At 36.0% G+C, this 144,179-nt stretch overlaps 4 protein-coding genes and 1 pseudogene across 11 annotated transcripts; 3 read left to right on the top strand and 2 right to left on the bottom strand.

The window, feature by feature from the left end:
- Positions 1–24,922: 24,922 nt before the first annotated feature.
- CCT8 (chaperonin containing TCP1 subunit 8) lies at positions 24,923–38,042 on the top strand. 2 transcript variants are annotated; one of them, XM_081302370.1, is made up of 16 exons: positions 24,923–25,080; positions 26,610–26,700; positions 28,086–28,165; positions 29,454–29,603; positions 30,069–30,249; positions 30,359–30,420; positions 31,536–31,673; positions 32,521–32,699; positions 33,571–33,637; positions 33,711–33,798; positions 33,883–33,998; positions 34,562–34,633; positions 34,706–34,870; positions 35,374–35,493; positions 37,366–37,470; positions 37,812–38,042. In XM_081302370.1, the coding sequence occupies exons 1-15, from the start codon at positions 25,021–25,023 to the stop codon at positions 37,456–37,458; spliced, it is 1,662 nt and encodes a 553-aa protein (XP_081158496.1). In that variant the 5' UTR covers positions 24,923–25,020; the 3' UTR covers positions 37,459–37,470; positions 37,812–38,042. The 2 variants fall into 2 exon arrangements, with proteins under 2 accessions (XP_081158496.1, XP_081158497.1); XM_081302371.1 differs by lacking the exon at positions 37,366–37,470.
- Positions 38,043–38,306: 264 nt separating this feature from the next.
- USP16 (ubiquitin specific peptidase 16) lies at positions 38,307–64,138 on the bottom strand. Of its 3 annotated transcripts, none has more exons than XM_081300705.1 (19): positions 64,004–64,138; positions 63,033–63,221; positions 60,619–60,720; positions 58,439–58,617; positions 57,034–57,137; positions 55,258–55,361; positions 54,175–54,359; positions 53,575–53,670; positions 52,474–52,604; positions 52,082–52,169; positions 50,985–51,063; positions 49,591–49,682; positions 49,178–49,234; positions 48,085–48,261; positions 45,508–46,171; positions 44,107–44,201; positions 43,166–43,252; positions 39,977–40,133; positions 38,308–39,868 (listed from the first exon to the last, which is right to left on the bottom strand). In XM_081300705.1, the coding sequence occupies exons 3-19, from the start codon at positions 60,677–60,679 to the stop codon at positions 39,744–39,746; spliced, it is 2,481 nt and encodes an 826-aa protein (XP_081156831.1). In that variant the 5' UTR covers positions 60,680–60,720; positions 63,033–63,221; positions 64,004–64,138; the 3' UTR covers positions 38,308–39,743. The 3 variants fall into 3 exon arrangements, with proteins under 3 accessions (XP_081156832.1, XP_081156831.1, XP_081156833.1); XM_081300707.1 differs by having other exon boundaries at positions 38,309–39,868; positions 54,175–54,356; XM_081300706.1 differs by lacking the exon at positions 63,033–63,221 and having other exon boundaries at positions 38,307–39,868; positions 64,004–64,118.
- Positions 64,133–75,738, top strand: RWDD2B (RWD domain containing 2B). 4 transcript variants are annotated; one of them, XM_081300711.1, is made up of 8 exons: positions 64,133–64,272; positions 65,147–65,264; positions 66,356–67,298; positions 72,235–72,404; positions 74,144–74,370; positions 74,474–74,541; positions 74,660–75,022; positions 75,270–75,738. In XM_081300711.1, exons 5-8 carry the CDS (start codon positions 74,164–74,166, stop codon positions 75,502–75,504), a joined length of 873 nt encoding a protein of 290 aa, XP_081156837.1. In that variant the 5' UTR covers positions 64,133–64,272; positions 65,147–65,264; positions 66,356–67,298; positions 72,235–72,404; positions 74,144–74,163; the 3' UTR covers positions 75,505–75,738. The 4 variants fall into 4 exon arrangements, with proteins under 4 accessions (XP_081156837.1, XP_081156836.1, XP_081156838.1 ...); XM_081300710.1 differs by lacking the exon at positions 66,356–67,298; XM_081300712.1 differs by lacking the exon at positions 72,235–72,404.
- Positions 75,739–89,999: 14,261 nt separating this feature from the next.
- On the top strand, positions 90,000–136,993 carry LTN1 (listerin E3 ubiquitin protein ligase 1). The gene is made up of 30 exons (XM_081300704.1): positions 90,000–90,122; positions 96,138–96,341; positions 96,967–97,065; positions 97,541–97,771; positions 100,003–100,055; positions 100,933–101,113; positions 103,046–103,219; positions 103,761–103,951; positions 104,611–104,746; positions 105,598–106,413; positions 106,864–106,905; positions 109,583–109,772; positions 110,365–110,604; positions 111,408–111,561; positions 112,223–112,367; positions 112,725–112,911; positions 115,138–115,297; positions 116,187–116,291; positions 117,466–117,608; positions 118,935–119,070; positions 119,266–119,410; positions 120,315–120,528; positions 120,979–121,216; positions 121,752–121,826; positions 125,973–126,159; positions 130,338–130,509; positions 131,705–131,925; positions 132,366–132,560; positions 133,598–133,765; positions 134,632–136,993. Exons 1-30 carry the CDS (start codon positions 90,081–90,083, stop codon positions 134,692–134,694), a joined length of 5,307 nt encoding a protein of 1,768 aa, XP_081156830.1. The 5' UTR covers positions 90,000–90,080; the 3' UTR covers positions 134,695–136,993.
- On the bottom strand, positions 124,857–125,549 carry LOC308653665 (E3 ubiquitin-protein ligase RNF220-like; annotated as a pseudogene). Its single transcript has one exon. The product of its transcript is annotated as an E3 ubiquitin-protein ligase RNF220-like (transcript).
- Positions 136,994–144,179: the final 7,186 nt, after the last annotated feature.

Here is a 144,179-nt window from a genome sequence, read left to right as displayed (position 1 = left end):
ACATCAATTTCTTAAGGGGGTCCCACCCAACTCTCAGCTAACGATCACACTTGGTATAAGCTCCCATAATACCCTGAGCTTCTGCTTTCATAAACACCACCCTACTTATTACTTGCTGTTTGTCTTCACCAGTGGACTCCAAGCTGCATGAAGCCAGGAACTTTGTCCCTCTTGTTCACTGACATTTTCCCTCCACCTAGACTAGTGTTTGGCCCAAAGTAAGCATCTAATGAACATTTTGAATAAAAAACAAATGTGTTTTCTTTTTATTTTCTCATTTGAAGTTGACAAGAAATATATGCTTTATCATTATATTTTCAAAGCATATTTTATGTCTTCAACCCTACTTCTTAATACAATCAAGTACATATTAATTTCTCTGTGTTCCCACAGAGAACTCCCATTGAGAGTTCAACTCTCAATCCAGCTCATTTCCCACTTGCTTCCAAAAAAATACTTTCCCATATAAAAATGAGAAGCTCCACAGGTCAACCAGGGGTAAGTATCATTGTTCTAAAACCACTTTACTTATTCCTCTAAGGAACAGCAGATACCACCAAGTGGCTTCTCTCTAATTATTTTATAGGTGCTTTTTAGCTAATTCTAATGATCTCAATGAAATCGTTCCTTGAAACTTTTTTTTTTTTTAGTTCTCGGCAGACGCAACATCTTTGTTTGTATGTGGTGCTGAGGATCGAACCCGGGCCGCACGCATGCCAGGGGAGCGCGCTACCGCTTGAGCCATATCCCCAGCCCCCGTTCCTTGAAACTTTTAGTCTTGGTTCTCAAAGTGTGATCCCTGGACCAGCATTACCTTGGAGTGTCTCAAAAGTGCAGAATCTCAAACCCCACCCCAGACCTATATAGAACAAGAAACTGCATTCTAACTAGAACCTCAGATAATGTCTAGTCACTACTCCAGAATAGCCACATCAGATGTTTTGTACCATAACATTTGTATTCAAACCACATGGGTTGAGGGCAGACTGTAGGTAATAGAAAATAAAACTGGTGTTGAACCATCGAGTGTTGAGGTGATAGATTAGGACAATGAGACAAACTGAGAGTAACAATCAGACCTCTGTTCACTTATACAAAGGTGCAAGCAATAGACAAAAGAGAAAGGTGCCATTTCCCCCAGGCCCCATGTGTCCCCAGAGAATGGAGTCAGTTGAGGATTAGATGGCCTATAACACAAAGAACTGACTCACACATAGAAATAACCCCCTAAAACATGTGTACCTTTTTATAGACCCCTAGGCTGGGAGAAGAAAAGAGGAGAGGATGGGAGCAAAAAGATGCAGAGTCAAAGTAGAGCAAAGCTCCTGAGCCAACATTTCCAGTAAAGAGGCCTGGGAGGGAGGCACCTGGGCCGGGAGTACTCATATGTGTATGGGGGAATGTGGGAACTGTGTCCCCGTAGGCCACTTTCTCCAGAAAATTAATGCACTAGCCAGCACCAAGCCTGGTGTGGGAAGAGCAGTTTCCCTCCCTGAGGCCTGCTGGGCGAAGCCTTGCTAGTGCCTGAAATCACACGAAGGATTTTGTCCTAGAGCCAAACTCCTTGCCCAGCTGATGCAAATGTTGTACTATTTAACAAAAGACTACGAAGCTCCATTGGCTAAGCAAAGCAATCTGTGAATCAACCAATACATATCAATGCATTTGTCTTTGGCAATAGCTCTCAAAGTGTGGTTCCAGGACCAGCAACATCAGCATCACCTGGAAACTACTTAGAAATTCAATTTCTTGGACCCCACCCTAGATCTCCTAAGTCAGAAAATATGGGGATGAAATCAAGCTGTCTGTGATTCAACAAGTCCCCTATAGTGACTGTAACAGCAAAATACCTCAGACTCAGCACTTTTGACATGGGTGCCAGAAAATTCTTTGTTATAAGGGACTACTCTATGCATTGCAGGATGTCTAGACAAGCCATGGCCTGTAGGCAATAGATACAAGTACTAGCCTCCTTGATGTGACACCCCAAAATATCTTCAGCCATTGTCAAACATCATCGGGAGAAACAAAATTGTCCCCAGTTGAGAACCACTGCCCTAGAGTATTAAATATGCCCTAGATTGGTCTAAGCCTCAATCATGGCATATAACACACACAAAAGTTATATATATGCACTTAAGTATTTAGAGATACATGACAATTTGACATAAACTATCATTTGAATAATTTAGAGTTTACAAAGTGTTTGCACATATTGATCATTTGTAATTCTGCAGGAGTGGTAATTATCCTTATTCCAGTGCTAGTGGTAAGGAAACTGAGATTCATACCGGTTACTGGTTGTGACCGACATCACAGTGACAGAATTGGAATTCAAACACGGGTCTCTGTCTTTCATAGGTGAAGATAATTATTTCATTAAACGAGTAAGGAGGAATATTTTTAGCCTTTAACCGTATTAGTACTTTCGTAACAAATTCAACATTAGCTGAAAAATAATAGCTATAGGAATACTTGGATTGTTCAATATGAAAAGTGTGTGGTGTATCCAAGATTAGGTAAGCCTATCCGTTGATACTGGCATGAGGTATAACATGAGCTAACTCTTGGAAATAAGTCTTATGATAGTCATTGTGAGCCTTAGAGATATCAAGAGATTTGTACTCAAGTCAGAGAAGTAAAAAATAGCACAATTAAACAAATTCAGGAATAGTCGTGCTCCTTCAAATCACACCCCTCTGGTGAGAATGAAATCAGAATCCCAGTGTGTCCACGGGATTAGAGAGGAGAACACCCAGAACTCCAAAGCCATTGTCCTGCTCTGACCCACGTCCCTGCAGAAGAAAGTTCTGCCCAACCAGACGTGGGCTCCCACAGAGCCATGTGTAAAAAACCTTCAAAGTCCATGACTTTCATAAAATGGACGGGACACTCCTCCAGAGGTGAGCTGGGGATTTCCATCGGCACAGTAATAGACTTTGGCTTCTGAGTGTCCAATCGCCAGTAGCCAACTTGCTGACCTTTGGATGGTCCTCCGACATGGCCGAACTTGTTGCAGAACATAAAACTGAAATGCTAAATAAAGAGCAAGGCCAAATCAAAGTCATGAGGAGACAAATGACCCCACACAAACCTTTTGATGTCAGTTCTTTTTTGCCCTGAGAAGAATTTATAACCCCTTGCCTCCTCTTTAGAAAGAGCTGTTAATGATCCTATAAACTGGAGTTTAAATCTGGAAACATTTCTAATCAAGGGAGAGAGCACTGAATTTGGAGTCCAAAGCCTGGGTTCTGGTCAGGAATGTTCAACAAACAAACCACTCAGCCTTCCTCAGCTTCTGGGTTTTCTTTCTTTTTTTTTTTTTCTATAAAACGAAGATCTGATTCGGGAATTTCAGAAGCTATAGGATTTCTGCCACTTCTAGAATTCTCCCCCTCCCCCTTTTTTTTCAGTACTGTAGATTGAAATCAGGGGTGTTCTATCACTGAGTTACATCACCAGCTATTTTGTTTGTTTGTTTGTTTGTTTGTTTTAAGACAAAGTGTCACTAAGTTGCCCAGGCTGCCCTTGAACTTTCAATCCTCCTGCTCCTGCCACCAGTGTAGCTGAAATTACAGGTGTACCCCACCATGCCCAGTTCTTGCATTATTACACTGTTGTGTGGTATTATAAACAAAACTTGCAGTTAGAATACCCATTACTTCGGAGACAGTATGCATAAAGCTACAGAAGCCAGGATTTGGAGTCATTCAGATCCAGTTTGAGATCTTGGTTCTGCAGGATTCTAGCTGGATAGGTTAGACAGCAACTCTAACCTTCCTCAGTTTCCTCATCTTCAAAATAAAGGTGATAATAACAGTACCCAACTCAAAGGGCTATTGTGAATACTAAATGAAATTATATGAGATAGCCCCGGCACATGGGAAGTATTCAACAGATGGTGTTATACATTTGCAAATGGATACTCAGGAGAATAAAAGTGAAAAAGTTTTATTAAAATCTGTACCTCATATTGTGACTAAGAGAATTAGCACTGAAAAAAAAATTCACTGGCTAAAATATGTTTTCATTCTATAAAAAAAGATCTCAGAACTAGTAAATGACAGTCTCTCAACAGGCCAAGCCACATGTTTCCTGCATGATTCAAATTGGTATATAACAGACATAAAAGGTCCCTGCATACATAGCACCATTTTGTAATACACGGTTTTCTGCTAGCTTAGTTGGGCTGGAGCAATTATAAATGTGGAAAGGAAAGTGTAGATATGTGCTGTCCAATACAGTAGCCACTAGTCCCATGTGCCTTTTGAGCTATTAAGTATGGCCAGTCCAAGCTGAGATGTATTGCAAGTGTAAAATATACACCAGATTTCAGAGACTCAGAAAAAGGAATGTAAAATCTTGGTTAATACTTTTATATGTCAGAAAGATAAAAATTAGATAAATTCGTATAAATAAAATAAATGTCAAGGGGCTGGGGATGTGGCTCAAGTGGTAGCGCGCTCGCCTGGCATGCGTGAGGCCTGGGTTCAATCCTCAGCACCACATACCAACAAAGATGTTGTGTCCACCGAGAACTAAAAAATAAATATTAAAAAAATTCTCTCTCTCTCTCTCTCTCTCTCTCAAAAAAAAAAACCTCAAAAAAATGTCAAATATACTTTCACCTGTTTGTTTTTATTTTTTCAATATGACTAAAATTTTAAATTATAAATGCAGCTTATGTTATATACCTGTTGGACCACACTATATAGAAAGATAGAAAGAAAACAAGCACATACACAAGAAGAGGGAAAAAGGAAGCCCTGGGGATGCAGAAGTTTGAATTAAAAAAAAAAAAAAAACAATTCTAAGGGATAGTCTTGATGACTATCCAAGTAGAGGAAATCACCAAAACTAATCTTTCTGTTAGTAAAAAAGCTAAAAGTTACACTTAGGCATTTTACATATTCATTCTTCAGCATTTGGTAGAGGAAAGAAAAGAGTTAAATCTTCTCTTCCTTGGAGAGTGATTTTTAATCTTATAAAACATCTTGTTTTCTTTCAATGATGGGGAAGATGTAAAAATAGGGAAAGTGCACCCTCTGCAGGCAACTTGGTAATATTTTTAAAGAAAAGAAGGCACATTGAAGCTCTACAAATATAATGTAGAATGAATAAACGAATGTCTGAGGTACATTTGACATGACTGCACCTATTGTTTTCACCATCAACTCAATAATGATGCTAATCAAGGTCAGGTAACAAGTTTGATAGTGTGGAAATTGTAAGTGAATCATGTCAATCCCTTTTTTCTTTCCTTCCCAACTACCCTATTTCCTGGCTTCTCCATTTCCTTTCTTCTTTCCTTCCTTTCTCCCTCCCTCCCTCTCTCCCTTCCTTCCAACTAATTTTTGTTTTTTCACTTTTCAAATAGCTCACGAACAGTTATATATTTTTTCCCAAAATATAGAAGGTACAAGGTCAAGCTCAGCTTAGATGTTTACATTGTTTGTGTCTATGCAGATTCTTTTTGCAATTAACACTTCAGAAGTAAGCCCATCCTTATTTCTGAGAGTATGAGCAGCCTTTCCCAGCTCCTGGTCCTATTAGAGATGGGCAGTTCTCTTGGGAGTCCATACAGATACCCCCAGTATCTGTATCTTGTTAACTCTCTATGTTGCAAAAAGGACACTAACTCACTGAGTGTCAAACTAAAGAGCAAAGCAAAGTTTATATCATTTGGGGATCAGAGAAAGGAAGACCACAAAAGGTGAATTCTCTGTACCTTCTTCAAAACACATGCATATGCACATACGCGCGCGCGCACACACACACACACACACACACACACACACACACACACACACACCTTTTCCCTGTATAACTAAAACTCACTTCATAAATTAGTCAATTGTATCCTGACTGCCTTTATTGAGAATAATAACTGGGCTTTAATAGCCTCCAAAAAAATACAGCATTACTGTTATAGACTATATTTCCTCTTAGCATTTTTATTATTTGTAAGCACAATTTATTTTAAAAGCCATTTCATTCCTTTTAACCTACTAAATAAAATTAGCATGGCTAAATTAAACTTTGTAATAGGTGGAATAACTTAAAATAGCTGTTGAGAGAAAATTTGGAAAAACTCAGGAGGTATATTTTTACCTTAAAACATGATGAACGTCTGTACATGTGTGCCAACTACAAATTGACACTGAAGGAAATGTTTGTGGAAAACAATAGAAAGGGATAGCATTTATTATTTATTATTTGCTTTCTCTTTGGCTTATATTTAAAATTTTTAATCAAGAATATTTGCAATAGGCTAAGTTGTATCTATTTAAGTTTCTCACCATAAAACTACTGAAAACAATCTAAAGCATTCATCTTGATGAGAGTTATTGGAAAGTAAGTGAAATGTTTTGCAGCTTTTCTCTCTCCTGAATGCAGAGGTGAAATTCAGCACTTTGGGGAAATACAACCACCATCTAATCTATAGTGGTCCAATAGAGAAGCCTGGAAGCACACAGTTTACTTAGTAAATTAAAACAAAACCACAATTCCGTCTTGGTCATCTAAATTTAGTTTTCAGTGTAAATTTCCCATAATTCCAGGTGTTATATACAGAGCTGTAGTAATCTCTGTCCTATAGTCTGGTGGCTGGGACAAAGAGTTAAACCTGAGTATATCCTGCATAAGCCATTCGGGAGGTATGTGGTCTGAGACAGATATCCTAGCCACTCTGTGCTTCAGCTTCTTCATCCAAACCTTGGTTGCAAGATCCCTGTGGATACCAAAACCTGCAGATGCTCAAAACTTGGGATTCATTCATTTACTGACTACCTACCAAGTGTCAAGCACTGTTCTAAGACCTGGGAAAGGTTTGGCCTAAATTATCAATAAGATTACATCCCAATTGGTGGAGATAGAATTTTAAAAGTTAACATAAAAATTCACCAGTATTACAGTTGGTCCTCCATATTTGTGAGTTTTCCACACTGAATTCAAACAATCATGGAGTGAAAAATATTTATTTATCTTTTAAAATGTCTGTACCAAGCATGGAATATATCTTATTCTAATTAGGATCTCAGTCTTGTGGATGTGCACGATGTTGAGATTTACTGTAGTGTACTCATGTATGTGCATAGGAAAGTTGTGTCAGATTCATTCCACTGTCAAACTTAGTTCTTATAAATACATTTTTGTTGAAAATTTTTCAAAAAACTGTACTAAACATGTACAAGTTTTTTTTTTAATTATTCCATAAACACTACAGCATGACAACTACTCACATAGTATTTATATTGTATTAGGTTTTATAAGTAATCTAGAGATGATATAAAGCATACAGAAGGATATGTGTATGTTATAGTAAATACTGTTATTTTATATAAAGGATTTGAGCACCTGTAGATTTGGGTGTCTTTGGAACCAGTCCCCTGCAGATGCTGAGAGATGACTATCTTGGGTTTAAAAGAAAAATAAAACAAAGGGATGTGAGAGAGAGATTGAGGATATTCCTTAGTCTGGTTGTCAAGGAAACTCTCTTTGGGATGATGAGATTCAGTATGGGACCTGAATGACGAGAAGGAATCATCACCATGCTAAGGTCTGGAAGAGGGTCATTCAGGCAGAAGGTACAGCTGTGAAATAGCCCTACAGAGGGAAGGCATTTGGGCTGGGGATATAGCTCAGTGTGTAGAGTGCTTGCTGTGCATGCACAAAGCCCTTGGTTTGATCCCTCGCACCAAACAAACAAACAAACAAAAAAGAGGGAATGCGTTTGGCATGTTTCAGAACAGAAAGAAGGCAGTGTGGCTGAGGAAGAGTGACCAGAAAAGTAGGAAGATGTCAGGAGCTAGATGGTGCTAGATCTTAGAGGCTCTGGTATAGAGTTAGTGCAATGCCATGGCATTAGAGAGCTTTTGTCTCAGTGGATATAAAACTAAATGATATGACATGCACCAAGCACTCAGAAGAAGGTGCAGAGCAAAGTCTCAGCAGGAGTGATACCATCACTGCTACTGTCATTATATAATAAAATCCTGACATATATAATACCATAAAGTCCAAAAAATATTTCTTCTTATGAAATTCAGAGCCAAATTATTGCTAGATTAATGAAGTGAGAAACTGAGCAGAGGATAGGAGTAATTGCCAATCACCATATGGCCAAATGTTCATTACCAGGGAAATGCTTCATTCTATTACATTTTTATTATCATTGTCATTTTCACAATCAATATTATCATCAAAGAAACTGAAGTCAATCTTGGGCCCACAGTGTTTTAAGTGAAATCGGGGCACGCCTGTGGCTTAATGTATTTGAAGATCAGTCCGAACTGCTGTAGTCACCAAGAAATGACATCAATATTACCCTGGAGCTTCTTCACTTATGAGGACCTACTGTGTTCCAAGATTGGTAAGGATCCTTCCATCATTCCCCAGAGATGACAAATACTATGGGATGTGAACACTGAGAAGTCCATTTCAAGCTAGAACCCACGTGGGAGTGCCAAAGATTTTTCCTGGCCACACTCTATCATCTGTGCCTTCCCTGTTCTGTAAGAATACCATATAAAGATGTCCTCACCCCATGGATCATTTAGTTTACTAAATCATGGTTTATTTTTTCCTCAGGATATCACATGCTATTTTAGAGTCTGTTTTCAAAAGGTCTTAAATGACTTGGCTCAAAATTGGTTTTGTATTAAGGGAAAGAACCGGTGTCCCAGAGTTTCAATCAGCACCTTAGCAAACAGGCTATGACCTCCCACAATCACCCAGAGATTGCCCAAAATAATAGTTAAGAGACTTGTAAGGTTCATTTCTTCCTGCTATTTTTTTTCTACATTTTTCATATCCTGCTTTCACCGAAGACAGGATTACAGTTGATAATCTTATTGGAAGGGATTGGAGAAGGGCAATGGGCAAATGGTAAGATCTGCTGCCTCATCCCATATTATCTTTACAGCAACAATTAGCTAAACCACTCAGCTGCTTTGCATGGTACTAATTTGGCTACCCAAGTTGCCTTTCACTGAGCAAGATAAAAAGTTGATTCTGCATCAAACCCATCACAACATTACTTCAAATACTAACCATGCTATTGGCCTTCCATTACTGTTAAGTATGGTAATATTTTATTTATATATATTATCCAGGAGGATGACATTTTCCATATAAATGAATTTTACAGACTAGCAAAGTTCATCCCATCAAGAACCAACAGATTTTTAAAAGACTGAATCATTTTGATAGAATTTAAATGTATTTGTATGTTCAATGACTACTTAAACAAGGTATATGGATCTTTATTTTGTTTATAGCCAATGATCACTTTAACTGTAACACCCTGACACATGCAATGAAACTTCACTAAAAGGCCTCAATTGTGTCACTGGTTCTTTAGGTCTCCTTTATTGTATGATAGGTCCTTGTCTGGTTGGTGATTACGTATCACTTTTTTTTTTAATTTTTTTATTAGTTGCTCAAAACATTACAATGATCTTGACATATCATACATTTGATTCAAATGAGGTGTGAATTCTTATTTTTCCACGTGTACAGATTGCAGGATCACATTGGTTTTACAGCCACGTTTATACATACAGCCATACTAGTGTCTATTGTATTCTGCTACCCTTCCTATCCCCCCTCCCCTCCCCGCCCCTCTCCTTCCATCACCTCTCTCTGCCCACTCTACTGTGACACTTTTCTCTCTCTCTCTTTTTTTTCTTCCCCCTCACACCATCTTATATGTAATTTTGCATAACAATGAGGGTCTCCTTCCATTCCCCTTCTCTCTCCCATTCCCACGCACCTCTCATCCCTAATTAATGGTAATCTTCTTCTCATGCTCTTCCTCCCTGCTCTTTTTTGAGTCGCCCCCCTTATATCAAAGAAGACATTCGGCATTTGCTTCTTAGGGATTGGCTAGTTTCTATCAGTAAGCCTGACTGATCTTAGCTTCTGTGTTCCCATTCCTGTTCTCATTTGCTCTGTGTGAAAAACAAGACCATGAAGCTTATGGGAAATAATGGCATTATTTTATAACAACTCTTGGGTCCAAAAGAACCTGATTAAGGGCATAAGATTAATTCCATATCTTAAATGAGAGAAAATATTTAGGCTTAAAGAAAGGCATTTTTCTTGCTAACTTTGTGTTCCTTTATCCTTTCTGATTATTGCCAATGTTCAAAAGTCATCTTGAGATAAATGTGCATTAACATATTTTCTAAATATAGTCAACTGTACCTCTCATTTCTTGCTTCCAATTTCTAAGTAAATGTTCTTTTTTAGCTCACAAAGTTAATTTCTGAATTCTGTTAGACTATATTTTTCTAAATTGTCACAAACCACTGAATAATGATAGAAAAATCTTTTGGAAGGGGTTCTTGATATCCATTACCCTTCTCCTGCATCCAGATTCTTGGTGTGATTTAGCTGTCACTTCAGTGGGTGCGGTTTGGCACTAGGTCAGAAGAGTGCATATCTGTTAAGGAACAGGAAATGGTCCATCAAATAGCAATGAGAAGATGTAATAGCTTCAGCAGACTGCTACATAAATAGACACAGAGATCCTTTCTTGAATCTGTTCCCCTGAGACTAATGACTGACCCTAATGAAAACTCTAGTGGAAATCTTTGTAATAAAAATAGCCAAAACATTAAGAATAGGGCAAATGAAAATGACGATGGCTAATAAGCATTTGAGCCATCAAACATTCTTACTAATCTAACCACAAAAATAAGTACTGACCCATGGGCTAAGTACCTAAAAGAAAACATAAACCATCTTATATGAATCAATTAGTGTGTGAATCTTAAGGGGAAAAAAATTCTACAATGATCCTTAGTTCCCCTTATTGTTTTTAATGGAATCTATGTATAGTAAGAAACTCTCAAGCTTGTTCTATGCTTTGTTCTGTGTTACTTATAGTGTGGTTGTGTTTCTAGTTCAAGGAACAAGTTGTAAATACTTCCCTTATGTTGTTAAAAATAATTCTGTTTAATATCTAATAATTTCTGTAGAAATTATTAAAAGCTCCAACTTTTTTAATCATTCCCAATCTATAAATTTATACACTATCACTTTTAAAAAATGTATTTCTACCTCATCTAGTTCCATATGGATTTGATATAGCTTATAAAAACAAATAATATCAATAAAGTTATTTTTAAAGTTGAGATAGTCTGGGCAAAAAGAGAACAAGCAAGAAAATAATAAAACCAAATGCTAAAAGTAGTATACACAAATTTTGCACCATAACCATATAGTCAGTAAAGGTGGACTACGCATTTGGTTCTAAAACAATACAATTGCAAGATTCATAGAGCCCATAAAATAAGAACAGTGGCTGACTGAGATAAAATTTCCCCTTGGATCATATGAAAAGGACACTATGTGATAAAATTATTGACCTCCAAAAAACCAACCTACAATAGAAACAATCTTGGTTTGGTGTGTTTTGTTTCATCAAATTCAGGTCTTTAAAGAACTAGAGTTTTGATGCCCTCTTTGCCCAAGGGCAAAATTTATTATCTAAGTGAGAATGTACCATATGGCATTCAGAGAATTTCCCCCAAATATAGATATTTGCAACTAGGTTTTTGATAAGAATTGACTAAAAGATAGTTAAAAATTATGTTCTCAAACTAGGATCCAGGGTGCAAATGTGCAGCGCAATAGAATACGGCAGAGAAGATTGAAAAACTACCAAAGGCAAACACCAAAAAACCTTTAGAAAGAACTGATATCTTGCTTTCCATAAATTTCTGAATTCATTTCTAGACATGAATAAATGTGAAATTAAGGCACTAGACCTCTTCAACGCAAAAACATTACCACACTAATTTTTCATGGGAACTTTTTCAAAATAGATATTATTAGTCATTCACTGTGGCTCAAAAAAAAATCAACAACTCAGTAAAATACCAAATAGACACTTAATTTCAGTAATATTGCTTTCTAGTGAATCCTTCAAGGTAAATTGGTTTCAATATTTTCCTAAGGGGCTGGAGTTGTGGCTCAGCAGTAGAGTGCTCACCTTGCACGTGTGAGGCTCTGGATTCGATCCTCAGCACCACATAAAAATAAATAAACAAAATAAAAATATTGTGCCCATGTATAACTAAAAAAAAGCTTTAAAAATATTTTCCTAAGATAACTTGCTGAATGGAAATGTTGAACACAAAATAAACATATCTTGGAACCCTCTTGCCAAAAAGTATGAGTGGGGATTTAGAATGGGTGTGGTGAATTGGCTGTATTATTGCCCTCAATTTTCATATTGATGCTGTCATCCATCGTGGACTCTGGGCTTTGTCATGTGACATATTCTAGCCAATGGAATGGCAGTAAATTGACAAAATACCTGCAGTTGCTGCTTGTTTTGTTTCTTTGAGAATAAGCCCAGGCAGCCTGCTGGAGGATGAAAACATGTGAAACAAAGCTGAATTGTCCCTTGCCACAGACCCCTCATCTCTGCTGTCAGCTGCTGTCAGCTGCAGTCATTAATTCAGAAACCAGACAAGGATCAATGAGGGGTGAAGAAAAGACAAATGGATACACATAAAGATAAGAAGGTAGGGCCAGGTAGCAGCCAAACTTTGATGGAGTTTGACTGACCCAGAGCTAGCTTAGCACATTTATTATATAGGTTTGATCAAAAGGTTATTTGTGGGAAAGTTTCAGCAAAGCCGAAACCTCAAGGACATAGGACTGGTGAGACATTAGTGTCATCTTGTTATGCTCAGAATCCTCTATCCCTGGGAGTTGGTGTCTGAACTCAAGGTCCAGACTGATAACAGCTAGGTGCCTTTGCATAGTAGCCTCCTCTAGCTAGCATCACCATAGCAACTCGGCTACCTTGACCTTCACCTTTGCACAGGAAGTTGCTAGGGCAATGCAGGCATGAGGGAGTCAAACCATGATTCAAATCATCACTCTCCACAGTCCCAGACAAGATCTCCTGACCTGCCAACTCCCACCCTAGCTTGGTGAAGATCCCTGCCCTACTCAGCAAAGCCTAGCAGATCAATCAAAGTGACTTAGGCATATGAAAGTACAAAGTGGCTGTTGTTTTAAGTCACTGAGTTTTACAGTGATTTGTTGCATAGTAGTAGCTAGTTAATACAGTGTCTGAATTTTAGCCATTCTTTATGTCATATTAGAAAACAGGATAAAGAGCTTCTAAAGTCATTTTTAGAATTTGACAATATTAACAGATAATAAATATCACTTTTACTCTCCATGTGAGGAGGGTGGTATTCAATTAATTTATCCAAAAGTAATGTTAAATATTGCAAAACAAGTTAAAACAAACAGTGTGGTCAAACATCTCTGTTCACTGATTTTTAAACAATCATTCAATTAACTAGGAGACTTTCATAGAAAATTCAGATGGAAATTCTACATAAGAACCAGGACTTGGGTTCAATATTACATATATATGGTCTAACCTACACCTGGTTCCTGTGCACAGAGTAGATCACTGAGTAAAGATAAATAAAAGCTGCAGTCTTATCTTGTTTTAGAAATATTCCTGCATAAAATATATAAAGGAAAAGTAAATTTCTTGCCAAAAGTCTGCTCTTTACACAGAATATTGGCCTGAGAAACACAGACTGCAATTTGTCATGAGAAACTGGTTCAAATATAATAGAGAAAAACTAATAAACTAATAAATTTATAATTGAAACAAAGAGTAGAATATTTATCTTTTTTTTAAAAAAAAGAGGGGGGAGGGGTGGGTAGTGGGGATATACTTTATGTTGATTCATACCAAACAAAGTTGGAAAGGCCCATTAACAACAAATCATAAACAATTTAATAATATAAAATAATTCACCAGGTAAGGATATTTAATTTGGTCTTTTTAATCTGCAAGACTATAAATTGAAATGCTTCTTGCATTAGTACAGCATGCAATTTATTTCAAAGTATAAATCTGAGAAAAGGGGCCCTCTTGTATTGCTTAATATTGGGATTTCTCTAAATTGTTAACAAGTTTATTTAAAAATATTTCCTGACACTCAGTTCTCACTGCTAAATATATGCCAAGAATTAATATTTAAAATAAAAAAATCAGAAGTAAAAATTATATTTGGTAAGATCCTGAATGGCTTCTGGATCTCATTTCAGATTAATTTAAATTTAAACCAAGACTAGCCATGGTGTTTTAGCTTCTTAACAATCACAAACACAGGAATTTTGTCTATCAATAACCCATGTAAAAACAAAAATCCTTCCAGATCTGATAAGCAGAAGAGGTTTAAATACAGGAATCAGATGCTTCAAAAATCCATGATGCTAACATGAACCTACAGGAATCAATCCCAGATGTTATAGAACTGACCATCTTTGTGAAGAATTAGAAAGCTGGGGAATCAGGAAATGACTCAGGGCTGACTGAGATCAAGAGCATAACCATGACATCTGTGGCCCAGAAAAGGCAGAATGAGGAAGCTGTCACCATCCCCATGGCTGCTCCTCCACACCCAAAAGGCTGGAGAGCAAATACCAGGATAGTGATATCAAAACACAACATCTCAGGACTCTGTTTGCTAGGAGAAAAGCCCAGGTAGCATAGAAATAGACCCTACCACCTTCCAATCCTCACTCACTTGTATTCAGAACCATGACTACAAGGGGTTCTGGGAGATATAGCCTCAGCTTTCACACAGTGTAGGATCTCACACTTGTGACAATACAGTATGTCCACCCAGGAACAGCAACTCCTAATTTTACTAAAAGAGGAAATGAGAAGCACAGTTTTAGTTTACCAATAGTCCATTCAGAAAACCTCAAAGGAAACTTCTCTCTAAAGTCACTTGACATAGAGATTTCATCCATCTCCAGATTTCTAAGATGTCACCAATAGAATTTCAATGTGTCTTACTCTATTTCACCCCTCTCATCCACACAGGGTAGCCAGCTCAATCACAGATTGTCATAAATAGGCACCAGAGCAACCAAGCCAACATTTAAAGTAAACGAAAAAAAATCAAAGCTTTCATCCAATCCAAGATCTTGGTTCTTGGAAAGATAATACACAGGAAGTGATTAACTATGATACATTTAATTTCTTTTCACCTAGCCTGATCCAGAAAGACTTTAGGGAGTTTACTCTAGCACAGCCTAGGATAGATTGACTAAACTGTTCTTAAACTCTGAATGTGGGCTATACACAAAGTACTCTTTGAAACAAAGCAACCACAGAATGACACTCATGCTAAGGTTACAGTCACCTAGCCCCTGGTTACCAGTGAGTACACCTGGAATTCTTGGTTAAGCCAAATTATCCATGAAGGCTTATAGTGTCCCCTGAGGTAGTTGGACACAAGAATTCAGAAGAATCTGGGGCTTTTTGTTGGAGACTGAATCATTCATATCCTCTCTCTTGGATATTGGAACACACAATACACAGAGACCCACCTACAGCGGCGAGTGGAGGGTGGGGAAGTTGAAAGGCCCCAGAGAAAAGCAAGCAAGCGAAGCTAAGAAGCAGAGAAGAGAACAGGAGGTCAGCAGTTTCTCAAAGTGAAGAGAAGCAAATGTCACTGTAATAGAAGCCATTGAGGTAGCGACAAGCTAGGTATAAGAATGGTAAGTCAAAGACACTTCACCAGCGGTAGCATATTTGAAAGTTACCTGACTTCTAGGAGAGTTTTTTCTTAATGTTTTAGTAATTCTTCATAAACTCCACCCACAGTCATGATCTCAGCATATAGTTTACCTGTCCTCGAAACCTTGAAGAGCCTAACTCATATACCACTGCCCCCAGGTTGGAGGGGAAATTGCTTCACCAGGTTTATCCCGTATGCATCAGCGTGAACAAACTATATGCAAATGAAGTAGGTGAGAAATTTACCATCCAACTTTTCCCTATGGTCCCCATAGAAGTAACTAATGGCAAAAATCTCTCTCTCTCTCTCTCTCTCTCTCTCTCTCTCTCTCACACACACACACACACAGTGGGTTCAGAAAGGTTTTCACCAGAATTTAAATGAGAATTTAAATGGCTCTTTCTTTTATGGAGTTCATAGAATAAAGGAAAGTCCTAAGATTCCAGAAACATGGCCCAACATCCAAGCAGTTTGTGGGTAGTCTGATATCAGCAATATATGCATCAGAGCAAATCTCATCAGATATATCAGAGAAATTAATCAGGACCCAAAACAACAATTCCTATGAGCTTTGAGCATAATACTCTATGTTATAGCTTGAATTGTGTTTCTGATATATATATCCTAATCTCCAAAGTGATTATACATGGAGGTAGGACTATAAATGGGCAACTAAGGTTAAATGAAGTCATAAGGGTGGGATCCTGGTACCATGGGATCAGTGTCTTTGTAAGAACCAACACCAGAGAGATTGCTCTATTTCTATTCTCATACACACAGAGAGAGGAGGTCATGTGAGCACACAGAAAGGTGGTGGTCACCTATCAGCCAAAAGAAAACTCAGGCAGACACCTTGACATCCATAGCATAAGGGAGGTGATAGTTGGGTAGGACCTGTAACAATTCCCCCTCCTACCCCAATAAAACTGAACTCACAAAGAAGTGAGTTGTGCTCTCCTCTTTGCGTCGACCTATCTTCTCCTTTGGGGGTGACTTTTTCCTAATAGACTTTGCTATAGTTTTGTCTTGCTCAAAATCTTCTCTTGCAAGAACACAAGAACTGTGAACTCAACACAAATCTCCATGAATACGATCATCTTGTGTTCCAGGAAACAAACCATTCTGCTAAGACTAAGCTTAGTTGGGCACAAGGCGTGGACTTCCCAGCCTCCAGAACTATAAGAAAATAGGCTCTTGTTTAAGCCACTCAGCCTATGGTCTTGTGTTTTGGCACCCCGAGTTGATGAAGTCAGAGTCAAGGAGGCATCACCTTCCTGCTCCCTACAAATTTGGGGGAAAAATTGAGCATAACTAGCTCATCCTTATCCCTGTGAAAGATTCTTCTCCTGTGCCCCTACGATAACTAGGAAAGTAATCTAAAGCCTTGGATTTAAGGGTTCCTGCAGCCAAAGGATTAATACAGTCAGAATAGACTTAGTAACTTTGTTTCTTAAATAAGATAGTGTGTGAACCTTATCTTAGGGTCCCAAATATGCTGTATTCCAGTAGAGGAATCTTATTTGTTGGAAGAGAAACAACCCTCAGCTAAATAACAAGAAATAAGAGAGAATAAACATTGGTCACAGCATAGAGATCGATATCAGCAAATGGTGAATCTGTCTCTATGTACCCACCAGCTCTCTCATCTGAACCCAAACATGCCCCCTACCACCAGTATTTGAAGCAAAGGAAATGTACAAGCTATCTAAACCAAGATGCCAGCCCTGACGCTGAGCTCACAGGAGATTCCATCACCTGGAAAAGATCCTCTTTCATTGTCACCACGGAAAGTATCTGGTGTGGCAACTGAAACCATCTACACCCACACAGCTTGTCATCCTCATTAGCATGATTTTGCTCTTCCAATGCCTTTATCAACATGAAGACAGAAATTTCTTTATTTCCAGAAACATTGGCCCAGGAAGATTAAAGCTGAAAATAATTTTATTATTAATTCTAGAAACTTCCTGAAAGATCTACCACCTCTTCAATAGAAAGCATCAAATGATGGTTTACACACCAAAAACTCTTCAAAACTCTATCTGCCGCAGTCTGTGCCATCTTGACTTGTTTACAGACTCTAACATGTATCCTCAAAATCCTTACCTCACAGTACCCATCTTTCTTGTATCATGTTCCATATTCAAACCTACCCAAGCCCCTTTATTGAAAGACCTGTCTTAACTAGAGTTTAAAAATTCATAAATGTCCCAACTTTGCTGCCTGCCACCACTGAGATGCTCCTAAGATTCTGTCAAGGTGCTAATCCTGACTGCAGTAAGAATAAACTTAGGGGCTGGAGTTGTAGCTCAGTGATACAGTGCTTGCCTAGCACATGTGAGGTACTGGGTTTGATCCTCAGCACCACATAAAAAAATAAATAAAGGCATTATGTCCATGTACAACTTTTAAAATATTTTTTTAAAAAGAATAAACTGGGCTGGAGTTATGGCTCAGCAGTAGAGCACTTGCCTAGCACGTGCGAGGCACTGGGTTCGATCCTCAGCACCACATAAAAATAAATAAATAAAATAAGTTAAAAGAATATTAGTTTTGTATCCTCAATATATTAACTCCATGATGTTTTAGGGAGTCAACATTTTAGAGATGTCAGGAAATAACTGAGAGTGCCGAAAATGTTTAAGATGTTTGCAGGATGAAGCAAGAGAAGTATTACTTCAGAGGAATGGACAGGAAGTGTAAGCATCCAAATAGTGAAATGGCAAGATGGGCCTCACTGAGGCCAAAAGTCATCACTATGACTGGAGGGAATGTCTCTGCTATGGAGCCAGAATGTCTTTGTGTGAATGCAAAGGCCATGCAGACAAAGCCTTGTGCCCAACTAATCTTAGTCTTAGCAGAATGCTTTGTTTCCTGGAACACAAGATGATTCACGTATTCACGGAGATTTGTGTTGTGTTCACAGTTCTTGTGTTCTTTTTTTTTTTTTTTTTTTTTAGTTCTTGTGTTCTTGCAAGAGAATATTTTGAGCAAGACACAAACTATAACTAAGTCTATTAGGAAAAAAATCACTCCCAAAGGAGAAGACAGGTCAACTCAAAAAGGAGAGCAACAACTCACTTCTTTGTGAGTTCAGTTTTATTGGGGTAGGAGGGGGAGTTGTTACAGGTCCCACCCAACTATCACCTCCCTCATGGCTATGGATTGACAGACTACATTAACTAACAGCATAAGGGCAACTAACTCTCAGTCATCTTGGCCCAGCTCACAGGTTCTTTTTTATTATTTTTTTAATTTGTTTTAATTAATTACACATGACAATACAATGACCTTGACATATCATACATTTGAATCCGATGGGATATAATTTCTCATTTTTCTGAGTGTACAGGTTGCAGAATCACATTGGTCATGCAGTCACGTATATACACAGAGCAATAATAATGTCTATTTCATTCTACTATCCTTCCTTTCCCCCCATCCTCTCCTCTCCCCTCCCATCACTTCTCTCTACCCAATCTAAGGTAACACTATTCTCTCTCTTTTTTTTTTTGTTTCTCACATCTTCATACATGTATCTTGTATAACGATGAGGGCCTCTTTCCATCTTCCATGCGATTCCCCTTCTCCCTCCCTTTCCCTCCCACCTTGGAAAGCTGGGAATGGAACCACCATTTGACACAGCTATCCCTCTTCTCGGTCTATACCCAAAGGACCTTATACCCAAAGGACCTAAAAATAGCATACTATAGGGACACAGCCACATTATAGCAGCACAATTCACAATAGCTAGACTGTGGAGCCAACCTAGATGCCCTTCAATGGATGAATGGATAAAAAAAAGTGGCATTTATACCCAATGGAATATTACTCAGCACTAAAAAAAAAAGAAGATCACAGGTTCTAATTGGAACTTGTCTTACAGGATTTATTATTAGTGGGCTCTGGTCTTAATCATCCTGCTTTGATGGTCTGGGAATCTCTGGTCTGTGTTGTTTGTTCAGGGTCTTGCTTAGGATGTTTTAGTAACAGAGCCCTTGTGAGTAACCACACCTTAACCTTTTGGTTTATACCTCCTGAGTTTATCTATCTCCCTTCTATTGTAAAAGGAATAAATTATAGAGCTTAGACAAAACCGAGGTCCTGAACTAGTTGTCTTGTCAGATCTTGTGACACCATTAAGGCAAGACTGTTGATTAACTGATTTATTCTACCCTAAATATTTTCTGAAACCTCTGATCCACTGCTCAGAGTAACCACTACCTAACAATGGGATGTCTGCAAAGAACTTTTCTGAGGCCATCTCCCTCTCACCTCCCTATCTCCCCTGGGGCTCTGTCAAGAGGCAATTAATTGCTCATCACCTTCAACCTTACTGATGCAGTATGGGTCTGCTTACACAACCCCTTCACACCATAATAGCAGAACACAAAACCCCTTAGCTGCAGTCTAGAGTTAGATCCTCAGCAACCCTGTAACATGCATTACAACTTCCTGATCCCTTTGGTTACAGAATCATTCTTTATGATGGGTTAGACCTTGACCTCAACAAGCTGCCATCTTTGGTTAATCTTCACTATCTATCTTATTATATCTATATTATTATATCTTTAACCAACAATCAGGACTTGACCTTGGTCTTGCCTTGTCTCATGTGGTGCTGGACAGAAACTGTAAGATGGACATGCTTGTCTGAAGCCCAGCATCCTCTGAACTTCAGCCCACCCCATAGAGATAAGGTAAGGAGGGAGAGATTTACAGGCAGATTAAGATGTAAAAATAACAATTATATTGGGAGCAGAGCACTTAGTATTGTTCCTCCCAACTGTCTTAGCCTTGTTTTTCCCCACATTTTTTATTGGCATATTATGGTTGTATGTAATGGTGGTATCTGCCGTTACATATTCACACATGCACACAACTTGGCCAATATCATTCCCCAATGTTTCCCCTTTCTTTCCCTTACTCCCTCCTCCCCCTGGTCCCTTTCCTCTACTCTACTAATCTCCCTTTGATTTTCATGAGATTCTACCCACTTTTCTTTTCCTTTTTTTCTCTCTGGTTTCCATATATAAGAGAAAATGTACAACTCTTGACCTCCTGAATTTGGCTTATTTCACTTCACATAATGTTTTCAAGTTCTATCCATTTTCCTGAAAATGACATAATTTCATTTTTCTTTATGGTTGCATAAAACTCCATTGTGTATGTGTACCATATTTATCTATTCATCCATGGATGGACACACCTAGGCTGATTCCATAGTTTGGCTACTGTGAACAGTGCTACTATAAACATAGGTATGCATGTGATGCAGCAGTATGATAACTTTAATTCTTTAGGATTAATACTTTAGAATGGCATAGCTGAGTCACATGGGGTTCCATTCCTAGTCTTTTCAGGAATCTCCATACTGATTTCCATAGTGGTTGTACTAATATGCAATTACATCTTCACATCCTCTCCAATATTTATTCTTGTTTGTACTCGTGAAGGCTGCCATTCTGACTGGTGTGAGATGAACTCTCAGTGTAGTTTTTATGTGTAGGTTCCTAACTGCTAACCAAATTGAACATTTTTTTCATGTGTTTGTTGGTGGCTTCCTTATTTACTCCTTTTCCTCATCATTGGAAATAGTTGGTACATTACTGAAATGGAGCCAAAGATAATCCATCAAAAGAATATCATTCTTTTTTCTGCTTCTCCACTCCAATTCAGTGCCAGCAGTGACATAAATAAGTCTGTGTTTTCACATTAAGCCACATTCTCCATAGTCCTAGGATACTCTGAGTTCTAGATGCCTGACTCCCACCTCTATTTTCTTAATTGTTTCCAAACCAGGAAAAGGAACAGGGATATAAATTATTGGGCCCCCATTAAACTCAGAAAAATGTGATTAAAACAGAAAAAAATGTAAGTTTATAAAGGAACATTAAGAGCATTTTAAAAAAAGAAACTGAAGTAAAATAACAAGTCAACATAAAACAAGTCATAAAATCAAAAGCCAAAGAGAATGAATTAAAGTTTAATGGAAAACAAGATAATCTAGTAAAGTGAAATAAATAATACAAAAGGAGAACAAGAAAAGCCAAACAGCAGAAGATTTTTTGGAGTTGATAAAAATAAATATGAAAGCCAAAAAAAAATTAAACCATGTAGATAATGCAAAAACATTACAATACTAGAGATTAAAATTTTAAGGCAAATAGTCAGGTACAGTAGCAGACACCTGTTGTCTCGTTACTTGGGAGATTGAGACAGGAGAATCACTTGAGCTCAGGGGTTCAAGTCAGCCTGAGCAACATAAAGAAAGAAAGAAAGAAACTTTAAGGCAAACAAAAGAAAGATGAAAACAAATGATGAACTCAGTCCTCATTAGAGTTGAGTCGGATTAGACATCCCCGAGCCCCAGGTGGAGCTGCTCCTAAATGGGGAGTTAGGAGGAGTCAGCTCTCTCTCAGGGGCTGAAAACCATATTTTCAATTGGCACCTAATGTGATGGTTCCAGGCTCTTAGATCAAAATATCAGAAACCTAGAATTTCTTTGACGTTTTTACAAACTCCCAGACAAATCTTGATTGTCCTGTTTGTTCTTGGGTTTATCTGCACACATGCCTACATGGGAAGAATAAAGACCACCCCTATTGTGTCTTAGTCTGTTTGGGAATCTATATCAAAACAACACAGACTGGATAGCTTATAAACAATAGAAATTAATTTCTAACAGTTCTGAAGGCTGGAAAGTCCAAGTTTAAGGTGTGGACTCACAGATGATGCTTTCTAGCTGTGTCTTCACATGATGGGAGGGCAAACATACTCCTTGGTTCTCTCTCTCTCATAAAGGCACTAATCCCAGTAATCACCTTCTAAAAGACCATAGAGGGGATTAATATTCTAACATTTGGAATTTGGGGGGGGGGGGACACAAACATTAACCTTCCAATTCTTTGGTCTTTTCCTCTGGACACCCATTTGTTTGTCCATTAGCTCATTTGACAACCGTTTATTGAGACCATATTCCATACAATATCCAGTTGTTAGTACTGGTGACACAAATCTACCTATGGTTGAGAAATATTATAAATAATGTTTGTCATTACAAGTGAGGTAAATGCTGGAAGGAGAAGCACAGAAGCCATCACAATGACAAGCAGGGACTGTCTGGGAGTCATCAAAGGTTTTCTAAGGAAAGTGTTTGCTTAGAACAAACTAAGCCAAAGGGAGAGGAAGAACATTGTAGCTAAAGAGAACAGCAGGACTGAAGACTCCAGGGCAGAAGGGACAAGCTGAACAACTGTGACCAGAAGACCTGCAAAAAGGCCAAGAAGAAGAAGATGCGGATGAAATAAGCAGAGGCCAGAAGCTAGATCCTAAAACCACAATAAAGATTTGCATTTTCTTTTTTCTATTTCCTTTTCAAGTGAGGAATATTTGACCCACTATTTGAATCTAGTGGAAATGTTGCCCTTGATGTTTTGATTCTGTAGTTATTAATATAGTTCAACCCAAAATTAACAGGTTTTTTAATATAGTTAATATAGTTCAACACAAAATTAACAAGTTTTCATTCAAAAAACATGCTTCTTGAAATTAAATGATTTTAATTCCTTGATAAATTACCATACATATTTACCTCGATTTCAATTTTCCCCATCTCCTGTTTATAAAGTTAATGTAAGATCAATTTTTATTGTAAATTTTCAAAGAAAATGTGTTTCATCAATTGTTTTGCCCTCAAGTTTAATTTTCAAGGATCTGGTTATAAATTTTCTAAAGGTTTGATTTCTCATAGTGATTTTTTTAATTAATCAGATTTTATTAGATATCATTTAGCCCCTTTCAGTATTATTTTGTGTCAATTATGTTTGTAAGTAATATTTTGAGTTAGAGAAATGTGTTTTCATTTATTTTTTTAGCTAATCCATGATATAATCTTGAATTATTCTATTGTTCAGGGCTGATCTATTTAAAGTAGTTCTCACACTTAGCAGTCTCAGAATTCCTCTAGACTCTTAAAAATGTTGAGATTCTCAAAAACCTTTTGTTTTTGTGGGTGATAGCTATCAATAGTTGCTGAATTACGAATTAATCTGGTGCCTTTATGCATTCGTTTTTAAAATTGCAATAAAATCACATATTCACAGATGTATTTATTAAATATAACTATTTTCCAAAACAAAAGAAAATGAGAAGAGTGGCATTGTTCTACATTTCTGCAAATCTTTTATATGTGGCTTAATATAGGACAACTGGCTTCTCTTTCAAATTGTTGTAGTAGCACACATCATGTGGGACTCTAGAAAATTCCGTACCAGAAGAATAAGAGAGAAAGTACCTCACTGTTAGGATGAAAATATTTTTGTACTAATGGATCCTGAAAAGGTCTTGAAGAACCTCAAAGTCTTTAGACCACACTTCTGAGATCTGCTGATCTCTGGCAACGTTTCCCAATGTATTTGACGGACAAGAAAACATTCTTTTCATAATTATATATTTTAAATGCTTATTAGAAAAAAAATGTAACTCATGATACACTTGACACATGCGATTATTTTTTAAGGCGCACTAAGTCTGTCCCAGTTTAATTTATACGCATCCAAGTCAAGAAACCCACCAAAAACGTTTTGCGTTTTGTTTTCTACAGGAAGAATGCATTGCTTCCACTGGGAAACTATTTTCTTTGAAATCAGCTGTGTGTTGATGTAGAAAGACACTGCAGTCAGGCTTGGAAAAGGTTTTGGGACAGTAAAAGGGTTTATATTTCCAGGAAGTAAAAAAGAGGAGCATAGATAATGGTTAGGAATGTGCACGTTGCAATCCGGGTGATCTAGGTAGAAATCATTTGCTCTGTGGTCTTGGGTATGATATTTACTATTTGTGAGTTTCCGTTTCTCTTCTATAAAATGGAGATGATAATATTAATTTGTAAGCTGGATCATTAACAAAGATACTGTAGGTAAAGCAAAGCACACGGAACCTGGCACCTGTGAGCACTCGACAGGCAGCACACCTTATTAGTGATTTTGATTGGCACCTTCACATTCCCAGTGCCACAGAACTGACACCCATCGATAGTTTTGGGGGGATGAAGACAGGGGCACCGTTTCAGGACTAAGGGCACACCTGTCCTGACACGCTGATGTCTAGGTCTGGAAAATTATAAGTTCAGGAAGTGTGGTTTATTGGTCAGAAACCGCAAACACGCGGCGAATCTGCCCTGGATCTCCCTGCGCATGCGTCAGCCCAAAAGCCCGACCGCTCACGACGCTCGGCAGGATCGTTCGACCTGATCGAGGATCGTCAGGTCGGCTCTGGCTGCTGGAGCTCCTCTAGTTCTCGCGAGGCTTCAAGGCAGGCGGTCGCTGGGGAGAAAGGAGGGACGGGAGGCGGTAGCACGCAGCGTTCCCAGAAGGCTGTGCGTGCCTCCCGCTTCCTCCCCTTCTTCCGATCGAGCGCGTGAACGGGTCTGTGCAGGCTGGCCATGGCGCTCCACGTCCCCAAGGCCCCGGGCTTTGCCCAGATGCTCAAGGAGGGAGCGAAAGTAAGGGGTGGAACGAGAGGGTGAGGTGGGAAAGCTGGCATGGGGTTGCGGTGGCTGTAGAGAAGGAGAAGGGCCTACTAACGGGCCGGGCATGCTACCGCTGGCACAGCGACCGGGGGAGAAGATTCCAGAAAGGGAGGAGTACTCGAGAGACTCGGCCGCCAAACCCCGCGTCTTTTTTATTCTCTCTCTGCTGTCGAGATCCGAGGCAGCAGTATTGAGGAGCCACACAGTCTAGCTGGGCGAGCGTCATGCTGCTCCTACGTTTTCCCCTCCAGTCCAGCTGGACTCTAATATTAGCCTCTCCTCCTCAAAGGGATTTGTAAGAGTGAAGTTGAGGAGATGAAATTGCTTTGGGAACTGTGAGGCCGATTAGCACACAATTCATGGATTACAGGCTGGGGAGGGAGAAGGAGCAGGCGATCCCGACCAGAGGGCATAAGAACAAGAGCCAGCCAGTTCTTGGTTGTCTCTTTCCGAGTGAGAAATTGTGTGGTTAGTAGGACAGTCCAAATGGATTCTGGTCCCAGCTCATTGTAGCCAAGTTGACATAAAACGTGCCTCCCAGCGTCCTGTTTTCCTCATCTCTTTTTTAAATTGAGGAAATTGGAGCAAAAAGTGGTATCTCTGAGTTCCGAGTGCCTTATTTACCTGTGTAGCCCACAGGATAAATGACACTTTGGTCCAAATGCTACTTAGTTTTATGATCTTGAATGTGATTTCAGGAACATAGTTTTTAAAAAAATGTATCTTAACTGCACACTGAAAATATTGTCTTTTGGATTGTCCAAGTTGTCAAATAGTGGTGTGCTTTTTTTTTTTTATCTCCCACGTTTATGTGCTTCATTGAAGAAATAGATTAGTGTGGTTGAATATAAGGTTTTATGGGAGGTGGAGGGAGCTAGGTTCTTGGTTATAGGATGCACTTTGGAGGTAATTTGTATACCAAATAAATGTCAGGGTATGATGTATGTGTTGGGGTTTCTTTTTGAAAATAGTTTTGATTGCTCTAAAAATGTCAGGCTGAAATCTTAGGTTTGAATTTGGTATTGGTAACTCTGAAAAGATAATTTACTTGAAATATTTTATCTCCTTTCTCTAATTGGACTTAGTTTTCCTCCTGTCCTCTTCACTACACAAAAAAAATTAAAAGCCTATGTTTTAATGTGTAAGTAGATCTCTGTAGTCCCTAAAAAGCATACTGCTTTATTCATTTCAAATAATGAGGAAATTGTGTGGAGAATTTTATAAATATCAAGCAACACGTTTTACATGTGTAAATCTTGAATGATTAACTCAACAATCCTGTGAGGTGGATACTATTATTATTGCCTAGATTTACAAGTGAAAAAATTGCCCAAGGTCTTGAAATTAGCCAGAAAGCTGAGATTGGGTGGTTTTATGGGAGGTGGTGTTCAGACTCTGAACACCAAGTATGGAATACTTACACAATACTTGATTTTTATTAAAAGAAAAACAGATATCTTGTGCTGGGAAATTCTTGTTTATTGTCTTATTTTATTTTACAGCATTTTTCAGGATTAGAAGAGGCTGTGTATAGAAACATACAAGCTTGCAAGGAACTTGCACAAACTACACGTACAGCGTATGGACCAAATGGTAATTTCCAAATTCATGTTTTAAAAATAGAGTAATGGAATCCTTTTTATTTTTCTTTCAAACTTGTTCTGAGGATTATATTTACAGTATTGCTTTGAAAGTTTATTTCATTATTCAGTAATACCAGTACATTCTTATTTTGTTTGTTTATTTATTTATTTATTTATTGGTACCAGAAATTGAACTCAGGGGCTCTCCACCGCTGAGCCACATCCCCAGTCCTATTTTTTATTTTATTTAGAGACAGGGTCTCACTGAGTTGCTTAGCTCCTCACCTCTCCATTGCTGAGCCTGGCTTTGAACTTGAGATTCTCCTGTCTCAGCCTCCCAAGCCACTAGGGTTACAGGCGTACGCCACTGCACCTGGCATATTTCTGATTTTTAATCAGCAACTTAGATCTCCAGTAAAATAGCCATCAAAATGTTACTTTTAACATATTGAAAGGATGTAAAAATTACAGCGCTTCCACTTCCCACCCCTTTCCCCCTTTTTTGAGACAGTGTCTCCCTTAGTTGCCCAGGCTGCCCTTGAATTTGTGATCCTCTTGCCTCAACTGGGATTACAGGCCTGTGCCTGGCTCTTGAACCAATAAAGTGACATTATGCTATGTGCACACCTGTAATCCCACCAACTCAGAAGGCTGAGACAAGAAGATTGCAAGTTCAGAGCCAGCCTCAGCAACTTAGCAAGTCCCTAGGCAACTTGAGGAGACTCTGTCTCAAAAAAATTTTTTTTTAATTTTTAATATTTTTTTATTTTTTAGTTCTCGGCGGACACAACATCTTTGTTGGTATGTGGTGCTGAGGATCGAACCCGGGTCGCACGCATGCCAGGCCAGCGCGCTACCGCTTGAGCCACATCCCCAGCCCTCTGTCTCAGAATTTTAAAAAGGGCTAGGAAGATGGCTCAGTAGTTAAGCACCCCTGGGTTCAGTCCCCAGTACCAAAATTCAAATTTAAAAAAAAAAAGTGGAAAGGGGACATAAGATTTTTCTACTCTTGCCTTCACCAGTTGAAATAAAGATGCAGATCTGTGAAATAAGAATTAAAATAAATATAAGTAGATTATTTTGGTTTTTATACATGTTAACATAATTTACATTTATGGAACACTTTTTGCATGCCAAACGTTGTAAACAACATGGAAGTCCACTGTAAGATTTGGCATACTTGCTAAATATTATAGGAAATTAGGGGGAAAAATATGAATGCATAATCAGGGATTATACATGGGCTCTGAGATAGAATGGAATATATATTGATTTTTTTTTACAACACTGTTTTAAGAAGTAAATACAAATTTTGTTTCTTAACTATGTTTTTCTGGGTATTTGGGGAAATATTTGAGTAATGGATTTTTTTCTTTTTTAACTATTATTTTTGAGGAATGAACAAAATGGTCATCAACCACATGGAGAAGTTGTTTGTGACAAATGATGCAGCCACTATTTTAAGAGAGTTAGAAGTAAGTTACGACTTTTTGAAACAACCAAGAAATGTTTTGATGACATCAAAAATTATATTTTATCATAGAAGGAAATTTCTTACTTCAGATTGAATAATAAAGGGCTACTTTTTTCCAACTTGAAATTTTATTATGCAGGTGTATAAACAGCTCTAGGTTTACTGTTTTAAACTCATTTTAAAAATCTATTATGTTATTAATGTTTGGAGGAATTAATTATGATAAGGTACATTTGCTAATAATGTCAAATTGATTTTAGAGTGACAGTGAAATGAATTATTCTATAATATAGAAACAGCTAATGAGTAAAACTTTTTTAGTCAAACAATTTGGCTTTATGAAAATAAAAACAAAAGTAATCCAGACACTAAACACAAATTGGAATTTTGCTTTATTCAGCAACAGTTTTGATGTTATAGCCTATAGAACAAATACTTTTTGCAGGGTTATAAGGAAAGTCTGGCACCTAAATGCATATAGCCATTTCTCTGTAGCTGCCTTGTAATTGAAGGATATGTTCAACTTCAGGAAATTTTCCTGATGGCTAGCCTGTAAAGAACTCAATCTTGTGTTTTAAATGAAACTGCAGATAATTTAACATCTTAACAGTATTTTCAAGAACATATTTAACTCCACAGATTATTTGTGGAAGAACCCATTGTAAGTGTTGATTTTATACACTGTGATGTTCTTGGAAGTTATTAAAGTATAATAAGGATATTATTAGGATAATACCACAATATTAAGTATGTTTTTTATGGTTGTCAATAATTATTACTTGTTTCTATACAAATATCTAAAATTGACTCCTAAGAACAAAATTATGTAAATTTGTTGTAGCCTTTTAAGAAAATTTTTACATTTCTTTTTATAAACCAGAAGTGATAGCCCTTATGGCAGGAACATACAATGAAATTAATATTGAGGCTCTTAACCAAGTCAAGTAAAATGTCTGGTTTTGTTCCTCTGAAGATGTTTTAATGTCTAGATCTAGTGGTTGGAGTTGCTTTATTTTTTAATTTAGCACATAATAATGTGCTGAACCTTATGAGTTGTATGTAATGGATGATGCCCATCAAAAGAAGATGTGTTGTGAAATTGTTTTCATTTGTGTTGATAGACCTAGAGGGACTTGGATTTTCTTGTGACCACACTTTTAATAGCATTTAATGATCAAATGGAATTACCTGGGATAGGGAAATTAAAGTCTATTTAAGAAATGGAAATTGATGATTTTATGTTACTGTAAGGATCAAAAATTTTCACTTGATATTTCTTCTTATACCAGGTACAGCATCCTGCTGCAAAAATGATTGTAATGGCTTCCCATATGCAAGAGCAAGAGGTTGGAGATGGCACAAACTTTGTTCTGGTATTTGCTGGAGCTCTTCTGGAATTAGCTGAAGAACTTCTAAGGATTGGCCTGTCAGTTTCAGAGGCAAGTGCTCATTTTATAACTTATCCCTATTTAATTTTTGTTTGTATATACACTACTGTTTAAAATTTAAGATTGTTATCAAAGGAATAGCTAACATTATTGAGCTCTTTACTCTGTGCCAGGAAATACAGTACAATGTGCTTCACATGCTGTACCATTTTATAATCAGAAGAATCCTGTTAGTCCAATTAAACCCATTTTATTTTAAATGAGGAAAGTGAGACTTAGTTAGAAAAATATTGCACAAGATTCTATACCTCCTAAGTGGAGGAGTTGAAATTCAAATCTGGGTTGTCTCCAAAACCTATTCTCTCTCATAACTAGTAGGCTCTGCCATATATTAGTCTGTAAGTATACTCATTTTATATCAAAAATACCATATTCTTGGGGTTACAAAAAAGAATTACTTTAAGTCATGTGAAAATTATGTTTTTGAAAGAAGTACTTTTGTTCTTTACATTTTAGGTCATAGAAGGTTATGAAATAGCCTGCAGAAAAGCCCATGAGATTCTTCCTGAATTGGTATGTTGTTCTGCAAAAAACCTTAGAGATGTTGATGAAGTGTCATCTCTACTTCGTACCTCCATAATGAGTAAACAGTATGGAAATGAAGCATTTCTAGCCAAGCTTATTGCTCAGGCATGTGGTAAGTACTAGTAAATGAAAGGATTCAAAATTAAAATATCTAATATGACTAATATTTTCTGTTACTTAAAAAAAATTTGTTTTTCCTTTTTGTCTTATTTTCCTAACAGTGTCCATTTTTCCTGATTCTGGCCATTTCAATGTTGATAACATCAGGGTTTGTAAAATTCTGGTAAGTTCAGAAAATTTATTGACATTCTCTAAAAGTTTTTTTTTTTTTTTTTTTTACAAAAAAAATTTGATCCAGACTTATATTTAATCTCATGTTTTAGACACTTAGTGCTTAATTATCTTTTGGGGCATTGTTTTACAACATTTAGTATTAATAGGTTGTAATGTTATCACCAATTAAGTTCAAGTGTATTGACATGTTGTTTCCCTGTTGTCAATTTTCCCTGACATTCTTTTGGATTAAGAATAGTGTACAAAACAAAATACTAATTTCTTTGCCTTCTTTGTACATGCTGGATTATAACAATAAACTTGGATAATTTTGAGTGGGGTGAAATCTGATTTTTGCTTTATATTAATAAAATTCACAATGTAAAGATAACATCAAAACATTGAAATATGTTTTTGATAAAATTTTTTATGTACTTTATAGTAGAAATGGTTTAGCACATTGGTATACTGATTATCGTGGTTGAATTTAGCTTATGTGATATGTATGCTCTCTGTGTATTTGTACATGTGCTATGTGTTTTCTGTCTGGGATGCACCTTGCTCATTAAATTGCAAGACTATTAGAGCATAATCTTTAGCCTCACACATTCCTGTAATATCAGCTACTCAGGAATCTGAGGTAGGAGGATCACAAGTTCAACACAAACCTGGATAACTTAGTGAAAATATCTCAACACTCTCAAAATAAAAAAGGCTGAGGATATAACTCAGTGCTGGAGCACTTAGCACAAGTTCCTGGGTTCAGTTCCCAGTACCACCACCAAGAAGAAGAGCTGATTTTTGTTCTTTATTCAATCTATAGTAGTAATAGCTGTTCCTGGTTTATTGGCACCAAATACTTCGGTGAGTGGATGAATAAATGGTTAGAGCAGTTTTCTACCTTTGGTTCTTAGTACACTGAAGGACAATCTCCCCTTCATAAGTGGCTCATTCCCATGGTGATTCCCACCTTGAGCAGAATGGTCTGCTTTATGCCTGTCATCCCCTTTTATAGCCCTGGGTCTCTGTCTTGGTGTATTGCTTCATTTTAGAAAAGGCTGTATTTGATAACATACAGAGTTAACAGTTTGGCATTAATAATGATCTTGGTATTCAATTTCTTAGGGCTCTGGTATCTATTCTTCTTCAGTATTGCATGGTATGGTTTTTAAGAAGGAAACTGAAGGTGATGTAACATCTGTAAAAGATGCAAAAATAGCAGTATACTCTTGCCCTTTTGATGGCATGATAACAGAAACTAAGGTATGTAAACTTCAAACCTTCTTGAAATTAAAGTGAAAATTTGGGTTACCTTTTCATATTACCATTTTAAGTTTTGATGTAGAATTTGCTTTTAAACTAATAAGTACCTCATAATTACTGAAAATTGCAGGATCACATTTTTTAAGCCAGATTTTATATTCTTTGATATAAAATTCAGTTACTAAAAATTCTAAATTTGAAACATTAGATGGCACCAGGTTGGTTCATAGTCTATCATACAGCTGTTGGCATTTCAGCAAGTAAAATAAGGTGAGCACTCTGTGTGCTCTTTGAAAATAGTTTAAATGTCAACATTTGGTAAAATCTGAAAAAAAATGCTAATATAATTTGAAATTTTTAATTGTTTTTAAAAATATATGTAAAGTTTTAAGTTTGTATTTAGCTGGACTCATCCCTGCTATTCTTGAAATTTAAAGTATTGCTTTTGAAGGGTTTAGCTGGATTAGGGGAGAGGAGTGTCCATTTAGGAATGATCACAAAATTTAGGAAGAGTTTGGGAATCATATCCTTTCTAGTTTTTGTTAGACTGTTTGATTTTCATAAAAGACAAAAAAGGACACCTGTCCAGCATAGCTAAAATTAAAGTATTTCTCCAATTTTTCCACTGAAGTACCTGTTGAGGAGCATACACATCTGTTTTAGGAGTGAAGAGGAAAAAGCTGAGTGTTTATTAATATCATGTATTCTGCTTCATAGTACATGCATGTTTATTTTCATGTTTTCTCCCAAATTCTTAGGTTATTTCTTAAGTTAAATCTCATTCTCTGCATTTGAACACCGAAGTAGTGAGGTGGTTTTAAAGAGAATACTTAACTTGTTTTGCCAGGGAACAGTATTGATAAAGACTGCTGAAGAATTGATGAATTTTAGTAAGGGAGAAGAAAATCTCATGGATGCACAAGTCAAGGCTATTGCTGATACTGGTGCCAATGTCATAGTAACAGGTGGCAAAGTGGCAGACATGGCTCTTCATTATGCAAACAAATACAATATCATGTTGGTGAGGTAAGAGCTGCATTCTGTTAACCAAATTATAAATGATTTTTAGGTGTTGAAACACTGAATAAGTTCAGCAATTCTATGAAGGTAGTTAATAAAGGGAAATAACTTACAAGATCAGATAAATTATTAGATCAAATAGCAAAAGAATTTAGAGGGATATCAATAAGTAGAAGAGGAAACAGAAAAGGCATTCTGGGTAAAAGGAACAGCTTGAGACAATACACAAACCTAGAACTTTGTCAGCCAGAGTGTAGAATAAGGAGGGTGCCTTGTAGTCCATGAACACATCTATAGAGAACACTAGAAAACTTATCCATTCCCATCTACTACCATTCTTAACACCTAATCAACCGTGCAAAGTGAATCACTGTACTCTTCCTTATATGTGCGGTCGTACACAACAAAGCAAAAGTTTTATGTGTACATACATACCAGGTCCCTGGTGTTTTAGAACTATAAACCTCTGATTTCCTAAAGTGCGATGGGAATAGGAAAGGTAGTAGAATGAATTGGACATAATTTTCCCTTGTTCATATATGAATAGACAGTCAGTGAAACTCCACATCATGTACAACCACAAGAATGGGATCCTAATTAGAATTACGTTATACTCCATTTATATATAATATGTCAAAATACACTACTGTCATGTATATCTAATAAATAAATAAAAATATCTCAGCAGAACTGGGTAAGCCAAATATGCAGGAGAGTAGGATTTAATTGTGCTCAAAACACTCAGAGGTAAATAATAGTTTCATGCTAGTTTATACATGACAACTCACATATCCAAAACTTGATGTCTTTTTATATACTATATGGTTGGAATTAAATGTTGTATTAAGGTCTTTTTTTTTTTTTTTTTTTTTTTAAGGCTGAACTCAAAATGGGATCTCAGAAGACTGTGTAAAACAGTTGGTGCTACAGCTCTTCCTAGATTGGTACGTATTTTGAGAAACAATCAAAGATAGTTGCATCTATTTGAATTTTATTATAACAATCTCTTTTTTACAGACTCCTCCTGTCCTTGAAGAAATAGGACATTGTGACAATGTTTACCTCTCAGAAGTTGGAGACACACAGGTGGTTGTTTTTAAGCATGGTATGTAGTAATGGCAAAATATGTTTGTGCAAATGTAAGTTGTTTGTTTTCTTTTACTTAATCTCTAAATATGTTTATTGACAGAAAAAGAAGATGGTGCCATTTCTACCATAGTACTTCGAGGTTCTACAGACAATCTGATGGATGATATAGAAAGGGCAGTAGATGATGGTGTCAATACTTTCAAAGTTCTCACAAGGGTCAGTATTAACAAGAAGCTTCTTTAGTAATCTCTAATGTCTTAAAAACGTAGTTGGTGCTTCTTCAAAATGAGTGGTTTAGCCAGGCATGGTGGTACTTGCCAATAAGCTACTGTGGAGGCTGAGACAGGTGGATTTTTACCAACGATTTACCTTTCAATTGCTGAAGAATACGATAGTTTCTCAAAATGATCATATAAAGGACTTAATAGCAAAGCAAGGCTATTTCTTTACTGTTAAATAGTTCGTGGTTTTTTGTTTTAATGTACTAACTTCAGTTGCTAAAGCATTGTTGTCAGTGCCTAGAATGCAGATAAAAGAGACAGGACTGTCCCCATTCTTCACTTTGGTCTTCCTTTTTCATGTACTAGATACTGCAGAAAGAAAATTTGTCTGATCATTCATTTTTACCAAGTTTATAAGTAGATTTTGAATAACAATGATTGGTTGAAAACTAGTCTGATGGAGTATTAGAATCTGAAAAGATTAGTGAAACTACCTTTTTAATGTTTTGTTTTTGTTTTTGTTTTTTTGTTTTGTCTGGCTTTTTGGACAACTTACAGGATAAACGTCTTGTACCTGGAGGTGGAGCAACAGAAATTGAATTAGCCAAACAAATCACATCATATGGAGAGGTATGGCTTTTACTGTGTAACTTTCTTCTCATTGCTTGAATAAAAAGCAATAATAAACACATTTTGTTTTAGACATGTCCTGGACTTGAGCAGTATGCTATTAAGAAGTTCGCCGAGGCATTTGAAGCTATTCCCCGGGCATTGGCAGAGAACTCTGGAGTTAAGGCCAATGAAGTTATCTCTAAACTTTATGCAGTTCACCAAGAAGGAAATAAAAATGTTGGACTAGACATTGAGGTATTTGATTAAAAAAACATGAACTTAAATTGCTTTGTGAATGCACAACCTAAAAATAGGAGCAGTATGTATAAGGGGAAAATCAGAAATAGTGAACTGATTTATGAACAATTTGTTTTCTTAAAAAATAGTTTTCAGGAGAAGGGAAATAGCATGGATGGTGAAAGGAGACCCTGATCATTATACAAAATACATGTATGTGAGGATGTGAATTTGGTGTCAACATACCTTATATATAATCAGAAATATGATAAATTATTGTATAATGGTGTATTAAGAATTGTAATTTAAAATTTTTAAAAATTAGTTTTCATTTTATCTGATAGAATAAATTTTTAGTTTTCCTTTTACTGATATACTCTTATAGTGTGTATGGAGTAGTATTTACACATGGTTACTTGTCTGGTACTTAGGAGTCACGCCAGGTTTTTGGTTTTTAATGTAAGCACTTTCACTGAAAAGAATTTAAAATGAAAGGATGGAAACTGTTTTGTGTTTGACAGGCTGAAGTTCCTGCTGTAAAGGACATGTTGGAAGCTGGTATTCTAGATACATATCTGGGAAAATATTGGGCTATAAAATTGGCTACTAATGCTGCGGTTACTGTACTTAGAGTGGATCAGGTGAGCAAAAGTGAAACTTTGGTATCTAAAAATGGTAGTTTCAATATGGTTCAACGGTATGTTTTTACAGAACTAGAATATAGCATAGTTCTTTGTTTTCAAAGAAGTGTTTCCTTACCCTCACACCTTAGATGTTCAAATCCCATCCCCCATTTTTAAAATTTTTTCTTCTCCTGTAGTTTTAAATTATACTGAAAATATTGAGTAATCTTAAATCCATTTGCCACAAAATTCTCAAAGTAATTATTAACCAATGAACTATTTATAAATACTTTATAGAAAGTTATATTTGTTAGGGACACAGAACATATACAGTAAGTAAAAAAAATCATGTGAAATTAAACTTGGAAGAAATCCTAGGTGAAAATTAATAGACAACTAGACTTATTTCTAAGCACAGTATGGACCAGTTAATTATTATATAACAAAAGTAAAAAATATATATATATATATTTTTTTTTTTTTTTTTTTTTAAATAAGGACTCTTTCATAACTGGAGAATGAGCAAAAATGGAACTGGGTATCCACTTTCACCTCACTAGAAATAAGTAGAAGGGCTAGGAATGTAGCCCAGCAATAAAACACTTGCCTAACATGGGGAAGGCCCTAGGCTCAGTCCCCAGTACCAAGCAAAAACTGTTTTGTTGTGCCAGATTTGTTAATAAGAGGATTCTGAATCTGCTTATCAGATAGTTTTCAGTAAAGAATATGATTGGTTTTTCAGTCAAGATGAGAGAAGCCTAAAGAATTGTTTATTCTAGAAATGTGTTAAAGGAGAACCCAAAATAGAAGGGGACAGGAGCAGCTTAAGTAGACTAAGATATGTGGTGAAAAGAAATCCTGATATTGGAAGTTCCTTAACTGAGGAACTTCTCTGAATGCCAGGTAAGACTATAAACTTTATCACAAAGAAATTTCCTAAATTTTGATAGTAGGGATGTTATTGGTATGTGCCCTTGGTTTTTGCACTCTGCATATTAAGATATATGAAGAACCCATCCAACTACATTAGCCAAGCTGGGGTTAGAATAATTACCATCTTTAAAAGTTAGTCGTGCTTGATTTTATGCAGTATATATATTCTCGAAAGAGACTTTATTATGAGCAGTAGTTGATGTAATAGGAGCTGGATTGATCTTTTTTCAAATATCTCTTTCAACTCATGCTCAAAGGAAGTATAGTACCCAAATAGATAACATCAACATCGCCTAAGGTCTTGCTAATTCTCAGACCTTACTCCAGACCCACTGAATCAGAAACTCTGAAGGAGTTCGAACATGAAGCTTTAATAAGTTCTCTGTGTAATGGTGATGCCTAATAAAATTTTAGGAACTACTATTATTTTTATGTTGGGGTTCAAACCAAGAGCCACTTGGTTGGCAAGCACCCTCCACACTTAGCCACATCCCCAGCTCCCTTAGGTTTAGACTTCTCATAGAGGCTTCTGAAAACAGGTGTGAAATCTATTGGAGTGGTGGTAAAGATGTTTCATGTTCATGTTGCTTAAAATAGAAGTCAAACCCCTTGATGTTGTACAGGATGATTTCTTCATATAAATTGGGAAAGCAATGCATAATAGTTCAGCTTAATAGTTTATTTTAGCTTCCCCCAAACTTATTTGAGCCTACAGCCACTGCTACCATTTTTGTTTTTTAATAAAATCTTTAGAAATGAAATCGTTATACTGTACTTGGGTAAAATGTTGGTTTAGCACATTTTTTTTAGATAAGCTGAAGAAAGTCTTGTGGCTTATTTTTTAGTTACCAGCGAACTGGTGCTTGGATTTGTTTATGAACAAACACTTGTTACTATTTGTTTCTCATTGGTAGGAGAAAGTTTCATTGTTAAACTTTTATCTATCAACTACTTCAGATTATAATGGCAAAACTGGCAGGTGGACCTAAAGCTCCTAAACCACAAGGAAATTGGGATAAAGATGGTTGGCAAGACGAACCTCATATATAAATAACAAATCAGGTGCCACACTGACTGGTTTATTCCAGGGATGCATGCAAAAACTTTCACGTTTGCTTAAGTTATCAAAGTGCTTGTTTTGGAATGTCCTTTACTAATCTGTGTGGGTTTTTTTTTTTTTTTTTTGCTGTTTTTACCCCAAAAGCAGGAAGCTTTCTCACTGCCGAAAGTTCACTATAATTTCTAACAAGGAAGCTAGAAAACTTTGTGCTGTGGCGTTTCATATGCAATATATATAATTGATTGCTTATATTAAGAGGATTGCTCCATCTTATAATTAGGCCAATAGAAAAGTATTCTTAATTTGTGAAGTTTGAATTTATAAGCACTTTTGTGTTTTACAGATCATCATGGCAAAACCAGCTGGTGGGCCCAAGCCTCCAAGTGGAAAGAAAGACTGGGATGATGACCAAAATGACTGAATAGCCTAATTTTTACTATAGGTGATGGTTGTATTTGAAGTAGTTCACTAGGAATTGCCTAATGGTTTTCTTATTCTCCTTAAATTAAGAAGTGTTTTGTGTTTGTATCCTTGGCTGAATGATAAAATAAATGTGTTTTACTGTAAAAGCCTGTCTGGTGACCAGCTACTGAATTTTTTTCAATCTTGTAAATCCCAGTAATTCTACAATGAAATTGATTGACACAGGTGCATTAAAATAGATTGGAGGGCTGGGGATGTGGCTGATGTGGCTCAAGCGGTAGCGCGCTCGCCTGGCATGCGTGCGGCCCAGGTTCGATCCTCAGCACCACATACCAACAAAGATGTTGTGTCCGCCGAGAACTAAAAAATAAATATTAAAAATTCTCTCTCTCTCCTCTCTTTGAAAAAAAAAAGTAGATTGGAGATCATGATCTAGAACTTATGTATTCTTGTATTTTTATAAACTGAGAAATACATATTTTCAAACCCTTTCATCATTTGCCTATTTTCTCAAAAGAAATATAAAACAGTATTTTCAAACATTATCATTATATTTGTTACTCAACTTAATGGAGTCATCACATTAGCTGTGGGACTTAGGTCACTTAATGTGTGTAGTAACCAACTGCCCTTGCATGGCCTGTTGCCATGCAAAATTAAATTTCAGTACAGCCACGCCTATGCAGTCACATGTTGTCAGATGCCACTTTCCACAAAGGAATGGCAGAGTTGAGTACTTGTGACAGAACAAATGAGCCCAAAAATCATAGAGTTTAACTATCAGGCCCTTGATGGGAAAAGTCTACCAATTCCTGGACTAGATTTCCATAGTAAGCAAGTGGATTTTCATAAAGCAGATCCTCTAAGTAAGGAAAGTTGAAAAACAAAGACCATGTACAAAAAGATTTAATTTATTTTTATAGGATATGTGCTATTACATGTATTGGTGACATAGGCCCTTCCCTTGAATAATAGTTCAGAATTATATTGTTTTTGGTATTTCAAAGGGGTTTGCTTTTTTTGGTACTGGGAATTGAACCCATTGGTGCTTTACCACTTAGCCTCATCCCCAGCCATTTTTATATTTTGAGACAGGGTCTCCCTAAGTTGCTGAGGCTAGCCTTGAATTTGTGGTCCTCCTGCCTCAGCTTCGAGTTACTGGAATTACAGGCCTAAGCCACTGCACCCAGCTCAAAGGTATTTTAGAAACAGTTTGGTTGACTGGTTTTTACATAAACTCATCAGAGGAATGATGCAAAGTTTTCTTATTCATAAAATTCTAAAATGTTGAACTATACAAGAAGTTCTGACAGGCTTGATGTTCTAAACCTGGTTGTAACTAACCCAGTATTGGCTAACTTGGGTAAAAAAGGAATTTTTTAGAAGGACAATTTGTAGACTTTCTCTGACATGCTGGCATAAAAGAGGATTTGGTACCAAACTACAGTCCAAGTTTGTCCTATGTTATACTTTGATAACAGCAAATATTTAATGTTACCTAGTGCAGTCAATGTAACTTAAAATCTAAAGTAATAAAACAAGTTTTGGGGGAAGTCAGTTTATTGATGGGTCATGATTCACCACCCAAACATTAAGCACAGAGGAATTAAATAATTCAAATTTACTTTTCAGAAATGAAGCAAGAATAAAAACCACTATGACAATACAAAAAAAAAAAATTCACTGAATTTTTTAGTGCTTTCCCTTTGATACTTAAATAAACATGATTTCTTCTGTCAGGTATTTAGTATTAAGTGAACATGATTTATAGTCTTTAATTTTTTATTGTTACTAATAACAGCCATTAAAAAAAAGCCACAAATGCATTTCCAAAGAAAGCACTTTTTTGTTGTTACAGTATTCTCTCATAGAATAAGAGGTATGCTTGTGAGTTTAGAACTTTAGCTGTAGGCACAGCTTGCACATGTGTGTCGCTGATGTGAAACCACTGCCCTTTGGTTGATTCCATTTCAAAATCTGTCAAGAAGAAAATATAAAATTAAATATAAATGGGAAAATTCAAATTGATTATTTTCTGATTTTGCCATAATCTGCTTAATGCCTACATTTTCCAGGACAACTTACCTTGTGGAATATCTCCATGAAGAATGAGATTAGAGAGATGACTATTTGCAGTTCTTGCCTTGGCATAGGCAGTGTAATGCCCCGACCTCATGGTACCACTGTGTTCAACAACTCCATATAATGAATATAGTACTCTTGTATTTTCTTCTGCAACATTCTTTAAAAATGAACAGAATCCAAAAGTTAGCTCTAGTTCCATTTGTACAGATGTCATTGGCAAGGTAAGTTTACACTATTCATCCTTTCAGAGTGTAGAAATTATTCATGAGTCTGAACTTAATTATTTTCTCCCTTACTACTTCTTAGCCTACAGATACTTCTGGGATTTTTTTTGTTTGCTTTGTTGTTGTGGGTTCCCACCCCACCCCCACCCCCCGAAAGTTGGCATTGCTGTTTTCCTGCTGCAGAAACCATAAGCCATGAACTGCAAGTCCTTAACAAAACAACAATGTCATCTGTGTACCAAAAACCAACTCACATTTTTAGATGCCCTCTAGGGACAGAAGCACAAACTTTCAAGTACTCACTTTCCTTTTTCTTTAAAGAACACATACTCTATAGGGCTAACAATAAGGACAAGCATTCTTCAAGACAAGGACCAATTACAGGTGACTCTCAAAAATCCTTAGAGTATCACAATCACTACATTCATCTTTATGCCTCCATATTCACCAAAGAACTTTTTACTTCATTCTAAATCCTGTCAGCTTTCCAGATATTTCAGTGTTCACTGGAACCCTCACAGAATTTTCATTACCATTCCATTTTAGCTACTCATCATGGTCAGAACTAGATTCTGGGCTTTGGTCATCGCTCAGAACTGTTCAACTTCAGAATCTTACTAATCTAGTCTCAGTCCATAATTCTATTCAACTTTCACCTCAGGTATTCTTACTATTTAATCTAACAGATCATCTAGTCCTCCTTTTATTCTGGCCTGTGAGACTTCTTTTGTCATCATTGTCCTCATCACCATTTGCAGTATACACTTTGCTGTTCAGGATGTGTGTGAAACGGCAAAAGCGGGCACCACCTGAGAATTTATTAGAAATACCATCTGGAGATGGTATTTCTCCACTTCAGCCGTACATAATCACTTTGTAGGTCGGATTCCCAGGTGATTACCTATGCACATTTAAAGTGTGAGAACTCAGACCATATGTGAGCTACCTGATTCTTCCATGGATGCCCTCCACAGCTATGGTCCCAACTATTCACCACTTCCTTATCTCCAATCTTTTATTCTCTTACTAACCTCACCTCCCACTTCAGAAAAACTGAGACACAGCCTACCCAACTCCAAGTTGTCCATTCTCAAGAAACAATCCTCTCCCTTATGTTCAAAGACCAAACTCCAACCCTCAGCCCTCCTAGCTTCCTCTGATATCTTCAACTTCTAGATTTTCCTCTAGGCTTACAAACCTACTTAAGTCTTAAAAATTTTTAGAAATAATCTTCAATGGTCCACCTCTTTTCCTTTTCAATAAAGCTTCTAACAATATACATACTTGATCTCCATAACCCACTGAAGTTCCAATGCTATTCTTAAAAATTCATAGCATGACCTCTATGCTGTCTAGTTGTTAGTTTTTAGTCCCTTTCTATGATATTCTTGACACTCAGTTCACACTTAGTCTTTCCTTGAAACTTGAGCACATGGCAATGGTATTTTAGGCAAAAGATGGATTCCTGGTGACCTTGTATTCAAAAGTAATGAGAGGTATTTCCACTTACCAGCTAAAGTAACCTAGCCTTGTGGTGATAATAATAATTACAATTTACTCACCCACTCTGAAATCACACCTTAAAGAATTTTAATTGGGAGGGAGGAAAGTAAATTCTCATTTTAAAATTCACACAGAAAGTATCCTCTCCTACCTTTGCCCTGTTCACTCAGATGTTCAAAACCTCTGCCCTTGCCTACCTGATCTTTTTCTTCAGGCTCTATATAGTACACAAGTGATCCCATCTCACTACTTTTTTTTTAATGTTTTAAATTTGTTCTAATTAGTTACACATGAAAATAGAATGCATTTTGACACATCATACATAAATGGAGTATAACTTATTCTTCTGGTTGTCCATGATGTAGAGTTACACAGGTCGTGTAATCATACACACACATAGGGTAATAGTGTCCATTTCATTCTACTATCATTCCTACCCCTATACTCTCTCCCTTCCCTTCAGTCCCACTGTTTAATCCAAAGTATCTCTATTCCCCCAAAGTATCTCTATTCCCCCTTTCTTTACTGTGAATTAGCATCCACATATCAGAGAATCCATCTCACTTCTAATCACTGCCTACATGATTTCCAAACCTGTATCTCCAGCCCTAAACTCTCTGCCCTTGGGCTTCAGACATATTTCCTAGACATTAACCTCATGAATATTTCAAAGATATCTGATACTCACTGTATCCAAAACTGAACTCATTGTCCTTTCTCCAGTTTCTAACCTGTTCTTCTTTTATTTCCTAACTCAATTTATAGCATTCTGTCTGCCTGTTCATACAGGCTACAGTAGTCACCCTCAACTGCTTCTGTGCCACACCAGCATCCAGGTAAAGGCCTCTGTCTCACCTTGCAGCACCAAGCAATTCTCAGTGGTTAATGTTGCTGTATCCTGAAATATTCACCTTCCCTTTCCCCTGCCCTACTTTATAAGCCTCATTACTTACTGAATAATCCAACTTACTACCTCTAGAATTTCTCTCCTAAAACCCAGTCTTCATATGTCAGCACATAACCTATGTTTTATGTATATATATAAAACCTCGTCACCCCATTGCTTTAAACTCCTCAGGGTCTCCTTGCATTACTAAGAAGTTCCTCATCATGAAACTCTTCATTGCTATCTCACCTCTCAGGCTTCATTTCCCTACTTCCCTGTACCTTCTATAAGCCAGTCTAGAACTGCTAACATTGCCAGTCCCTGCACACTATACTACACTGTTATGCCTTTGTTCCTGTTGTTCTTTGTGCCTGAAGTACTCATGTCATTTTGACTCATCTTACTAACTTTTAAATATTAGTTGATGCATGGTCTACTTTGCAGGGCTTTCCGAGAATCACTAACATGTTGGATTAAGTTCACATGTGTTCTATGTATAATAATCTGAACATTCAACCATATTTATCTGATTTCTCTTTAAAGAATTTGTTTTAAAATAAGACCACTCTCACCTACCTTACATTTAAGGGTACAAAAAGGAGCCAAATCTAAGATTTCCGGAAACTTTATGTGTTTGTTAACTTTGCGTAGGTTAAAACCAGCCTAAAAGAGAAGGACAAACAAATTCAATTCTTACCCTAGAAAGGTGTGCATGTTAAGTAGTACCTGCCTTCAATATCCAAACATGAGCATCTAGTCCTGGTTCAGTCTTGGAGATTTGTTTTTGATCCCAAGTTGATTTTTTTTTTTTGCTAAGTGCACGTATCTCTCTCTCTCATTCACTCACACACACACACACACACACACACACACACACACACACACCCCAGAACATTAAGAAAGCTGGGCCAGGCATAATGGCTGCAAGCCTGAAATCTTAGCAACCAGGGAAGCTGTGGCAGGATCATCACAACTTCCAGGTTGAATGCTTCTGCCTCAGTCACCCAGAAAAATCAGATTAGAGGTTTAGAACAGAATTTGAAAGTCACACTGCTATTGCAAGAAAAGACTGGGTCACCAAAATGATGCAAGTCCAAAGTATCAATATCTTTTTATCAAAGGTCAGTAAAAATAAAATGTAATACAGAAAAATAACTATAATATTCCTGAGTATGAGATTTAAGTATTACATTGCCTTTTTAAGTCTGGAATTAAGGTTAAAATAAGGTACTATAAAAAGAGCAGCATGAGTTCTAAGAAAAGTGAGGAAGAACTATACCTAAATGCCGCCTCTTCCTCTCTGACAAGCACTTGCCCATATATATATATGTATATATATATATATATATATATATATATATATATATACACACACACACACACACACACACACACACACATATACACTTATTTCTTTGAAGACAGAATTAAAGAAAACCAAAGAAACATATTAATATATTAAAACAATAACACAGTAAATATTATGGTTAAAACAAATCTGGGATAACAAATGGTACCTGCTGAAATCTCTTTAAATGAAGAGTGAGAACAGGAGGAGCAAGAGAAATTAGCATCTGCTTTTTGGCATTGGTATAAACATGTTTTCTTTCACCTAGAGAAAAGGACAAATTTTAGCAAATGAAAGATTATTTTTGACTTCTGAAGTATTCAGTTTGCTATAAAATCAGATATCTAAAGCAAGGATCAGCAAACTGTAAAGGAAAAGATATTAAATATTTTAGGCTTTTGGATCAAGGGGCAAATATCCAAGGATGTTTTCTAGATATTTTATATAGAAAACAAATTTCCCATAAATTTTTATGGATAAAATAAAAATTTAATAAATTAAGTCTTGAGTGTACTCTACTAAAGAGAAGAACAAAATTACTTTAGATGACATATAACATTTTGGTTTGTTAGGGTTTGAAGTGGCTGTTTCCTTTCATGACAAAATTTACAAATATTCGCTTATAAAAAACATTTTTGAGGGCTACAGGTATAGCTTAATGGTGGGGGGCCTGCATAGCATACATGAGACCCTGGGTTCAATCCCAGCAAATGCTTGTTCTCACAAATTTTTTTTTTAAGTGGAACATCATCAAATTGGTTGACTAGAAGTGCCTCATGCATTTCCCTCCACAAAAAAAAGAGCCAAAAAAACAACAACTATGTTTTAGCTCAGATACCACAAAAACACAGGTAGATGCTCAAATTTGGCCTATGGACCTTAGTTTGCCTCTGCCTTCTCTAAATCAAAAAATTCTATATGGAAAAAAAAATTTCCCACAAAAGCAATATGTTTCCTTTTTATATCTACATGTCAATAAATTAAAAACTAGGATTTTAAAATACTTCAACCACTTTTAGTAAAAGTCCTCAGGAATTTGTAGCCCTTTCCTATCTCACTTACCTAACTTAAAAAAATAAAAAAGGGAAAGGGAGGAAAAGAAGAGGAACTGTCAATGTCTGTTTCTTATTTGATGGAAACTGTACAAAAGGATGGTCACTCTAGTCCTTTGCAATAGACACATCACATAAGTACGCTAAAAAGTTCAAGCATGACTTCCTGGATGCAAGGGAAACAAAGATCATCACAAATGCCGACAGGGAGCTATGGATGCAAGGAAACACTGTCAGGAAGCTGTGGTGATTGCATTCCAGTGGGATAATCTACCTCTGAGAAAGGTGATGGACAGTACACTGTCCCACTTAACCTATTACTGCTGTGATATCACAGAATACTAGTCACCTCAATAAAATTCTTCTTTCATTCTTCCATTGAAACATTTACCTTCAAGAAGGCACTTATTCATGCTATCCAAATCCTGATAAGATCACAACAGAAGACTACTCCATCTCTACAGTGCAAAATGTACCCCTTCATATTAATTTTATTTACAGTAAGAAAATCTAAATACCTTTTGTATTTGCCTTTGGTCCATTATATTGCCTCCGTGTGCAGACTTCACAAAGCAGTTTATTTGCATCTCGAAGTTTCTCATTACGGGTGAACTGATATAAACAATGTTGAACTGAACACTCATCAGTGTTCAAAGTGTCTCTATTTGCAAGAGTACAGAAAGCAGTTTCTGGATCTTCATTTACAACCTCATATACTTTTGTCCCAGAAGTATGACTGTCATTCAGAATCTCTATATCTATTTCATCAGGTTGAAGAACAGCATTTAAGTTAAGGTTTTTGAAACCACTGGAAATGTCCACCTCTCCATTACTCCCTTCTTTCAGAAAGGTACCATTTAAATTCCTAGTACATTCAGAGGGAGATGATGCCAATTCCTCCAGATCATTATCCATATCGATATTTTTAATATCTATTTCCTCTATGGACTTTTGATTGTCAGTTATATTTTCTATCATTTTTTCTTGTCCATTCAAATCTTTCTGATTAACACAAAATTCTTTATGTGTAACTTCCTCTTGTGAAATATGGTTGGATTTAATTTCTACTTCTTCCTGAAGTGACATTTCAGCCTCACATTCATTGTCTTCAGGATGGTCAATGGTACAGATATCATTTAAATGAAGAACTTTTCCTTGAATTTTTTGTTGCCTTCGTTGGTTCTGTGTAAAAGGAATATAAAACATTACAAAGGCGGGGGTGGGGTGGAAGGGGACAAAGAAATGGAGACACAGAAATAGAGCACATGTACCACATCAAATTTTGCTATTTACTGATCAAAAATAATTTCATAAGGAGGAGTTCACTATCAGAATCTCATTATAAAAGTTCCTTGGCTATCAGGGTTCAAATAAATTATGAAGAAAAAGTCTTAATATGAAATCAGAAACAATCAAAAAATTGTTGCACTGGGGAAATAGAAATATGCAAGGCATAAACCCTTTTTTTAAGAGAAGTGATCTAGACAGAGTACTACAACTATTAAACTCAAGCAGCCAAGAATTACACAATGTGGTAGATTTTACTGTATTCTCAACAAAAAGATGTATCCATGTAACTTATGATTATGATTATTTGGTCAAAGTTTTACTAAGATAAAGAATAAACTGGGCTGGGGATGTGGGTCAAGCGGTAGTGCGCTTGCCTGGCATGTGCGGGGCGCTGGGTTTGATCCTCAGCACCACATAAAAATAAAATAAAGATGTTGTGTCCACCGAAAACTAAAAGATAAATATTAAAAAATTCTCTCTCTCTCTCTCTTTACAAAAAAAAGAAAAGACGCGTAAGTACAGGACTGCTCTGGACAGAAGGATGGATGACAAAGTTAATGAAAAAGCACAGAGGTCACCTGGACACATGTACAGAGGACAATTAAGGATTTTCCCCCTAAAAATCATTCTTTTCTTTTTTTTTTTTTTTTTTTTTGCCTCTGTAGCCTATTTCCTCTTGAGAAAAACAAAGCTATTTTATCAAAATTCCTGTTTTCTGAGTACCTAAAGACCCAAAGGTGTTGGCATTTTTGGCTGTAATTCAAAGGATAGTCTCTGTGAGGCTAATCTATAATACCAAAAAGATGAAGAACAACACAAGATGACACCAAACACTCTAACGTGTCAGTAAAAACAGAGGAACAAGCAAATGAAAAGAACAAACAAATGAAAAATGGAAGAATAATTCAAAAAAAGAAAAGAAATAAAATGGCTCTGAAACATGAAAATATGTTTAACCTCATTTATACTAAAACAAATGCAAAACAAAATTGCATTGAGATAGTATTTTCCACCTACTAGACTAGAAGAAAAGATTGATATCACCCTGCTATCAAGATCAGAAGAAACAAGTGGTGGTGTGAATATAAATTGGTACCTTTGTGGAAGACAACTAGAAAATATCTATTGAAACTACAAATGTAATCCTTCTTCTCAAAATTTACCCTACAGGTGATATAAGTACAGGGTTATTCACTACAGCAATGACCAAAATTGCAAATACTAAAAACAACCAAAATCAACAGAGAAACAGCTAATGAATTATAGTACATCCATGAAACAACTATAATGCAGCAGGGAAAAAAAATGAAGACACTTTCTATCCTGAAATGAAATGGCATCCAAAAATCTAAGTAGGTATATAAGCAAACAAAAAACAGGACCAGAACAGTGTTTTTAGTTAAAAAAAAAAAAAAAAAAGTAAAGTTTCTAACATATTTGTATTTCCTTAAATTTTCCAAAAAAAATTCCAGAAGAATACATAGAAAACTAAAGATAGTAGTTATCTATGTCATAAAATGATAGTAGGTGACTTAAGTTACTGTATATCTTTATATATTTTTAAATTTGTAAATGTCAAGTGTTAACAACTCAAAAAACCAAGTTAAAAATGAACTAAGTTTATTAAAAACAGTTATCACACATGATGACAGATTAAAAAAAGAAATGCAACTTTTCTTTACATACACTCAAAGCAATTTCCCTGCAGATAATACTAAATGAGCTAATTCTATAATTGTCAAATTCAGACAACTCAATAGTTCAGAATGTAAAATAAGAAAAGCATGCTTTTTCCAGTTACACACCTTGGCTTGCTTTTTGGCTTGCTTCTTTGCTTTTTTCTGTAAGTGCTTACTTGTTCCTGAAGGAATATCATGTCTCTCTTTTATGTAACTGTCATTATCTTTTTCTTCCTCGCTGTCTTTATCTTCATCCTCCATTGTCTTTTTCAGATTTTTATCATTTATACTTTTCTTACCACTCTTAAAATATGGAGAAAATATTGGTTAATACCAAAACTTTACATCCACCTGATGGTTGAAAGAAAATTCATATTACCCCCAATTTTTTTACTTCTATTTTATACTAGTTTTACTTCCACAATATTTGAAAACATGCCTAGGACAAAATGCATTCATCTCACTTACTAGAAAGCAATCTTCACATACTGAGAAAGAAAGCAAATAAAACAGCAAAAAAGGAACTTGACATCTAAGTGTAATAGAAAGGAATGCAATGGATGTTACTAACTACATGCTGTATCACATTGTAAATGAGTCCATTTCTAAATGTCTTTTCTGTTCATAAATGATTTATGTATCAGACTGCAGGTACTTCTTTTAATTCTTTTCTTTCCTTGTATGTAAATGATAGTTTTACAGAAAAAGAGAATAAAGTAAGTGTGGTATGACTTTAACCACTAAGTAATGAGGCAAGGGATCCCTACTTCACAGGAAGTTGAACGATTTATCCCACATTCATGAAATGTCTCCTTTTCCCTACAACCACTTAAAGGAAGCCAAACCAATAAGGCTTAAAATTGAGATAATAATATCTATTTAGTATTTATGTACATAAGACTGCAATGGATCTGTGGTTAGCCTTAAATAATAAATAATAATTTTAATGGGAGGAAAATACTTCCCTATGGGTAAGGCAATCAAGTTAATTACCTATGAAGAATTATATACATATCACCCTTTCTTTCTTAAAAGAAAAATATATCCCATTCTTGATTCAAATCCGAAAATTTATTCTATCGAAAGTAAATTTACGAAAAACTTCTTCATGGACTAATAATAATAAATTTGAAAAAGGTGACAAGGTTTTTTTTCCCCATAAAAAATATAACAGAAACAAAAAAAATCTACTTCAACAAAATAAATTTCATAGTCTTACCTGATCATCTAAAACTGGGAGAGACAAATCAAGGAAAGATTCATGAACCAAAGAAACCTTAACCAAACAAAAAAGAAAATGTAAAAGGAAGGAAGAAATTCACATTAAACATTACATATCAAGATCCTCCCCATTTGGGTGAAGAGGAAGTAGGTTTTAATAACGGGTTATGAAAATTTGAAATGAAAAAAATACACAATTTTGAGGACTTCAGATTAGGGGAAATAAATTGAAAGATTAAAGCAACTTCAAATTTTAGAAGTGCTAAAATTTTCCAGCAAAAAACCATACACATTTGGATAGTTCAACAAAGAATATTCTATGAAGTTAGATATTTCCTTTTTTGAAGGGAACAATAAACTGTTTTCAGGAAACATTAATGAATACATGCAGCCCACACTATATCCACTTACAGTGCTACACTCATCACACATGATTGTACTAGTCAGTTCACCACCAAAGATACGGTCCACAAAACTTGGTATTGATTTTTTCTTTTCATAATCTGTAGGAAAAAAGTTTGTAATTACTTTATGTAATTACTTGAATAAGAAAAGGTAAAATATTTACTTACCTAACTCTAAAATTTTTCATTTCTTATCCAATAATTTATCCTCCATTCATAATTAGCATTATTTATTTTTATACTATAGAAGTCAGCAGCTACATATACTCTGCCTCTAGACATAACACAACTGAACACAATCACCTTTTATGAATTAAGAAAAGAAATGTTCTTATGGATGATCTCTTAGTCAGTGTGAACCAAATAGTGCAAGTCGTGAGACTTTCTATATACTAATACCTCCAATAGTAAAATGAGCAGATCAGACGAGGATGAATGTCTAGCTCTAACATTCACTGATTTTCTAATAAAGACATTGGTACCAAACTTGGAGACAAAATGCATGTAATTTACTTTGTAAACTCTAAAACTGAACTACTTTTATAATTAAAAATAAAAAACTCAGGAAAATATTTCAGATGAAATCTTCCTTTTGATTTTTCTAAGTTCCCAGAAAGAATCTTGATACTCAATGTAAGGTGACATAATTTTATTACCTAATCACTCAATTTTCCAAATATATAAAATTTATATGTATTATTCATATGATAAGTGTCCACTGATATAAAAACATACTTTTATAATAAATGGACACAGGAGCCACAATTCTCTACTACTGGCCAGGCTCTCTAGGGTACCAAAAAGGTAGAATTATCAACAGTTGATTGGAACCACAACTTTATAATACAGTACCCCTTAGTCACTTATGGCCATTTAAATTTAATTAAAACTAAATATCAATTCAGTTCTTCAGTTTCACCATTCAGATTTCAAGAGCTCCAGAGCCACACGTGGTTAGTGGCATCTACACAGGACAGCATGTGGAAGAGTTCCATCACCACAATAAGATCTACTGGACATATCTGTCCTAAATCTTTATATGTCACCCAACAGTAAAATCGAAGTTGGCTCTATGATTAATAACCAGCTACTGACAACTCATATTAGTGTGATTCATTATTTACTGTTAATTATAATTCTAAGTTTTTTAAAATCAAGACTGTGATATCATCTTAGTTCAATCTTTATAAATTTCACTATAATAATGCATAAAGAATAAACCAGAAGTTAATTTTTTTAAATATTCACCTATGGAGTACTAAATAATTTTTAAAAATCAACAGTGATGTAGAGAAATTATACGTTAATAATTGAGGATTTGAAATACAAGTGCCGGCAATCTTGTCCTAAGATACAGAGGAATTCAACTATAGTGTTTTAGTTCAAAAAATTAGACATTACCTTTAACTTTATTTTTTAGTTCTTCATCCAATTTTTCAGTAGAATTACCAAATGCTTTAAGAATTCCTTTACTCACTCTCTAAAAGTAATAAAATGGATATATATATACTATTAAATTTTAAAGTTAATTTCCTTAGAAAATATGTAATCAAGAAAGGATCAAGACGTAGCTCTCCAGATTTACTGAAATAAAAATTAATTCTTCCAAAATCACATTTTCAAAATTAATTCAAGGAGCTAAAAAGAATTATAACTCTAACACAATCAATAACCTGAAAAAAGGTACTATCTTATCATTTCAAGATCTTAAATCTATGTAAACCAAAGCTTTTCAAAGCATGACCACTTCCTTAGGAAACACACTGAAATGTCTTATCCTCGAAAAAGAGTGTTTGCATGTGAGCTATAGGAACTGACTCCAGAACTAGATGTTCAGCTCTGCCTTTACAGGCTGAGACCTTGAACTAAGTACCAAACTTCTCTATACACTAGATTCAGTTTTAAGAATGAGAAAATAGTAAGAGGACCTACCCCACCGACTGGTTGTGAGAACCACAGACAACAGTGCTCCACTAAGTGTAGCTCTAGTATTAGTTGCTATTATGGTTACTATCACCATTGTGATATTATATTAATTATATTCACATCACCAAATACATTATTTTACATCCTGGCAACAGACAAAATTTTCTAAATGCAACAAATGTTCCTTAAGTTTTATAAAATGAAAATGCTTCTTACATTCAAAAAACTGCTCTAAATCACACTCGGAAAAAGAAGAAAGGTATGCTGCAACTGGGAACTGGTTGGGAAAAATATCAGTTGGTAGAGGCTAATAAAATAGGGCCCTTAAAGAACAATGTTGCTATAAACCAAATCAGGTAAACTAAAGCATTATGAAAAGGAGAATCATTTCTAATTCTCTTGATCTATTCTAATGAAGAAAACATTAGTTGAAAAAGGCCAGTACAGAAAAAAAAATTTAAAAGTACAATAGCTTCAATGACTAGCTTCCACTGCTTAATAACATTTAAATAGCAAATAGCAGACAAGCTCATGAGATGGGATTATAAAATATGGTGGTAATATATGCTAACTTGGTGTTCTTCTGCTCTCATCCCATCCAGTAAATAGCGAAGTAGCTCCTGGCTGTCTTGCTGCTGGTAGCCCTTAAACCGCACTGCTCTACAGAAAAGGAAAAAAGAAAAAAAAAAGCAACAATGAGTCAATTAAAACATGAAGCTATTTTTAAGAGACCTTAGGATCCTATCTTAATATTAGGGTGTCCCAGTTTTCTCAAAATTCCTGTTTAGTCTAATAATGCCCTTGGCAGATGTAATTATCACATAAAGTACAATTCTTTAAATACAAATGAAATAAATTATAATTAGTATATATATTTACTGGGTTGACTCTAACACCATTAACTTTTTAAATTATTTCTCAGCATTTTACTGATGCGTTAAAGGCACAATAAGTGGATACTCACTTTTTACAGACCTGAGCAAAGAGTTCTTTAGGTGTCACAATTCCCTTTTTGGTCTCTTGCATCTCATTAAGAAACTGGCTCATGGCTAAAGTAAGAGGACCTGGAGGCTCGAGGTTTACTTCTAAGGGTTCCTGAATATGGAAATAAAAATTACATTTTTCAGTCAAATTTTAGAATCACTTACTTTACCCAAATGTAACTAGTTAACATATATTACCAATGTTCCTGATAGAGTTGCTCTATTTAAGTTTGAAAATTATATAAAAAGATATAGAAACATGACAGGTACAGTGGTGCATGCCTGTAATTCGAGAGACTCAGAAAACTAAGGCAGAAAGACTTCAAGTTTGAGGCCAACCTAGGTGACTTACAGAGACCCTGACTCAAAATGAAAAATAAAAGGGCTGGGGATTTCACTCAATGTGCTCCTAGGTTCAATCCCCACTAACACACACACCCCCCCCCCACACACACACAAAGATATAAGAAACTCTATGGTAAAAGACTATCTTATAAAGAATTCAGCTCTATTTTAGTTTTAGACTATCAGGAAGTTACTACCAAGGAACTGAAAAACTTAAAGCAAAATGTAAATAATAAAAATGAATTCATTTGGCTATAAGTCACTTTAAAAGATGTTAATACGAAGGGCTGGAGGTATAGTTCAGTGGAAAAAAATTTGTCTAGCATGTGTGAGGCTCTGAGTTTGAATCCTAGTACCAAGAGGGGGTAGGGATAAAAAAAGACATTAAGAACAAAAATGCAGGCCTAGAGTTTCACAAATATCAACATTGCCAAAAGTGAAGCAGAACACTAGCTCACAAAGCAAACAAATGTAAAGGCTCCTCATAAATTCCATTAGCCTGTTCATGTTTAATTTAGTAGTATAAAATAAAAACAAAAGGGCTGGGGATGTTGCTCAGTGGCAGCATGTGCAAGGCCCTAGGTTCAATTCCCAGTACCATGGAAAAAAACCAAAAAGTACAAAATTTTAAAAAAGCAAAAACAAAGAAGTAATGTAGAAAATTGTTTTCTTTGAAAACAGTTCAGAATATAGATATTCACAGAGGAAATTTATAAAAGTTTTTTTAAAGTACATACTGTTAGTGCCAAATCAGGTGGTTCAATTTTTACAATTGTTCCAGACATTTTCACTTCTTTCAGTAACTCTCTAAGCACTGGTGTTTGTGACAAATTCTAGAATGAAGGATGGAAAAGGCAAATTACATAAAGGCAAATTAATTCATTCAAAATTTCTTAAGTGTGCATTCTACCAAAACATGAAATCAAAACCAAAACTGAAATGAAAAGTCATGACCTGTTCTTTCCCAGACTCTGGCTAAAACCCAATTCTGAGCTTCTTCATCACTTCAGAGGGACATTCTCCTTCATCACCTGGTTAGAAGTACCTATCCTACACTACCATCACAATTTTCTCACCACCACTTTTAATTACATTTTTGTTTTTGTCGAAATTATCCTGGGCTTCCCTGACCAAATGCAAGCTCCAATAGGCAGGAGCCATGATTGCTTTAAAATCCCATCACTCCCATTCACTACTATGGTTTATTCACATGCAATAAACAATTACTTGAGTTATGTTGAATGCATAGAAATAAATTTCATGGGGAAAAACTTGATACTATAAGTAACAGACCCTATATTTCAAAAGGGCGGGGTGGGGGGGTATGACACTGTCACCTGCATAACTGCATTGAAGAAACATGTATTTCCCAAATTACTGAGTCCTTTCACGGTTATTTGGGAAGAATTCATGGGTAGATTTTCTTTAGTCATGTTTTCCTTCTTTTCTCTTTCTTGTTCATTTTTACTCTCTTTTTCTAATTTTTTGTTTTCAAGTTCAATGTTTCCATTATCCCTGTCTGCTTAAAAAAAAAAAAAAAAGAAGCAGCAAAAAAGGCAAAATATGAAATATCCATATCACATTCAAAGTTATACTTGAAACAGAGCATTAGAATTGGTGACTTTTACCTAATGCCATTGTCACCAATTTTAAAATTTTATTTTATGTCCACATTCTTTACTTGTTTGTTTTTTATTGTAATTTCACAGGTGAAAGAAATGTTCACTTGTAGAGAATTCTTATGTAATAAAAAGGGGAAAGTTTATATGAAAATGTATATTGTTTGGTTGCATTTGTCAACCAAATGCTTATATCTCTTCTGAAATTTGTTTATGCATTCTTCTTTTTAGGATATTTACCTACATTTATTAGATAATGCTTAAAATCAAACAATTCCAGGGGCCAAAAATCAATTCTCAAAAACAATTCTCTATCCTTGTCTAGATCTGACAAAAAAAATTGGACCACAATTATCAAAAACATAAGCCTAAAGTAAATGCTGTATATCAAACGAATTAATTTAATTATCATGAAGAAACCGAGAAGTATCTGACCATTAGAAGGAGTTACAAGTCTTTATTTTATTTCACAATCCACTATAACTTTGTTAAAAGTATACCACTTAAATACTGTATAAAGCAGATCAATAGTAACCCCACAAAGTCTCCATCCAGACTGTCATCACATATAACTACTCATTTCTCACAACACTATAATGCTTCTCATTCTAATACCTCATAATGGCATAATTTTTCAACATTTTACATTCTATATCAAAAATAGTTTCAGAGTTTTAAAGTCAATCACAACTAACCATTATTCAGCTGCATGCAATACCAGGTAGCACAATAAATAAGTCTAAATATCAGCAGATATATAAATCAACATTATAGTATCTATTAAGAAACAAATTATTTTACCTGGTTTGGGAATTATAGTACCAGCTTGTTTTCTAACATAATCAACCACTTGGCCCAATCGGTTTGAACTACTATACTGGACTTCATTATCACAGAGGTAACACCTGTGTCCAAAAAGATCACAGAAGAAAAATGATAAGTTGACAAGCAAAAAAGGAGAGCTAGATGACAATTCCTGAAACTCAAAATATGTACTGTCAAATTATTCTATTAAAACAACTGAAAACAAAAATTCTGTTTTCTAAGCTGGGTTTGGTGGCACAAGGGACTTGGGAGGCAGACGCAAGAGGATCCCCAAGTTCAAGGGCATCTAGTGAGACCCTTTCTCAAAATAAAATTTAAGAAAAAGTGGCTGAGAATGGAGGTCAGTTTGCTCTCTAGTACTACATAAACATAAATGCACAAAATCTTTTCCTGAAGACTATGAAGATTATGCATGTGACTGTGTGGCACTGAGAATTGAACCTAGGGTGCTCTACCACTATGCCATACCTCCAGCCCTATTTTGAGACAGGGTTTCACTAAATTCTGAGGTTGGCCTTGAGCTCATAATCCTCTTGCCTCGGTCTCCCAAACTGTTGGGATTACAGACCTGTGCCATTGTGCCCAATGAAAACTACGAATATTATATATGTAGCACAGTTCTAGCTAACTATTAATAAGAAATCTGGTGATTTCTTTTAATAGTTAGCTAGAACTATTCTACATATACATACTGTTAAAAACTCCAGACATTTTACTGGACTGGTTATCATATTAAAGTCATTTCTACACATAATGTAAATACACATTATTTATTTTTTTTAATATTCTTTAGTTGTAGTTGGACAATGCCTTTGTTTTATTTATGTATTTATTTAAGTATTTATGTGTTTATTTATAGTTTTGATTGTAGATGGACACAATATTTATTTATTTATTTATTTATTTATTTTATTTGCTGCTGGGATCAAACCCAGTGCCTCACATTTGAGAGGCAAGTTGATCAATCACTGAGCCACAATCCCAGCCCTATTTTATTTATTTTTATGTGGTGCGGAAGATAGAATCCAGTGCCTTACACGTGTTAGGCGAGCACTCTACAACTGAGCCACATCCCTAGCCCCACATAATTTAATTTATACACATAATTTAAACTACAGACCTACACCAACAAAATAAATTTTACAACTAACAAATGATGCTCACTGAACACTGTTTTGAAAATAGTTTCAAGTAAAAATCTGTTTTAATGATGTAAAAACACAGAAAAATACATGCCAGTCTGACATTTATTTTCATACAACTCATGGTCAAACTTACTTTATTCTCATTTATCTGAAATTTGTTCTTAGCATTGTAACCTTTAAACTAAAGACAACCCACCGTATATTTTATAATCTCATAAGCAAGGGGCTGGGGATGTGGCTCAAGCAGTAGCGTGCTTGCCTGGCGTGTGTGCGGCCCGGGTTCGATCCTCAGCACCACATACAAACAAAGGCGTTGTGTCCGCCGAGAACTAAAAAATAAATATTAAAATTCTCTCTCTCTCTCTCTCTCAAAAAAAAAAAAAAATCTCATAAGCAAGAAATCAAAAGAACAAAGATTTCTATATTTTCTATATGCTGCAATTTTATGTGTATACAAAAGTTGCAAAAGCATCTCATAACATCACATCACCTTCTCTAGCCTTCTGTGATGGTAAACACTGCAAGAAGTTTACCTTTCATGCTCCTTAAACATCTTCAAACAATTTCATTTTCCAGTATTTCACATAATAGGTGAACTAACACTCACCACACACTCCAGTTGTCCAAACTGAGAACCAGACAGTGTGGCTCTGATCTTGGTATCATATAGTGCTTCAAAGCATGCTGCTCCTGAGAATTTCTGCCACAGCCCTAGAGAAGCAAAATCATAAACCTCAAAGTTACAAAAATTCATGAAAAGAGAAGAATTCATAATTGATCATGAATACAGAAGTGTCTCAAGAACTTTTTTACAACTTTGAAAATAAAATGTTAAGCTCTAGAAAATCTGGATTTTGTTAAAAATTAAATATCCATAAGCAACTTAGGACATTTACAGAAGATGGTATCTAGAAAACCATGCATTAAAAGTACTCTTCCTCTCTAATTTGTTTTTCCTGTCGCAAATAAACCACACTAACACAAATCGTCATATCTGCTTTGGGCCCTTAAGAGTCTCCCAAATATTCTCTTCACTTTAGTATCCCTCATAACATACTTAACTTTTTCAGTTCAATGTTCCTAAAACAAAGCTCTGTTCATAAACAATTCAAAGATTACAAATTGCTCTCTTAAACTCCTAAGGAACTGATACCCTCTGATCCCAACCTATTTTTCCAATGTTAATTCCCACAATCTCCTATTTACATATCAAGTATCAGCTAAAAACACAGTAGTTTTATAAAATTTATCTGTGGGAGAAATTGGCAAAATGCTTAACAATATCTATTATTTCTTAGGATTATATGTGAATCAGTAACTATTTCAATGAAATTTTTCAACTTATACAATATGGAAAAGCAAATTGGCTCTCTGCCCCATCTTTACCTTCCTGACAAGTCTGCCTAGAAGTCCAAATTCCTATACACATAACCTGCCATCACTAAGGACTGACTGGTAGCCAGATGTTTAGTACCACGACAACAGATGTGAGCAGGTGTAACAGACAGTCATGCACCAGGCAGTCACATACACACCTTCAAGACCAAAGTATTCATTCCCCCAGCTGCCTGGAATGTGGCCTGATGAGAACTCACAGCAAAGTCCATCTAACCCCAGGATTATCCTCAACAAAAGGGAGCGAACCTGCCCATGATACTCTCTAGGGACAAGCCACCAGTAATGAAGGTCTCTGTATGGGTATAAAGGCTCTTTGCCTTAATTTAGGATATTGCTCAAAGGCCAGAGTTCACTATATAATCAGCTGAGCACCTGTTGCAACAGCTTAATTTAATTTTTCCCTCTGCTTATTCCTGCTTCCTAACTCTTTTAATAGTGTGATACTTGAGAATATTCACCAGTAAACTGCCAACATACAAATCTTACTCTCAAAATCATTTCCCTGAGAGTATGCATCTGTCCTAGTTAGCCATAACAGTACTTTTAAATGATACCTTCTAAAACAAGTTTGAAGAGTTTTCTAAAATCCCAAATTTATAAAATCTAAGCATTACCTGATGGCCACATTTAAGACATAGCCAAACTGAAGGATTTTCTTCTGTTTCTTCTTCAGATTTATCTTTTACTTTGTTGTCCGTCTTACAGTCTTGACAAATATTCCATTCCACATTGACTAAAGCCTTTTTCAAATTACCTTGTTCCAATCCTTTTCTAATGTGTCTACATACAGGTTCTATTAAAACAAATAATTAAAAAAATGAGGCCAAAAACAGATTTTTATTAATGTCAAAACTTAATTTTTCATTCAAACTTCGAAACTGAATTAACCCTATAAACAATCAAATACCCTAAAATCTTGCTTGATATTTGGCTACTATGATAATTACGTGGCTTTTTCTTTTTTTTCCTTTTTTCTTTTTGGTGGTCACGCTGGGAAGCGAACTTAGGGTTTCGTGCCTAGGCAAGTGTTCTACCACCAAGCAACCAAGAAAGAGATCTTATTCAAATTTGAAATTTTCATTTTTAAAGTTCTAAATATAATCACTACCATCCCTAAAAATTCACTTCAATTTATCTATTTTCTTTAAAGGAAGGTCCTTTATATGTTTTCTTTTTCTTTTTTTTTTTTTAAAGAGAGAGTGAGAGAGGAGAGAGAGAGAGAGAGAGAGAGAGAGAGAGAGAGAGAGAGAGAGAGATTTTTTTTTTTAATATTTATTTTTTAGTTCTCGGCGGACACAACATCTTTGTTGGTATGTGGTGCTGAGGATCGAACCCGGGCCGCACGCATGCCAGGCGAGCGCGCTACCGCTTGAGCCACATCCCCAGCCCTTTATATGTTTTCTTTATATTAAAGAAGTTGGAGAGACAGTCCCTCATTCAGTCAACACTACACCTACTTCAGGCCAGGCACTACACTAGATACTAGGCAACCTAAAAGCAAGCAAGCCACACCTCTTCTCTTTTGAATAGCTCATACTCTGGTAGGAGCAGAAGCTAAATAAATTAATCTGTAAGAATTTCTAAAACATGCTATAGCATCACAAGAAGAGGCAGCTAAAGACTCCAAATTTTTCACAAGGGAGATAACATATACATTCCTGGACTATATTAATAGTAATAAAAAAATCTCCAATATTGATTAACACATCCTATAAGCTGTGTTAATAATACATGCTAAGTGTTTTACATATAATACTTCCTTAATCCTCACAATCACCCAGAAAGAGCACATTAGTATTTCCAATGACAAATGAAAAACTAAGATTTAGAATCCAAGGTCATATAACTACTGAAAGGCTGTGCCAGAACTTGGATGAAAGTTTCTGACTTCACAGTTCACACTTCAAACTACAACCTCAGGGAGTAAAGGGCAATCTGAGAACAATCCTATGAATAAGAACCTGCAAATGTTCATGCTGTCTCCCTGAATGGCAGGGTCTCAGATGGTACAAAAATAAGCAACTGGACCCTGAACTAAAAACTATATTGGGGTCAAGTGAATAAAGGGCTTTACAAGCCATTCTAAAGGGTTTTCATTGTTTCAGGAACACTGAAGTTTTAGAAATTATTTAAGTAGCACAACTGGCTTTATGCTCAACGAATGTGCACCAAGAGAAAAGTAAAAACAAATGAGATGTGCAAGACAACTGCTGAATCCCAATAGTCAAATTTAAAAAAAAAGCTACCCTTTTGAACTATCAAATCAGCAAAGATTTTTACAAATAATCATAACCAACACTGGTGAAGGTTCAAGTAAATGGACACTTGATTATGCTGCTAGGGGGCCTATAAATTAGTAAAACATTTCTGAATAGCAATTTAGCAACCCAATCAAAAGAGCCTTGAAAATCATTATACCCTTTGATTCAAAACAGTTCTACTTCTAGGATCTATATTAAGAAAATAATTGGATGTGCACAGATATTTAACAACAAAAATGTTCATTATTATTCCATTCTTAACACTAAAAAGTGAAAATTTACCTAAGTCTGTAACAGTAGAGAATTAGCTAAGTTAATGAAATATGCACTTGTGACATTTTACATCAATGGAATTATACACTACTAAAATGCCATAGAAGACTAGTAAATTACATATAAATGTAAACATTAAAATGCAGATTACATAACAATAATATACATTTTGATCCTATTTTTATATGTTAAAATCTTTTTAGGAAAACAAATATCCTTTTAGGAATATAAATGTTAAAGAGTCAATTAGTGCAATATACCTGAAGATTCAGAGGAATCATCAGTTGGAACAGTTTTTCCCTTTGTCCGTTTCTTTCCCATGCTGGCACTTTATGGATTATTTACTGACACAAAATAACAATCTAGAAAACAAGATAAAGTTAGATTGACCAAGAAAAAAAAAAATGTTTTATATTGCTCTAGGAAAAGGAAATACAGCTAAGCCATATATAATGTCTTGCATGTCTATCACATTTTATAATTTACAAAGACTACTGACATATATCATCTAATTTTTTTAATTGCTTTTTTTTTAATCATCTAATTTTTAATAAGAACTTTGAGGTAGTTGGGATAGTACTTCCCTGTCCTCATACCTTGGGAAAATGATTCTTAGCAAAGAAAGGTAAGAGGCTTTCAATAAATCTAAATATCAGGGGAGAGCCTCAGTCTTCATACACAGATCTTGAAAAGTCTCAACACTTGACACTAAGAGAAATTCAACTCCTCACCACATCAATTAAAAACTCTGAGCTGGGCATGATAGTGCACACCTGTAATCCCAACCACTCAGGAGGCTTAGACAAGAGGATCACAAGTTCAAGGGCAGCCTACTAAGTGAGACCATATCTCAGAAATAAAAAGGGTTTGGGATGGAGCTCAGTGGTAGAACACTTGCCTAGCATGCAGGAGGTCCTTGGTTCAATCCTTGGTATAGCAAAAATATAAAAATTTCCTTAAAAAATAATTCTGAAAGCAACTTCCTAAATAGTTAGAAATTTTACAAAATAATTTCAAACCTGCATATAAAAAGTGATGTATTTTTCTTCACCAGAATTTCCAATAGTATCAGCTAACAAAAAATTGATTACAACTTCATTATCAACTATTTACATTACTATAGTATTGCCAAAATCACTTTGGAATACAAATATGACTGTAGATCAAATCTTCACTTTTTTAATCAACAATTCAAAATTAGAAAACAGGAAAAATGCTGAAAAAATACATATCTAACTTTAAAAATATTAATAATTTTGAAAAGCCATTTTTTTGTGCATTAAAATAATTTGTTAGTAACAAATCCTTAAATGATTATAAGGTATTGTACCTGAAATGTTCATTAAAATTCTGATTGTGTGAGTGGAGATTAGGGCAAATTAGGGCCTGGAGAAAACACTGTTACTGTGTGTGTGCATGCGCACTCGAAAACCCAGAGTCTAATACATGCAAAGCAGGTGCTCTAACTGGCTTAGTGTCTTAGAAATATTCCCCTTTTTGGCTTTTGGTGCCTTAGTGTAACTGAAGGTCATTCAAAGAGATTTGTATAAAAACTGAAAGTACAATTGATAATTATCTTTTCCAAGTATAACTTAAAATGCTTAGAAAATAAATAAATGAACAAAGGAACACAAAAGTATACGAGGATCATACAAAGGATGAATATTTTATGTTCTTTTCCTTACCTTAAAGATAAACATTTAATTGTAGATCTTAGAAAAAAATAGTACCCAAGTTCTGGCCTCCAATCCAACTCCCTCTAATCTGTGCTGCATTCCAGTACCAGATTCGTTTTCCAATAATGCCATTTTTAATCACATCACTCTCTTCACTGAAAGCCTTTAATAATTTCCAAGTCCATATTCCTCAACTTTACCATCACAGTCCTTCATAGTTTGGCCCAAATGCTTTGGCAATACTGACTCTCATTACTCTTTCACCAAAAAAAAAAAAAAAAAAAAAAAAAAAAAAAAAAAAAAAACCTACCTGAAGTAATAATTACATGGTTCCTTTGATCTTCTAAGTCTCAAAGTACTTCATAAATATTTTTACATATGATTTCACAACTCTTTAAATGGGGACATTTCACTAAAGGAAGATTTAAATCACTTTGTATGATCCTCGTATACTTTTGTGTTCCTTTGTTCATTTATTTATTTTCTAAGCATTTTAAGTTAAAGGAAGAAACTCAGAAACAAAATAGTGAAAGAACACAGGGTTACAGAAATGTAACTAAAACACAGATGTTTGGGTTCTAAGACCACCATTCTTTCCCTTCCAATCAAATCCAACTCTTCAGTAGCCTCTACTCCAAATACCTTGTCCCGACCTCTGTGCCTTTGATTTCTGAGTTTTCTCCATCCATCCAAAATCTCCAAGCTTTCCATTTCAATAAAGTCTTAGTCAACACTTCCACTTTAAATAAACCTCTCCACTAAACTTCCCCACTATTTTAGTGTGCATTATTCATCTTGTCCCTTTATCTGATACTTATCTTGGGCTGTTTCTTAAATCTTTAACCTGAACATGTCATTTTTCTCTCAGCAATAATAAATTGTAGGAAAAAACGGTTCTAGGCATTATTTCTGAGTTGCCTGTAGCATCTACCACCAGTGCTAGTATACAGCAGTTCCTCGTGAAATACTTCTTTTTGTTAAAATGGAAAAACGAGTACCTGAGGCATAAAGGATGGTTACAATGTGCAAAAGGTAGGTACAAAAGAATGGAGCGAACAAGTTCTGGTAAAGAAGAAAAGGAAGAAGAACGAAGAAGTCAGAAGTCTGCAGTAGTGAAGACAGCACTAGTAAATCTGGTTGCAGTAGCTCACACTCCAAAGGAACACTTGAAAGGCGAATCCTAATTGCTGCAGGTAAAGGACATAGGAGGTCACTAAAGAGGTCCAGTAAAGTTTTGACAACTATAAAGGCAACTAAAGAGTCATGAAAAATAAGTACTGTATCATCAGCTATAAAACAACAATAAAGCTACTAGATGTTTTCAGTTGAGTCTCAGGATAAGAATTAGCATCTTAGTCAACTTACTCTTTACAGAACCTCATGAAAATTTTAAATCAGCACTAGCTCTACCACATCTCATATTGATCCAATTCCCTTCTTCTGCCCTCCCAGTCTTCCCCTGCCTACTCGCTTCCATTACAAATGTGTGTGGAATATCCTGTCAGCAGATCTTTCTGAAACGTGGCTTTCAAGTTCTGCCTAAACTAGTCCTGCCTGGGAGTACGCATCTGGTTTGGAGACAGATCTTATTCTTACTAAGCACAAGGACGCAGCTACAAACCCACCCCACTCATCGGGCGCTCCCGGTAGCTAGCCAGGCGCCCACCTACATTCCCAGAGGCCGCCACACCTCCTTCCCTTCTCATCCCACCCTTTCCAACTGCTCCGCACCCACCGGGGAATCTTGGGGTCCGGGGTCGAGAAGGACGCCAACACCGGGAATTCATTGGCCAGCTCCTGGGACTGACAGGACATCAAGCCAATGAGAACGTGGCACCGGAAAGGTTAGAGTAACACGCTTAAAAGGGGCCCTTCCAGGGAGAACGCGGTTGGGGCGGAAAAATTCGTGCTCTACGAGCGCAGGAGCTCAGAAGAGTGGTGATCGCGAGTCAGTGGAGGCAGAACTTACCCACGGTGACAGCGCCCATAACTGTATCCCCTAATGGGCCTTTGGGCTAGGCGGCCGGCTCCGTCTTCCTCTCGGTGACGAATAGAGAGCAACAGAGCCGAATCTACCGTGCCCCTTAGAAAGCCGGAACTTCCGGGAAGCGGCATTATGGGAAGCCACTTGGCCCAGGGTAGGCCGCGCAGATGCTGATTGACGCGCGCCTCTGTGTAATCCACGCCGGAAGCTCGCGCAGAGCAGTGCGGAGTTGTCGCGGATGAAGTTTTTCCTGGGTGGGTTATCTATGAAGTAAATTAAATCTTTCTGAAGGCGTGGGTAACTGGTGGTGGTCTGTGGTTCGGAGCCTTCTGAACGGTAAAAACGAAATTTATGCCGTTGGATCAACGTGTTGCACAGCCCAGGTTGTGGGTTTCTGGGCCGAGTCACAGGTCTGGGCATGAAGGTAGTTGTTTAGTTTCCATTCTCCAGCCTGAGGAAAGTCAGAAGCTCTGTTTCAACTGGACCACTTGCATCTTGGAGGTTTCTGGAAAACCCATGTGTTTGTACCTGGAAAACTACTAAACAACCACAACCAAAAGAAACTACCTATACACAAGAATATGGATGTATCTCTATGATACTGAAAGTATACACAAAATTACCTACTGTATGATTGAACTAGCTGAAGTTCTAGACCAGGCAAAACTAATTATGGTAGGGGAATATGAGCATGGCCTTGGGCTTGAGCCTAAGCCACTCCATTTTAAGAACTCCTGTTTGAAACCTGCAGTCTCACCAGGCATGCCTACTGGAGAGGTCCTGTGACAAACAAGTCACTTCTCGCCACCCTGATAAGCTCAGAATGAAGCCTCAGGCAGGCTGTCCTCCACCTTTTAGAGGGAAAGGCGAAAAGATTAGGGTGGGGACCACCAGACCAGCTGTTTCAATCCCACAGCAAATGTCATTGAGAAAACCAGTGGCAGCTTTTAAGGACTGAAAGGGGGGGGGGGGCGTCAAAAGCCTCAAAAGAGCAAATGAATAGACATTCAGCCAGCCAAAACTGATGCCCTTACACTGAGAGTCTGATGAGGACTTGCACTGACATCCCAACACTTCTCATCCTTTGCTGATCCTCTGCATCTTCCTCACTGCTCTCAAACTCTACAGCCACATCTTGACCCTGGTGAGAGCCTCAACTTCTCCTTAAGGCCGTCTCCTCGACTGGCGGTCAACTTCACCTAAGGAGAAGCCTGTCTTGGTTCCTGACCTGATCAACACTGTCTGAGTGAGTGTGCATCTGCTGTACTTAAAACCTAAGGCTTGAGACTTTTGAGCTAACACTTGAACTTAGCACGCAGAGGGAATGTCTGTCATAAACCTGTCATGATTAAGTGTGTTTTCAGTCCTTAGAATTAATTAATCTAGAATTGTTCACTGTGAATTTATCTAGAATTGTTTGCTATGAATTGATTTTGTCTATTGTAGTGCCTAGCATTAAGGATTGTCATTTTTCTTGAGTAAGAACCTATAGAGTGAAAGTGTATTGAATGATTTGAGTGAAAAAAGCATTGAAAATGGCAGAGCCATGTGGACATTCTTTATTTCTCCTTGACTTAGCACCTTTTGCCCATCGAGACTGGGACAAAACATCACAACAGTGGTTGCCTTTGCGGGAAGTTGAGCATGAACTGACTAGAAAAAAGCTTGAAGGAACTTTTCTGAAGTGGTAGTAATGTGCTATATCTTAGCAGGAGTTGGGTTACATAAGTATGCTGAGGCTGGCTTTGAACTCAGGATCCTCCTGTCTCAGCCTCCCCAGCAGCTGGGATTACAGGTGTGTGCCACTACACCTGGCAACCTTATCAATCTTATCTTTGCTTTGAAAGAATATCCTCTGAATGGCAAGAAGTTGATTAACTTTCATTGTCTTTACATAGGAGATTCCAGTAGCATCTTTCCAGCTGTGATAACCCAAAATGTCTTCAGAATTGCTAAGTGAACAAGGGGAATCCTTTCTTGAGAATTGCACTGCAAAATTTTCACTGTAAAATTCTCTCCACTTTGTTTATGCTTAAAATTTTTCATAATAAAAGTTAGAAGAAAAGTAGATTATATAATGGCATAAAAAATGCCCAATCAAAACACCAAGTTAAAAAAAAGATAAATTATGAATACCTGTGTATTATCATTTTTATTTTTTTAAAAAAGTTGTTAAAGTTAGCAGTTATGTCTAAATTGAATGTTTTCAAATCTTGACATTCATAAAATTATAAAACATCATAAAAGTGTAGTGCACGTAGTTGGACAGGGAAGACAAAAACATTTCTAACTATTCTCGTGTTTGGAGTCTCCTTCAAACAGTCCTTCCATTAACAGGGACAAATCTGTGGATGGATATGGTTCCTCCCACCTTGATTACTGGACAAGAACACCTAAGGTTGCCACGGCCAACATCTATCCCCTCTTGAATCTCCCTATTGTCTTGCTACTCTGGTTCAGGGTCAAGGGAATAGATTAGAAATGCACAATCTGGGATTCCTCTCCCAATATCACCTACCTAATCCCGACCTAACGTTGTTCGCGTTTGAGGAGCTTTAAAGGACCAATCCTGGCCCTACTAAATGCTGCCCGGGTCACTCCGACAGTGACAACAACTGGGAAATGACAATGATGTTGGGGTGGAGCAATGTAAGACTGAAAACTGCGACACAGAAGCACCTGCGGGGTCAAAGAACTATGCAGGAGAAAACACGCGGCCGCATTCCGGACCAAAAGGTCAGGACAGTTATTACTTCCGGGACTCGAAGCCTCGCGCGTGTAGGCGTAATCCCGGAGAGCGCTGTCCCTTTTCTCCCAGGCCGCCCCGCAGGACCGGCTGAAGCTTCAGTCGCCCAGCCCTGGAACTTTGTCTCCCGAGGGGATATGTAAACCAGGAAATCCGGGCTTACGGTAGCGATGGAGAGCCACGGCTCTAGGTGAGTCTCTCGGAGGGGGCACTGGTAAAGGGGGCTGAGAGTCTTCCCAGCTGAGAGGTCACACCAACTTCCTGGAACTTAGTACGTGATAAGACCGCCTTCCCTCGCTCTGCGAGTCCACTCATTGGTCCAAACTCACCTCGCCGTTTCCTAGTCCCGCCTATAGCCTCTCAGAAGACCCAATCAGGAGCGACGGCGTCTTCCCGCTGCGCAGTTACTGGGAAACGTCGCGACTTGAGCAATCAGAACCCTGTGCTTTGAAAAGCAAGCTGCTAGGAGAGCTGGTTCCACTCCGGAGGCTCGTGTTTCCTTATACATTTTAACGGCAATTACTGAAATCTTGGGTAAGAGAGTTCTTTGGGGGGTTTTCTCGTCAAAGAAATAAGTTGTCAAATAAATGTCTTAACCTGTGACCTCACTCCCCTACTTGACCCAATCACGGGCGGTCTCGTGCTTCTTTGCTAATTTCAGTTTGTCTTCCCCAAACTCATGAGATCCTCTCCAAACTTCACTCCCTCCTGGCTGACTTTAAACAAATACATAGCTTGAAATAAGTGTAGGTAGCTGGATGTGGTTGGTGCACTCCTGTAATTCCAGCGACTCAGGAGGCTGAGGCAGGAGGGTTGCAAGTTCGAAGCCAGTCTCTGCAATTTAGCGAGCCCCTGTCTTTAAAAACTAAAAAGGGCTGAGGATTTAGCTCACCAGAGGATTGAGCACCCCAGAGTTAAATCCTCAATACAAAAAAAAAAAATGATTTTTTAAAAAATTAGCCTTGACTTCCAAAATTACACCTCAGCTAAATCTCTAATAAAAGTCATATATCTACCTGCCTGTTGGACATCTCTATTTAAAGGTATCTTAATAGACTTATTGATTTGTTGAAAACCAAGCTTCAGTTTCCATAATCTTCCCTATCCAAGTAAACAGCAAATCTTACCATCCATTAGCTTAAATCACAGAGTCATTCTTATGTAGCTCATGTAATTCATCAGTAAATCCTGTTGGTGCTCTCCAATGCCCTGTACATTGCTCACCTCCCTGAGCACCTCCCCTAATTCAAACCACCATCGTCTCTCCCCAGGTTATTGCACCTCTTCCTACCTTGTAGCGCGTGTGAGCCTCTTCATAAGTTAAGCTACTCTGGTGGTCTTCTGTACCAGGAAGGATAAAATCCAAAGTCCTGGATGGCCCTGCAAGTCCCAACATAAACTTCCCAGTTTGTCTCCACTAACCTCCTCTTCTTTCCCTCTGGTCCCAGTTCACTCTACTTTATCAAGCTAGTCTGGCACCCTCCTGCCTTCTAACTTTTGAATATGCTCCTTCTCATTGGTAGGTGCATGGCTTTCTTTTTCAATTCCTTTGTCCTGCCTGCCATCACTTTTCCTGACAACCCTGTGTACAAACACTTTTGTCTCCCTGTTGTTCTGTGTCCTCGTTGTCATTTTCAATCTTTATAACAGTTATCCCTTGGGCATACATATTTGTTTTTTCATGTCATGGCCTCTCACTAGATTAAATCTCTATGACAATTGAGATTTTTGTTCCTTTTATTCGTTGTTACAGTGCCAATGACAATGTTTGACACATAAAAACTGCTTGAGAAACATTTGTTGAAAGAATGACAAATAATCATTATAGCAAGAAGTCATATAACTCTACTCTGTTACCGTCATTCCTTTAAGCACTTTTCACACACTCGCTTAATCTTCACAGCACCATTATCATTCCTGTTTTGGAGATGGGGAAACTGAGACTCAGGTACATCAAATGACTTGCCCAAAGTCACACAGTTAGTGGCAAAGCTGGGATTTGTACCTTGTACAACTGAAATCTGATAGAGTCCATACTTTAGCCAGATGTGGTGGCTTACACCTGTAATCCCAGCTGCTCGGGAAGCTAAGACAGGAGGATTGTGAGTTCAAACCCAGCCTCAGCAAAAAGCAAGGCACTAAGCAACTCAGTGAGACTCTGTCTCTAAATAAAATTCAAAATAGGGCTTGTGATGTGGCTGAGTGCCCCTGAGTTCAGTCTCTGGTACCCACCCCCAAAAAAGAGTCTGTACTATAAACCATCACAATTTTTTTTAAAAAAAGGTAAATTCAGGGCTGGGGTTGTGGCTCAGGGGTATAGTGCTCGCCTAGCACATGTGAGGCACTAGATTTGATCCTTAGCACCACATAAAAGTGAAATAAAGATTTGAAAAAAAGGTAAATTCATTTTCTCTAATAATCACCAAGTGAATTGTTTTCTAGCATTATTCAACTTCAAAAAAGACTAGAGAATATGTTTATGAAATTATAATAAATCTGGGAATTTTAAATAGTTATGAGAAAATTTTAAATAATAGCAAATGCTTAAACTATGTTAAGTGAAAATAGTAGGATATAAAATTATATGAAGTTTCTGGTTACTAAAGAAAGCATTGTGATTGAAGGATGGAAGAACACATGTATCGATAACAATTGTTCTATTTATTTTTATACTAGGAATTGAACCCAGGGGCACTTTACACTGGGCTACATCTTCAGCCTTTTTTATTTTTTATTTTAAGACAGGGTCTCACTAGGTGCAGAAGTTGGCCTAGAACTTGCAATCCTTCTGCCTCAGCCTCTGTGTTGCTGGGATTACAGTTGCATGTGCGACTGTACCCAGCCTCTAATGGTTATTTGAAAAAGACTTAAAGGTGGTGAGTAATCATGGTAATATTTAAACTACAGAAGTCTGGATGACTAGGTGGCATCTTCTGCTCTTCTGTGGTAAAAGAGCTAAATCAATTAGCCAGGAAAAGAATGTCCTGAAGTAAGATAGGTTTGGGGTAGACAGCATACTAAATTGACCTCTTAAAAAGTCATTGCAGTGTTGGAATCTAACAACAAGGATTCTGAAAAGGCACATATAAAATGTGTACACGCTAATCAGTACCCAAGGTCACCCTAAAACACCCTGTTGAACTTTGTTTTGTTTACTCTATCTCAAGAGCTTCTCCTAGCACCAAATGCCTTCTGTGATTCCTCTCTCCCCTCCTCCCCACCCCCAGCATGGCATTGACACTGTAGTAATCAGTGTCTTAAGGAAATCAGTTGAAGATTCACTGAGATTAGGAATTATATGGTGTTGACATTGATTTATACTCTAATCTGTGGAGACAGTCCAATGTGTATAAGAGTGCTTCGTATTTTCCTGATTTATGTCGAGTTAACTCTAATGAATGCAGCACCCTGCCACCTTTCACTTTTAGTCATTCTCATAATGCTTAATGGGTTTTTGGCAGGACATACCTATAATTTATTTTTTTTAAGTAGAACTTTTTTTCCTCTTCAGAAGTACCATATAACAAGTTAGCTAAATCATTGAAAAAATACCATTTCCTGGTATTGAAGAATAAAACTAGGGGTTGAGGCTGTAGCTCAGTGGTAGAGCTTCTCTGCCTCACACACGTGAGGCACTGGGTTTGATCCTCAGCACCACATACAAATAAATAAATGAATATATTTGTCCATCTACAACTAGAAAGTATTTTTCAAAAAAGAATATAACTATATTGGAGGAAATAAAGTAGACTTAAATAAAGAGAAAGACATGTTCCTAAAGAACTTGATAATACTTTATCCAAGGCAGCCTTTGTGAATTGGATCCATTTTCAGTGAGCTAGCATTTTGTGCTACCAGATCTATAAAACAGTCTTATCATGAACAGTGGATAAGTTCACTGCACAAGGTAACTTTTTAAGAGTGTTCAGCTGGCCTTCCATGGCCTCTAAGCTGCCCCACCCCTTGTTCTCAGTACTGGTGCCCAGCCAACCACTATGTGAATCTCTTCCTAAAAGTCCATGCTTTCTTGCCTGCCTCCTTGGAGCCCTGCCTAGAAACTGCATATGATCATCATCATCGTAATAACAGTGTGCAGTGTGAGTTGATAGACATTAGAGGCTATGTGCAAGATTCTCCCGGGAAATAGACACTTTGAAGAGACTCTTTGATAAAGGGGCCTTTTCCAAAGGTGTGGCCAAGTTCAAAGGAACAATTACACTCCCCAGTGCAAAAGCCTGCTGGAGCCAGGGACAAAAGGAATGCCTGAAGAAACTGTGGTCTTCAAGAGCTTCAACCATGGTCAGAATCCTACCAAAGCAAAGAAGGAAGAATGAAAAAATACCCTGGCCTCTTTCTCTTCCCATTCTCCCATGTCCTGTGAGTGCATAGACTGAACCCAACCACAAAAGGCAGAGGGATAAGATGCTTTCAGGCTATGAAGGTCAGCTGCCTAGAGTTCAGGGCAGAGATAAGGACTAAGAATAGATTTAGAGGACAAGCAAAAAGAAAATAGTCATAACAATGAGCCCCTGAATTAGATCTTGGTAGTTGGGATTGTGAGGAAGGCATAAGTTCAGGTGTGTACAGTCATCCCTCCATATCTCTGGGTTCCATGTCCATGGAACCAGTTATAGATTGAAAATATCCAGGAAAAAAAGTTATGCCTGTATGAACAGATTCTTTTAGATTTTTTGTCATTATTCCCTTCACATGGCCTTTACATTGTATGGAGTGTTATAAATTATCTAGAGATGATTTAGAGCATATAGGAGGATATGTAGGTTAAATGGAAGTGCCATACCATTTTATACTTGAGAATCCCTGGAATGTAATATTTAAACATCAATGCCTACATTATAATTAGTGGCTTTTAAATATATTTTGAATATATCTGAGTGAAGCTATTAGACAAAGGAATTATTGATAAACAGGAATAAATGAAAAGTAAATAGATATTTAAAAGGAAAACAAAAGTAGTTATATAAAATATCAAAAGCTTAATGAATAAAATTTGGAATTTTTATGTAATTTTTTGTTAAAATAAATAAATATAAATTTTTAAAGAAAAGAATCCCTGGAGTATATATGGTATCTGCAGGGCATCCTGGAACCAACCCCCCATGGGTACCAAGATAACTGTACTGTTTTACTTGTGCTTGGGGAGGCTACAGCCTTCATCACTTAGCTGTGCTGCTTTCCCACCTCAAAGACTAGCCTTGAACCTGTGATCCTAACTTTAAAAATGTTAACAGGGATTACTTGATTACTTACTTCCAGAAGCTCTCCCCATATGCCTTCCTCACCTATCTGTGTCGTACACTTTCATGAAGGTTCAGCTCAGATCCTGCCTTCTTCCTCAAATCTTACCCTTTTTTGGCCCATTTCATTGATTATGTGCTCATGTTATTCCTGTGATAATACCTATGTCATTTAATGCAACCTTTTTGTTGTTACTTTTGTATCCTATTAGATGTGTATCCTGATCTTCAAACTAAGTAATGCCAGGAAGACATGAAGGTCAAAGCTTTACATATAATAGCTGCTTGATAAATTTTACCAAAGATGAACAAGAATGATGTGAAGACACCACTGATTTAAATAATGATGTTTGATTTCACAAAATAAAATATTTTAAAGAAGGTAAGCCAAGTTTTCCTGTGTAGCAATGAGGTGTTTTTTCAAAAGAGTAATCATTCTTTTTCTCTGCTCAATTTAGAGATAGTACATGCTAATGACAAAATTTCTTTCTTCCTTCAACCCCTTTCAACCAACACTAATTGGTGAATTCATTTCTAACTCTTTTCTATGCATATACAATCATGAAAAAATAATAGCATGAGGCCCTGGGTTGGATCCCTAGCAATGAAAGGAAAAAAAAAAAAAAAAAAAATATATATATATATATATATATATATATATATATATGCACACACACATAATATGTGACTATATATAATAATATATATAAAATATATATGTGAATACTGTGGGATCTATATAGATATATATACACACATTGTTCTAGCTACTTTTTCTCAGGTAACTATATGTCATGAACATCAATGACGATAGACATTTTTAATGACCTCATAATATTTTCTTGTTTGCATGTATATTTATTAAATAAGTGTCCTATTGTTGAACATTAGAGTCATTTCTGATTATTATTCTATGCAATGATTTAATTAACATCTTTAGTTTTCTGATATGAAACAGAAATACTCTGCTTTGGTGTAGACTTACGAAAGAAGAGGAGGCCACCTGCAGAAGGCTTTATCTTTTTTTTTTTTTTTAAGAGAGTGAGAGAGGGGGGAGAGAGAGAGAGAGAGAATTTTTAATATTTATTTTTTAGTTCTCGGTGGACACAACATCTTTGTTGGTATGTGGTGCTGAGGATCGAACCCGAGCCGCACGCATGCCAGGCGAGCGCGCTACTGCTTGAGCCACATCCCCAGCCCCGCCACATCCCCAGCCCCAGAAGGCTTTATCTTTGTGTTTTAACTTTCTTCTGTCATTTGAATTTGTACTTTGTACTTTGTATGTGTTGGTGGAGATACTGGGGGTTTAACCCAGGAGCACTTTACCACTGAGCTACATCCCAACCCTGGTTTTTTGTTGTGTTTTTGTTTTTTTGGTTGAGGAGAGATACCTGGGATTGAACTCAGGGGCACTTACCCACTGAGCCACATCTCCAGCCCTATTTTATATTTTATTTAGAGACAAGGTCTTACTGAGTTGGTTAGCGCCTCACCATTGCTGAGGCTGGCTTTGAACTCATGATCCTCCTGCCTCAGCCTCTCAAGCCACTAAGATTACGGGCATGTACCACTGTGCCAGGCATGCTTTTGATTTTTTTACTCTGAGACAGGGTCTCACTGCTAAGTTGCTGAACCTTCGATCCTAACTTTAAAAATGTTAACAGGGATTACTTGAGCTGTGGGATGATTAGCCATTACTTGCTCTTCTTTATTTTCTAAAAGGAAGTTAACCATACACATAACTAAATTCTCTTACTCATTTATTCATCTTAGGTTTCCTCTCTTCTGGATATATAATTGGTGTAGCTTTTTGACTGTAATTTGTTTACTTCAATGAAGTTGGTCATTGTGGTAGCTGAAAATACCAGGTGTACTATATAGATAATAGGAAGAACAAAGGAATTTAGTTATTATTAGAATAGTATGTCTCTCACTGGATTGCCCCCACATTTTTGGTCTTAAGCATAGTACATCTGAAAGTAGAATAAGGAGGGGAAAGACCAATTAAATTTCATATTTTATGAAAAAAATCAAGTACCTTTTGGTAAGTACCCATGTTAATCTATTGAGTTCTCTCAAGATTGTATATGTAAATTGTCTCTCTTATTCTTACCTCCTTAGAAACTTACAGATGTCCAAAAATGATTGAGATAGAGCAAGCAGAGGCCCAGCTCTCTGAGTTAGACCTGCTGGCCAGTATGTTTCCTGGGGAGAATGAGCTCATAGTGAATGACCAACTGGCTTTAGCAGAACTGAAAGATTGTATTGAAAAGAAGACTATGGAGGAGCGATCTTCAAAAGTTTACTATACCATCAATATGAACCTAGACATATCTGAGAAATCAATGGTAATTCAACTTTGTTTTGGTAAGGATTAGAACATGCCAAGACTTACAGTAACACGGCATTCTTTTCCCTCTTTTCCTTTGTCTTTCTTCTTGCTCTTCTCAGGAGATATTTTCTCTGGCCTGCATTCTTCCCTTTAAATACCCTGAAGTTCTGCCTGAAATTACTGTCAGGTATGTTACAGAAACACTGACTAATTTTAGAAAGTCAAAAGTCATCAGAATAAAAGCAGTTCTTAAGTTTTCTCTTCTAAGAACATTGATTTAATTTTTCCCCCTTCTTTTCTATCAGATCAGTATTATTAAGTAGATCCCAGCAGACCCAGCTGAACACAGATCTGACTGCATACCTGCAGGAGAATTGTCAAGGAGATGTCTGTATATTGAATGCCACTGAATGGGTTAGAGAACACGCCTCAGGCTATGTCAGCAAAGATGTCCCATCTTCCCCCACCACAGAAAGTGCAGTCCAGCCAGTTGATCCCATTCTTACAAGACTTTGGATTTACAGCCATCACATCTACAACAAATGCAAAAGAAAGAATATTCTAGAGTGGGCCAAGGAGCTTTCCCTGTCTGGATTTAGTATGCCTGGAAAACCTGGTGTTGTTTGTGTGGAAGGTCCACAAAGTGCCTGTGAAGAATTCTGGTCAAGGTTTGCTTTCACATAGTTTATATATCACGTCAATAACAGCAGTAAAAGAGGTTTTGGTTAGGATCACAACCAAAATCATAGCTGATTAAAATAAACACCAATGAGATAAAAGTAAACTTAAGAAAAAAAAAGATATCTTTGCTTATAAGATAGGACATTTGCTAAAACTGTTTTATAACTTCTGTTATAATGCTGTAGAATATTCAACACAATTTTAAAAATTTCCACTTTGAAAATTTCTTTTCAGACTCAGAAAATTAAACTGGAAGAGAATCTTAATTCGCCATAGAGAAGACATTCCTTTTGATGGTACAAATGATGAAATGGAAAGACAAAGGAGATTTTCCATTTTTGAAGAAAAAGTATTCAATGTTAATGGAGCCAGAGGAAACCACATGGATTTTGGTCAGCTGTATCAGTTCTTAAATGCCAAAGGATGTGGGGATGTTTTCCAGATGTTTTTTGGTGTAGAAGGACAGTAACTAAGAGTATTTTGTATTTTGTCACTGTTGACTTTTTGTTTTTTCCCACTGTTTCTTGAGAGATGAAGTAGTTTTAAAATTGAGTGCAGTGGCACACACCTATATTCCCAGTGACTAAGGAAGCTGAGGCAGGATGATCACAAGTTCCAAGCTAAAAACTAAAAAAGGGCTGGGGGTGTAGCTTTGTGTTGGAGCACTTGCATGTTAGGGTAAAAATAAAGCAAGAAAAAGAAGTGTAGTTGATGAAAATGTCATGATTTAAAGAACCTGCATTTCAATTTTTAATCTTTAAATTATCAACAGAAATTTCTTGACATAAAAACTACCGATTTTGAAAAAGAAATTACTTATATAATGTTGGTAGCCCAACTTGTCAGCCATTCCCAACATCGCCTTTTCCTTTACCTGCTATCAATAAAGAAGTTGGGAAAGCTTAACTGCTCACCTTCGCAGCCTCTGTTGCAGCTACAGGTAGCCTTGGGACACATTTGCAGGATTTCTGGGAAAGATTTGCTTCTCAAATAGAAGTGATAAAAGTGGCTAAGCCATCTTTTCCCCTATTTTTGAAACAAACACTGAAGTTATGGAAGAATCTGGAATGGTCCTTTCAAATGAGAAAGGAAAGATCATGGGAACCAAAGAGATACCAGTGCTCATCATGTTGGTCTGCTGATCCAGTACCATCCTCTGACTATCTGTAGATATCTTATTATGAAATAAAACCAGTTTTATTTAAATTTCTTTTAATTTTGTTTCTTGTTACTAGCAGCTGAAAGCTAGTTTGCAAATAGATTTTGATTTCTTCAAAGCTTTAGATCAGTGTCTACCCCCGCCACTTGACATACTGATAGTGAAGTTTTTCTTAGTTGTTTTGCAGTTCATCTTCAGTTTAGTATACTTATGGTCTGCCCCTGCTCCTGGGCTTGCCTCACAGAAGGCTGAGGTGTAAATAGAGCTTGTACTTTTCAACTGATCATATCAAATTGGTAATTTAGAGAATTTTGGCAATTTGAATTTTGTCAAATATTTTTATTCTAGAAGTGACTTTCTGGAAATTAATTTTTGGCAAATTGACCTAGAGTCAAATAAACACACTGCCTGATGTTTGAGTCCTCTGTAAATCAGTTCCAAAAGTATTTATTAAATACTTGTTAATTGGTAACCATATGTTGAATATTCCTTGAAGAGTCAGACTTGGTTAGGGTTGGAGTGAGATATAAAGTATTGTTTACCTTTGTTGGAGGCAGTACATGTGCCCATCACTGAGTGAATCAGTAGATAAAATATATATGTTAGTATGTAAAAGTTAGAAGGAATAAGAGATCAAGGCAATGTGGACAGATCTTAAATATAAAGATGGTAAACACAGATGGGAATCAGAATGGCATTAAAACACAGTGTTGCTGGGCGCGGTAGTGCAACCCTGTAATCCAGGTAGCTTGGGAGGCTGAGACAGGAGGATTGTGAGTTCAAAGCCAGCCTCAGCAAAATTGAGGCACTGAGCATCTCAGTAAGACCCTGTCTCTAAATAAAATACAAAATAGGGCTAGCGATATGGTTCAGTGGGTAAGTGCCCCTGAGTTCAATACCTAGTACCCCCCCACACCAAAAAAAAATACTGCCCATTTTCATGTCTTCTGTACCTCCTTATTGTCTCCTTGCTGCTCACCTCCTGATACCAACCATCTGTGTGTCTAGAGTTTTGACTCTTCTAGCCACTACCAAATTTGGATAAAATTTGATATCCCTAGAGACCACCAAAGGGACCAAATTATGTATGTATTACTTTTAACAGAATTAGTCATTGCATATTTAAAAATACAATGTTATGTACAAATAAACATGAAAAGTAATAAAAACAGGCTGGGATTGTGGCTCAGTGGCAGAGCACTTGCCTAGCATGTGTGAGGCAAGGAGTTCAATCCTCAGCACCACATAAAAAATAAACAAAGGTATTATGTTCATCTATAACTAAAAATATTTTTAAAGAAAGTAACAAAAACATAGACTACAAGAAAAAGATTTGTAAATTCTCTTCCCCAATACAGACCGCCTGTCAAATTTAGATATTATGATATAAACAAGAGAAGTACAGATTTTCTAATCTCATGAATAACAAATTCCTTTGAAAATAGGAAAAAGTATTGCAATCATCAAAAGAAAAAAAGCAAGTTAGGTGATCCTGACTATCTTATACATTGTAACAGACACAATAAAAGCTATAAGAGGGCTGGGGATGTGGCTCAAGCCGTAGCGTGCTCGCCTGGCACGTGTGCCGCCCGGGTTCCATCCTCCGCACCACATACAAACAGAGATGTTGTGTCCGCCGAAAGCTAAAAAATTCTCTCTCTCTCTCTCTCTCTCTCTCTCTCTCTCTCTCTCAAATAAAAGCTATAAGAATCTGAAATTAAATGTTAAAGGCAATAGCTCTTATGTCCTCTGAAACAAAACCAGAAATCTAAGATTAGTTCCACAAATCTAAATTAATTGAGAAACAAAGCCACACTGATTCCAACTGCATAATTTTAAGCACATTTGCTTCTGTTCAAAACTATAGCTTTTCAGCACTTAAAAACTATTATACACTATGGGCTGGGGATGTGGCTCAAGTGGTAGCGCGCTCGCCTGGCATGCATGCGGCCTGGGGTTCGATCCTCAGCACCACATACAAACAAAGATGTTGTGTCCCCGGAGAACTAAGAAAAAAATAAATATTAAAAAAAAAAAAAACTATTACACACTCAACTATTATGCAACTTTTTTTTTAAATAAAGATGTTTATCAGGGAAACCCAACAAAAATCATTGGGGAAATTCCATAAAAACTGCAAGGCAGCTGACAAGTCCACAGCCCAATTGTGCCACGGCAGTGGGGGTAGATTGCAGGAAAAGCCACAGCAAATGCCTGGAGATAGCATGGAAGACATGATTTACTGGAGAAAACTTCCCTGTGTATATGTGATTGCTCCAAGAAAAGTACAGTGGCGACGTGCTGAACCAGTAGCACCTCTAGCCCTCAAGGTGCATAGCCAAACAGCACCCTCCTCCCCCTCACGGTGTTTGGTCGATCCATTGGCCAAGGGCTGGAATCCTGACAGGCACCCATTCCACAGTGCTTTCAGCTCCGAGCCAGTCTCCTTTCAGATAGCGGTTTTATATCTTATGCTGCAGAGGCAGTGGCATCAACGGCATTCTCTTGTTTATACGCGGAGCACTGGACAGAGCAACTGTCCTGGCGTACCTACTAATAACACTAACCTTTACTAGTTCCCAATGTGCACAAGGGTCCTTAAAGATAATATCTAGCTGGACTTCCCAGTTCGAGCTGCTCCCATTTCCCTTAGCTGGGCTAGGTTTGGGGAAACAGAAAGGAAGCGTTCAGGGACATGATAATCTGTCCCTCTTTGCTTTGGGATGATACGCCAATCTAATGTCACTAAATTCGGGGAAGGGTTGTAGGCTTTAATGTTTTTCATTATCTCTAAAACGTGAGCGGCGGGGCCTGGCGAGCGAAGAGCCAGGTCCTTCGGGCTCCTTGTATTCTGGGGCGGGAGCTCACAGCAGCTGTCTCTGAGCCCCTACCAGCCACCACCGCGCGCCCAGGCGCAGCTTCGGCGCTCTGGGAGGATGAGCTAGACACTTCAGGCGTGCGGCCATTCTGTGAGGCGTGTCCCTGAAGCACTAGCTGGTGGGCTGCCAGTCCCCTGAGCGCGGGGACTTCTGGAGAGGTTGCGTCACCTGCCGCAGGCGCTGCGGCTTGTGACCTAAGCTGTGTCCTAAGGGGCGGACTTATCCTTTCGCCCTGGGTACTGGCATCGCGCAGCCACCCAGGTGCTGCTCAGGTACTGAGATGGCTGGATGTTTGCTTGTTGGTGCTTATTATCTTTTGGAAAAAGAAGCCTCGATCCGGGTTCCACGTTCTTGTGAAATTTCCTAGACGTTATAGCAAAAGAGAGAATTTGAGGAATGATGTGCCTTGGGACCCGAGTGACACCTTCAAGGTCTACGAAATCCCCGATTTTACCCATAGCATTTCTGAAATAGAGGTTCAGTTTTTCCCCCGGTGGGACTTTTCGGATTTTGTAAACCTACTCCTGCCACTTCCAAAACTATCTTTCTCTTTGTATACATCTATAACTCTATCATCTATCTATATATAGGTGTGTGTGTGTGTGTGTGTGTGTGTGCGCGCGCGCGCGCATAACACTTTTGCATACACGTATGTTTTATTTTTCAAATACTGTACATGCTGCCTTGTTTTGCCTTCTATGATTAAACAAATTATAAACATTTCATGACATTGAATATTTTTCAACAACATGTTAAAAGACTTGTCTGAGTGTTTTGTAGTTGGTTTCAGCAGTTCACTGTTTTGATTATGAAGTCATAACATTTTCCGGAATTTGGTTTTTTTTTTTTTTTTTCCATCAACAAAGTAACTGTGAGCATTCATTATTATCTCTCCAGATTGCATTTGTAGAAGTGGAAATTCACAGTGAAGTCTGTATTTTAATCTCCAAGTTCCCCTTGTGAAAGTTTGAGAAATGAAAATTAAAATTCTTCTGAAATCTTCTTTGTCCCAGATTATTACCAAATTGGATCGTTATTTTGCTAATATAACAGATTTAAAAAGTACATATTGTCCCTATGTTGTCTTCATTTAACTTTTAATGTGGTTTTAATTTTTTCATATGTATAATAGTCTATTACATTTCTTTTTGCCATGCGTTGTCTGTTTATGCCTTCCTTATTTTTTATTGTAGAAGTATCCTTAAAATATTAGTAGTTTAATACTAATATTAAAATAGTAAGCACACCTGTAATCCGAGTGGCTCGGGAGTCTGAGACAAGAGGATCGCGAATTAAAATATATATATATTTATGGTTTTCTGCCTTTGAAGCTTTGGCTGGGAAAAAAATTCCCTGCCCCAGAACAATTTGAATAAATACCTATACAATCTTATAGTACTTTTTGTTTTAAAATAACTTATCGTGGGGCTGGGGATGTGGCTCAAGAGGTAGCGTGTTTGCCTGGCATGCGCGGGGCGCTGGGTTCGATCCACAACACCACATAAAAATAAAAAATATATTGTGTCCATCTAAAAAAAACCCTAAAAAATAAATATTTAAAAAAATATTTTAAATATCTTATTGTGAAATAGATATGTAACATTCATCCTATTTACGTTAGTATGATATATTCACCTTGCACAAAAAGGTAAAAAAAAATTAAAAAGCAGAACAATGAGTAACAACATTCTTACCATCCATTTACAAAATGAAACTTTACATTGTAGTTGAAGTCCATTTGTGTACTTTTGTTGTTTGCAATCCTGTTTCTTGGTGGTCCTAACCCCTACCATAAATGTGTAACATTCCCATAAATATCTGTGTATACTTTTATGACATGTATCTCTGCACAGCATTTGTGGCTTCACTTTTAATAGTCATTTTAGAGTGTGACATGAAATAGGTATTTAAATTATTTTCTCAAAAGGAAACTGTTGTTTCAGTGAAGTTTACTGGATAATCCTAGTTCTTCAGAGATTTAAGATACCACTTTTTTCAGAACCTGGATATGGATTTATTTCTGGATTTGTCACATGATTTCATTCCTTATTCCTTGACAAACTTTTAGGACAGTTATGGCATTGTTTCACATTTTAAATCTTGGTGGGATGAATCATTGTTATGCTTGCTATTCAAGGTATTTTACTTATTCTTTCATGCATATTTATTTAGATGACTTTTCAGAATAGTTTTGTGGTATCTAAAAACCAAAATTTACTGAGAATTCAGTTGGAAGTACATACCTTTTATCTCTATTGTGACCTTTTTTTTAATTTTATTTTTTTGGGGGGACCTTTAACCACAAGCCTTGCCACTTTAGTCAAAGTTAGAATAAATGTTTGTAGGCTTCTTTCTGTAGGTACCTTCTATGTTGTTATAATTTTTAGGTTCTTTGTATTTAATAATTATCTTTAGATCTTTTATTTTAGATCTGTTTTATTAACCTCAAATATAGAGTTTTCCAATAGGACAAATTTAGTGTCTTTTACAAAAATATTCATTTGATCCTCCCTTTTTTTAGTCATTTATTTTTTATGTGGAGCCAGGGATTGAACCCAATGCCTCACATGTGCTAGGCAATTGCTCTACCACTAAACCACAAACACGGCCCCCTCCCTTATTTTTATTCTTGCAGATAAACTTTTAAGTCATCTTTTAAAAGCTCATTAAGACTTTGTTTTACATTAAAGTTATGGGTATTTTGATTTGAACTGACATAATACTAACAGCTAATATCCGTTAAATGCTTTCTATCCTTATACAAAATTCTTTTAAGGGACTCTCATTTATCTTTACCATGGTTTTGGTTTGTTTGTTTGTTCAGTGGTGCTGGGATGGTTCTACAATTGATCTACAACCCAGCATCCTTATTTTTCTTATAAGAGACAGTGTTTCACTCCACCAAGTGGCCAGCACAATGGTTTCATTAATGAGGTTCTTGGCATAAAAGTTAGCTAGTTAGCTAGCAGAGATCGAAATAAAACACAGACTTAGTTACCTTCTTTCTTTTTTTTTTTTTTTAAAGAGAGAGTGAGAGAGGAGAGAGAGAGAGAGAATTTTTAATATTTATTTTTTAGTTCTCGGCGGACACAACATCTTTGTTTGTATGTGGTGCTGAGGATCGAACCCGGGCCGCATGCATGCCAGGGGAGCGCGCTACCGCTTGAACCACATCCCTAGCCCTAGTTACCTTATTTCTATTTCCAGGTCCAAGATGGCTCCTCTCTCTGGTTCCCACCTCTAACCGCCCGGCAGGGCAGCAAGGATTACTCAGGGCTAGCAGGAGAGAGAGAGAGAGAGAGAGAGAGAGAGAGAGAGAGAGAGAGAGAGAGAGAACGCCAGGGAGTAGCCTTTTATTGGGGAATAAGAAATTCAGGGGAGAATTCCATCTAATGAAGGTTGAGGGGAGGCCGCACTCCAAGGTCAGGGTCAGTAATTGGGTCCCGGGGGTCAGTGGTCAGTCACACCCCCAAACGGACGGGTTCTCTCATCAGGAGAGGGCCGGGAAAGTTCCGACACAGCCAGAAGGCCTCAGACCCAAACCGGGAGTCGCCCAGTCACGTGTGAGAATGGCTCCCCACATTTCACTAAATGATCTCTTATTTTAAAATGGTATTTAGAGAACAATCTGTGCATTGTGGGTGCTCATTACCACTGGGTTTTTCATTATTTCTAGGTCAATTCAAAAAACAGATTTGGAAGTACTATTTTTAAAGATCTATATGTGTCCACGTACACAATGAGTTCATACTGATACTTCCACTTAAAATGTATACATATATTTTTAAACCTCTTTGATTTTATATTTGTATTTCCTTTCTCTTTATACCTCAAAATATTAACATAATTACAAACTATTGACTTCTGCTATAGTTTTGATGAGCATCCCCAAAGGTAGACATGTGAAGGCCTGATTCCCAGGTTGGTCCTCTTACAATGGGTATGGACCCTCGAGAGGCAGAGTCTAGTGGGTGGGCCTTAGGTCATTTGGGGATGTTTGCTCAAAGGGGATTTTGGGACCTCAGTTTCTCATTCTCTCCTTTCCCTCCCCCCCGTGTGTTTGTGTGTGTGTGTGTGTGTGTGTGTGTGTGTGTGTGTTGCTGGGGATTGAACCCAGGGACTTATGCATGCAAAGCAAGCATTCTACCAGCTGAGCTATATCCCCAACCCCTCAGTCTCTCATTCTCTATCTGCTTTCTGGCTCTGAATATAAGTGGAGTTTGCTCCAACAGGCACTTCCTGACATTATCATCCAAGACCCCCACCAGAGGCCCAAAGCAAATGAGGCTTCTCAGTCTTGAACTGGAACCTACTATGCACTGTGAACTAAATAGACTTGATCTCTTTAAAAGTGATTACCTCAGGGTTTTGTGATCATAATACAAACCTGATTAAATCAGCCTCCAAATCTATGCATTCAACTATTTGAACACAACAAAAATATTTACAATATGATTGTATCTGCAACTAAACATGTACAAGCTTTTTGGGTCATTATTCCATTAAAAATGCAGTATGGCAACTATTTATATAACATTTTCATTGGATTAGGTATTATAAGTAATCTTAACTCTCTCCAAGAATCTTAACTCTACCCAAGAATGGTATGGTGTCCTCAAAACACTAAATACAGAACTATCATATGCTCCGGCAATCCCACTATTGAGTATTTACCCAAAGGAAATGAAATCAACATGTAAAAAAGACACCTGCACTCCCATGTTTTCTGAAGCACTAAGCACAATAAGCCATGACAAGAAAATCAAACTGAATGTCCAGCACTGGAAAAATGGATAAAGAAAATGTGATATGCATACATAATGTAGTAGTAGTATTCAGCCATAGAAAGCATGAAGTCTTGTCATTTGCAACAACATGGATGGACCTGGGAAATAAGTCAGGCACAGAAAGGCAAACATTGCATGATCTCACCCTTTGATAAGTGTAATCTAAGAAGTAGATCTCTTAGAATTTAAGAGTATAATAGTGGTTACCAGAGACTGGGGATTGTAAGGTGGAGAGGAGTGAGAGAGGCCAGACAATGTGTACAATGTCATTGTTTGACATGAGAAATTATTTCTGATGCTTGAAGGCACAACAGGATGAACATAGTTAATAATACTGCATTATATATCTCAAAATAGTTAGAACAGAGGAAAAGAAGTGATAAAAGTTTAATATGTTGAATATGCTAATTACTCTGGGTTCATCATTACCTAAGGTATACCTAAATGATAACATTACATTTTGTCTGATGTCATAGCTCTGGGGTAGAAAGCTTATCTAACATATGTGAGGTTCTGGGTACAATCCCAAGCATCACAAATAACAATCACATTGTATCCCATAAACATGCACCATTATTATATGTAAAAAATTTTTAAAGTTATGTGGATTTCTGTCTGTGCAGTGGGCAGTGATTCTAATCCCTACCTCATTTAACAGTAAAGGGTATCTTTACCTCATTTAAGGGTAAATAGATAAAAACAGACATGCTGTGTTGTGCATGGCTGTTTATTCAGGTTGCTGAGCCAGGTGGTGAGGGGATTGGGATAAGACAAACAGACAAACAAATAGAGAAAAAGCTGGGACCTGATGGTTCAGCCAACCCATGATGGGGGAAGATGACCACGAGCAAGCTCACCTTGTTTATTATGTAGGTTTAAACATCGAAAGTATTTATTGTGAGAAATTTTCTTCAAAGCAAGCAGAATCAAGGTCATGAGTATGAACAGCCCAATTATGATTATCAGCTTGTGTCCATAAATTTCTATCCCAGAATAGCTGAACTTGGAGTCTGAACTTCAAGGACAATAACTGAATAGCTCCATAGCTGGCACAAAACCTCCTACTGAATAGAACATCACCATAGCAACTGGGCTATCTTGATCAGCACCTTCATTGAGTGTTCTTCAGAGGGGTATTACCTCTGTCACAGAACAGTTCAGGACTCATAATTCAGGTTACACACACACACACACACACACACACACACACATTCAAGTGTACAATTTATGAATATATTTCCTTTTTTATTCTTTCTTAAATAATAGAATTATATACACATTGTTCTCTATTTTCACTTAATAATATGAGGATCACTCCATAGCAGTATGTGGACATATTCCTCTCTTCCTTTCCTTGCAAGCCAATTAACAAATATTATATATTATGTTATATGTATAAATATATGAAAAAACTTCATATTCACATATTTCATTACGTGAGATATCATATTTTCTCAGATGGTATTTAATTAATAAATATTTGTGTTGTTTCAGGCGGGTATGTATTAATGACACAAGTGCTTACTTACCATGTGTGAGGTCCTGAATTCAATCCCCATTACAACCAAAAGATTTATGTTGTTCTAGTATTTTTACCTAGAAACAGTGCTGCAATAACTAGGCTTGGATGTTCATTTTTCCCACATTTTTGTCCAAGTATCTTTAATATTTCCTTTTTAGCAAAATTGTATAAGAATTATGATTGAAGATGGAAGAAAGTTTTGTGGATGCAGATGATATTTAGTAAATTTGACAATCACTATGACATGATAACCATCCATTGGAATAGACACATTGAAATATTTTTTTTTTAAAGAGAGAGTGAGAGACAGAGAGAGAGAGAGAGAGAGAGAGAGAGAGAGAGAGAGAGAGAGAGAGAGAGAGAGGAGAGAATTTTTTAATCTTTATTTTTTAGTTTTCGGCGGACACAACATCTTTGTTTGTATGTGGTGCTGAGGGTCGAACCCGGGCCACACGCATGCCAGGCGAGCGTGCTACCACTTGAGCCACATCCCCAGCCCACATTTAAATATTCACATGATTTTAGAAGCCCCCTGATGAGCTAGCAATTGACTTTAGTGATAAATCACAGGGGAGGTCAGAGAAGTCATAGGAAAGTGGTAAGGGCAGTGGAGGAAAACTTTAGAGGGATTAGGGATGCCATTGGATATTAACTGATATAGGAGTATCTTTCTATTCTAATTGCAAAGTAGCTGAACAGTGCATACTTATTGAATATCAGGTCTATTTATCTTCACTGTTGGAAAAACATGGAACATAATCTCATAGTTTCCTTACACTGTATAACTGGAGTGAAGGTCATCTGCTAAAGTCTAGGAAGTAGATAGGAAAGTCAGAATTTTGAGGAAGTGGTAAAATAATTGTTAGAAGTCCTAAAAATTAGAGCAATAGAGTACAATTTTTGACATGTATTGAAGACACAAATGAGTCTTGGGATCTGAATTCAAAACTTCTATTGACTAAATTGCTTTTTTAGCTAGTGTTCAACTTCATTGATAAAGAACCTGATAAAAGATAATTGGCTTTGTGTAGTGTTTGGTTTTCCCAAATGAACAGGCTACAAAAAGGTGGACTCTCTTATTCATGGTATTGTTAAGAGTAATTGATTTGAAGGATCACAAAATCTAATTTAATCAATTTTGTTAGCTTTCTATCAAAATTTCTATGCCTGAGATAATCAACCAAAAAGAAGAAAATATTTGTTTTGGCTCATAGTTTTATTTTATTTTATTTTATTTTGAGAGAGAGAGAGAGAGAGAGAGAGAGAGAGAGAGAGAGAGAATTTTACTATTTTTTTTTTTTAGCTTTCGGTGGATACAACATTTTTGTTTGTATGTGGTGCTGAGGATCAAACCCGGGCCGCATGCATACCAGGCGAGCGTGCTACTGCATGAGCCACATCCCCAGCCCTTGGCTCATAGTTTTAAAGGCTTCAGTCCATGGTTGCCTGGCTCCCTTGCTTTGGGCCCTCAGTTAGGCAGACCATCATGGTGGAGAGGACATGATGGAGCAAACTTGCTTACTTCATGAAGCCAAAAGAGGAAAGAGTGAGCCCAGTATGCCCACCAAGAGCATGCTTCCAATGACCTAACTTCCCTCCATTGGGCCCCCACCTTCTAAAGATTCTACCACTTCCCCATAGTGCCATCAGCTTGGGACCAGTCTTCAACACATGAGCTATTGGGGGAGGTTTAAGATCCAAACCATAACAAGGTAAGTAAAGAAGGAAATAAATAGAGTCTTTAGAGTTATAGGAAAATTGTAAGAACTAATGCAAGGTCAAGGTTGGTTTGAATAATGTCTATATGGAAATAGTTAAATAAGGAATTTGAAAAGAAGAAATTATAGTCCAAGAGCAGGGTGAAATTGGGGCTAGAGAAATTTATGTATTAATATAAGGATAAACTTTGGAATGGGAAAAAGGAAGGATGTAGAGGGGAGGGGTCATAGGGGCAGGATAGGTGGTGGAATGAGATGGACATATTACTCTAGGTACATGAATGATTGTATGATAGTGAGACTCTATATTGTGTACAACCAGAAAATTGAAATATTGTTCTCCATTTATGTACATTGATTTGAAATGCATTCTTCTGTCATGTACAACTAAGTTGAACAAATAAAAAAAAATAAGGATAAAACCATGGTGGTTGATGAAGACGAATGGAAAAAAAAAGATACGAAAGATGAAGACTTGAATCACTAAGAGGTCAGGAAAGTGACCTCTATTCCACATACTTATTTAGGACTTAAGAAAGACCAACAAGGATATTTGGAATTAGTTTGGAAAGACCAAATACCAAATCTTTTTTTTAATGCTATTCAAGTCTTCTTATTTTTTTAGTTGTTAATGGACTTTTATTTTATTTATTTATTTATATGTGGTGCTGAGAATTGAACCCAGTGCCTCACACTTGCTAGGCATGTGCTCTACCACTGAGTCACAAGGAGAATATATTCATGTATTAATTGTGTGATTGTAAACAAATTCAAGCCAGGTATGGTGATGCAGGCCTGTAATCTCAGCAACTCTGGAGATTGTGTCAGGATAGAAAATTCAAGGCCTTTCTAGGCAGTTTAGTGAGTGGACGATATGGAGAATAAATCCAAGGATATTTCCCCTATCTGAAGCTCTTCTTCCACCCACCTTGTAGGGGTAAAATTAAAGCTTTTGTCATTTAAAACACCAGGCCTCAGCCAGAGTGGAGGAACACAAAAGGAATTTATATCTGACTGGCAGCTGACACCCAAATCTAGTGGATGAGCTGACTTCAATACAATGGACCCCAGGAACTACCCTACTATCCCACTGTCTCCATGGGCAAAAGTGCGATTCATGCAATCAAGAAAGAGAAATAGTGTCCAAGCTCTTCTACCTTTTTCAATGCTTTATTCACTCAAATAAAACCGTATGGTCGGGCTTTGAAGACCCAAGAAGGGGGCACTATTGGCTCTTTTGAGTTTAGGAGAGGGTCTCTATGGAGTAGTACTAAGACCTTTGAAGACAGTGCTACATGATTGCTCACTGGTCCCTTTGAGAAGGGCAATAAAGTCCATTCTGAGATTGTTGGAGAAATCTACTGCTGGCTAAAGCAAATGCTGCTCCTACCTAGGGTAAAGGGCTGTTACTGGAATTGTAATGCCAGATTCGTGGGTCCCAATAGACCTCCAGGAGCCGAATCCAATGCAATCACACAAGAGTCTTTATTGAAAGCTCCAGCCTCAACTCAACCATTTCTGATGCAGTGGTACCAAGGAGTGAGTCCCGGCCCTTAGTTCAGTGAGGATTTCTAGGTTTTTGGGGGGTACTTGATGCGTCACAACATCACACAGCAAATCATTTCATACCACGGGAAAATCAAACTCTCAACATTGATTAGCACATTCATTGGTGGGAACAAGTCGGGTAAGGGAACAAGTGGTAGATTCCTTTTGACTGATTGGTTTAGGCTGTGAGGGGTTGCAAGAGTATATATGCTAAACTTGCAGGTTTGCTTAATCATGTTACCAATCATACTCTGGGAGGGTCACCTGACATTTCAGATATTTTCCCTGGTCCGGATTAGGCCTCGAGCATTCTTTTGGTCTTTTCAGGAACTTGCATTTGCTGAGTCAAGGACATCTGGAGTCTGGTACCAAAATGACTCAGCAGGATAGCTATGTGCCTGAAAAACAGGTTTTCCAAGGACAAGGGTCACCACTCCCCTCTTTGGACAGGCCCTGCTCTGAGACAGAGGCTTGTTTCTCAAAAATAGAGTCACATCAGTTTCTCAGAATGATGCTAACAATGGAGCAAGGTCTTCTCTTTCCTCTTGTCTTCCTGTCTTTCTCCAGTAACCCTCTTAAGGGATTCTAACGGGAAGATAGATGAATAAAAAGAGACACAGTTTGCAGAGCCCTGTCATCATTAAGTAGAAAGGTGAGTGTGTGGACAAGACAGGCAACATCTACCACACAAGTGTTTATGATTTTCTAACGTGATTCTGAGAAGCAAAGCAGTACGTCACAGGACCTGTACATATCATACATTAGTGGAGACTGCCGTGCTACCTTCTTTTCTAAAAACTGCACCTAACATTTTCAATATGGAAAAAAGGAAGAATATCGTCTAGACCAGTACTCAAATTTTTACAAGAATGGGAAACTTGTTAAAATTCAAATCTGGTTCACTAGATCCAAGGTGGGCTTGAGCGTTGAAACACACAGGTGTTGCCAATGATTGCATCACTTCAAAAACCTAGCACCTTCCTAGCTTTGCACAGCCACTACAATATCATTTCTTCCATATTTTTAAATCGGTGCCTTACAGTTGTACTACTATATTATTTTATTGATACCCTTATGTGAAACTCACGCTCTACAGTTCAGAACAACATCTTCGCGAGCAACTCTAGCCCCTGAAAGCACGGAAGACAGGATTTGGCGCCACGGGTCCAAAGCTTGGATTCCTATTGGCCAGTAGTGACGAAACGCAGGCAGGCGTGACTTTAATTGTGGCGACCCCGGCAACCGACAGTCAGAAACTCAGCTGGAGTCGGGAGCGGAAGTGGGGCGGCAGGAGGGCGGGGTGGGAGGCGGAAGGGGAGGGTCGGGGGAAGTTGTTACTGTAGGCCCCCTTCCGGCACAAGAGACCGGAAGTTGTGGCCCGGCCGTGTCAACCTCGGGGCTGCAGATTGAGAGTGCGGCTGCTACAGCGATCATGGGCGGGAAGAACAAGCAGCGGACCAAGGGGAATCTGAGGGTGAGTGCAGGTTGGCCTGGCCGACTGGGGAGGCTGCGCCTCGCCGCCTGTGGCTCCGCCGGGCGCGTAGCCTGAGGGTGTCTGGAGCGTGGCTGTGGGGAGGCGTGTGTTTCCGTGTCGAGTGTGACCTCTCTGTTTTGAGTCCCTGAGGGCGGGATGGGCTGTCTTTGAGCAGATTGGGCAATCGTGAGAGAAAAGATGTTCGATGCTAGAGCGTGCACGGTTTTCACTGAGAAATGGTTCAGTGTCAGCTTCAACTGGAAGGTTACCTGGCCGAAGTATCGGGCGGCGGGGCTGGGGGCTGGGAGGTAGAGTTGGGTGGGAGGAAATTACCTTGAGCTTGGCGTGCGAGATACCTCGGACCATGTCCTTCCTTTGCTCAGAAGCCTGAAGTGGCTCCGCTCGTGCCTCCGGATAAAGGTGAGTGGCCTTAGGTGGTATACATGGTTTATGGGCGGCTTTCTCCGCTTTCTGTTGCTTCTTTCCCATCCAGCCTCATCCCCAACTCCCTCCTCTTAGCTCACTTCATCTGGCTGCGCTGACCTCACTGTGCCTTGGCCTTGCCTGGCAGGTTCCCAGTGCTCTTCTGTTAGGTGGCTCCAGATTTTCCTCTAGATATTTCAGTGATGTCAATGAAATCTCCCGTGGTCGACCTATTTTAAATCTAAATACTGTCCCCTATTCCCTGTTTTTCTTTCCTACGTTTACTCTGGATGTATGACTTTTAACATACTACGTAATTTACTGACTTACTTCACTGGAATGTAAAAATAGTTCTTTTTACTTGTTGATGGACTTTTACTTTATTCACTTATTTCCCTTTGGGTGCTGAGATTCTAACCCAGTGCCTCACACACGTGAGGCAAGTGCTCTACCACTGAGCCACAACCCCAGCCCACTAGAATGTAAATATTTTGAAGGCAAGTGTTTTTATATGCTACTTCTATTGCTCTTATCCTTAGGGATGTAACAATGTTACAATTTATGATGCACAATATGTTATGTCCAGTTTTATGGAAAGGCCCTTCTTCTGTTTGGATTCAGTTAATTTTGATGTTGAAGTTGTATTTATTTAGATCTGTCACTTAAGTCTGTTTTGGAAGATAATATCAACAATTGTAGTAACTTACTTTAAGTACTGTGCTAAGTACTTTACTTGGATTTTCACTTAATGATTTATCTTGTGAAACATTTGTCAATATTTTTGAAAAGTTCTCAATATGAGCAAAGGTTGCAAGAATATTAGAACAACAATCTGTATGTGTTTTACCTGGATTCACCAATTGTTAGCATTTGGTTACATTTGCTTTTAGTCTCAATTTATGTATTTTGCTGAACCTTAGGAGAGTTAGTTGCAGAAATTGGTTCCTTTTTTATTGATTTATATATGACAGTGGAATGCATTACAATTCTTATTACACATATAGAGCACAATTTTTCATATCTCTGGTTGTATACAAAGTATAGTCATACCAATTTGTGTCTTCATACGTGTACTTTGGATAATAATGATCATCCCATTCCACTATCATTTCAAAATTGGGTTCTTTAACTCCTAAGTACTTTAGGATGTATTTTCTAAAAACAATGACTTTCTTCTCCGTAATTGAGAGCAATTATAACATGCAGAAATTTTAATTTTGGTATAACACTCTAAGAATTGGCCATGTATTCACATTCTGTACTCATCTTAGTAGTGTTCTCTATAATCTTTTTATTTTCTTGTTTAAAAGATAAGTCATTTGAAAACCGTGTTCCCTTGATCTAGAGAGTTTTACCAGTGGTTCCCTGCCTTCCCCTGCTACTGGGGGAACATTCAGAACTTGGAAGAGTCTGGGTGAATGTTTTTGTTTAATTTAGATTTTCTAATGGTTTCCATATGATTTGAAACAGTTTTTGACAGAAATGCTTCAAAGTTGATACATCTTTTTCAGTGCATCTCACTAGGGCACATGATTTTTGTTTGTCCCATTATTAATGGTACTTGTTTAATCACTAGGTTAAGGTGTAACCTCCACTATAAAGTTATCTTTTTCCGGGGCTGGGGTTGTGGCTCTGGTAGAGCACTCGCCTAGCACGTTCGAGGCCCTGGGTTTGATCCTCAGCACCACATAAACATAAATATATCAAATAAAGGTAAAAAATTTAAAAAAGATGCTGATTGATAATTCCAAAAAATAAAGTTATCTTTTTCCGTTGGCTAAAGACAAATATGAAGAGTGGTAATCTGAGACTGAATGTACTATTCTCCCACAAACTTTCATTAATGATTTTAGCATCCTTTGACATTACTTGCTGAAATCTCTTATTATTGGATAATAATAATAAGTTTAAATAAGATAATAAGTTTAAATAATAAGTTTAAAAAACTTAAGTTTGGGGCTGGGGCTAGGGCTGTGGCTCCGTGGTACAGCACTCACCTGGCACGCATGAGGCGTTGGGTTTGATCCTCAGCACTACTTAAAAATAAAATAAAGGTATTGTGTCCATCTACAACTAAAACCATAGTGTTATCTATCTATATTAAAAATACATAAAAATAAAATAAATGTATTGTGTCTATCTACAACAAAAATAAATCTATCTATATTAAAAAAGTTTGATGTTGACAGGGACTCAAGGAATGGGTTAATTACTCTTGTCTCTAAACTGAGGTTTAGAGACATTAACTTGCCTAAGCTCATGAAGCCAGGAATTGTCAGAGTTTAGAATTGAACTTTAGAGTGACATTCATTTAACAAAAAATTGAGTATTGCATGCCCTTTATGCAAAGATGATAGAAAAATGTCCGCTGTTTTTGAACTATTGGTTTGAAGATAGCGACAGATCATAACCAATGTCATAATGTATTAAATAATTATAATACAGTATAAGCAGAAAGCGTGGGAGAACAGAAAAGTATGGTGACTGATCTGAGGGAGATAAATGTTATAAATATGAGTGTTTTGAAGGATGAGTAGAAGTTTGACAGGCATTGAAAAGGAAGAGTTTTCAGGTGGAGAAAGGATTTTATATAAAGATTGAATTTTGAGAGGGCAAAGGGCATGTGACATATTCAGGGAACCTTGAACTCAATTTGGAACTGGAACATGGACAAGGGCAGCAAAATTAAGAGAAAGTAGGTTTGGATAGAGAGGAGATAAGATTTGGAAAAGCTGACATATGAACAGATCATGAAAGACTTTTTTTTCCTATTGGGGTTTGAACCCAGGGTGCTTAATCACTGAGCCACATTCCTTTAAAATTTTTTATTTAAAGACAGGGTCAAACTAAGTTGCTTAGGCCTTTGCTAAGTCGCTGAGGCTGGCTTTAAATTTACAATCCTCGTGCCTCAGTCTCCCCAGATGCTGGGATCACAGGCATGTGACATTGCCACCAGTGTGAAAGATCTTGTAAGACTTCTTTAGTTTGGTCCTTAAACCTAGACTAAGGGTTGTTACCTCAAATACCTGCAGAAGCCAGGCACAAAAGAATGTAGACAGAAGTAGAGACAGGATAAGAAAAATTAATTGCCAAAAATAGAATCAAGGTTCTTAATTTTGATTAAAGTATGTGTATAAACATCTAACCCACAAAGATTATCGTTGCAATTGTATTTTAAATTCAAAGTAGAGGAGCTGGGGATGTGGCTCAAGCGGTGGCGCGCTCGTCTGGCATGCGTGCGGCCCGGGTTCGATCCTCAGTACCACATACAAACAAATATGTTGTGTCCACCGAAAACTAAAAAAAAAAGAAAAAAAGAAAAAATAAATAAATATTAAAATTCTCTCTCTCTCCTCTCTCTCTTAAAAAAAATTCAAAGTAGACATGAGTAAAACATACAATTAGTACTTTAAAAAAATAATGGTTACTTTTAAATTGGAAATTGAAAATATGATACTGTTTATTCTACCCTAGTAATTGTTGTCAGCTTTGGTATTTCAAGTTAGTTTGGAATGTAGCCTTCACTCCTTCAGTGGCAATTAGTCTTATTGTTTTATAATGAAAAACTGTTTACAAATGAAATTATAAGTAACATTCTGATAGCCTATTGTCATTGTATTTAGTTTTCAGCATTTTATTATAATTCATTAATTACCTTTGTACTCTTTATTCATGTACCAATATTGAGAAAACTGAAGTGAATAATATTAGTTCATTTTAATAAAGCTTCAAATATAGAGATTTTTTGTTGAATTAGTCTTAAATGCTGCAGTTTGGGAAAAAAATGTTATTTAGGCCATGATTTTTATTTCTGATTACTCAGTTTAGATTAGAAAGTAGGCCAGATTATTCCTTGTCAAGTAAGTTTTCCAAACATGATTTTGCTAGATACGAGTTGTTTGTATCACACATTTGGATATCCCTTTGCAAATATCCCTATAGAGAAGTAGGAAATATAGAAATATAGATGTCGTAATTCCAGTGTAATGTCATCATGGTGGTTGAACTGAGGCATTTTCTGCTGAAATGATAATGAATAAGTTACTTTCTTTTAAATAGTTAAAATATTTTCTTTCTCTGTAACAACTGTTTAACTTTTAGTACTAAGGGAATACTATATTGTTTATCAGTCAAACCCCTGACCATGGTTCAAACAGAAGAGTATATTTTATATTTTGACCATTGCATTGATCTTTGTATCCATAACAATGTAATATTATCCCAAAGAGGTTAGGTGTTGAGTGTGTTGAAATAAATGTATCTACTCTTGAGGGACTCTATCTAGAAGCAGCTGTCATTAGATCTAGCCCATGGTGATTGCTTAATAAATCTCTGTTGGGCTGGACACAGTGGCACATGCCTGTACTCGCAGTAGCATGCCAGGCTGAGGCAGGAAGATCTCAAGTTTAAGGCCATCCTTAGCAATTTAGTGAGGACCTAAGCAATTTAATGAGACTTTGTCTCAAAATAAATAAAAAGAGGGCTGGGGATGTGGCTCAAGCGGTATTGCGCTCGCCTGGCATGCGCGGGGCACTGGGTTCGATCCTCAGCACCACATAAAAAAATAAAAAAATGAAGATGTTGTGTCCACTGAAAACTAATAAATGAATAAATAAATAAATAAATAAATAAAGGGCTGGGGATGTGGCTCAGTGGCTAAGCACCCCTGGGTTCTATCCCCAGTACTGAAATTAGATAAATAAATACATACCTTTTGAATGAATGGATAAATTTAAAAAATCAGACCTGTTTATCATTTAATTTTATATCATTATAAAATGCACATATATGTGAATAAGGGCTATTTATGTGAAAATCTGACAAAAAAACTTGACAAAATAACATTTATGAAAATTTTACCACACGTGATGCATTCTGGTTTTTAAAATTTTATTCTATTCTTGGGCTGGGGATGTGGCTCAAGCGGTAGCGCGCTCGCCTGGCATGCGTGCGGCCCGGGTTCGATCCTCAGCACCACATACCAACAAAGATGTTGTGTCCGCCGAGAACTAAAAAATAAATATTAAAAATTCTCTCTCTCTCTCTCTCTCTCTCTCTCCTCTCTCTCACTCTCTCTTAAAAAAAAAATTTATTCTATTCTTTAAAATTCTCAAATGACCCATTATGTTGATACCATAAGCCACTAATGGATTGTATCCACAGTTTCAAAAACATGGTTCAATGTTCAAAAACATTGAAACCAGGAAATAGTGGGTAGCTTGTAGGATCATTATTGATAAGTTCTTTTTTTTTTTTTTTTTTTTGGTAAAGAGAGAATTTTTATATTTATTTTTTAGTTTTTGGCGGACACAACATCTTTGTTTGTATGTGATGCTGAGGATCGAACCCGGGCCGCACGCATGCCACACGAGCTCGCTACCACTTGAGCCACATCCCCAGCCCTTGATAAGTTCTTGGTGACAGAAATAGTCATCTTTGGGAAACTTTGCAATAGATGAAATCTTAGACTAGGAAAAAAAAATTATTCACGAAAATTTGTTCTAATGAGAGTTGTCAAGGAATTATGTAATTAAAATTAAAATTTGAATTCTTCTTGGAATCTGACTTCTTTTTTTCCTATTTTCTTATCAGCCTTCAAACAGTGGCCGAGCTGCAGAACTCCTTGCCAAAGAACAGGGAACGGTGCCTGGATTTATTGGTTTTGGAACATCTCAGAGTGACCTAGGCTATGTTCCTGCTATTCAAGGAGCTGAAGAAATAGACAGTCTTGTAGATTCTGATTTCCGAATGGTGCTTCGGAAACTTTCTAAGAAAGACGTCACAACAAAATTAAAAGCAAGTTTTCTTGTTTTCATAAAAAATAAACAAAAACCACCTTTTTTTAAAAAAAAAAAAAAACAACAAAAAACAAATGTTATGGGCATATCCAGTGCAAAGAAAAATAAATTGTTATTAATTCTTTTATAGTCATATACTTTTTTCTGACATAATGTTGTAAGTTTAGTTAACACTTTCTGGCTTATAAATTAGTTTGTTGCTCTGAAACATTTTAAATTTTTAGAATTTTGACTATGTTTTTTACTATTAAGGAATGTAATTTTATCTTTTATTTAAAAATGGAGTCTTACTATATTGCTTAGACTAATCTAGAGCTTCTGGTCTCAAATGATCCTTCTGCCTCAACCCTTTTGAGTAGCTGGGATATAGACAGAGGTATCATTGTGTCCAGCTCAGCACTGTGATTTAAAATTTTTTTTTGTTTGTACATTAATTTCTTTAAAAATCAGCTGAATAGTTTCTACTTTTATTGACTGAAACAACTGTGTATATTAATCCCTATGACATACACAGAAATAATATCTTCTCTCATTACATAAAATAGACTGAGCTTCAGAACAGAATAATCAGTAGCCAATATTACAGTTGTTAATACTTAATGATGTTAATAAATTACTTTTAGGCCATGCAGGAATTTGGAACCATGTGTACAGAGAGAGAGACAGAAATTGTAAAAGGAGTTCTTCCATATTGGCCAAGAATTTTCTGTAAAATTTCACTTGTAAGTATTATGAATTTACTAGTTTATTTTTGTTGTGTATGTATGTGTGTACACACACACACACACATTTAGGTGAAATCATGGTGACTGTCATTTTGGCAGTTATTTTATTTCCTTGTATATTTGCTGCCAAAAAAGGAGAATGAATTACATGATCAGTGCTCAGCTTTGAATCTGTCTTGAATACAATCTTAATCTTACTGGGGAAGGGGAAAAAGGAAACATTAATTATTTTACATAATTTCTGATATAATAAGTCCCAAGTTCTCAACATTTCAAAATAATTTCTCTGTTGTTATTCTGGGTATCAAACCTAGTATGTATACAAAATGTATTTTTCCACTGAGCTATACCCTCAAAAAATTGATTTTAGTTTGGCTCTGTACACAGGTGAATTCTTAATAATGGGTCATTGTAGCTTAAATAGAAATGTCTGTATTTGTATTTATTTTAAAATGACATGTTTTTTCAATAGGATCATGACCGCCGGGTTCGAGAAGCCACACAGCAAGCTTTTGAAAAACTTATCCTAAAAGTAAAGAAACACTTGGCTCCCTACTTAAAAAGTGTAATGGGATATTGGTTAATGGCTCAGTGTGATACATACACACCAGCCGCATGTGCAGCAAAAGACGCATTTGAAGCAGCTTTCCCTCCAAGCAAGCAGCCTGAAGCCATAGCATTTTGTAAGGATGAAATTACCATTGTAAGTTTTTGGAAACTTTTTCTTAAGCATTTAAGGTATCTGTTACAATGACAGTTCTCTTACCTGCCATCGTAGGTGTGTCAGGAAAAAAGGTTTTTTTTTTTTTTTTTTTTGGTACCAGAGATTGAACCCAAGTGCCCTTAACCACTGAGCCACATCCCCTGCTCTTTTTGTATTTTAGTTTGAGACAGAGTCTTGCTGAATTGCTTAGGACCTTGCTAAATTTCTGAGGCTGGCTTTGAACTCACAATCCTCCTGCCTCAGCCTCCTGAGCCCTGGGATTATAGGCGTGTGCTATCAAGCCTGGCCAGGATAAAAGTTTTATCCTCTACTTTGATCTTAGTCAGCACAGAAGACTTTCATGACCTCAAAGGGTATGGGGATTTCTTTCCACCTGCTGGATGTCCTCGGACTTAATTCTGTTCTGATACTGTTTTCTTGGACATAGCTTTAATTGAGGGCTTTTTTTTTCCCCCTAGGGTGAGGATTTGTATCTTCAACCATATTTTCAAAAGGAGTCCTAATCTTTCCATTGCTCCATTTAAAATACCAAATGATCAATGTTATGAGCATGAGGTATCATGGATTTAGACTCTTTAAGAATTTCAGGAAGAAAATTTGTGTTTTGGTTTGATGCTGGGGATGCTTCACAACTGAGCTATATCCCAGGTCTTTTTTATTTTGAACCTTAGGCTGGCCTCCAACTTGGAATCCTCCTGCTTCAGCCTTCTGAGTAGCTAGAATTATATGTGTATACCACTGTGTCTGGAGAAAATGTTTTTTTTTTTTTGGGGGGGGGGTGGTGGGGAGACCAGGGAGTGAACTCAGGGATACTCGACCACTGAGCCACATCCCCAGCCCTATTTTGTATATTATTTAGAGACAGGGTCTAACTGAGTTTCTTAGTGTCTCTCTGTTGCTGAGGCTGGCTTTGAACTTGTGATTCTTCTGTCTCAGCATCCCAAGCTGCTGGGATTACAGGCATGTGCCACTGTGCCCAGCAAAAATGGTTTTAAAGACAACTGATTTGGCCGTTCATAGGCCTTTCTAAAAATTTTTGATTTTGGCTTTGTTGTGGGTAGATACTTGATCACATGTGGGTTATTTTCTCCATTTTATTTTCCTGTTATTTGTCTCTGCCATAGTTCTTTATAACTATTGGGTTATAACTTTCCCAAGTTCAAAGCCAATTTATTATAGAGGTATTAGGAAAAGGCAGATCAAAATGTCAGCATTATAGTTGGATGTGATGTTGAAAGCCTGTAATTGTAGGGATCCAGGAAGACAAGGCAGGAGGATCACTAGCTCTAGACCAGCTTCAGCAATTTAGCAAGGCTCTAAGGAACTTAGCAAGTTGCTAAAAAGAAAAAAAACAAAACAAAAAACAAATTGGGGCTGGGAATGTAGCTCAGTGTTAAAATGCTCCTGAGTTCAATCCCTAGTACCAAACAAAATATGGAGGGGGGGCATTATAAAAAATATAACACACTATCTACTACTGACCCTGAGTCATACCATTGGGTTTTGCCATTTTGCCATTATTTAGGTGTGTGACCTTGGGCAAGTTCTGTGCTTCCCTATCCTCATCTGTAAAACAGGAATTGTATTTAACAATGGAGTTGTTATTAAGAGTGATTTTGTTTATGCACAAAATATACCTAAAGCAATACCTGGCATGTGGAAAAGCTCAATAAATGTTAGCTGTTGTTACTGCTGAAAAAGTTGATACTTGAACAGTGGATTCCCTGTTACTGCACACTAGAAGTAGGCAGACTTACCCAACATTTGAAAATCTTAGACCTTCCTATTAGATAAAGCAGAGCACAATGTGTGTTCTCTCTGGGCCAGGAGATTCCTGGAAGGAAGAGGAAAGTAGAGCCTAATTTCTTTTTGAGATTTACTAATTTCATTATTACATTGCATTGCTGAGTGCAAGAGAAATAAAGGAACAAGTGACCAAAAATATTTAGTGGAAAATTTCTCTTGATGGGAACTGGAGGTATAGAAAAGGAGTACCTTGTCCTTCTTACCCCAGCAGCTGTCAGCCTTGGAAATTGATAGGAAAAGGGCAATGAGTAAAATTCAGACCTTTTAGTTTTACTACTTGATTTTGCTTAGGTAAGATGAGGTTTATGGGGTTTTAAAAAATAAACTTATCTATATTCTCTCTGTTCATCCTTGATGGTTTAATAAAATCTTAAAGACTCTGGTATTTTTTTTCCCATCTTTAGGTGCTGCAAGACCATCTTCTAAAAGAAACACCTGATACACTCAGTGACCCACAGTAAGTTGTATTGTTTGTTAAGTAACTCATGTTAATGATTTGTTTTACTCATAGATAACCAGATATAATTTCAATATACTATTTTCTAAAAATAAGGAATTCTAAATGCAGAGATGAGAACTTAATATATTGCAACATATCAGATGCTTTTACTTGCAAGTTGTCTTGCTATTTAATGAGAGCTATCTGGGAGCTGCAGATTTAGTTCTATTAGAAAGAGATATTTATACTAGGAACTGTTTTCTCATTGAAAATAGTTGAAGAAACTGTAAGTAGTTCTAAAGTAGTTTTATTGAAAGAGTAGTAGAATGTTTTATTTCTTTTTTTTCTTTTGGTGGTACTGGGGATTGAACCCAGAGCCTATGCATGCAAGAAGGCAGATACTCTTATCACTGAGCTACATCACCAGCCCTTTTTATTTTCTGAGACTTGCTAAGTTGCCAAGCATAGCCTTGAACTTGTGATCATTCTGCCTCAGCCTCTCAGGTGGCTAATATTATAGACAGGCAGCATTGTGCTTGATTGTTTTATTTACTTTTATGTTCTAATTAAACTTAAGACTGAATAAGGGAATGTAATCAGAGATGCTTTGTATCCTTACTAGAATCCCCCAGTACATGCTACAGAGAGCAACATACTTGTTCAGTCATTTCAAGCAATAACTTTTCATCTTATTTCACTTTGTACTAGTAGTAAAACTTGCAACTAAAATTCTCTGTGTGCATTTTGAAGGGAATTGGCAAAGGGAAGAGCAGCAGATAGAAATAAAGCAACTCTGGTAGATATTTAATGATAAAACATTTAAAATAGAGATGCAAATTATGTAGTTTGACTTATTCTCAATTCTTATGTATATTTATTTTCTTTTAAAATAAAGAACTGTTCCAGAGGAAGAAAGAGAAGCTAAATTCTATCGAGTTGTAACTTGTTCTTTATTGGCATTAAAGAAATTGCTTTGCCTGTTACCTGATAATGAGCTTGATTCTCTGGAGGAAAAATTTAAGTCTCTTTTATCACAGAATAAATTTTGGAAATATGGAAAACACAATGTACCACAGGTATCTTTAAGTTTATTTTTTTTAAATTTCAAGACATTTCTTATTAAATGATTATGCTTATATTTTATGTTTATGGTTTATATTTAAAATTCTGCAAGCACATCCTTGTGTGGGTCATTTAGGTCTGAAGTACCTCTCTTTTAGAATGGTGTTCTTTTTTTTTTTTTCGTTCTTTTGTGTGTATGTGTATGTGTGTGTATGTGCGCGCGTACACACATGTCTGGGGATTGAATCCAGGGATCTCTTGCCTGCTGAGCACCTGCTTTACAACCAAGCTCCACCTCAGCTGTCTATTTTCACGTTTTTAATTTAGTTTGAGCCTCAGGTTCAACCTTGAATTATCATTTCTTTGTTCATGATCCATTAAAATTGTTCATGCGTGTAGCACTCTTCTCATTTAATATATTATCTTTTCTCTTTTGTCCCTATCTCTCTCCCCTTTTTCATCTACACTGGCTGATCCTTCTGACGTTTTTAATGTATGTATTTTGTTTGTATAGTCCATTCTCATTATTCATAGTAGTTTATATTCTGTGACAGTATAACTACTGAATTAGTGAATATTAAAGCTTTGCTTCTAAGGAAAATACAGAGTTAGGTTTCTATGAGCCTCTGGTTGCATTTTTTTTTTTTTAAACTGATCAATACAGCCTTTTCTTATAGGTTTCTAGTTAAAACACTGTGTGTATCTGATTAATTAACAGTAAACTCACAAATGGCAGCACTGAACTCATGCCTGAATGAAGCTTATCTGTTACCTTTTCTCTGTAAGGCACATCACTGTTTTCTTGCCCTTAGACACAGTAGTCAGCACGTTCAGCACTGTACTTGGAGGCCATTTAAAATGTGAAAATCATCAACCAAAAGCACAGAATTTTAAAAGATATGGTAAAGCCTAAAAAGAATACTTTCTATAGTTTAAGAACTAAAATAAGAAGGCAGAACATCACTTTGTTTGACCACAGCTGGGAAAGTACATTTTGCTATTTAGGTCCTTTGCATCTAAGAATGCTTTAGTATTCTTTACAGTGAATATGTCTTTGTGGCTTTTATTGTTATTATGAAATGGGCTTTCTTATTTCATTTTCTACTTTGTTTCTACTGTTATATAGGGAGGCTGTGCTTTTATATGTTAATTTTGTATCCAGTTAACTCTTTCACTCTTCTAGACTCCAGTTAGTTCTCAAAATTATTTGTGTAGATTTTATTGAATGTTTTCCCTATCTTGTTATATTGCTGCAATTATAGTTATTTGGGTTCTTTTTCAAGTCTTTTTTTCTCTCTTATTTATTTGTATTGACTTATTTGTATTGTTTATTTGTCCTCTTACCATGTTGAGAAGTGGTGATAGCATATTTTTCATGTTTCCAACTTCAGTGGAAATAGTTCTAGACTTTCAATGTTAAGTATGGTGTTTCCTCTAGATTTTATAAGGTTTAAGAATTTCCTTTTTTTTTTTTCTTTTTTGTTATTTTGGATTGAACCCAGGGGCACCTAACCACTGAGCCACATCCCTTACTCTTTTTATTTTTTGAGAAGAGTCTTAACTAAGTTGCTTAAGGCCTCACTAAGTTGCTGAGGCTGACCTCAAACTTGCAATCAGGCATGGACACTCCACTTGGCTTATTTTTTGTTCATTTGGCTGTTTTATAGGCCCCAAATGAGGGTTCTGCTAAGAAAAAGGAATTGTGTTTACTTTAGTCATTGAAAATGTTAAATTAAATCTTTCTGTCTTTACTTTGCTCTGATAATTCCTGATGTCTTTTTAGCCATTTGATATTCTTAAGTAGATTTTAAAAAGTATTTTTATAGCTATTTAGTTTTATCAGTGGCAGGGTTTATGTGAATATTCTTATCTGCTACTACCATAAATAAATCTTATCAAACTTTACTAGGTTTTAATTTAATTCACCTTTCTATGGCTTCTTTTAGATCCGCTCAGCATATTTTGAGTTAGTGTCTGCTTTGTGCCAACGCATTCCACATTTAATGAAAGATGAAGCTTCCAAAGTGAGCCCATCTGTTCTACTTAGCATTGATGACAGTGACCCAGTTGTTTGTCCAGCACTCTGGGAGGCTGTACTCTATACACTTACAACTATTGAGGTATGTAAGAGAGGCACATTTATGCATTGGAGGAACACTTTTCTTTATAGTTGTATTTTAGAAATCTTAGATACAATATGAGAGAGATACCATCAGATAATAATATCTAAGACTTACTGGAAAAATGCCTCTTGGAAATAAATACTTAATCTAAATTTAGTACAAATATTCAAGTGACTATAAAAATGGTGTAGAGATTTTTATTTTACTTTGTGTTTGGCCAATATTAATTATTTTTTGAATCTATGTTTCAGTATAGTCAGCATGCCTGAATCTTATATAAGATAAAATATAATTTGTCTCTTTAAGAGACCAGCTTTTATGAAAATACTTTAAATTAAATAATTATTCCTGATTAATATTGTCCTGTAAGCATACGGAATATGTGGTTTTATATGTAGTATATTTATAATTTTAGATTTTTGATTTAGTCTTTTTAGGTAAAATATCTGATTTTTATTTTTGAGAGTCTATATGTCTATGTCTCAATTGAAAAGTGTTTATGGTCTCTCATTATTATTATAATTTTTTCTTTGGTTAGGACTGTTGGCTTCATGTAAATGCAAAAAAAAGTGTGTTTCCAAAGTTGTCGACTGTGGTTCGTGATGGTGGTCGGGGCCTAGCTACAGTCATATATCCGTATCTTCTGCCATTTATCAGCAAATTGCCTCAGTCCATTACAGATCCAAAGTTGGATTTCTTCAAAAATTTCCTCACCTCTCTAGTAGCAGGGTAAAGAATTTAAATTCTATATTTTTAAAAGCAAAGGACATTTTCTTGTTTATATTCTTATTTGAATTTCTCCAAATTGTTTTGCTGTTCATTAAATACTGTTAAACTTTTTGGAAAAATACAATTAGAGTTATTATTTTTTACTGAAATGAGGGTTTCATTGTGAGTAGTCCAGGCTGGGCTTGAACTCCTGAACTCAAGTGACCCTCCTGCCTCAGCCTCCTAAGTGGCTGGGATTAAATCACCTGAGAGTATACTTAGCTCAGTGTTGTTCCTCCACACCCCACCCTACTACTAAACCGATGGTGTCATGCATGCTAGGCAGCCACTCTTATCATTGAGCTATACCTCCAGCCCAGACTTCTTTTTTGGGGTACTCTCAAGGCTTCTTATTAGTACCTAGCAAAAAGCTAGGTAAATATGGTGAAATTCCTAGAAGAAATAGTCCATTTTTCAAATGTTATATTATTCTAATATTGATAACAAATGCCTTAATGCAGAAAATGAACCAGTTTTTCACTGATAAATTTTATAGTTGTTTATTAATACTTGAAAAATCTTTTCACTTAGTAAAAGATATTCAGTATGGTTCAAATTTCTATTTCTTCTTATGTTCTTATTCATGAAAGAGTAATCTATAGTTATTTATTATTTCTTAGGCTGGCAACAGAGAGAATTAGAACCAGCTTTTCAGAGTGCTCAGCAGTAGTGTCTGCTTTTTTTGAATGCTTACGTTTTATAATGCAACAAAACTTAGGCGAGGAAGAGATTGAACAGATGCTCGTCAATGATCAGGTACTTAACATGAAAATCATCAGTGCTTTGTACAAATATAATAAAGACATAAGCTCATTGTGTCTTGTTGCCATTTTCAGTAGTTAGCCTTCCATATATAGATTTTATTTAAATAATGTGTATGTTCGACCAAGTAAGTAAAAATTCTATTTTGTTAGTTTCTAGTGTAATATAATATCTAATGACTATGCATTAGGCTGATTAAATACACCAAATTCTGGATTTAAAATCCTGTTTGAGATATATACAATGCAAAATTTTCTGAATTTGAAAGATGCTGTTTGTTATCTTTTGTATTAAGTTTAAATTGTATAATATCATCTTGTTACTTTTAAAATACTCAAATACATTTATACTTTTGTGAGCAGTTGGGCTTGGCTTTTAAATCTAGTGATGAAAGCAGGTTCCACAGTATGGTCCCTATAATAAGAAATTAATGAAATTACAGAAGACTAGATCTTAGTTGTTGTTGTCTCAGGTAACTTCTCTTACCTTTGAAATTTATTAAGAAGAAGTTATGAATTCTTTAGGCCTCATCTTTAATTGTAGTCTCATATCTAGATGTTCCTGTAAAAGAAAGAAAACCAAAAGTTTCCTGAAAAAGTCATGAAGATGCAAAGAAAACTGGATTATAAATCATGGTTAATCAGCACAAAAATAAATAATTTCAGGTGGAATATGGTAGAATCATTAAGCTTTTTGTATGATAGAAAAACGATCTTTTTTCCCCGCAGTTCTGAGGAAAAATTGTTTTTTGGTTATTAAATATAAAATTTTATAGTCTTATAAATTTGTTTAAAATTTATTTTTCTTGAAAACTGAATGTTTATATATTTTACTTTCTCTTTCAGTTGATCCCTTTTATTGATACAGTTCTCAAAGATCCGGGATTGCAACATGGTCAATTATTTAACCATTTAGCAGAAACTTTAAGTTCCTGGGAAGCTAAAGCAGACATAGAAAAAGATGATAAAATGGTGCAAAACTTGGAGAATGTACTGTTCAATTTCTGGGAAAAACTATCAGAGATCTGTGTCGAGAAAATCAATGAGCCAGAGGCTGATGTTAAATCTGTTTTGGGTGTATCTAACCTGTTAGAGGTCCTTCAGAAGCCAAAGAGCTCCTTGAAATCAAATAAAAAAAAAAATGGTAAGGTTAGATTTGCTGATCAGACATCTGAAGGTAATAAAGAGATTGAAAAATATGTATCTTCAGAAGGAGAGAACAGTGAAGCCTCTGAATTACCAACTGAATCTGAATCTTTTCTCACTAATAATTCTTCAGACATTATGTCTCCTCTAAGGAAAAAACCTTTGGAAGACTTGGTCTGTAAACTTGCAGAGATGAGTATTAATTATGTTAATGAACAAAAGTCAGAGCAACATTTAAGGTTTCTGTCTACTCTTCTTGACTCCTTCTCTTCAAGCCAAGTATTTAAAATGCTCCTTGGTGATGAAAAAGAGAGTATTGTCAAAGGCAAACCTCTTGAAATAACCAAACTTGCACAAAAAAATCCTGCAGTGCAATTTTTATATCGTAAACTAATAGGTTGGCTAAATGAAGATCAAAGGAAAGATGCTGGTTTCCTGGTGGACATTTTGTATAGTGCCCTCTGTTGCTGTGACAGTGACGTAGAAAGAAAAGATGTCTTGGATGATCTAACCAAGGTATTACTTTTGTATATCTTTCTAAGTTATTGTAATAATAAATGAGAGTAAGAAGTTTTCTTGGGATTGTTTTTGCTTTATTTCTTGCCTATGAATGTCAATGTAAAAACAAGCAATATGGGCTGGGGATATAGCTCAGTTGGTAGAGTGCTTGCCTCGCATGCACAAAGCCCTGGATTCAATCTCCAGCACCTCATACACACCCCAAAACAAAAGAAAACAAAATAACCCAATGTATTTTTGATTGGGAAATATCTGAGGCTTCTGGGCAGGTTCAGCAAAACAAAATGACAAAAAGTTAGGAATGAAAGGGTGAGTTCTTTCAGTCCATAATTTTAAAAATTGGACGAAATGTTTTAGTTTTGGATTGGTTACACGGAGATTTCATTACTTTTAAAAGTTTTGCTGTTCATTTTAGCATATTGTTTCTAACTCCTTTTCTTCTTTCAGGAGGACCTGGAATGGAATTCTCTTCATCAGGTTATTCAAAAGGTATCTTAGGCTTTTTTCTTTCTTTTTTGTATTTGTAGGTATAGAAAAGTCAAAGCCTCAGTTATATTCACACACTGAATATGGCCAGGTAATCGGGTATCTGTGTTAGAGAACTTCCTTACTATTTTAACTTCCTTACCTTAATTTGAGAAGACATTTAGTTTTGCCTTTTTGTACAGTTATTCTTCTGGTTAGGCATATCAGGGAAAAACAAACAATTTCTGGGAAAGCCAGTGTTTCTTTCCTAACAAGCAATGCAGGGAAAATTAAACATTTTATTATCTTTTAATTAAGTATGCAAGTTGCTACTCTTATCCTAGGTACTTTATCTTTTGTAGAAGTGAATTGAGTGGTTGTAGCTTTGCTAGAACAGTTCAGAAAATTAAATTTTCCCTACTCTGGAATACTGTGAAGGCAAATTAAAATATTCCAGCTTTTGTGTGACATGTAACTTGACTTAATAGGAATATTAATGGTGAAAATAAAGAACACACAACTTAGAATTTTAAAAAATGGCTTAAGTATTCCTTCCTAATGAAAGGAATAACATAACATAACATTTTTCCAACTAGAATTCTTTCCATCTAAAATTCTTCCTCCTTTTAAAGCATTTGTTGCTTTTTTGTTTTACAAGTTTTTTTTTCTATTTTTAAAGTTAATATAAAATTTATCGTCCTTTCTTCCTTCCTTCCTTCCTTCCTGGGAAGGAAGGGAATTGACTCAGGGCCTTATGCATGCTAACATTGATTTATATATATCCTAACTCTGTTCCAACCATTTCTTAATATACGGTTCAGTGGTGATAAGTATATTCACATTGTTGTGCAACCAGTCCTTAGAACTTTTTTGTATTGTAAGACCCATACTTGGTGTATATTAAACAATAAGTTCCCATTTTCCCCAGTAGTTTACTTTTACAAAACATACAAAATTTTACATTTCTTATTATTCAATGAATGTATAACTTACCAGGCACACTATTAATTTACTCAGTGCCTCCTTTCCCATAGCCAAGCTACATGAAATGCCAAATTATCACACGGCTGCTTGATAAGCCTAGAATCTCAGCTGAGGGAGTCAATAATTAGAATGATGAGTACTGTTTTGGCAGTACTGGGTATTGGACCCAAGGCCTCAGGCTTGCTAGGTAAGCACTCTACCACTGAGTTACATCCTCAGCAGGGGTCAATAATTAGATAAACATAGACTGATAACTCCTACCAGGTAGTCCTAGTATTCAGACCTTTTTAGAAGAATATCTGCTTCCAGCATACTGTTTGGAAGTTCCTAGCTAGTATTTGCCTCCTGTGTTTCTGTGACTCATTAGCCTTGCGTCTCCTTACAGCTGCTTGGATTTTTACATTAAACATGTCAGTGCATAAGATGTTGAACTTTATGACTTGCTAACTTGAGAGACATTTTACTCACAAGTTTGTTTTTTTTTTTTCCACTACAAGAATTCTATAGAATAGGTTGGATTTATTTGGTAAATTACTTTAGGAAAGCCAGTATTATAGCCATTTAAATGCTAAATATTTTTAAATGATTTATAGAACCTGTTTCTTTAGGTAGAGTTATAAAATCAGTTTATTTAAAAATGAACAAATAAAAAACAAAACTGAAATTTGGAATCATAAAAGGACCTTCGGGTTTCTGTAGGTTAATCTTTCTAGTTTTCAAATTAGTAGATAGGCCCAGGATGGTTAAGAGATTTGTCCAAGGTCATAAGGCTAGTTTAATGGTAAAGCTTGGACTAAAATATAAGTTCTGATTACTTATAATTTTTAAATAAAAGGATAAGCAGTTTATCAGGCACTACCCAATCCGCACTTGGATTTTTTTTTTCCAGATTGCTTTGAAATGAACCAAGTTGCAAATTCCTTTCTTCTCAGCCCATAAAGCAAAAGAAGCTCTGGGAACATGGATCAGCATGCTTTTGGGGGTGGATTTACAAGTTTTTTTCCTTACTTCTCCACCCAATGCAAATAAATAAGTTGCTGTCAGATACCTATCCCCAGTAATTCTGTTTCATAGAATTTGGGGAGATAAGTCCATTTGTTCATATTGAAGTAATTTACCATTATTATACATTAATTGTTCTTTAATTTTAGCAAAATTAATGAACAAAACGTCATATCTATAGAGCATTTATAAATCTATCTTCAAAGTTCATCCATTCATTATTCATTGAACATAACTGCAGTGTTGATAGCAGGTATCAAAGAAGTTTAAGACAGTCTCTGCTCTCAAGGAACTTACAATCTCATTGGAAAGACAAGACACACACAGATGAAACATTTAAGTAATAATACAATCCAGTAAGTGCTTTAGAAATTCAGAGAAAAGCAGTGATCTTTGTGGGCTAGAGTGGATGGGGGAAGATGTCATAAAGCAGGTGGGATTTAAACTGATTTTCAAAGAGTGGATGGGGTTTTGATAAAGAAGAGGGGTAATATTTATGGTTGGGAGGATAAACATTGTAACACATGGAAGTGTACATGAACCAGAGGTAGTGGGGAACAGGGTATATACCAATCATCCTTGAACACTAGGATGAGGAGGAGTGGGGGATAAAGTTACGGCCATCATGATGAAGGGTGGTGATAATGGTATAGATAATAATTTAGAAATTTGTACTTTTTGATTTTGCTTCTAATCTTTAATTTTATGGTTTTAGGCATGTTCTAGTTCAGATAAACATGCTTTAGTAACTTCTTGGCTAAAAGGCAATATCCTTGGAGAGAAACTGGTTGCCTTGGCAGATGGTCTTTGTAATAAGAACTTGGAACCCACCTTGTCTTCAGATTCTCACTTCTCGGAAGAATGGACTCTTCTAAGCTTGGTATTATCCCAACATGTTAAAAATGGTAGGGAAAATATGTTTTTTGTTCTCTAGCAGGAGATAATAATTCTTTTCACCTTTTGAGGGGATTCCTTGCTCAGATTGCAAATTATTGGTTCAGATTAATGAGACTTATTCAAATATCTTGATTTTTTTTTTTAAGTACACTAAATGTTTATTCATCTTCATAGTGTGACTCCAAAGGTATTTAGTATTTTCTATTCAAAATGTTTTGGATATGGCGAAGCTACTCTTAATTTTGTAAACTATTGCAATTTTTTTAACTTAATTTAAAACTGCTTTATCTTTGGACTTTTATGTGTCAGGACAGATTGATTTGTTAATGTAATCTTTTATGTAATACATGAGCACCTTAAAAGACCCACATAAAGGGCTGGGGTTGTGGCTCAGTTTTAGAGCACTTGCTTAGCATGTATGAGGCACCGGGTTTCATTCTCAGCACCACATAAAAAATAAACAAAATAAAGGATTGTGTCCATCTATAACTAATAAAAACATTTTTTAAAAATCCACATAAAAAAGCTAATTCAAGGTAAGATATTTTAAAATACACTGTTAATATTTTTTATTTTTTGTTTGGACTTTTTTTTTTCTAGATTACTTGATTGGAGAAGTATATGTTGGAAGAATTATTGATAAACTCCATGAAACTCTATACAAAACAAAGACATTGTCAGAAGCTGAAAATAGTGATTCATCAGTGTCTTTTATCTGTGATGTGGCGTATAACTATTTCAGCTCAGCAAAAGGATGCTTGCTAATGCCATCATCTGAAGATTTATTATTAACTCTCTTTCAGTTATGTGCTCAGAGCAAAGAAAAAACACATTTGCCAGGTAATAGCCTACTGCTCAAATATTTTGTTGGGAATCTCCGGCTCTGACCTTCATAGTGAGTGTAAGTGCCCAGGCTTTATTAATTGAATCATAACGTGTTTGAAAGTTTAAAGCATTATAAGTAAATATCTACAATCTTGTATAAATCAGTTTTAGAAACCAAATTAAAGATGTATTAGGTGTTACTTGATCAAAGAAATAGTTTTGGAAGGGGGTATAATAGATAATTTAGAATCTTAGCCTCTCTACTTAGTAGCTCTGGCAATTTGCTTAATTTCTTGATGCCTCAGTTTCCTCATTCATAAGAAGAGGGAAATACTATTTCTTTGTTATTGTAAGAAACATTCTGTCTTGCATATCAAAATGAAGTTGAGATTATGTGAGATCATTGCAAAACTTATTCTTGCCCTATGTGTCAACTCCCATTTATTTATCAAAGGGATATAAAAAATGATATGATAGAGAACCCTTCTTCCCCAGCCCCTTCTTTAATACTAACTTGTCTGTTTGGAAATAGTGATCTCCTTATTGTATCTCCAAAAGGAAAACTTCTTTAGTAAAGAAGTTCAGAGCAGTAAATGATTTAACTTATAAAATCTTACTATTTTACATTTATATGATACAGGCTAGCTTGTAGTGTTGCATCTGTACAGCACAGTTAATTTTTAGCAATTGAATTTTTATTTTATTTTTAAAATGATATCTTAAATATCACAGATCTGCAATGAGTTCTTTAAGACATTTTGTATTGATGAGATTTAATTCAGTGAGATTATAAATTCCTATTAACATCTTAATTTTAGATTTTCTAATCTGTAAACTGAAAAATACTTGGCTCTCTGGTGTAAATTTATTGGTTCATCAAACTGGCAGTACACATAAACAGAGTACCTTCCTACATTCGTCTGCTCTGTGGCTGAAGACACAAGCTCAGTCTTCATCTTTGGATAACACAAGGTAAGTTTTTTGTAGACAATTGCACAGTGTCTCTTTTATACTAAGCCATTGTCCTTGAATAAGATTCCATGATTAGTGTGAGTGCCTATGAAAAATAACTTATAGGACTCTAAGAGACGATGCAAATATACACATTTTTTCCAAAACAATTTTTTAAATGGTCTTCCATTAAACTTTCAATTAATTGAAGAATGATTTGTTTTATCTGCTGGACTGCTAATTTGTGGTCAGTGATATGGTGGTACTACTATCCTGTGTTGAAGGCTGGTGTAGATTTTTTAAGTGTAATCTCTCATGACATGTGTATTCATTGTTCTTGGTTGTTTTATTGAATTACAAATATATTTCACATATCATACCTAAATAATATAATAAGAATGGAAACAGTGCCTATAGAGGTTTTTGGGGTTGGATCAAAGAATTGTGCTCTTTTCATGAAATAAGGTAGTTGTATTTCAGAAATATCGGATCTGAAATTGATCTAGTCCCCTTCATTATGAAATAGAAGCAGCTCTCTATTTTGTTTGTATGTCTACAGGGAAGAGGGCGTCATTTACTGCTATTTCTATTTTTGTCTTTTTTCTTTAAAGTATGCTATTATCTATTAGGGTATTAAAGCTGGTCATAATTACAACAGTTAAATTCTTTACATTATTTTCAGTCTGCAGGTCCTCTTGTCTGCTGTTGATGATTTGTTAAATACACTTCTAGAGAGTGAAGGTACTTATCTTTTGGGAGTTTATATTGGAAGTGTAATGCCAAACAACAGTGAGTGGGAAGAGATGAGACAGTCTCTTCCTATTCAGGTATGTTTGAGATTGGAGAGTGCATATCACATTCTTAAGTTTGGATTTCATACAGACTTGAATATTTTATTTTGTTCTGGGGAAAGAAAAAAAAATGAGTATCTTGTTTTGCCTTTGACATTGTCAGAGCTGGGTGTAAAGGTGAATGAAACTTGGTTTTGTCCTTAGAAATCTTGAAGAAATATACATGTTGATAATTTCCTGTAATAAAAACCAAACTTCCATGTTTTTGAGGTTTTACTAATAAACTATCCATTCTAATAACCTCAGCTGTTTCTTGCATGAATTACATAGATAGTAAATAATTTAGAATGTTAATGATTTTTGTATATAATTGTATGTATTTTTTTTTCACAGTGGTTATACAGACCGCTTTTAGAGGGAAGACTGAGTTTAAATTATGAGTGTTTTAAAACAGATTTTAAGGAACAAGATACAAAAACACTTCCCAGCCATTTGTGTACTTCAGCATTATTAAGCAAGATGATCTTTGTTGCACTAAAGAAGAAAATAGTCCTAGAAAATAATGTGCTTGAGAAAATAAGTAAGTAATATGAGAATTCAGATATAATGCACAAATAAATATAATTTTAAAATAATATTTACATAGTAACTTAAATATTTAAGAATCTTTAGCTTTCTATTAATTATTTTAGTGATAGGAAGCTTGCAGTTACTTAAGTGATGTTAAATTGCAAATTGGATTCATATATACTGAAATCTTGCTATAATTTGTTAGCTGTACAGCATAATTTGGTATAAAATCAGTTATCAAGTTGGTATGACATAAGGAGAAGGAGATCCTGGGGCACATGCCCTAAGGAGAGTGGTTGTGAAACTTTGGTATGTTTTTATCAAACATTCTGAATTTTCCCTTGACTTTTGAACTTCTGTATTTTTTTTTTTTTTTTTTGCACTGGGTACTTGAATTAGGGGCATTTAACCACTGTGCTATACCACAGCACTTTTAATTTTTTTTATTTGGGATAGGGTAGTATTTCATTAAGTTGTTGAGGTTGGCCTCAAACTAGTGATATTCCTGCTTCAGCTTCCCAAGCAGCTGGGATTATAGGTGTGTGCCACAGCACCCAGCTGAACCTCTCTATATCTTTAAGTTTGAGCTCTAATTATTTTTCTGACAAGTGGAGGTTGAAATGTTGAATTTCAAGAGGACTTAGAACCTCAGGAAATTTCCCCATTTGGAGACCTGGATTAGATGGAAGATAGCCTGCTTTCTCCTTAAGACTGTATTCTTTGCTTACCCCAAGGGCATCTTCTCTTTTGAGATTACTCTCTGACTCTGTTCTCCCTTGAATGTCTATCTGCTTTCCTAAATAAACCTGTCTGTGTGTTTTGGCGGGGAGGGGAAGAACAACAACTGTGATTAATGGTGTGGCTTATACGGATGGTACTAAAGGTAGAGGATTTGCACTGTGTCAGTCTTCTTGTAATCTCTCAGCTCTAAAATAGTTACTAATGGAAGAGAATATATGCTCTGTGGAAGTTAGCCAGCTGCACATTTTATTGAGGACAGGGGGAGGCAAATCCACAGTTTACAGTTTTGCTCAGAATTAATCTGTCCAAACAAAAGTGGAAATTAGAGGAATAATTCATTTTTATTAATTGTGCTGCTAATTCTTTTTTTAAAATATTTTTTTAGTTGTTGCTGGACCTTAATTTTTATTTATGAGGTGTTAAGAATCAAACCCAGGGCTGGGGATGTGGCTCAAGCGGTAGCGTGCTCGCCTGGCATGCCCAAGGCGCTGGGTTCGATCCTCAGCACCACATACAAATAAAGATGTTGTGTCCACTGAAAACTAAAAAATAAATATTAAATTCTCTCTCTCTCTCTCTCTCTCTCTCTCTCTCTCTTAAAAAAAAAAAAAAAAACCCAGTACCTCACACATGCAAGGCAAGTGCTGTACCACTGAGCCACAACCGCAGCCCCCATGCTACTAATTCTTATCAACCCTATCACTTGATTTCTAAACTTTTTGTTATTTTTATTTTTTATTTTTTTAATTTTTTTTAGTCATACATGACAGCAGAATGTATTTTGATATATAATACATACATGGAATGTACATACATATTTTGACTTGATAAGAGTTAACATAGCTTGTGAAGGTCTTTTCTGAACTAGGCCTCAAGGCTTCTGACTCCACAATCTGTATGTGGTTTTAGAAAAGGGAGCTGTGATTTTTATGTATTATAAACCTATGAATGCCAGGTTTTGTGATAGACACTTGATCATTTAATTCTCACAACAGTCCTGTGAGATAAGTTGTAGTGTCCTCAGGGTTAACTATGTATATACAGTTGAGGCGGACATAGAATTGAATCCAGACCAGACTTCTCTGTTACTTGGGCTCATGGTGGTGTTTTTTTAACCCCCTTCCCCTGTCATATTTTTAACCAATCCAAAAAAGCATCAAGAAAGATTTGAAGAGGAATGGCCTTTTGTTTTGAGACTCAGTTTCCTACTTTTTTTTTTTTCCAAGTTTCCTAATCTCAATCTTCTCCCAAGCCTCTTGAGTGGCTCAGACTAGGGCACAGGCTGCCCCATACCTGGCAAGGGTGATACTTTGTTAGACAACTCTTCTCAGTTTTCATTATCCTTGTACATCTCAAATCAGATTTGAAACTCATTTTACAGATGTTTTGAGGTAAGTGGGCATAGCAGTGTTAGAAAATGAGGCATCGAAGTGAAAATGATTGAAGAGTTTAGTCACATGTACACTTGATAATTCAGTCCTGTCCATTCTGTTAGTTGCAGAACTGCTCTATTCACTTCAGTGGTGTGAAGAGCTAGACAATCCACCTATTTTTGTGACTGGATTTTGTGAAATGCTTCAAAAAATGGACATTACATTTGATAACTTTCGTGTGCTTGGTAATACTGCTGGCCTTCTACAGCTTCTGTTTAATAGGTAAGAATCCTTTTCAATTTTTATTTTTTAAATGACCGTTTTAGTTGTGTATGATTTTGTCTTCTCTAAGGGATAAGCCCACTTCATGCTAATGTTTTGGAGGTTTGATTGAAATAATCCATATTCATGATAAATACTTAATGGATATTATTGAATATTTTGGGGGGGGATATTTGGTCTTGGCTTGTATATTCAGGGAGCAGATGTTGATGAAAGAAATAGAGCCCTATAGAAAATTTTAATTTGTTATGTGTGATCCGTCCTGCCTCTACTTTCAGATTCAATCTTTATTAAATGTTCTAGGTATGTTTTAATGTTGCAACCACAGCATGAAGTTAAGGAAAGTACATAATGAAAACAGTCATTGTGGATCTTATGGTAGTTAGGTATTTGATTTTTTGAAAAGACTTTTTGTTTAAGAGGTTATCAGTTGTCTATAATAGTTTGAGCATGTTTTATAGTGGCAGAGGACCCTGGCTTCCTCTCCAACCCCAATCCACAAATTTGACACTCACTCACAACTTTCCTCAGTGGGTATTAGTGCTTGTTGGGTTTTCACCCTAATCCAGACTAGCTATCCTCTGGAGATATCCTTTTCTCAGCTATAGTCTCTGGTTTTCAAGCTCATCACCTTTGTTGGGATTTGAGGGACTTTGGAATTGACTTGGAATGAGAGCTCAGTTTCAGTTGTGGAAGGAGAATTAAAAGCCTAAATTCCCAGTCCTTTGGGTAATTATGATACTTGCTTGGATGTGAAGTTTTGGGTGAATTGATGCCTTCACAAAGTGATTTATTTTAATTCTGTAAAAGTAGTCTAGATATCCAATGTTTAAAACTCTTTAAGAATGCTTCCCAAATGCAATGTAATTTTTTTTTCTTCCTTGTTTAGATCCAGGGAAAATGGCACACTCTGGTCTCTCATTATTGCTAAGTTGATCCTTTCCCGAAGTATTTCATCTGATGAAGTAAAGCCACATTATAAAAGAAAAGAAAGGTATTCTTATTTAAAAGTTTTTACTTTGTAATTTGTTATAATTGCTTACCTGGCAATCTCCAATTGATGAATAATGTTTAATGAATCTGAAAAACAAGGTTTAGGAAATGAGGAAATTAAAGAATGAAAAGTAAAACTTTAAAGCAACTCATGTTCTATATTCCCCCCAAATCTTTTTCTGTTCCCAACACACTTCTTTCATCATTTTATTCACTATGTGAAAATGGTTTATTTCTCTTCTCTTAAATAAAGATTATCCTATGAAATATGTTCTAGAAATGCAATAAATTTGTTACAGAAGTATATTGTGGGGTTGGATATACTAGTGTAGCACTCAGCATTCACATTAATACTTCAACTTTATCATCAGCTGAGATTCACAAACATTTTGAATTGAGTGATTCACCAAGAAGAATTTTTTAATGATATGTATGTATTCTGGCATAGTAAAAGTCTGAACTAAATTTTGATATTTATAGATCTTATCTAAAATTTGTTTTAGAACTTCTTATTTGGGATAAGTAGATGTGCTTACATTGTAAAAATAACTCAAAGAATAAAAATGACACAAAGAATAAGAAATTACATTGAGGGCTGGGGATGTGGCTCAAATGATAGCGCGCTTGCCTAGCATGTGTGAGGCATTGGCTTCAATTCTTGGCACCACATAAAAATAAAATAAAGATATTGTGTCCACCTAAAACTAAAAAATAAATATTAAAAAAAGATATAATATTGATAGTGTATTCATATATATGTATATATAATATATATATATCTGTATATATACATATTTATAATTATGTGTGTATGTTTGTACATTTTTATTTTTATTTTTTGCAGTGCTAGAAATTGACCTAGGGCCTCATTCATACTAGGCAAGGGTACTGAACCATTGCGTATACCCCAGACCATTGGTATATTTTTTAAAAAGTCATACATAGGGGAAAAATTATGTTCATCTAAAAAAATTAAGACTATATAGAAAAGAGGAGCAGTAAAACAAAACAAAACCAAGTACAATTTCATCATCTAGAATCAGCAGTTGTCATTCTCATCATAGTCAAGTATTTATATAGTGGAATTATTAGTTTTTTGGAATAGTTTGAATAAGAATTTTATGAAATAACTGTACATGTAGAATAAATGTGATTTATATTTCTTCTTTAAACAGTTTCTTTCCACTAACAGAAGGCAATTTGCATACCATTCAAAGTCTCTGTCCATTTTTGTCAAAAGAAGAAAAGAAAGAATTCAGTGCTCAATGTATACCTGCTCTTTTGGGTTGGACTAAGGAGGACCTTTGCAGTACTGATGGTTAGTTGCCTGACAATTTCATTATCTTAATAATTACTTGAGATGAAAGAAGTATTTTTTTTAATATGTAAAACTAAATGTAGCAAAGCAATAAATTGAATTACCGATGTTTTGTTCCTATTTTTTTTAATTTTTATTGTTGGTTGTTCAAAACATTACATAGTTCTTGACGTATCATATTTCACACTTTGATTCAATTGGGTTATGAACTCCCATTTTTACCCCGTATACAGATTGCAGAATCACATCGGTTACACATCCACTGATTTACATATTGCCATACTAGTGTCTGTTGTATTCTGCTGCCTTTCCTATCCTCTACTATCCCCCCTTCCCTCCCCTCCCCTCCCCTCTTCTCTCTCTACCCCATCTACTGTAATTCATTTCTCCCCCTTGTTTTTTTTTTTTGCCTTTCCCCTGTTTTGTTCCTATTTTATGCTTCTGCTATATAACAAGTTGATAAGACATTAGGATGACCGTGCCTGAAGATTGGCTTTTATCATTTTGTAGTTAAGGAATACTGTGTCCTTAAGGAAAGATTTACCCTCAAAAAAAAAAAAAGGAATGTGATCATTCCTTTTGCATCTATAGCTTTTTAAAGCCATGCCTCATTTCTCCTGGTTCAGCCAGTGATTGAACATGTAAAGGCTTTTGCAGTATTTGAAACTTTTTTTGAATTCTCTGCACTCTTAGTTTATTAGTTTATTTATTTGTTAACTTAATAAATGCAAAAATCTTCTGTATTGAAGTCTATTTTAGAGAAGACAGACATAAGTAAAGTTCCATCATGTTATAAATGATGTAGCAAAACAATAGTATGGAAATGGTAGAAAGGAAAGAGTTTCCACTTTGCTTTGAGGATATCAATGGAGATTTACAAACACAAGTATTTCAACTAGGTGTTGGAGGATAAAGCACCTTTACATAGTGGGACATAGTTGGGAAAGAGCATTCCTGATACACAAAATCATACAAGGGTACAGATAGTTCTGTTCAGCTGGTATGTAAGGTAGAAGGTTGGGAATAGAGGGTGTTAGGATGCATCAGAAGATGGATTTTGAGAATTGTAGGGATTCTAAAGATTCAGACTCTGTAAGAGCTGATCAGATTTAGAATAGTTTTTGTTTTGTACTAGGTGCTGTTATGGAGATCTCTGGCCTGTATTAATATGCTCATTTGTTAACTCTTTCATATAAGCCTTTCTAAAGAGTTTTTGATTTGGGCACTTCTCAAGAAAGAGTTTAGCTTTTCAAAGTAGACTTTCTTTTTTAGAGTAGCAATATAATTCAAAAATTTTAAACTTTTCTTTTGATTTTTGTATTCTAGGAGGTTTTGGACATCTTGCCATTTTTAATTCTTGTCTGCAAACCAGAAGCATAGATGATGGAGAGCTGTTACATGGTATATTAAAAATTATAATATCTTGGAAGAAAGAACATGAAGATATTTTTCTTTTTAGTTGGTAGGTGATTTTATATTTTTTTCTTCCCATATACAAGGTGGACCTAGGTTATGTGTAGTTATAATTTTGTATAGTAATAGGATGATAGATATTTAAGTCAGTTATTTACAAGTATATGATTTAAAACGAAGTATTTTCTAATTAAATATAATTCTTTAATATGTTTTGATTGTTTTGTTTTTATCTTCACCACAGTAATTTATCAGAAGCAAGTCCAGAGGTACTGGGTGTAAATATAGAAATAATCCGGTTCCTTTCCTTATTTCTGAAGTATTGCTCATCTCCTTTGGCACAGAGTGAATGGGACTTCATCATGTGTTCCATGTTGGCTTGGTTGGAGGTAAATTAACTTGATATATCTTTCCTTCTGTTTGGCCTTTGTGCTTACCTGTGTGTATCAGAACTATTTACTCATTGGTGGTACTGGGATTGAAACCAGGGGCACTATACCACTGAGCCATATCCCTAGCCCTTTTTATTTTTTATATGAGACAGAGTTTTGCTAAGTTGCTAATGCTGACTTTGAACTTGCTATCCTCCTACCTCACTCTCCCGAGTAGCTGGGATTACAAATGTGTGCTACCATGCCTGACTACTCATCACATTCTTTAGGTGATTTTAATTAGTCCTTTTTTGTAGATATTATACTCACTAGGGTACTGTTAGGCAGACTAGGAAAATGACTGATGATGACTATCGTCATAATTCAGTGATGAGATCCTTGAGCTGATATTAAAATGCATTTTAAGAGGATATTGGTATTCTTTTTATGACCCAAAGCAACCAGAGTTTGCTTGTGGCCTTCAGGATGGCAAGTCAGTCAGGACTGAATTGTTTTTTGAGTCTCTGCTTTACCTGATTATTAGCTGTGTGACTTGGGATTTTAAACTTGAGCTATATGATTTCAGTTTCTTTATTGTAAAATAATTTAGTGTGCAACTTGTAACAGGGCTATTGAGGTGATTGGAAATGCACATTTAATGTATTGTAACTGGGAAGTGGTAGATGTTAATATTTTCTTCCAGAGTTTATAAATAAAAAAGAGCATCTCAGAATAAGTTGTTGGTAGTATCTTACTTTGAAAAAAGTTGTTGTGATGTAACATACATAAACTTCTTCAGACTATACACTTCAACTGCTTTTTATTTTTTAATACAGAGAAGTATAAGAAGAATTTCCCTTTATTTGTTCATAGTATTCTGGTAGAAGTTGGCTTACTGATTTCATTTCTGTTGTTTCTTCAGACAACAAATGAGAATCAGGCATTGTGTTCTGTTCCACTCATACAACTGTTTGCCTGTGTCAGCTGTGATTTGGCCTGTGATCTCAGTGCTTTTTTTGATTCAACAACTCTGGATACCATTGGCAATCTTCCTGTAAATCTAATTAGTGAATGGAAAGAATTTTTTTCCCAAGGCATCCACAGTTTGCTTTTGCCTCTTTTGGTGACTGTTACAGGCAAGTAAAAAAGGGAATAATAATGAGAATGATAGAAAATAACATGTTGATAGTTTAAAACAACAGCTTTAGATGTTTGAATTGAATAGTACTATACAGTAAAAGAAAAGAGAAGAAAAAGCTTGTATATGATGCTGCATTGCAGTATGGACACAAATAGAAAAATGGCCAGTGTATCCAAAGACCATTATACATGAAAATAATAGTAATTCAGGTAATGTGAGTAGAACATCTTTATTGAATATTTGCTTGCTTTCTTAAAGAATGTAGTAAAAGTCATTAAAACAGTTGATTAACTGAAATAAGTATTCACTTCTTATTTCTAGTTAGGAATTCTGTAATGTCTATGTCTAATTTTCATTTTCTTAAATGATGTTGATCATGAATCAATCAACTTCTATTACTAACTCTCTCTTGGTATGTGTGTGTGTTTTTAATTTGTTTTCTCAGGAGAAAACAAAGATCTGTCTGAAACATCCTTTAAGAATGCAATGCTGAAGCCCATGTGTGAAACATTAACATACATCTCGAAGGATCAGCTGTTGAGTCAGAAACTTCCTGCAAAATTGGTTGCTGGTCAAAAAACAAATTTGCCAGAACATCTCCAGACTTTGTTAAATACATTGGCCCCATTACTCCTCTTCAGAGCTAGGCCTGTGCAAATTGCTGTTTATCATATGCTCTTCAAGTAAGCAATTAAGTGAATATTACCGTGGTCTAACAAATAGAATATATACATTTTTTACTTTTAATCATTGAAAAAAAAGCCAAATTAAAAATAAAAAGGAGACCTGACTATTTCAGGAACAGGAATGCCAACTTGTTTTTTTGATCTTTTTGGTCATTTTTTTTCCTTACCCAATTTATGTTGAAATAGTTCTGGCCATAGATAGTTATTTTATAAAGAACTTACTAAAAGGTATCTTCATTATAAGCCATGCATGGTGGTGCATGCCTGTAATTCCAGCAACTTGGGAAGCTGAGTCAGGAGGATTGCAAGTGTGAGGCCAGCCTCGGAATCTTAGCAAGACCCTGTCTCAAAATAAAAAGTAAAAATGGCTGGGGATAAGGCTCAGTGGTTAAGCATTGCTGGGCTTAATCCCTGGTACCCAAAACAACACAAAAGGTATCCTCATTCAAAATAAGTATTAGTCTTTGTGCTCTGAAATATGGTATAATAACTGATAATCTAATTTAAAATATTTAAAATTATCTATTTCCAGATTAATGCCTGAATTACCACAGTATGATCAGGATAATCTAAAGTCATATGGAGATGAAGAAGAAGAACCAGCCTTGTGAGTGGCTTTTTGTTTTATTTTGTCCTTTTTTGTTGTTTGTTTGTTTGTTTTTATAACTTGGTTTATTAGGTTGTCATAATCTACCTTATGTCTTTTTAAGACTAAACAACACAGAAACTCTCAATTTAGAGTACATATTCATTCTGTGGATAGACTATTTTAAAGTTATCTTGAAATGTAAAATTTACCCAAAAGGGTTTTCTCTTTTAATTGTTTCTAAATCACATTTTGGCTTGCCTATTATTCTGTAAAACTTCGTTTGGCCACATAGTAGCTGTGGAAAAGGGTGTGAGTTCAATGTCTATTGAGCTCCCACTTTGTGAAAAGTATTTAAAATGCTGCGGAAAGAATACAATAATGAAATGTCGATGGTACTATCTTGTAATAAAAAGTATAGTGTATGATAAGTGCTAAGAAAAAGGAAGGATAGCATATTATGGGTACATAGTTACTGTACACCAGGAAGATAAGCCTTTCTCTTAAGGAAGAGACGTTTAAACTGGACCTTTAAAGTTGGTTAACATGTATAACTAATTAGAACAAATTTTAAAAAATTAAAAAATAAAGTTGTTTAACATTTCAACAGGACAAAAAATAGAATATAGGTTAAGAAAATGTCATGTGCAAAGCCACTGAGGCATGAATGTTCTGGATGCCCTTGGGGAATGTTGCCACTTAACATTTTTTTACTGTCAATATCTTCTTTCGCTAAAGTGTAAGCCCTGTGAGGGCAGGAATTTTTGTCTTATTCTTTACTATATCCACAGCATTCAGAATGGTTCTACTGTCACTTGTTGAATGAAAAAAAATAAATCACTAGATACAGAGTAGGCAGAGTCTGGTGGAAGATTAAGCTAGAAGAGTAGTCAAGGGATCAGGATAAGTAAATAGGTGATGTCCTTAAAAATGGCTCTGTGTGTGTCTGTGTAACTGGGGATCGAACCCAGGGTGCTCTACCACCAAGGTACATCCACATCTGTTTATTTTTTATTTTGAGATAAAAGTCTCACTGTGAGACTGGCTTTGAACTTGTGATCTTTCTGCCTTAGCCTCCCAAGTAGCTGGGATTAGAGGTGTGTGCCACCACATGTGGCAAAAATGGCATTCTAAATTAAGATTTGAGACTTTATTTGGTAGGAGTTGAGATACAACCAGCTGATTCTAGCAATAGTGTGAGGCATGAATTATACTTAAGAAGCAAACAGAGGAGGAGGCCATTACAGAAGTTAAAAAGCAGCATGTAGAGGGCATTGTGAGAAGTAAAAAGATTTCAGACCTGGTATTTGTAAGGTGTGGCGACTACTGTTAAGGAATAGAGAAGTCCTGGTACTTGAAGATAGAGATGTTGAAGATATAAAGGCAAAAAAGCCTGAATTTGTGGTCTGAAAGAAGGAAGTCACAGAGAAGAAAGATCACAGAGGCAAGAGGAGAAAATTGAGGGTGGGGCACATGATTATAAAACAGTTTCTTTGGAGAGGCAGGACAATTACAAGTTTGAGACCAGCCTGGGCAATTTAGTGAGACTCTGTCTCAAAATTAAATAAAAAGGACTAGGAATGTAGCTCAGTTGTAGAGCAGTTGGTTAGCATGTACAAGGCCCTGGGTCAAAAAAAAAGAAGATGTAAATAATCTCTTAAATTCTCCTGGAAGTGTTAATTAGTTCAGTAAAGGAGAAAATCAACTTACATTGTTGTGAATTAATGTGAATGTTAAATTTCCTGAGAATGCCTCATCCATAGCCCTTTATTTTCTGAGACAAAAGTCTCATTACATTGTCCAGCCTTAGTCTTATGATTATAAAAGCACATGATTATTTCCTGTTTATTCTTTTGATAAATCGTGATGATTGTAACATTATTTATACTGCTAAGTAGAATGTATGCAGCAAAATAGAAAGTAAGATGTAGTGACAGAGTTCCAAGTCTGAATCCTCTCTCTGCCCTTTAGAGAATGATAAAGGATTTGGTAAAACTTGGAAGACTTACAGTTCTCCTGACTAGCTTTTGTACTAATCATTTGACTTCCTGATTGTGTGATTTTTATCTATAAAGCAGAAAGTTGAAATAGATGTTTTTCAAGTGTCATAAAGTGCTAACATCTAGGGTCCATTTTTTAAAAAATCTGTTTATATTGTTTTAATCCATGTCAAATGTAATTTAAAAGGAAAAGGACAAGTAAGTACCTTTGTATAGAATGTACAGTCATAGCATCACACCACAGGGCCCACAGGATGGACGGGGAGACAACTTTTCCCTGGGAACAGCATCTCTATTCCCAGGAATGGTTCTCAGCAGAAGGCTGGGCAGCCAGGGGTACCTTCAGTCAGCCCCAACCTCATCTTCTGCTTCAGCTCTGGACCTACTTCCTGCCCTACTCTCAACTTGTTATGAAGAACCTCATGAGCTAACACTAAAGAGGGTCATGTCTCTCAGGGCATGTACCTGATATCTGGGAGGAAAAATATACACCACTGAACACCAAGCACACGAGAGAGGGAAGGGATGACTGGAGTGGGAGAGGCCGATAGGTACCCTAAGAGTGGATGGGCCAAGCCCTCAGCCAGCCCTGAGGGAGGCACTGCTTCCAGAGGTTCTTAAAAAAAAAAAGAAAGTCATACAACTAAAGCTAGGGGTGTGGAGGGCAAAGGAGTTGTCCTATTTATAACAACATTGTAAATATACATGGTCTATATTACATGTACTTCAGTCTGGTGTTTGTATGTCTGTCCCTCTGGGAGCTGTATTTCAAGAGCCTTGCCTCTCTACTCCCCACCCCACCTCCCTACCCCACCCTGGGAACAGAGGCCCAATGGATATGGTCCCCAGGCTTGGTGGGAGCTAGCAGGCAGGGCCTGGGCCTGAGCCTCCACTCTGGCTCCAGAGTCCTGTGTGTGTATATCTGTGTGCATGCATGTGAATGTATGTACATGGGGATCCTGTGTGCATTATGTACAAGGGGAGAGGGTCACTGTCACAGAGGATGGGAGCAGGTGAGGCTGCTTGGGCGAGGCCCGCCTGGGTGGCTAGCTCACAAGTAGATCCTCTGAAGGTCTCTAGGTACTGTGATGGTGTTGCACTGAGGGCAGAGCTTCTTAGAACACAGAGTCCACAGCCAGCGTTCCTGTAGTGTACAGGCCAACACTGGATTGACATTAGGGGCAATGAGTATGAATCAATGCAGATGAGGCATTTGTATCGCTCAGAGCCTTCAGGGCCTCAAACATGGTCACAGTTGAATCAGAGATTTTTCTCCATGTCCCTGTTCTTGCTTATCTTCTGCATGACCTCCTGCTTGCTACTTTTTATCTTTGCTGGTGAATGGCATGTCATCACTGGCCCATTTAGAGAACTCAGGTGTGGCGCAGGTCCTGGGAGGGCCACCATTTAGGACTGCTTCCCTGGAATGCTTCTTTCTCCTTGGCTTCACCAGGCTTCGCGCTGACACAAGAGATGACAACGTCTGTCTCCGTGTATTGTGGCTTCCCATACTGTCATCCCCATCCACATCCAAATCAGATCACTGTCCTGGTTCTCGAGGCTGTACATGAGGAAGCCAGAGCCTTGGAAGCCGCCTTCTGGGAGAGCAGTGACCCATATCCCTCTGCCCACAGCACTCATACTTTTCAAAGCGGTTGCTGTTTTCTTGTTCTATGTTCACAGCATCATCCTCAGCCATGCAGGAACCTTCCTTCTGGGCCTCATCTTGCTTTTTCCATTTCATTTCCCCAATCTACACATTTAGTCAGGTGTGCTGGTTGGCTCCCACTCCCAGGAAGTTGTACTTCCTCCCTCCGGTCCCCTGCTTCCCCGGCTCCCCCAGTCCATTGGCATAGCCATTGGGGGCTGTTCTAATGGGACCCCATGGCTGCCACGTGGTACAGCCCCAGCCCCGGCCTCCATTGCTCTGGGCCCCAGGTGGCGACAATGCTGGCGGATTCTAGGGTCCATATTTTATAGCATATCTTTTAGATTTGTCATTTGTCGTTATGTGAAATTAGGAGTTAAAATTGGTTGTATAAAGGAGAACATTTTTAAAAGGGTTTTGGAAAATAGCGATTAAAAAAATGCTTGAAGTTTATAAATACTAAACTGTCAGTATGTTAACTTTTGAAGAAAATGTTGCTATTTAAACATTGATTTCTAGGTCACCACCGGCAGTATTGATGTCACTTCTCAGTACTCAAGAAGACTTGCTGGAAAACGTTCTGGGGTGTGTTCCTGTTGGGCAAATAGTTACTATTAAGCCACTAAGTGAAGACTTCTGTTATGTTCTGGGGTACCTCCTCACTTGGAAATTAATACTAACTTTCTTCAAAGCTGCTTCATCTCAGGTAAATAAATGTGTGGCAACTTTTTATTTTCCTTCATGCTGGTGATCAAATCCAGATGACAACTTTTCTAAACAGCATCCTTTTTAGAACAAAAGGGGACATGCCTTACATTTTAATCTAATTTTATCTGACCAAGTTTAGATAACTCTGCTATTACTTACTTTTCTTACTACTTCCTTACTCTTCCAGATATAATTTTTTTTTTTTTTGGCAAAATAATTAAGCTCTGAAATGCAACCTCATCAGTTTTTATTCTAACTGAATATAGTAGTCACACACCTATTTATTATAAGGAACAATATTTCATATAGTTTTTAATTTTGTACTGTCATAGTAATTTCAAAAGAACCGGCATGGAATCTTGGGTTTTTTTTTTTTTTTTTTTGGTGGTGGTGGTGGGGGATACCGGGATTGAACTAGGGGCACTCGGCCATTGAGCCACATCCCCAGCCCTATTTTGTATTTTATTTAAAGACAGGGTCTCATTGAGTTGCTTAGTGCCTCGCTATTGCTGAGGCTGGCTTTGAACTCTTGATCCTCCTGTCTCAGCCTCCTGAGCCTCTGGGATTACAGCATGCACCACCATGCTGGCAGGAATCTTGCTTTTTAAAAGTGGTTATGTAAATAGAAATTTACCTATTAGAAAAATCAGTATTCAGGGAAAGATCTATGAGACATTACCTGTGTAATTCAAAGTGTAATCTAAATGGAGAAAATATCCTATTGTAATTATTATGCCCAGAGTATTCCAGCAGCCACTAGATGTCTCTGTTGTCTCATGTTTGGGAAGAAAGCTGTCTCATTATCCAGGAAGAAATTGGGAAGATCTACTCTAGTTTTTCTTTCTTTCTTTTTCTTTTTTTTTTTAATATTTATTTCTTAGTTTTAGGTGAACACAATACCTTTATTTTATTTTTTTATGTGGTGCTGAAGATTGAACCCAGTGTCTCACGCATGCCAGATGAGCGCTCTACCTCTATGCTCAGCCCAAGCTTTTATTTCTTTTAGAAAAAAATCTCAAATCTCAATTGAATCAGCCTAATAAAATAAGTGCCACCTTTGATAGGTCAATACAAAAAGCTTAGTTTATTACTTCATATTTAAAATGTGATTAAATATTGTGGTATTCCTTTCCACTGTGATTTTTTCAGAATTATTAAAGTTATTGTTTGTGTTGTTGCTCACATCCATATTGTGGCAGAAATACATCAGTTTATATGTCTTTACATTTGTATATGTAAGGAGAAGATCAAATCAACGTTGATCTAGTTGTTACATAGATTAGTTTTATTTGTCTTCAGGCCTGTCACAGTTTGTGACTTATACTGGTTTTATTTGCTTATGTTTTTCAAGAAGTCCTTGTTAAGCTTTTACATTTGTTTCTTAAAGTATTGTTGATCTTTAAAAGATTGCAGCAGATTGAACCTCTGATATAGAAGAATTTTTTTTATTATCTTATATTCAAAAATCAGGAAAATGGCCATCTAGCATGTTTTTATTGTCAGGATGTGGGCAGGAGTGCAGATAATTATACAGCAACATTTATTATTGAGCCTGAAACCTGAACTGAGCTGTGAAGATAATGTCAGAATAACCCAGTAAATAAAGCAAATTAGATAAATCCTGAAATTATGGGTTGTTTTAACGTTCTTAAAAAAAAAAAAAAACTTCTAGCAAATCAGATTGAACTGGAAACAAAACTCTGTGTTTTTTAGATTTATTGAAATATATTTCACATCCTATAAAGTTTATGCATTTCAAGTGTTTTGGCTGTTTTAGTATATTTTTAAAGTTGTGCAACCATCACCACTAATTTTATAATATTTTTAAGATCCCCCAAACAAACTCATATCTTAATATGAAAATGTTCTGGGGTGTGTTCCTGTTGGGCAGATAGTTACTGTTAAGCCACTAAGCGAAGACTTCTGTTATGTTCTGGGGTACCTCCTCACTTGGAAATTAATACTAACTTTCTTCACTTCCCATTCCCTCTTAAACCCCATGGTTCTCAGCAACCATTAATTATGTTCTGTCTCTATGGATTTGCCTATTCTGGATATTTTATGATAACTTGATAAATTGTATCTCCCTTATTTCACTGAGCACAATAGCTTTTAGACTTAATCAATTTTGTAGTAAACAATTCCATCTCTGAAAGATCTTCCATTGTCAGGATAATACCACATTTTGTGCATCCATGGGTGGACATTTGTTTACACTTTTGGCTGCTGTGAATATTTCTATACAAGTTCTTGAGCATGGGGTGTCCGGGTCATGTTCATAGTCTAGGTTTTTTGTTTGTTTGTTTCTTTTTATTAATTTTAAAAAACCCACTGATCTAATTTTAAAAAATTTTCTTTCTCCTCCAATTTTTTAAAAAAATATTTATTTATTTTTTTAGTTTTCAGCGGATACAACATCTTTGTTTGTATGTGGTGCTGAGGAACGAACCCAGGCCGCACGCATGCCAGGCGAATTCGCTACCGCTTGAGCCACATCCCCAGCCCCAGTTTTTTGTTTTGGAAAAAAAAAAAATTATACTTACAGAGAAGTTGGAAAATAATTTGAATGAAAAAATCACACACCCTTCTAGATCCACAAGTTTTTTTTTAACATGTTGCTAAATTTGCTTATGTTTTCTCTATATTTACTTAAAGTCTTTTTATTGACACATTGTAACTATACATATTAGTAAGATTAATTATTATATATTCATACATGTACACAACATAATTTAGTTCTATATTTTTTTTCTGCTGATCCTCCTTTGAGATTTAAGTTACAGATGTCAGGATGCTTTGCCAAAAGTATTTAAGTATATAATTACCTAAGAATAAGGGCATGATATAAGTAAGCATAAACATTCTACAAGAGCAAAATGTAATCATTATATTTAAGAAATATAATTTTGGTACATGAATATAGTCTAATTTATATTCAGATTTCTATAGTTGCCTCATATTATCCTTAGTTTTATTTCCTTCTCTATTGAGGATTCAGTCAAGGATCATGTTTGCATTTGTTTGCTTTATTTCTTTAGTTTCTTTAACCTATAATTCCCATACTTTTCATGTTTTTCTTGTTGTTTTGGATAGCTGTTTGTAGCCTATCATGTAATTTTTGATTTTTGGATGTTTCTGATTGTTTCTGTTTTTTTAGATGTTTGGATATTTCTGGTAGATTCTGGTTAATAACTTAGCAATAGTACTTACTGCCCAAGTTTGTGATGTATCCTCAGGGTGTTAGTTCAGGAGGCATATGTCAGTGATTTTATTGGTGATGTTAAATTTTGATTGCTCAATAAAGGTAGTATCCACAGATTTCTCTATTGTAAAGGTACTTTGATCAACATGTTTTCAGAATCAGTCCCAAATCCTATAGCTTGATCATTGTATTTGAGTAGTCATAACATTCACAAAATGGTGTTTTTGTACTAAGAGATAGATATATGGTATAGTAGGAGAATTAATGTTAAAACAAATGAAAATACCAAAGAACTACAAAGTAAATGTGACACAAGTATCACACAGATACCTTTGGTGCTTCCAGTGGTACCAGATTTTCCTGTTTTTAAAAGAGAAACCAGAAATCCGTATTTGTATATGAAATTTCCTAATTGATAAACAAGTGAGGAGACCCCAAGACATAATGAACTACTAACTAGTTTGTGCTTTCTATACTAAAAGGATGATGTAGTTTTGATAATAGGTTATTCTTGAAAATGGGATGAGTTTTGTTTTACTCAGGAATTTACAAGATTAAGGACTATGGTGTGGAAGGAATGTGGGGCAGACTTGGGAGGACAGTGAGCAAGTCAAAGTTATCTGTGGAAAATGGTGAAAAGATTTTCTTGGCTCAGTGACTCCAAGCCATCCATACTGAGCATATTAATGGACACAATTTGAGAAAAAGTTAGAAGCATATGTGTAATAATGAGGGAGGAGGGGTTAATGAGAAGTTCTGCCAGTCTGAAGAAAGGAGCAGGGTCACATCATATGATACATTTGGAAAGTGAGAATATGGCATATATCTTGTATGACTCTTGCATGTAGTTGAGTGTTCAAATTAATGCATTTTTTTATTGTGTTCTTACAATTTGTTACAGTTTGTTTTGTTCTTTTCGGCTGATGGTCTTGCTTTAATTGGATTTGCTAACAAATTCTTTGCCTTTCTATCAGCTTCGGGCTCTGTATTCAATGTACCTTCGGAAAACAAAGAGTTTGAATAAATTACTCTATCACCTCTTCAGGCTTATGCCAGAAAATCCAACCTATGGAGAGACAGCTATTGAGGTTTCAAATAAGGACCCTAAAACTTTCTTTACTGAGGAGCTCCAGCTGAGTATTAGAGGTCAGTAAGATACAGATTTGTGTCCTTTCCTAGAGACTAGGCTCAGACTAGGTTGTAATAAACTTTACCCTGGGGCATAATGACAAATGTGAGTCCTAGCTAAAGAATGTTAAAATGCAAGATTTTCTGAACTTCTTTAAGTAGGACAAATAAATCTTATGGATAAGATTGTAGAGAATTTAATAATTTTTAAAGTGTAGAGGTTTTTATCTTTTACTCTATAAGCAAGTATTGGTTATATGATAATATTTTGTAGCCATGTTAATAATAAGTAGTCTTCAGTTAGGAAAACAAGATGAGTAAAATTTGTTTCCTTCACTCTAGTAGCTCAAATATTAGACAAAATGGTAGACACAAAGTCATTTAGCTATACTACAACATTATAAATACTAAGAATAAAAAGTTTTTAAATGTCTTAAGAGAGCTGAACTGTGTCTTGTGAATATTAAAGTGATTATTCTAGGATTTTTGCACGCAGCTCAGTGAGCTCTGGAGAAAGAAGAGGAGGCCAAACTCCCTTTCATAATTTATGACAAAGAATATGTGGGCTCCATTTTATTTGTGGTCTTTTATGTGAAATACAGAGTATTATTTCTAGGCAGATTTTAATTGTCAGGTGGGATTTTTTACTCTTACTTCCTTTGTCGTTCTTTTGTAGTTTTTTTTTTTTAGTTGTAGTTGGACACAATATCTTTATTTTATATTTTATTTATTTATTTTTATGTGGTGCTGAGGATCAAACCCAGGGCCTTGCACATGCTAGGCAAGCACTCTACCGCTGAGCCACAATCCCATCCCCTCCTTTGTCATTTTTTTTTCTGTTTTACAGAAGATTTTTTAATATTTGTTTTAATTGTACATGATAGTAGAATGTATTTTGACATATGTATATACCATATTCTCTATATGTATGGAGAATAACTTCTCATTCTTCTGGTTGTATGTGATATAGAATTATAATGGTCATGTAATCATATATGCACATAGGATAGTAGTGTCTGATTCGATTCTTGCGGTTCATTTTGAATGTGTGGCAGGATGCTAATACTCTAGGGTTCTGGTTTCTCTGGTGTGTTTGTTGTATGAGCTAGACACTCTTGTTGATTAAGGATGACTTTCTAAGGAAAATACTAATACAAGGCTGTTGTTATTTGTAAGTGCATATAACTAACTAAGAATTTTATTTTTTCTTCAGAAACTACAACTCTTCCGTACCATATTCCACACTTGGCTTGTTCAGTCTATCATATGACTTTAAAAGATTTGCCTGCCATGGTTAGGCTGTGGTGGAATAGCAGTGAGAAGCGTGTTTTTAATATTGTAGATAGATTTACAAGCAAGTACGTCAGCAATGTTCTTTCTTTTCAAGAAATATCTTCTGTGCAAACAAGTACACAGCTATTTAATGGCATGACGGTTAGTATTGTCTTTTTCCAGATAAGTTTACAAATTGGTTATATCTATCATTATAAATATCACAGAGTTGTAGCTCTTGATTCAGAATTTACAGAAATCTGTCTACCTTATTTTCTGATTGTTGTGTTTTGAGAAAGATATGGTAGATATAGAAGTAATATTTAATTCTTAGGGCATCTTTTGTCTATTAAAATGATATATGACAAACCTAATAATAATATGCAGTTTTATGAATAGCATATTTTCTTTTAACACAAACTGTGTCAGAAAATCACTGTGAAACATGCTAAGTATACTTACTTATTAAATGGCTTGTGTCAGATAAATGAATGTTTACCTGTTTTTTCCTTGTGAAGACATTAGCTGCTAAGTCAACCTAACAAAATGTGTTTTGAATGGAAGAAAGGAATTTGGCAAAAATATTACCTTTTGTGTTTTAGGTTAAAGCTCGAGCTACTACTCGAGAAGTAATGGCTACTTACACTATTGAGGACATAGTCATTGAACTTATAATACAACTGCCTTCAAATTATCCATTGGGTTCAATAACAGTGGAAAGTGGGAAACGAGTTGGAGTGGCTGTTCAGCAGTGGCGGAACTGGATGCTGCAGCTAAGCACTTATCTCACCCATCAGGTAAGGTTTTGCTCATACACTTGGATTCCCAAACTAGAGAGAGAGAGATTATGTCTTTGAAGGGTAGTTAAACACAAACTGTTGTTTCTTCTGCTTAAGATATGTGCTTAAATATGCCATCTCTGCTTTAGTTTTTAAGGCTTTATAATTTATTTTCTGGTGTATGAGAGGGATTGATTTTATTTCATTGGCAGTATAGAAGATGTAGAATAATATATGGTATTAAGGAAATGGAAATTGAGACTTTTTTGAAGGATAATGGACTAGTGAATGCTTTCTTTCTGGGCTACTTTTTTTTTTTTTTTTGATATCAGGGTTTGAACTCAGGGGTGCTTGACCACTGAGCCATATCCCCAGCCCTATTTTGTATTTTATTTAGAGATAGGGTCTCACTGAGTTGCTTAGCGACTCACCATTGGTGAGGCTGGCTTTGAACTCGTGATCCTCCTGCCTCAGCCTCCGAGCTGCTGGGAGTATAGGCATATATCACCGCACCTGGCTCTGGGCTACTTTTATGTTTCAACTCTTCTTTGGTTAGAGAAATCCCACTTTGAAAGACCTTTGAACTATAAACACATTGTAAGTCTCCTCTAGTTTTCTTTGAACATTGTGATATATCTCAGACATTCTGCATTAAAGAAAAATTAAAACATTTTCACCAATATTGTGAAGCTGGAACAAATCATTTGAGAAGGTAAAGTAATCTGATCATTTTTGTTAATAGTTGAGAGATCTTTAGGTCATTTATGATTTAATTATTAAGAGTTTCGTCAAAAAAAAATCAAAACCATAGTTCAGAAGCCCTTGAAGTTTAACTTTAATGGAGAAAAATTACATCTGTTCCTAAAAACTTTGGAGATTATTAAAAAAACAAAACAAAACAAAAAAACCAGCACTTATAAAACTTAGAAGATGTGAATGTAGTCAGGCAGATTGTCTTCTTCCAGAATTATAATTCAACTTTGAAATTTGTGAAATTGAGAGTAAAAATAACATGGTCTTCAGTATATACTGATTATTTTTCTCTTTGTTAACAGAATGGAAGTATTATGGAAGGCTTAGCATTATGGAAAAATAACGTAGATAAACGTTTTGAGGGTGTTGAAGATTGCATGATCTGTTTCTCAGTCATTCATGGTTTCAACTATTCTCTTCCCAAAAAAGCCTGTAGAACATGCAAGAAAAAATTCCATTCAGCCTGTTTGGTAAGTCTGAGGCAAAATTAACTTTCGTATGTTTTGTGTATTCTTGATGTTTAACTTTGGGAAAGAACACAATTAGTAATTATTATAGAGACTTATAGCATCTAAGTACTTTAATAAAAGGATATTTTTTTCTTTTTTTATAATATAATTATACATAATATGGGAATTATTATGCCATATTTATACAAGCATATAACATAATTTAATCAGCCTAACTCCCCAATACCTTTTCTTTTTTCTTCCCCCTAATTAGCTTGCTGTACTCTACTGATCTCTCTTATATTATTATTTTGATTAGTGCATTATGATATATATAAGTGAGATTCATTGTGGTATATTCATACATGATCATAGCACAGTTTGGTAGATTTCATCTCCCCTACTTCCGGTGCCTTTCTCTCCTTCTCCTTCTGAATCCCCTTCCTCTACTCTATTGGTCTTTCTTCTATAGTGGATATTTCTAATGGAGCTCTTAGCACTCAAGAAATGGATAATCAAGTGAGATCTAGACATGAGAAAAGATACAGGAGTTGAGCTGGGGCCCTCTGGCATCAGAGCCCTTTTCACTTTTAAACATCATGTCAAAAAGGCAATTCCCTATGTTAACTTGCTTCACTGGTCTTTCTTATGTTTTTATGGTTTTGAGCATGAGCCTAGAAAGAAGGAATCTAGGATAGCCTCTGGAAGTTATATACTATTGGAAGTAATATTCACTTGTGCTGATTTTGTGTTCAGACGTGGGGAGAGAAAAATTTTAATATTATCCCTTAATATTATCTTATCAATTTGAAGGTTACTTTGATGTATTTTTATGAGATGATAGCTTTAAAAAATTCTCCTAACATTTAAAACCTTTTCTTTTTCAGTACAAATGGTTTACATCTAGCAACAAGTCCACCTGTCCACTCTGTCGTGAGACCTTTTTCTGAGATTTTTTTTCATTGGAAGTGATCCCTGAAGTAAATTAAGCAAAGGCATTGGATTTGGATCCAGCTTAAGGTGTTGATGTGAGAAAGCCAGTCAGCATTACTTTTAAATAGGACCTTCTCTGGAAAATTATTTTGGTTAATGTGATAATCTTAAAATCAGGTTTACCTATCTTTAGATTGCTTTGTAAATGTTTGGAAACTTTTTCTTTTACAAAAGAATATTACATATTTGAGAGAAAATATTTATATTAATGGTTTAATCTCTTTGTATATTTAAAAATGAATACAAAAGCCCTAAATTATAGAATTAAAATTTGTGAAAACATTGTACAACTATATTATAACTTATAAACCCATTCGGTTTGTTGGTCTGTGTTCTAGAATAGTCCAAGAGTCAGCCAAAATGAATTGAGAGAGTTGATTTAAGACTTATTTATTAGTTATGACAGCAAATTTAGTAGTGTTTTGATTTTTTAGATTATTTTAATGATAAAAATTAACTGTAAGCTATTAATATGGCTTATCTTAAGCTATTTGAAGCATGCTATGAAATCCTATATAAAAGAATGTAAACTGAACTTTAAGGTGCCTCCGTTTATCAAGGGTTACGAAATTCAGAAAATTAAATTCATGACACTGACCTTTTGCTTGTGGAAGAATTATTTCCATCTATTAAGTGAAATTTGAATAGTAAATTTGTCAGTGAATTTATTACTCATTTTGAGTGTATCTTCAGAGGGTGGGAATTAGAAAAGGTAATTTGATTATTTCATTTGTGAAGCAAAATGGAAGTTATCCCTCTATTGAGAGGGAAGAAATACATATAATTGGAACTTTAGGATTGATGGAAAAACCAACATTTAAAAATGTTGTAGGAGGCTTTCAATTTTGTAAGCAAATTTTACTATTCTAACTAGCCAAAGTTACACTAAATAAGGGATTTAGGGAAGCTAATTTTTTTTTCAGCATCCAGAAATGAAAATTACAGATTTTAGTACTAAGTAAAATTAAGTATAATAGGCTGAAGTGTATGTGTAGGTAAAAACCTGCCTTTTGCCACAGCACTATTACTCTTAAAAATTGTGCCCAAAGTATAAAAGTGTAGAAGTTTGGAACTTAGAATAATTTTATTACAGTCTTCCATTTCATGGAAAATAGCATATCTAATAGTTAGGCTATTTAAGAGATCAGCTAATCATTTGTGTTGCAAATGTTTAATTGGCAAAAGCAACTCATGTTAAATAAAATTATTGCTTACCATCAACTGGGTAAAATGACTATTATTGAAATAGTATGAATGTGGTCAGAGGATTATAGTTGAGAGTGAAATATAATGTGTGAGTTGCACATCTCTTGAGTTGTATTTGTAGGTGTAGTGTCCTACACAGTTTTGTTCTTGAAAGTTTTCTTTGTAATATCTTATTATTTTCTAGCCTTGAGACTCGGAGTCAGTAAATGCAGTACAGATAGCAAAAATTCTACTACCTCTTCTTGACCCCTCTCTTAAAATATTCTCTATGTCTGTCTTTGACATAGTAATCCCAAAGGATTGTGTTACTCTCCTGTGAAAGTTACACACGTTTCCTTTAAAAATGGTTTTATAATAAAACTTTGTTTATAACCTCTCCAGTATTGGTATTTCTTGGCTTCTCACTCAACCCCAAGTAGGGGGGAAAAAGAAGGAACAATAGAGCATTGTTTTTCTACAGAAGTATTAAGGCAACAGATTTTTGTTGAAACAGTGTAATTAAGTAGTTATAATTAAATAACTACTCTTCATACTTAGGACTCTTAATATATGTATGTCCTTAAGACCTGTAAGTATAATTGTAAAGCTTGTTACTGTTTATATTTAGAAAAAACTTTCCAAAATAATACTGAAGTTTAGAATATTAAATTAATTTTATTTATAATAGTTTTAACAATTATAAAAAAGGATAGTAGCCTTTAAAATATTAGCATAAGGACATTATAAAATTGCATGAGATTCAGACCTCATTACAAAATTATTAATTTAAAACCCCCATTGCAGATTTTAAAATTTATTTTTGATTATTATTTATCTCATGCTCTAATGTATGTGCATATGTTTTGTGGTTTACATAATGTTATTGATAGATTTTTGTGGTGTGAATATGTTACTTGATTGATATACCATATGTGCCCATTAAAATTCTTTTTAATTACAAAATATTTCAAATATACAAAAAAAAATTAATATAAATGCCCTTGTACTCTTCACCTTCTATTTTGCCATATTTGCCTCTGATTTTTAAAGAAATAAAATGTTACTCTTTTGTACTGCTCCCGGCGCCATTTTCCTCCTTCCCCCCGCAGAGCTAGCCTCCTATTCTGAAGTTGGTATGATTTTATACTTTATCATGTATTTGAATCCATAAATAATATGTAGTGGTTTTTTAAAAAATTAGTCATAATATCCTACTATAGGTAATCTTTTGTAACTTGCTTTTTTACTTACTATAATTGCTGTTTAGTATTTATTTACCAGTCTTTCCACTGATGGTCATTTTAGTTATTTTTTGCCATTTTGAACAGTGCTACAAGTGTACATTCTTTGTCATTCTTCTTTATTTAAATGATATATGCCTCAAGGTGGAATTCCAGGTAGTAGGATATGTGTACTCTGACTTTAGATCATTGCTCTCCAAAGTGGTGTGTTAGTTTGCACTCCCAGCAGCCATGTGAGAGGATTCTGGTTTTTTTTCTACCTTGTCACCAACACTTAGTCTTAATCAGAATTTTTAAGTTTTCTAGTTGGAGGGCTATGAGATAAGTAGCTCTTTAATTTATATTTTCCTATCTGCCAAGAAACAGTTTCTTTTATATTTATTGTTCATTGTTTTATAAATTTGTTGTCCATAATCTATGCCTGTTTTTCTACTAGATTACTTGCAGTCTTCCTGATTACCTGTTATAGAACTTCTAGTATGTGGCTTGTCTTTAACATGGTCTTGTGAATCTTTGATTTTGCAGAAATTTTTCAGTTAGTTTAATCAAATTAATGATTCTTTTCCTTTATGAATGAACCTTTTTTTTGTGTTAGGTTTTAAAAATTTGTTCCTCCCCTGAGATTAAAAAAAGAAGAAAGAAAATTTGATTATATTTTGTCACAAAAGTTTTAAATTTCAAAAATGTGCATAATTAACCAGCAATATATACATATGTATATTAAATGTATATATATATATATATTTATTTATATATATTGCTGGTTAATATGTGTATTTATATATATATATATATATATATATATATATATATATATATATTTATTTATTTACTGTTGTTAGATAGAATTCTTACTCCATATTGATAGCAGTTCTTTATTTTATTTTGTTTTATTTATTTGAGGTACTGGGGCTTGAACCAAGTGCCTCATTCCTGCTAGGCAAGCACTCTGCCACTGAGCTATATCCCCAGCCCTCCACATTGATAGATATTTATGATAGCATCATTTAGTAAATATAAATAGTACACTCATTTCCCATTAACTTTATAGTGCCTCCTGTTTTATATTACTATATCCTTTTGTATGTGTGAGTTGGTTTCTGGGCTTTATTTTGTTCCCTTGATCTATTTATCTATCTTTTACTAATTCTACATTTTTAAAAAAATAGCTTTATAATTAGTTATGAGAAGTTCTTCAGTCTTGTTCTTTTTCCGTGCTTCTTGACTTCTTTGGAGCTATCCAAAGAAGATAGCTCTGCTATGACTTCTGCTACCTAAAAATCTTGTCTCTTTCATTTGTTTAATATCATGATCAATCAGTTCTTACTAGAATAGGTCATCTTGGGGAAGAATTGGACAGTGAATGTCCAACTTAAGTTTTTCTGGTATACCTAGGTGGCTCTTCTGGCTTTGCCAGATACTCTACTCAGGGGTCCTGCAACCAGTAATCCTTCTTTTTTTTTTTTTTTTTTTAAATAAATGTTCTTTGCAAAAGGACTTGTTAGAATAGGGTATTTATTATGGGTGTCTTCTATTTTCTGCAGCTTTGATAATGTCTTTTCATTGTGGATTTCTCTTTTAAGAACAACAAAAATTTCTGTTAGCAGCACCAACACATCAGATAATTTTTATGTTTGTGTCCAGATTTACTGAGGTACTTGAATAGATTAAGAATCTAGATTGTCTCCAAATTCATCACTATTTCAGAAACAAACCTACATCAGTTGTTCTCAATTTGACATACCCAATAGTGAACCACAGATTTGACCGCTTGAGCATATTTGGGTTCTGGTAAAGTACTGGCTTCTAAAAGAGTTTGGTTTAATTGTTATGTAACCAGTTGGCATTGTTTTTTTTTTCACTGTTAAAACCCACTAACAAGCAATATCTGTGAGAATTTGGGAAGGAATTGTTCAAACTGACTTCTGAGCATGGATATTTGTCAAACTGTAGAACCATAATCATGGGTTTCTTCTTCATCACCTAAGGGTAAAAAAGTTTTTTGATTTCAGAGGGTTATACCAGTAGATGGGGAAACAAGAGAAATTGATAATATTATCCTTTTTATGGCATTATTATAATTATTTTTGCATATTAATTTTATACCCTGAAACCTCCTTTGTTAATTCTAGTATGTCCTTTTTTTCTTTTCTTTTTTTTTTTTTTTAAATGAATTCCTTGCTTTTTCTCCTTAAACAGAGCATGTCACCTGCAAATAGGAATAGATTTTCATCCTTTAAAGTCTGGATGTCTTTTAATTCTTTGTTTTTCCTAAGTACCCTGATAAGAGCAGACATCCTTATGTTTTTCCTGAACTTAGCTGATGGGGATGGGGGGATATGTTGGGGGGCTGCTTTTAATCAGTCACCACTGTGATGTTAGCTTTGAGTGATATAATCAGCTTTAAAGGTGAATTTAGTACAGGATCTGAAGATCCTTCACCTAATTAGGATGCAGTTTCTCTAATATAAGTGGTCAATTGTTGGGTCAAATGATAAGCATAACAGGTAATTAATATTTTTTCCTTAATACCGAGGATTGAACATAGGAGTGCTTTACCTCTGAGCTCTACCCCAGCCCTTTTTATTTTTTATTTTGAGACAAGGTCTTGCTAAATTGCCAAAGTTGGCCTCTACCTTGGGATCCTCCTGCCCCAGCCTCTCAAGTAGTTAGTATTACAGGTGTGTGCATGCCACTATGCCCAGTAAGGCAATGAATTTTTTTTTTTTTTTTGAGGCAATGGAGTTTTGATGTGTGCCATGTTATTGAGAAATGGTTATTCTCACTCTAACACTTTTGACATTTTCAGCTGTATAATTCTTTGTTTGGGGATCTGTCCTGTGTATTGTAGTGTGTTTAGCAGCATCCTGGTTCTGTCCTCTAGATCGCCATGTACCACCCCCCTTGTGACAACAAAAAGTGTCCAGACATTGCCAAGTATCCCTTGGATGGCAGAGTTGCCTCTGGTAGAGAACAATTGCCTTAGAACACAGATTAATTATCATTCAATAGAAATATAATGTGAGCCACATGTTATTTTAAATTTTACTAGTAGGCATATTAAATATGTAAGACAAAATAGATGAAATTATTTTTAACACATTGTTTTTAATTCAGTATATCCAAAATATTATTTTAAAATGTAATCTGTATAAAAATCAACTACATATTTTACATTTTTTCATATTAAGTTTTTGGAATCCAGTGTATATTTTGAATTTATAGCACATTTCAATTTGGATATGAAGTTTTCATTACAGATACTTGATCTGTATTTAGATTTCAGAAAATTTACAACTGAAAAGTGAATTCACATACCCAAGTTCCAAACATACTTAAAATTTCCAATAACTAGATCAAGCAATGACCATTTTAAAATTTAAGTTAATTTATTTTATTTTTTTTAAAGAGAGTGAGAGAGGAGAGAGAGAGAGAGAGATAATTTTTTTAATATTTATTTTTTAGTTCTCGGCGGACACAACATCTTTGTTGGTATGTGGTGCTGAGGATCGAACCCGGGCCACACGCATACCAGGCGAGCGCGCTACCGCTTGAGCCACATCCCCAGCCCCAAAATTTAAGTTAATTTAGTTCCTCAGTTACACTTCCACATTTTAAGTCTCAGTAGGCACATGTAGCTAGTGGCTATTGTGGTTTTTTTTTTTTTTTTGTAGGTGGGATTGAATCCAGGGGCTTTTTACCACTAAGCCAAGTTCCTAATCCCCCGCTCCCTTGTTTTTGGACTGGTTCTTGCTAAATTGCTGAGGTTGGTCTTTAACTTGCAATCCTCCTGCCTCAGCCTCCCAAGTTGCTGGATTACAGGTGTGCACCACCATGCCCAGCAAAGTTGCTATATTGGATAGTGTACACCTAATCTTATATGTATATACAAAAAGAAAGGTTTATGATAATTTAGAAAGAGTCAGTCTGAACTCTTAAGCTCAGCTCCTGATACTTTACCTATGATTACAGTCTTGTTCATTAGAGTTCTGTGATGTAGCTCATTTGTTGTTTTTTAAATCATACATAGTATAGGTATATGTCCAGATTAGCTATACTTTAATTCTATGCAGAATTTTCTAGAACTTAAAAAATAATTCTGCAATTAATTTTACCTGAAGTTCCATTTGTTAAGTCAATCCCTAATTATTAGCAATGGCTATGCCATGGAAAAAAAAGTACTATATCTTGATAATGTTCCCAAAATTATGTAATAAGTTCTTAGAAATTTCCACTTATTTCGTAGCTTTAGTACTCTGAGGGATTTGATGTTCTATGTTAGGAGAATTAGGTAACATGACATATCTGTATTTCACTGTCCAATATTTGTAGACCATTCTCTGAAGGAGTTTAGAAGAATATTAGGGAATTGTTAAGTACTGATGTCTCCTGGAGTGCTGTTGCTATAGGAATTTTGGGTAGTTTGCTTCTTAGGATGTTAATTCTTCCCATGGCCCCTCTGCTTACACGTGTCATTAATCATAGCTTCCCATTTTTATGTAGTTTGTTTCCTATATGCTTATGTTTTCAAGATAAATTCTTTAATTATGAAGAGCTGGGCTATTTAAACCATTTCTTAGGTTTGTTGTTTTATTTGCTACATTTAACCATTTTTTTCTCCCACAGAAGGGGATAATGATTACTGAACTGATTGATACATACTTGGTAGTTCGGGAGAATAAGTAAGTAATAGTAATCTGAATTCTGCAGCAAATCACTTCAAGGTTAAGAAGAGATTAATTAATAGCCTCAACTTGATTCTAGACCAAGGTTCAAAATCATTTTCTGTAGATCTATGTGCTAGTTTAATAGTTTTGAAGGAATATGATATGATGTAATTGTTCTTTCCTAAGAAAAACTTTGAGAAAAGGATTACTTGTTTAGGAGGTAAAGGAATGTGCAGAAGGATTGAAGGTTTAAGTTTATGGTAAAAATAAATCCAGATAAGGAGCTGGAGATTTGGCTCAGTGGTTGAGCACTTGAGGCATGTGTGAGGCTGGGAGTTCCATGCCCAGCATCACAAAAAGAGCTGTACAAGGAGAGAGGGTTTCAGAATGGCTTGAATGAGAATGAACTAACTAGTGTCTCTTTAAGAGAGGGTCTTTTTAAGCAATTTTTTCCTTATCTATCAATCATATGAGTTAGGATTATAGTGAAAATTCTGCCAGGAGGAGGTTATGACTTTGACATAAGGTCAACAGGGATAGACAATTACATTAGTCAGATGTGTGCTTGTTAAATGATCAGAAGATAAGAAAGAGCCTTGTGATCAAGGATTCCAACAACTGATAACACCTGAAATATGGACTAAACAAAGTGAACTTCTTTCATGAATTGGCAGGAAGCAATGTCATACATTCAACAGACACAAGACAATAAGGGACAAAATAAGAACACATAAGACAAGAATCTGTACAAATAGGTGAACAAATAAAGAGAAAGCAAACCAAGCAGTAGGAGAGAGAATAGTTTTGAGTAATGGCAAGAATATTTACTTATGGGAGATGCTCTTCTGAACACAGGATTAGGTTTGATTCATAATGAAAAAACAATAAAGATAAAATGGTTTTAACTAAGAAATTTACTTGCCTCTGTAAATGAAGTCTAGATATAAGCAGTTTAGGCCTGTAATAGCTTTATTATCATCAAGGACCTGGGTTTGTACTATCTGGTTGCTGGACAATATTCTCAACATGATTTACACTTTAATGGTCCAAGATGAGTCCTCAAGATTCAGACATTTTTTTGCACTTTATAATTAGTACAAAGGAAGGGAAAACAAGACTGTGTTCCCTTTTTAAAGAACATTCCTTAGAAGTCACATAGATAATTTTACTTACAGCCTATTAGAAAGGATTTATTCTTGTGTCCATGCTAACTGCAAGAGAAGCTGGCAAAAATCAGAAATTTTATTGCTGGGGAAGATGAGGAAAATATATTCTAGAAACAAGTAACAGTGTATCTTATAACTTCTTATCTAGTATTTTTATCTAGATTTTGTGAAAGCACCTTTGTCTTTCCTTATACTAGTTAATATGTCAATATTTGAAAACTTTGGAAGGGCAATAATTTTCTAGAGGTTATTATGGTTTTTTAAAAAAATATTTTTTAAATTGTCAATGAACCTTTATTTTATTTATTGATACATGGTGCTGAGAATTGAACGCAGTACCTCACACATGCTAGGCAAGCACTTTGCCACTGAGCTACAACCTCAGCCCGAGTATGCATTTAAAATGTACGTTTTTTGTATTTTAATTGTAATATTTAGTTAGTTTATATAATTATTGATGCATTATAGTTAGTTTTCTAATAATTTCTTGTGTCTGTCTCTGCCTTTTCTATTAATTGGGAACTTTTTATTATTTCCATTTCTGTCTTGTTTTATATTATAAATAAAATATTTATATTTTATTATTAAAATTTGAGATTATAGCCTTAATATTTATCAACATCTCAAAAAATTTATTTATTCTGATTTATTATACATGATGGCAGAATGCAATTTGCTTCATATTACACATATATAGCACAATTTTTTTCAAGGCATTGGTTGTACACAAAGTATTTTCACACCATTCATGTCTTATACATGTATTTAGGGTAATGATGTCTAACTCATTCCACCATCATTCATATCCCCTTGCCCCTCCTTTCCCCTTCCTCTGCTTTTCCCTATCTAAAGTTCTTCCATTTCTCTCCCCGATCCCCAGTCGCTATTACGCATCTACATCCTCATGTCAAAAAAACATTTGAGTTTGTGGTTTGTTGGGATTGGCTTGCTTCACTTAGCATATTCTCCAGCCTCATTCATTTACTGCAAAAGCCATGATTTTATTCTCTTTTAATGCTGAGTTATGTTCCATTGTGTATATATACTTAAGTTTCCCTATGCATTCATCTACTGAAGGGCATCTAGTTTGGTTCCACAATTTAGCTATTGTGAATTGTGCTGTTACAAACATTGATATGGCTGTGCCCAGTAGTATGCTATTTTTAAGTCCTTTGGGTATAAA

The sequence above is a fragment of the Spermophilus citellus genome, assembly GCF_964194105.1.
Source record: "Spermophilus citellus genome assembly, chromosome: 7".
Lineage (NCBI taxonomy): Eukaryota > Metazoa > Chordata > Mammalia > Rodentia > Sciuridae > Spermophilus > Spermophilus citellus.
The sequence above is the reverse complement of the archived record's forward strand: the minus strand, read 5'-3'. Positions and strand labels throughout refer to the sequence as shown.

Bases quoted from the DNA above. Each gene is read 5' to 3' on its own strand.
- RWDD2B (XM_081300713.1), top strand. From the start codon at position 74,164: ATGATTGAGATAGAGCAAGCAGAGGCCCAGCTCTCTGAGTTAGACCTG. The intron at 74,371-74,473 runs GTAATTCAACTT...TGCTCTTCTCAG, and splicing joins ACATATCTGAGAAATCAATG to GAGATATTTTCTCTGGCCTG. The intron at 74,542-74,659 runs GTATGTTACAGA...CTTTTCTATCAG, and splicing joins CTGCCTGAAATTACTGTCAG to ATCAGTATTATTAAGTAGAT.
- CCT8 (XM_081302370.1), top strand. From the start codon at position 25,021: ATGGCGCTCCACGTCCCCAAGGCCCCGGGCTTTGCCCAGATGCTCAAG. The intron at 33,799-33,882 runs GTATGTAGTAAT...GTTTATTGACAG, and splicing joins GGTGGTTGTTTTTAAGCATG to AAAAAGAAGATGGTGCCATT. The intron at 34,871-35,373 runs GTATTTGATTAA...TGTGTTTGACAG, and splicing joins ATGTTGGACTAGACATTGAG to GCTGAAGTTCCTGCTGTAAA.
- LTN1 (XM_081300704.1), top strand. From the start codon at position 90,081: ATGGGCGGGAAGAACAAGCAGCGGACCAAGGGGAATCTGAGG. The intron at 111,562-112,222 runs GTAAGTTTTTTG...CATTATTTTCAG, and splicing joins TCATCTTTGGATAACACAAG to TCTGCAGGTCCTCTTGTCTG. The intron at 121,217-121,751 runs GTAAGCAATTAA...ATCTATTTCCAG, and splicing joins GTTTATCATATGCTCTTCAA to ATTAATGCCTGAATTACCAC.
- USP16 (XM_081300705.1), bottom strand. From the start codon at position 60,679: ATGGGAAAGAAACGGACAAAGGGAAAAACTGTTCCAACTGATGATTCC. The intron at 54,360-55,257 runs GTAAAATAATTT...TTTTTTTTTAAG, and splicing joins TACTATAATTCCCAAACCAG to CAGACAGGGATAATGGAAAC. The intron at 46,172-48,084 runs GTGTGTAACTGG...CCTTTTACACAG, and splicing joins AAGCCAAAAAGCAAGCCAAG to AACCAACGAAGGCAACAAAA.